This window comes from Theropithecus gelada, chromosome 7b (assembly GCF_003255815.1).
Source record: "Theropithecus gelada isolate Dixy chromosome 7b, Tgel_1.0, whole genome shotgun sequence".
Lineage (NCBI taxonomy): Eukaryota > Metazoa > Chordata > Mammalia > Primates > Cercopithecidae > Theropithecus > Theropithecus gelada.
Window position 1 is genome coordinate 16,932,433 of NC_037675.1, and position 122,798 is coordinate 17,055,230.

General features: G+C 43.6%; 1 long non-coding RNA gene across 2 annotated transcripts; it reads right to left on the reverse strand.

Annotated features, from left to right (window-relative positions):
• Nucleotides 1–11,031: 11,031 nt before the first annotated feature.
• LOC112629394 lies at nucleotides 11,032–113,875 on the reverse strand. Of its 2 annotated transcripts, none has more exons than XR_003120588.1 (3): nucleotides 113,685–113,875; nucleotides 14,928–15,026; nucleotides 11,032–12,004 (listed from the first exon to the last, which is right to left on the reverse strand). It is a non-coding gene; the product is annotated as an uncharacterized LOC112629394 (long non-coding RNA). The 2 variants fall into 2 exon arrangements; XR_003120587.1 differs by lacking the exon at nucleotides 113,685–113,875 and adding an exon at nucleotides 18,846–19,065.
• Nucleotides 113,876–122,798: the final 8,923 nt, after the last annotated feature.

The window sequence follows — 122,798 nt, forward strand, 5'->3', positions numbered from 1 at the left end:
CTACAGGCGTCCGTGACCACACCTAGCTAATTTTTTGTATATATTTTTTAGTAGAGATGGGGTTTCACTGTGTTAGCCAGGACGGTCTTGATCTCCTGACCTCGTGACCATCTTGGCCTCCCAAAGTGCTGGGATTACAGGCGTGAGCCACCACACCCGACCTGCCTCCTCTTCTTATTCTTTAGGTTCTTGTTTCTTTTTCTTTCTAGTTTTTACTGCATTCCCATTTGATCCCTTCATTACCCTATCCTTTTCATTCTTTAATCTTTTCATTCTTTCATCCTTTCCAAAAAACTAATCTTTTCCCAAAGAAGATATCTAGAATACAGTATACAAACATTAAAATGTAAAATAAGCCCTGAAAAAGAATAGGCAAAATTAAAAGACAAATGATAAATCTGAAAATATTTTAACATATATAACAAATAAACATTTAATGATTTTTGTATACAAACAGTTCTTACAACTCAGTAAAAACAAACATCTCCAATAAACATGGAGTTAATTATACACAAAAATGACTACAAACTTCCAATAAATGTATGAAAAAATACCTAATCTCAATAATAATTTTAAATCCAAATTAAAACAAGTTAGAATTTAGCAACTATCAGACTGATGAAAATTTAATAAAATGTGATGCCTAATATTGGTTGTGTTATTCAATTTTCTATATCTTTGTACTTATTTGTCTCCTAAATCTATCAGTTTCCAAAAAGAATGTTAAAATTATTGGTTCATTTATTTTCCTTGTACTTCTGCCACATTGTGACTTTATATGCTTGAGACTAAATTGTTCCTTGAGACATATAGGTAGGTAGATAGGTAGATAGAAAGATAGATAGATAGATAGATAGATAGATAGATAGATAGATAGATAGATGATAGATACGACTTAATTCAAGGCAAAAATGAAAGAACAAAAAGGAGTAAGATTGCTATTCTGGCTTTCTTTGCTTCATATTTGCTTGGCTGTTTTCTCAATGCTAAGTACTGACTGGTAATGATTATGATGATGGTGGTGGTGGTGGTAGTGGTGGTGATGATGATGTGACCGCTAATATAGTGATTTAAAACAAAAAGAATTTAAAATCCTAAAAAGCATAAGATAGAAGATGGAAGAAATGTAAAAGTAATTTAAAACATTCTAAGGTCTTTGTATTCTTCTGGAGAAAGAAGCAATAATTGTTATGTTTAGACTTGTTAAGTAGACATAGTATAAATTGAAGGGTAGAAAAGAAATAGGAAACATAACTTCAAAACAAGTAGATGAGGAAAAAAATTTTAAATAAACAGCCTGTGATAGAAAACAAAAATGTTTAAAACAAAGCACAATAAACAGATAACAAAAAGAATATAGTAGAAATATATCTAAACATATTCACAAAAAATGTAAATGGAGTAAACTCTCCAGTTAAAGATCAATACTTCCAGATAAGATTTTTTTTAATTCAGCTATTTGTAAAAATGAATCTACTAGGTCTACCTATGTAAATGTAAATAAAGTTCATAAACATAACTTTCAGTGAAAAAAAAATTGAATAAAGAATAGAGTATCACTCAATTGTATACAATTTAAAACATATAAAGCAAAACTCATAAAAACAAAAAGAGTTGCATATCATTTTTAAGATAGTGGTACTATCTGGGGAATAATGAGAGGAAGTTGATGATGAGGGTGGGGACAGATGTGAATTTTATTTGTACCTGTAAAGTAGTATTTTCCAAAAGAAAATTTTAGAGAAAACATGTAGCAAAATTTTAAAAATGAATTAAATCCAGTTGGGCATCTGTTATGTTTTGTATTTTGCTGTATGTTTAAAATATTTCATGACAAAAAACTAATTCAGTAACTAAATGAAACAAATTCATATGTATAATAAATTCCAATTTTGTTGGAGTTTTTTCAAATATTTCCATGCTAGGAAAATGTGTAAATATAGATAGTCCTTATATTTTTCTGTATTTTTAAAATTTCCTATCACTATGTTTTTATAAATTTTAAAAATGTTCATTTAAAAATAACAGAACATTTTCTAGACAAAAGAAGAAAAAACAAAAGCAGATTTTCTCGGAGAAAGACTCTTTCCACATAAAAATAACCATGAGAATCCCAATCAGTTACCCCACCCCAAGAAGACCCTTTACTCTAATAGAGCTTTAAGCTAATACCGTTTCTGGCCAGCAGGTGGCGGTGACGTAATAGTCGTTTTAAACCAAGCATTTCAAATCTAGACATCATTCCTAAAGTGAAACAGTCTTTATGGCGCATCTGATTTTTGTACCAAGGTTCTGTCTGGCTTGTGTGTGTGTTCACCCTACGTTTGTTTCTCCCCATTCACTTAGAATCTATTCCAAAGCTTTGGCTTTTCCCACTCCATTTGCAGAAATGATCCCCTAGTGATGCAAGAAAGCTACAAATCCAGAGGCAAGAAACCCTGGGGCTCTTTTCCCCCTATTCCTTTATCCAGTGAAATGTTTCATTGCCACTCTATGTAAACCTGGCCCAAAATAATGCTTTAATTCAATATTTACCAGCTTGTTTGAAAAACAAAATGTGAAACAAAATCCAAAAACTAGCCCTATCTTTCCAGCGCCCTTTGAAAAAAACTAGCTCTGCCTTCACCATCTAAAAGCTGCCTCTGCACAGCCTGAAGTGCTCCAATAGAGACTCTTATAAATAATTAAGTTTGTCTAGTGTGTGTTGAACATGGAGACATCTCTTAGCCCACACGTCTTGTGTCTCTAACTCAGAATTGATGTTAGCAAACTAACTGCAAAAAAAAAAAAAAAAAAAAAAAAAAAAACAGTGTTATATCAACCCAGACACCAACCACAGACCCTCGTGACTCTCTTCTCTGCTCTCTCTGAGGGCTTTCTGGCCCTGGCCATGTGAGTGACTTGCTTCCCAGGAGGTTCCCTGTCCCCTCTCCTAGTGTCCACACAGGGACCTCTTTGACTTCTTGTCTCCCTGGACTATTAGAAGCCACAGAGACCTTTCAGGTGCTGCCTCTCTACACATTAAAACTTGGGAGGCTGAGTCAGGAGAATCGCTTGAACCCAGGAGGCGGAGGTTGCAGTGAGTCGAGATCATGCCATTGCCCACTCCAGCCTGGGCAACAGAGAGAGACTCTGTCTCAAAAAAAAAAAAAGAAAGAAAGAAAAAAAGGCAACTTACATGTCCATTTCAGAAGACAAGAATATATGCCTAGATAGAAACCTAAACAAAGGCTAATGCTACTTTTGGAGGCATTTATGAAGAAGGTGTTAGGCTAAAACTCTCCCTGATATACTACTCCAACAACTTCAGTGCCCTTTAGAGCCAAGTAGAAGAGAAGGCATTGTCTGTCACCTGATATTTGAATCATAAGCCTGTACGAACCATTATCATAAGCCTGTACAAACCAGCAGCTTTCTGTCACCATCCATTAAAGATATGATGAATGAAAATTTTGCAATCAACACTCTTTTGTTGACAGAGCACACTCTTTCTAGTGCTGTTGATTATGAAGATAAAGTTCAAGTTGTTTTTACCACCAATGGACCAAGAAGTCGTTGTACCTTAGAGGTTTAGCACAGGCAACAACAGTGACAACAGTTCCATATCCCTTCTCTCACCTCCAAATCTCAATCACCTTCAATCTGTAGGTCTCCAATTTATAAGGAATCATTTTTTAAATTTGCATTGCTTGCTTATTTTACTTCACAATGGGTTTCTTTTTTTTTTTTTTTTTTTTTTTTTTTTGTATTTTTGTCTTTTGTTTTGTTTGGTTTGGTTTTTTGAGGCAGGGTCTCACTCTGCTGTCACCCAGGCTGGAGTGCAGTGGTGCTATCATAACTCACAGTAACCTCAACCTCCTGGGCTCAAGCGATCCTCCCGCCTCAGCCCCTCGAGTGGCTGGGATAACAGATACATGCCACTATGCCCAGCTAATTTTTGTATTTTTTGTAGAGATGAGGTTTCATCATGTTGCCCAGGCTGGTTTCAAACTCTTGGGCTCAAGCAATCCATCCACCTTGGCCTCCGAAAGTGCTGGGATTCTAGGCATGAGCCACCATGCCCTGCCTGTTTTTAATGTATTACTTCATTGCTCATTTACATTAGAGTATATGTTTCATGAATTGTAGAAAATCATTTCTAGAGTTACTGTACACACAAGCATACCCATCAATGAGTTAATTATTTTAAAATGAGGTAACATTTTAAACACTTTGTGTCATGCACACATCTTTAGTGGTTTGTCATGAACCAACCTGTTTGAGTTTTAGGGATTTGGGGGGACATCATTTGGGACTTTAGGATGAGTTAGAAACCTGTTTATTATTTTTCCACAAGTGAGATTAAGTCAGGCACAGAAAGAGAAATACTGTATGATCTCACTCACTTATAAGTGCAATCTAAAGAGGTCAAACTCACAGAAGTGTAGAGTAGAATAGAAGTTACCAGGGGCTGCGGGGTCGGAGTGATTGGAGTGATGTTGGTCAAAGGATACAAAATTTCAGCTAGATATGAGGAATAAGTTCAGGAAATCCATTGTACAACACAGGGACTAGAGTTAGTAATAATATTTTACTTTCTTGAAAATTACTAAGAAAGTGCCGGGCACGGTGGCTCACACCTATAATCCCAGCACTTTGGGAGGCCGAGGCGGGCTGATCACGAGGTCAGGAGATTGCGACCATCCTGGCTAACACAGTGAAACCCTGTCTCTACTAAAAATACAAAAAAATTAGCCGGGCATGTTGGCGGGTGCCTGTAGTCCCAGCTACTCACGAGGCTGAGGCAGGAGAATGGCGTGAACCCAGGAGGCAGAGCTTCCAGTGAGCCAAGAGCACGCCACTGCACTCCAGCCTGGGTGACAGAACGAGACTCTGTCTCAAAAAAAAAAAAAAAAAATTACCAAGAAAGGTGATTTAAGTGTCCTCATCGAAAATAAATGATAAGTATGTGAGGTAATGCATATGTTAATTAGCTTGATTTAACCATTTCACAATGTATATGTAGTTCAAAACACCAGGTTGTACACCATTAATAATATGTACAATTCTATATCAGTTTTAAAAATAAATAATAGAAAAATTAATAATACATACATTAAATTAAATAAAGGGACATGGGCTTCTGCTCTGTGGATATTCACCATCTTACCTGGTATACGGAACAAATTTGCTTTGGATTATGAAGGATACTTGCATTTTTTTTCCTCTTTTTATAGTTGAGGAAACGGAAGCACAGAGCATTTCAGTAACTTGCCCTAGAGCAAATGGAAAGGCGAGGAATTGAACTACAGTCAGTCACCTCTATAGCCTAGGCTATTACCTGTGCACCACACTTGCTCTTAGGAACCACTTGTCAGGGTGGAAAAAAGTCAGAGATATAGCCCAACCCTTCAGTACTCACCAGGCTAGGAAGAATAGAGATGCATTCAGTTTAAAAGTTTCAATAATTGGAAAAACAACCCAAGTGACAAGCAAATACATTAGATGGCATTATTTGCTTTACAACAGGCTTTTTTGCAGAGAGCTCAGGAAGTTTTTTCCTAAGTAGCATACTGATTGTTAAATAACACTATAACTTACCCATAATAAGTTAAATAACGCTATAACTTATCCATAATAACTTTATTTGTAGGTATGACTGTCATCTAAATTTCCAAGTTCTCTGTAGTAAGTACTTAAAGGATACAAAATTTCAGCTAAGTAGGAGGAAAAAGCTTAAGAAGTCTAAAATACTAAGTACTTACTACAAAGAATTTGGAGGCCAGGCATGGCTCATGCCTATAATCCCGGCACTTTGGGAGGCTAAGGCAGGCAGATCATATGAGGTCAGGAATTCAAGACCAGCCTGGCCAGCACAGTGAAAACCCATCTCTACTAAAAATACAAAAATTAGCTGGCCATAGCAGCACAAGCCTGTAATCCCAGCTACTCAGGAGGCTGAGGTACGAGAATCTCTTGAACGTAGAAGGTGGAGGTTATAGTGAGCTGAGATCGCATCACTGCACTCCAGCCTGGGTAACACAGTGAGACTCTGTCTCAAAAAAAAGAACTTGGAAATTTAGATGACAGTCATACCTACAAAAAATGTTAATACATATCAGGGAGTTATTAAGAAGTTCAAACTTCAGAGTATGTTTTGGAGTCAACAAAGATGGATTCTAACTTTACCTTACAAATCTAAAGTACTGTTACAGTAAATTAAAATGAAAACCAGGCTTGAAGATTCCCTGAGCAGGCAAAGCCAGTTAGGCTTCATTAATGACCTTAATCTTGCTTGATTTGCAAACAGAAACAAAACTTAACATGAGCTATTTCTGTAAATGCCCATATTAGAAAACCAGAACTGAAGCTCTAACAATCAGAAGCTGCCAACAAATTTATAATTATATAACTGAGGACTTCTCAGCAGGATAGACCAAATGAGGCAAGTTTTAATTGTAACCAATCAAATATTTCATTTCTGTTGTTTCCTCGTTCACTCCACAAAAGCCTGTCGCTTCCTTTCTTCACCATAGGCACTGAACCACTTTTAGTTTGGAGCTGCCTGATTCATGAATCTGAAACTGACCCAGTAGTCCCATGGAGTTTTCAGATCAACATAGAATTTGATCCTTCTGATCTTACAGCTTCAAACTTACATTTGTTTTATCTGAGTTCCTTCCACAGGAAAGGAACCCCAGACCTCTCAAAGAGTATCAAAGAACTGAAACTCACCAGATCATCACATGCAATGAGATGTCAGGCCCCTCATTCTTCATGATTTCTTCCTTGCCCCTCCCTAGTTCCTGTTTTCTTACATATTGTTACATTTCTTCCCTGCTAACCCCTAGTTTTAATCAGTCAGGGAGGTGGACTTGAGACTGATCTCCTATCTCCTGGACAGCAGCACCTGATTAAAGCCTTCTTCCTTGGCAATATTCATTGTCTCGGGTATTGGCTTTCTGTGCAGTGAGCAGCAGGACCTCGATGAACCCCTGGTGTTTCTGTAACAAATCATTGCTTGCTCAAATAAACTCTTTAAATTTTTATGGTGCCTCAGTTTATGTTTTAACAATATTCAGCATTTATAACTAAAAGACCACAGCATACATCAAGAAAAAAAATTAAAACACATCTTATGTGTCTTACTTAGTATATCATTGGAAAACAATCATGATATTTTACATTTTCTACCTGACACTAAAATGTCACTGATGTCTCTTCTCCAGGCCTGATTTATCAGGCACAGCAGGCACCGAGCCCAGGGCCCACAGTTCTTCTAAGGGCCTTTGAAAATATTTTAATTTATTTTAAAAACAAGAAGACAATAAAATCACAAACTTTTAGGTAGTGGAAAAATTTTAATATGTACTACGAATAATTCCATCTTTATGCCAATATGTCTTAAAATGCATTTTTTATGGAAAAGAGAGGGGGGAGGTCCAAAAGTGCCCAAAGCCCATGGAAGTCACAATATATTTCTGTTTTTCTCCCCACGTTAGTTTCTCCATGTTCCAGGAATTTTATTATCAGTCTCAGCCTTGCTGTTCTGGGCAGGAAGAAATGAAAGAAGGAGGAAGGAAGCCACGTCTCCTGAACACTGCCCATGTGCCCAGCACAGTGACTGCTGTTGTGTAGTCAGCATCTCATCGGGGAGGACAGGTGACTCTCCAAGAAGACATATCCAATCAGCCAAGCTACAATTCAATCATTGATCTTTAAAAAACTAGCCCCCAAAACATAATGTCAAGCCGTGGAAATGGCTATATTGATGGATATCTTGATTTGGATGTACATCAGGATACACCCAAATGCCAAGTGTAGTGCTCAGGGTCCCCCAACATGACTGGCCTCTGCACAGTCAAACCCTTGAATACAAGGCAGGCAGTGTGCACAGAAGAAACCCAGGGCCTTCTTGGCAATGATTTGAGTTGCATACTCTGTCTCCTCTTTTCATGCAGTTTTACTTTCTGCTTAAAGTAAAACATCCCAAGAAGCTCCCTCACTGCTTTTTCTGCCTCCTGTTACCCACCCTGATTTGAAACTCCACTTTTGCAATGTCACAGTCTGCCGACTAAACACCAAACCCCGGGTCCCCACATGCATGTCAGCTCCACAAGAAGCTTCATCCTGACATTGACCCTCCCACCCATCGGTGCATCCACCGAGTGTGTCACCAGCAAGATCAATCCCACGCTGCTCAGCACCATTAGAAACCAAGACTAATAAATCATTTGCCCGCTCTCAGCCCACAGATGGTAAGTGTGGTTCGATGCAGGTAATTATTTAAAAAAATGACTTTGGGAGCAAAAAATCAAAACATGGGAGTATGTGTCTGATAGAAAAGGCCTGCAAAGAGATTTGGGAGTTCTAATGACTCCAAGGAGTGGGTGAAAAGTCCTAGCGCCTGACAGTAGCTGGGCAGTCTGGTTGACAGAATTGATTCCTTCTCCCCTCCACACCGCCGGGCCTTGTGTCTGCTCGCCTCCAGGTCCCCCGTGCCAGGCGTGGGAAGGTGGGGGCCAGAGTATTCCCTCCTGCCTTAATGTGTTTGCAGAAAACAGCCCCCACCAACCCATCAATTACCAAGACTGTCAGTCCCAGAGAAGGTGTTGTGACAGTGATGGGGTCAGGTAAAGCCTTAGGGGCTACAACGAGACACATTAAACCAGTCTTTATGTCACCACCTTCTGTCCCCTGTTAACACCCCCCTCAAAGTACACATTTTTCTTTTCCCTTTAACTTTCACAAGGATGTTTCTGGTTTCCACAAAAAGTAGCATGGATGGCATGTCTTTATTATTACAGCTGTCATTCATTAGAGTGACCTGTGCTCCCCTAGGCTCTGAGCTCCCTCTCTGTCCCCAGGCATGAATGGGCTGGCTGATGCTTCTGTCCTTCCACCACTTCATAAAGAGAACATCTCTTAAGAGACTGCAAGCGTCCTCCTGCTAGAGGTGAAAGATAAAAGACCAACCCTCCTCTCAAATTTCCTCAAAACATTTTATTCATTTGCTGCAGAAGGAGAGTTTCTGGATGTCATTCAGAACTGAAAATTTCATATCAGTTATCAAAAAAAAAAAGTTCTCATAACTTTGCTGGTGGAAAATGGCCTATGCCCAAGCAGAATTCAACCATAGTTCCTTGGGCCCCTGCAATCGAATGTCACCCGCAAACACCGTTAACCCAGGCGATTCCACATTCTCCAGAAATGTACAAATATCGCTTGATGCCCCAAACAGCCCATGAGTAGGTTAATTCAGTCCATGAGTGAACTAAGTGTGTAAAAATAATTCAATCCATTGTCTGACAGAACTGATCCATTACTGTTCACTGATTCAACAACTGTTCACTGAGTACCCATTCCGTGTTAGGGAATGTGTGAGCCATTCAGGATACAGAAAAAAAATGTTCCAGTTCCAACTAACTTCAAGGAAATCACAACCAAAAGTTTCACACCTATGTAGACACCTTAGGTGATTTTTTTAATACAGCAAGAAAAAGTGGAATTCATGTAAACAGATGAAAGGTATCCCAGAAAAAAAAAAAAATAGCACTAGAAAAAGTACGTTCTCACCCCAGGTAAAAGAAAAAAACTTCTATAAGTTCATGCTGCAGAATTTACCTTGAGCTGTGAAAGATATCAAGTCGTGTACTTTAGAAATCTGCTGAAGCCTACAAATTATATTAAAAGGCATGGAAGCAAAGTTAAGTGCTTTAGCTTCAGAAGAAATGCAGTCAGCGCCCTGGAACCAATTCCCAGGAGAATGCCGTGGTTCTCACAACCCAGCAAGCTAGTCAACAAGTCCAGGCAGGGACGTGAATTCACCTCCCATTCCAGACACTGATGAAATAGCACTTCCTGCTACTCTTAAATATGTTAATCCCCATTTCAAATATCTACAAGGCAAGTCTAGAGAGGGAGATGACAACTATTCTTAGAATGTACTTATTTTTCTTTAAATACAGAAAATATTCAAATCCAGTATATATAGACTTACGATCGCCACAAACTGATCAACAGTTAGTTGATTTGCCAAGCTACCTTAACGTGGCTTTTTGAGTCAACCTCATACATAGTTTGAAGAATTTGCTGTGTTTACAGGTCTAAAACAATTATTTTATAAGCTCCAGTAACAATTCCTCAAAATGCTGAAAACCAAACACACACACACACGCACACACACACACACACACACGCTCCAGCTCCCTAAGGTCTTTTGCTTTGCTTCCTGGGGCCCACATAGGCAAGAGGGCCAGGAGCTTCAGCTTAATTAGCACCTTTTTATACCAAAGCCTCTCAAGGTGAGGTGCAAAATATGCAGTAATCATTTAACAGCTCAGTCAGCTGTGCCAAGCTAACAGATGATAAGGAACAAAAGGAGAAAGACTCCTTCATTGCAGACGTGCTAAAGGAAAGCTGTGGCATGTGACCAAATAACCTTGAGTGTTCGTCACCTGTGTATTACACAAATGACCCCACAGAAAGAAAAAAATGTTATTAAAAAGCAGCAACAAAAACAAAACAGTATCAGGCACAAACCAATGAAAACATTCTCATGAAATGGCTCTCTGGGAATTTTCTAACATTTCTTCTTGGTCACCATCTGAACCCACCTGGGGGAGTACAGGCCATGAGAATACACTTGAGATTCAGCAAAAATAATTAAGAGGTTGTATAATTGACCATATTGCACATCTCACCTCTGGGGTTGGGGGTCCCCTGGTTCAAGACCCCAAGTGGGATACAAGGTCACACCCAGTGAGGGCCATTCTCTCACCTCCCTGACCATCCAGGTGGAAATTAAAGATCCCAGGATACTTTTCAAAATAGCACAGGGGATCACCCAGCTGTCTGGACCAGCAGTCCCCAGTCTCAATAAAATCCAACTTAATGTTCCCGGCTGGGAATGAGCCCTTCTCGAACATAGAGAAAGTCTGTACTCATGGACACAATTATGAAACTGTCCTTTGAGCACTGTAATTACTTTATAATTCACAGAGGACTTGAGATACTTGGAGAGTGAAGGATGCTATGAAAAAGTCAATTCGATTGTAATTTATAATTGAATTTATCCACAGAGAAACAAGTGGTCACTAAACGAAAGTATCTTCTAGGGAGCAAATTTACAGGTGTAGCTTTTACAACTACCAGTGGCTTAGCTCCAAGAAAATTCAAATTCCAAAGTGATAGCTTTCCACAAAAAACATAACTTCAGAGTTGAGTATTTGTATTAAAAAAAATTCTCACCAAGTAGTATTTTTGTAGCTCAATCCCCCACTAGTTTAATATATACTCAAGTTAGGGGAAATAGACCTAATGTGTAAAGAAGGTGACCCTAAACAGTTTCCATCACCTCCTCCTAGTTAATCTTTAAATAGCAATGGTTAGACATTGTGTGTTTTGTATACGAATTAAGAAAGGCTAAACCTACAAACTACATTCATCTTATATTAATTGACTACAAAGAAAATACTGAGAGGTAAATATTAAGAATGTCTTAAAGGGAAACTAATATCAACATTTTATGCAGCAAAGCTCATATGAACAGTCATAAATGACATTGCTAAATTTAAACACTGCATCCATAATCCACCTTTCAGCCCATGATCTGAAAGATATTTGTAATATATGGGCAAGCAGAGTTCTAAGAGAAAAGTGTAAGCAAAGGATAGGGCAATGTGTTATTTTAAAGTATATAAAAATTATCACTATATAAAAAGTTATCCCAAAACTTACCAACTTGAAACAACATTTACTATATCATAGTTTCTCTGAGTCAAGACTTCAGCAGTGGCCTAGCTGGGACCACAATCAAGTGTCAGCAGGGCATGGGGTCCCATCTCAAGGTTTGACTGAGTATGGATCCACTTCCAAGCTTACACACAGAGTTGTTTGCAGGATTCAGTTCCACACAGGCTGTTGGACTGAGGGCTTCAGTTCCTCCTGGACTGTTGGCAAGAGGCCTCCCTCACTTCCTTCCACATGGGCCTCTCCATAGAGCAGCTCACAACATAGCAGTTGCCTTCCTCAATGCAAGAAGCAAAAGAAGAAGATGGTGAATAATGGGGAAGGAAGTCAGAGCCTTTCTGTACCCTAATCCCAGAATGATATCCATCACATTTTTAGTATTCTATTTGCCAGAAATGAGTCACTTGGTTCAGTCACTTGGAGGTCAGTGGGGACCATCTCAGACAGAGGCTGCCTGCCCCAGGTAGGTGCCTGTGTAGTAAAGAATTAACTCTACCCAAAGAGCAGCAGTCTAGCCTTTGAATCTCTAAATCCTTGGAATTTCCTGAGTGATAGCAGTGCCTTTGTTATTCATGGTGGACCCCTCTTATGCTGATGAGGTGACTCATTGTGGGCCCCTGGAGAGTTTGTGCTCATAGATGACTAAGGGTGAAAGCTGGCCACCTTGAAAGCCCAGTGAGATTAGAGGATTGGGACATTCAATCAGGTAATCAGCTGGTCAAGGATTCCATCAATCATGCCTATATAATGAAACCCCAATAAAAACTCTGGACACTGATATTTGGTGACTGCTATGATCTGAATGTCCCCCCAAAATTTATGTGTTGAAATGTAATCACCAATGTGATAGTATTAAGAGGTGGGGCCTTTTGGAGTAGATTCAGGCATAAGGGCAGAGCCCTCACGGATGGAATTAGGATCCTTATAAAAGGGCTTGAAGGAGTGAGTTTGCTCTCTTCTGGTCTTCTGCCTTCTAAGGTCACTGAGACAGTGTCACCTATGAGAAGAGGGCCCTCACCAGACACTGGCACCTGGAGCTTGGACTTCCCAGCCTCCAGAACTGTGAAAAATAAATATGTGTTCTTTATGTATAGTACATAGTGTATGATATTTTATTGGAGCAGCACAAAGTGACTAAGACAGTGACCTTCATAGGCTGACAATGCTGCACATTATCACACTTCAACAACAGGAGGGTAACACATCCCTGAGGACACTGAAGCTTTACATTTGTGACCCTCTGAGTCTCAAGTCCTGTCCCATGTGTCTCTTCCTTTGGCTGGCTCTAATTTGTGTCCTTTTGCTATAATAAAACTGTAATTTTAAGTATGGTGCTTTCCTGCATTCGGTGAGTCATTCTGGCAATTTATCAAACCTGAGGGAGTCCATGGGAACCCCTAAATTTGTTGTTACCTTTTCTCATGTGAGGATGGCCCTGGGGACTCCCAAACTTGTAAGTGGTGTCAGAAGTCTTGGGGAGACTTGACAGTCTTGGAAGACTGTGCCCTTAACCTTGAGTTCGGCTGCCACCAAGTTAATACCTGAAAGACTTTTGCTGTTCCATTTATTCCAAAAGGAATTAACTATTTGGTTTGTTCATTTGTTTAGGTTTTAGTCTTTCTTCTCTTTTTGAAGACAATTTCCTCAAGAGATATCCTAGATAAGCAAGTGGGGAAACTATTACCACTTTTTAGAGGACACCAGCCTCATCAAGTGATCATCCCCAGGCTAACAGAGCTCCTTCTAGGGCTATGGTAACCACTGGGTTGGTGCAGGAGAGCTGGAAAGTGAACATGACAATGGCGTGCCCTTTATGAATCCCACCAAACACAATAGCAGCTAAATTATTGAAATGTTTGTCAATTTATTGCCACAGCAAATATTTTGAGATTTCTAGCTCAATGTATTCTACTGAGCATATTTTAGACAATATGAATTTTAGATCATTCCTTCATTATACTCCCTCTTTTTAATAAATGTTTACTGAGAGCATTCTATCTGCCAGGCACTGACGTAAGTGCTTCCCAGTATGACCTTATTTAATCCACAAAAATTATTCCTGAGGTAGTTGTCTGTTACTGCAGTAACCTTATTTTACAGATGAAGAAAGTGAGGAGCAAAGAGATTAAGGCCACAAGAAAAATAAAATTCTAAATTCACATTGAAAAGCAAGTGAGCAGATATTCTACCAGTTCTTCTTAGGGTCACTTTTACTTGGAATATAAAATTGACAGGCACTAGACTCTGTTTTTTCATTACCATGGACTAATCACTGTAAATTTAATTGATTTTAAAGGCAACTGAAATTATGTGCAAAAGAAAGGAAAACTATTAATATTTCTTAGAAAAGGGATTGCAAGCTCAACAGCTTCTGGGGCCAGGCAGATAATGTGAGTGAATAAGGGAAGCAGTTGGGGGGGGTGCCCAGTGAGCCCGGGAATGCCAGCCCCTCTACAGAATGCAAGAAACACAGGGACCCCATCGCTGCCTGTGGGAATAGGGTCCAGCATTGCCTAACCACAGGCTTTTCAAGAAAAACCCAGGAATCTGAAGTTTAAAAAAAAAAATTCCTTATTTTTAAATGTTGGCCACAAGCTCTTGTTTTAATTTCTAAGCTAAACAAAACACACCAGTGGTTCAGAAGTTGACCTAGAAAAAATAACTAAGAGAACAAATGTTATTTTGGCTCATTTGATCCCTGTCAAGAATCAAACCAGATTATCATGGCTCCTGGTTGGAGCCAAAATGGCTTGACTCTATGGTGTGGACCACTTCACAAATAAGCTCTTCACCTTGTAAACTTTGCAGACACAGAGCTGACCAACTGGAGACAGCTAAGAAAGGAACCATGACGTCATGAGCTCTTGAGGTTGGGAGAAATCATAAAAAGACCGGATCCATTGAAGAAATCCCTTCCACCCACATCTCTAGCAAATAATTATCCAGATTATCCCAGAATCTTCTAGGGGATTAATCTAAGGGATTCTTGAATCTATGGGAATTAATCTGAAGATATCTCATCTCCCTTCTAATGAGCTCCAGTCATTATGAAATTCTTCCTAATACTGGCTTGAAGTGTGCCCTGCACTCAGGCATCCTAATTCTCTTCCCTGGATCCAGCTGACTGTACCAGCCTCTTTGCACCTGACAGCCTTTCCCATATTCATAAACACCCTCTACAGCAAGATTTATCTTACCTTACAGCCCTTCCAAGTAGGAGCTCCTCAGTATCTAGTTACCCTCTTCTGACCTAGCTTCATAATATAAGTCTTCCCTTTAAAACATTGCACCTAGAACTAAACATGCAGAAGATGAGCTCAAACTGCTTCTCAAAAAAAAAAAAAAAAAATCCCACCAAACAAGGCCATGCTACAGTTTGCCAATGGGAGAATCCACAACACACTTTTTGACCAACTTAGATATAAACTTGAAGAATTAGAATGAAATAGTGAAAAGTCTACTTTAAAATTTGAATTTGGTAATTTAGGAATTAAATTACATATTTATTCTGAATCACACATTCTAATAAATCAATTTAGAAGCATAGCTTTTCTGGCTGGATGTGGTGGCTCATGCCTGTTAATCCCAGCACTTTGGGAGGTGAAGGCAGGAGGATCACCTGAGATCAGGAGTTCAAGACCAGCCTGGGCACCATAGTGGGACCCCCATCTCAACAACAACCACAAAATAAAAACATGGCTTTTCTTTTCTACACACGTCATCAGAAAAAATTATTCACTCTTCATTTGCATCATTACATCATCCCTGCCATCACTGGAGCCACCTTCAGAGTCACATAAATAAAACAGATTTCCAGAACATATCTTTAGCTCTAAATTGCTCAAAGTGTAGTATTTTTAAAAAGTTTCAGCCAGGCGCAGTGGCTCACTCCTGTAATCCTAGCACTTTGGGAGGCTGAGGTGGGCGGATCACGAGGTCAGGAGATCGTGACCGTTCTGGCTAACACGGTGAAACCCCGACTCTACTAAAAATACAAAAAACTTAGCTGGGCGTGGTGGCGGGCACCTGTAGTCCCAGCTACTCGGAAGGCTGAGTCAGGAGAAGGGCGTCAACCTGGGAGGCGGAGCTTGCAGTGAGCGGAGATAGCGCCACTGCACTCCAGCCTGGGCGACACAGCGAGACTCCGTCTCAAAAAAACAAAAAAAAAAATTCATTTAAGTAAAACATACACATACAGAAAAAGGCACAAATCATTCGTGTTTGGCTCATTGATTTTGCTCAAAGTGAGCCAACAGAACGACTCTGGCCCTCATTACAAACCAGTGCCCCAGAAGCCCCGCCCTTTTCCTCTTCAGAGGGAAACCGTTATCCTGACTCCTACCACAGCAGTTTAAAGGTACCTGCTTTTGAATTTTATGTAAGAGTTATTTGTGTCTAGTTTCTTTTAGTCAATATTATGCTCATGAGAGTCATCCATACTATTTTATATTGTAGTTACACTTGTAGTTCAAGGTTTAAGTTTACATCTGTATGTGGTGCATTTGCTATGTTGTTCCCCCAAGCCACAAGTGTCTATTTGCATAATATTAAGCAGCTGGGCTTTTGAAATTCATCTCATAGGTTTATAGATGTGTGATTTCCACAATATAACCCCCTATTTGTTGGCTTTGTCGAGTGATTTCTAAAAATCAATAAAAAACTTGTTTAAATCAACATTTTGCATTTAAAACTGTGAGGTCATACACCCAGGAATAATCACTAAATTGATGTGAAATTTCTTTGCCTCCTTTTTTTTTAACTAATTCTGTCAAGGGGCCTCTGTAAGCCTCAAAACTGGCATTGATGGAGGTAATATGTCTTCATAATACAATATATTCTTGTTTCCTGTAATATGAGAGACTTATTAGACCTTAAATATAAGGTGGCTTTTTTTCCGATGCATAATTTTTGGAGGAAAAGCTCATCACATATTCAGGCATAAATTGTGTCTCATATTAACCTCTTATCACTTGGGTTCCAATATTTTCTCTTATTGAACCTATGATTAGCTAAAATACCCAGATTTTTTGCTCATGAGTTCCTACAGAACTATTTATTGCCAGAGTATATTTCTATTTATACTTATACTTTTAACTAAGTATAAATTCCATATTAAGATCATCATATACCTCCATGTATATAATGCTAGGGATTTTTCAAAGCACTTTCAAATGCATTATCACAATAATTCAGTGCAATAGCCCAGGGAATGAATTGTTATGCACATTTTATACATATGAATATAATTATCACTGATGGATTTCAACATGTTTGAAGGGATAATGCTGATGTTTTATAAAAGGCTCCTTCAAATGGAAAAGAACACTATCTAGCAAAATCAAAAGTCATGATATTTGAATATTCCCTGAAAAATACAAAAAGTAAGCTAGCACACAGCAAAATATTATTGTGATAAATAAAAGAAAAGCAAATTCAAACAATAATGAGGACCATTTTAGACTTAGTTAATGAATGAGGCAGAATCCAACAGTGATAAAATTGCAGAGAAATTGTTACATTCATTATTTGCTGGTAACACCATAAATTTGTATAATTCTTCTGGAAAAGTAAGTTGGCAATATGTTTATTTTAAAAACCAAAAACCAATCCATACCCATTCGCCAAATATTCGCCTGCATAAAATTTATTCTGGAGGAAATTATTTAGAAGAAAATACGTCATTTGCAGGGAGATGTTCATTGAAGCCTTATTTACAATAATAAGAAAAGCAAACAATGTAAGTTTATTTCAATATTTTAAATAAAGCTTTGTTCAAAGGAATGCCATCCAATCTCTCTCTCTCTCTTTTTCATACACACTCACACATACTATACTTTGCAAATATGGGAGAGAATATTACTGTTTCTGTATTCCTGTTACATCTTGTTCATTCCCAATATTCCCAATATTGTATTTCACACAATACTTTCTCATCTGATTTTTCTTATTTAACCATACAGTTAAGTTTGCATTGGCCCAGGAACAGCCTTTGTGGTGAGGAAAAGGCTAGCAGGTATAACATGATTTTCAAAACTGCAAAACCAGATGGGAACTGTGACTCTCTGAATGGAGAGGCTGTGGCTGTGTCTATGCACTTACAAATAAATTTTGTGATGAAAATACATTTGCATGAATCTCCAGATAACCTGAATAATTGTTTATCCAACAGTGCCGACTCTAAACATTTTGGCAGATCACAGGACGCCATCCCCAGCAGGCATCTCTCTTGTAGTGTAAAATGCACAGTGGCTCCCTCAACGTCTCGCTAATAGCTGCAGGAGGAGGGGGAAGGAAGACTTCATCTAGGTCCTTAGCAAGCGTAATTCAAGTCCTTGCCTTCATTAGTCTAAATATCATTTAGACTTTTTAACATGAAATTTGATTTTCTTAATTTAGAGGGGAAAATATTCGTTTAGTTCATGTATTTCCTGAGATATGCGGGAAATGTCAAGAGGTGGAAAACCAGGTATTTAAGGGGGTTTTGCACTTTTTATACAATCTAGTGCCTTAACTTCCCCTCAAGAGAGACAGGAGAAGCAGCTCAGACCATTGAAACAGTGTGCTCAATGTCAATGTTTGCCTTTCCAAATCCACATGTTTCTGGTCACTTCATGACATGTTTATTGGTCTTGACAGGCAAGGAATAGAACAGGAAACTGCAACCTTGCACCCATCTGACTGGTCTGTGGGCAGACCAGCCTTGGTTTTTGCTTTGTTGAGTTCCACATGGTGGCTAAAGGCCCTCCTGCCATTAACTCCCCTTACATCCGATTCTCTGTAAAATTTGTACCAGCAAGTCTGGGGCAGTTAAATATATGGCTTGGGTAATTAAGCAGGTTACAGATGAATATTATTTGGTCTGCAAACAATTCTGTAAAAGGTTCCAGAGGGTTGTCTCGAGGATTGTAGCTTATTTGTGGGGTTTTGGCAGGAAATGGCTAATTATGACACCTGCACACGTTTCTATACAATTGGAGCCTGGGGATTCTCAACCTTGTGTACACAAGTCAGACTCGCCTTCATGGTGGGGAGCCACACAGCAGAGGACTGAGATCAAGCAGAGCCTTGTTAGCAGCACTGTGGAGGAAACAGTTCAGCTCGGGCTAGCAGCTTACCTCTATGCATTTCCCCAGCAACCAATCCTAGGGATGCTGGCATCGAAATTAGCCCCTTACGTGCTCCGTATCCACTGCAGGTCTTCTGAAGGTGCACTAGTCCATCGTGAAAACATTACTTCGAGAGCAATTTCTCTGTCCCTGTAGGTTAGGAATTCCACTGATGGCATCTGGGAACCCTCTGTAAACCTGCAAGCAGAATTGGCAATGGGTATAAGCATGGAGAGAAATCCATAGCTTTTATCTGTTTCTCAAAGATAACAGATGGTGACTGCCTGATGTCAATGCTGCAATCTCAGAGCAGTGTGGGATCAGTTGAAGGACTTTAGGAAACAGAATGTGCCAAAACCCCAGGCTGCCCAGCTGGAGCCATCTCCTCTTCTTCCTCCTGGGTGTCCAGCTGACCCTAATTTCCAGCAGCTTCTGCTGGTAGGTGTGGCCATGTGGTTGAGTCCTAACCAAAGGCATATGAAAAGGAAGATGGCGCCTGTTCTGGCCAAGGCTTTTAATAGGTGACTGCCCCTCCTACAAATCTTTTCACCTTTCACCAGTTCATGTAGAGGATGACAAGGGGGTAAGAGACAGTAGAACTGTAAGTCAAAAGGAGCTTGGATTCCTGAGTCATCATATGGAAGAAAGCTTCCCACCAATCAACAACAGCTGCCTCAGACCGTGGAGCACAAAAGTAAACTTCTCTTCTGTTGAAAAATTCATTGTACACATTTATACAGAGTAGGCTAGTCTACTGTAAGACGGGAAGCAGCCTGGTCGTATTTGCATTTTAGAATGGGCTTCATGCTTCGAATATAGTTTTTGTGATGAAGAGAAACATCAGGCTTTCACTGTACTGCAGCGCTTTTGTATTATCACTTTTCAAAGTGCCCAACACATCTTGCCATTCCCACAGTGCCCAAATCTTAGACAACAAAAAAAGCATTTTATTTATAGATCAGCTGCTGGGTCATCTCCTTTAGACTCATACACAAGGGCACAAAGTCTTCCAATATTATTTCCCTAAGTATGACATCCAATTTTTCCTTGAATATCTCTAGTTCTAGAGTCGTGACGGCTTCCTGAGTGAAATTATTCTACTGCTTGATTGACCTTCATGGTCCAGAATTTTTTTCCCCCACATCAGACTTTGGTTTTCTCTCTTCTGGCTTCACCAAGTAATTGGCCAGACCCAGGTGAATAAAATCACTCCATAGTGAAAACCGGAAACACAGAGGTAAATGACTAAAATTAGCCTTTATTAAGTACTCCCTAGGTGTGATCTCCTTCAATCCTCATACTAATCCTCCATTTGACAGGCTCTGAGATTTTAAATAACCCACCCGTTATCACAACACAAAGGATGGAACCATGGCAGGCCTAGATCCTCATGGGCTTACAGCCCAGCCCAGCCCAGCCCAGTCCCCTCTAATTGACTGTCTAGGACTCAGCTAATAGAAGCATTTCATCACTGATTCACGCTCAAGTTCCTCAGTCATTTGGGGAAATAAAACCTTGAGTTCGCTGAGTATTTTTACTTTGGTGTAGTGCACTTCCCAGAGCCAAAACAATTATGTTTTAGAAAGTATTCTAATTCCCTTGAAAGAGACCCAGCAGAAATGGTTGTAGACAGGAGGTATACAGAGACAGTGGATTTGAGAAAATCACTTTCTCATTGCTCAAAATGAGCTTCCAGAACGGATTAGAAAACATTCACTCTGAAAAGGAGCTGGGGAATTTGGGAAATGTTATATTGGTGTTGATCAGGTCCCTCTGTTCATGCATTGAAGATCTGAGACTAGGGGCCTGGGTGTCTCCTAACTCTCCTCTTCATTGCCTGCCCTTGCATAAATGGGAGGAAGGGTCCCCAGCCCCTCCATCACATCCTGGTCCTCCTGTAATCTTTGTTCAGTTGTATGCAGAGGGCCTTTGCAAGGGGAGGGGAGGGATCAGACCTTTCTGAGCCAAGGCATAGGCATCCCCAGCCACACTGATCAAGGCAGAGGCATGGGGTCTGCAAGGGCAGGGCAGCCCCGAGCCGGCCGCAGCCAAAGCATGTCCATGCCAAGCTCATCACCAGGACTGGGTAATGAGGTCAATGTGAAAACAACTGGAAGGCACGTTCCCCAGGAAACACAAGCAAAGTGGAAATGGCCCGACCTTATGTTGCGGAATCCAAACCCATTGAGTCAATTGCCGGGAAACATGACATGACCTTTCAGATGCAGTGAACATCGCTGGGAGAGCAGGCTGCCCTGCTCTTTTCCATTTGCTGCCCCCGAGGCAGCAAGTCACTGGAAATAATAGCCCCCATTCCAAATCTGTGCTTCTTTGATGAAACACACATGCACAGCATCGAGCTTGACACTGGGGCAGACATGTGCTCATGTACTTGTGTGTGCATACAGACACACACACACACACACACATATATATATATGTACTAAGTGTATATGCTTTTATTTATCTGTAAGTCCCTTTCAACTTAATGTTTCATGTTCTATAATAGAATATGATATCATTATAGCTTTATATTTTAAATAGAAGTCTTTGGGACCCAGTGCATATTATTGAGTGAGAAAATAACCTTTACAGCCTCATTCTCAACAGCAGACAATGACTCCCTCTTTGAAATCAATTAACAAAGCTACTTGCCCCTCCAACACTGCCCCAGCCCTGAAATAGACCCAATAAATCCTGCTTTTCTGTTTTCTACTGTCCTCCTATCTTTTCTACAGCTTATTAGAATCTGAACACAGAGCATGTTCTTCATGATTAGCAATTGCAAGTTAAAGGAAGGGACACTGCTCTTTCTGCAGGAAAACTGTTAAGTCTTGCTCTTGGGATTCAAACTTCAAGCCAGGAATGCTTGCCTTGGAAGCCAGTTTGACGGATAAGCTGGAAAAACAGCTCTATGCTCTCTGATGGGAAAGCTCCTTTGATGAAATGTTAGACAGGGGCCCACTACATGTCACCATAAGCCCCTCTGAAGACTTCACAATCATCCACAGCGCTAAACATTTTAACAGAAAAAAAATTTCTTGCTGAGAAATGGAAAATGCTTACTAAGAGTCTGAAAAATATGATCCTATTTTTTAAAAAAGAAATGGGGTGAGGGTGGGAGTCCCAGTGGGTAATTCGTACAATGTTTAATCCTTGTTGCTGAGGACAAGTTGCAGCATCATGAGTAGGCTGGCTAAACCTGGGTTAATTACATGGATATGGCATATATTGAGTTCCCAAAAGGATAATGTATGCCAAGATTGTTCTCCTCATATTCTGTGCTCTACTTAAACTTAGAATGACAAATAGGGGAGCTGGGAGGGCTCCCGGGAGCTATGAAATATATTCCCTGTAGATTACAGAATACTTTGAGCAATCATTAGAAAATGTAATCACTACTTTATCATATAAAACTGTTTCTCACTGTTGGAGGCTGATTTTTGTAGGTTTAATATAGCTCTAGGTCATGCTTTATGGATCACTCTGCAGAAATGCTTTGTTGGAAGTTTCCACCAAGGTTAGCTTAGCCATGAGGAGGTCAGGGAGCCTGAGCAGGAGTGTGACCCTCCTTCCCACAGAGCTGGAAGATCATAATTCTTGGGACCCCTGAGAAGACTGAACTTTGGAGATGTTCCCAGTCCTACAGGTCCTGCTTTCTGTAAGTAAGCCCCATGAAATTTATCACATCAGCAAGAAATGGAATAGTCATATGGAGTGAAAGTTGCCCTTGAAAATCCCTTAGGTAGCTTGTTAAGCCAAGCAACAATAATCAAGATAACACCTAGCACTTAGTAAGAGCTTACTATGACCCACACTATTCTAGTGTTAAGATATAGGTATGATGACTACTTCCATTTTATAGATGTGGGAAACTGAGGCACAGAATGAGTCAGTGACACTCACCCAAGGTCACAGAGCCTCTCAGTGGTGGAGCCAGGATTTGAACACTGGAAGTCTGGCTTCGCAGCCCTTGCTTGTTAGTACATGTGGCTTGGTATACAGTACCCAGTATGTTACTGTGCTTGCATAAAAATTGAATGTCTGATGAACTATGAAGAGTGAAGACTAATCCTGTATGCCTTCCAGTGATGCATCTTTCTCTTCCCAATGATACCACTGAAATTGTCATTTTCCTCTTGTAGTTGAAACTGATCCAACTGTCCCATAGAGCTGATTTTTAAGGTTTCTTTGAATAAACATAGAAATTGATGCTTCCAGTCTTGAAACTTGAGAAAGTTACATTTGTCTTATCTGAGTTCCTTTTTCAGGAAACCAACCATCAGGGCTCCCAGATAGTATCAAGGAGCTGAAATTCACCAGATCACTGTCAGACCACTCACCCATCATGACTGCCTAACTGCCCGCCTGCTTCCTGTTGACCAACTTCTCTTCCTTACCCCTCCCTAATTCCTGTTTTCCCACACATGGTTACATTGCTTCCCTGCTATGTAAATCCCTAACTTTAGTCAGCCTGGGAGATTGATTTGAGACTTCTCGGCTGGGGCACCCAGTCAAAGCCTTCTTCCTTGGCAATACTCATTGTTTCAGTGATTGCCTTTCTGTGTAGCAAGCAACGGGACCTAGACCAAACCCTTAGTGTTTCAGTAACATAGGGAGCTCATACCGTTGAACTTGAGTAAGTTAGGTGTTCATCCAATGTGATTCCACTGTGTGTGATGTGATTTTATTCAGCTGGGAATAATAGAAGTGGAGACTGCCTGGCAAGAGCTACATCCTTTTTCAAACTGAGACAGTGCATGAGTAAAACCTAAACCTGGGATCAGAGACATAAAATATTTATGCCTGCCAAGAGCAACCGAAGATACATTTAAGAACTTCTTCTGGCCGGGCACAGTGGCTCACATCTGTAATCCCAGCACTTTGGGAGGCCAACATAGGCAGATCATCTGAGGTCCGGAGTTCGAGACCAGCCTAGCCAACATGGTGAAAACTCATCTCTACTAAAAATACAAAAATTAGCCAAGTGTGGTGGCACTCACCTGTAATCCCAGCTACTCGAGAGCCTGAGACAGGAGAATCACTTGAACTCAGGAGGCGGAGGTTGCAGTGAGCTGAGATTGTACCACTGCATTCCAGCCTGGGTGACAGAGTGAGACTCTGTCTGAAAAAAAAAAGAAAAAGAACTTCTTCCATCATAGACTTAAATAATTAATTAATTCTACAAAAAGGCTTGTTGGTCAATGGGAAAGATATGCTGTGATTCTGGAACATTTCTGGGAGAGAATGGGGTGGCATCGCCCCTAACATATTCACCACACAGCAGTGCCATACCCTTTGGCCTTAAAGGCACACAGTCCTGATGTTGTTGGTCTCCATACTTTGTCTGCCAAAGGCCAACTCACCATAATTAAATTAATAGAGACTAACATATAAGCCAATGCCTATGAATTAATGGCCTTGGTTTGACTAGACTATTTCTTGGTCATAGCCAGCAGATTCCCTCCACTTAGGAGAGAATAGTAAATCAAATTACAATCAGAAAGGGGCTTGAAGAACATTAAATCAGAACCATGACATGTACTAGCTCTGAAGACTGCAGCACTGAAGAAGTGCTTGAGGGACTTTTCTCCATCATGGAAAGTACTTTACCAAAGAATATCACCTTAAACTCCTGCCTCCCAGTCCACAGCCTGACCACCCTGAGAATCTATTTCCTCCCTGCTGTATATATCATCCCCATCCATCACCAGAATGGAAATAACTTGCATACAAAGCTTTAATACCTACTGGGGTTGTGAATATACTTACACTACACTCAGATGTGCAGAGAAAATGTGCTTAACGTACTTTCTTCCTGGGTAGCAGAAAAACATACATGTGCCAATGAAGCATTCTTCTGTCTCTTCGGTTTGAATAATCTCCTCTTGGTTTAAATAACCAGTCTATGCAAAGTTCAGCCCTCAGGAAAGGAGCCTTTTTTGTTGTCTCCCTAGGCAAATGCTCATCCTCTTCCCTAAGATGGTGCCAGAAGGTGTGAGGGGAGCTCACTGTGTCTTCCCAGGCATGGGAATGGAAGGAGGAGAGAAGATCCTTGGATCTATGGTGTCCTCTGGATCTTCCTTGGTCTCTGCTACTGAGTGGCTGGAGAGCTTATCACCATCATATCGTGGTCTCCAGAGTGTGGCTTTTTGTCCTCAACATGAGAAACCTCCCCTCAAGAGTCCATGGTTAGGGCCAATTACCACCAGGCTCAAAGACCCAGCCACAGGCCTACACCTTCCATCACTGGAGGACAGGGATCTTTGTATCCCACACTCCACCATGTTCAAGCCAACCTCACTGATCTAGCCCCCTCCTTTCAACACTGCTGTACTATCAATATGCATCATGTTGGAAGGGACAGAGGACAGGCATCTTCTTAGAAGACAAGGCAGGCAAGCATTCAAGTGGTCCCATCTTTCAGGACACGTCTCCTGTACCTATCCAATGTTTCTAAAGCACTGCTGCCACTCCCCAGGGATTGTTCTCTGACTCTATCCCTTCTTTACCACATGTGTTGGGGTCCGCGTGTTTCCTAAACAAAGGAATGAACACACAAGACAACACAAGACAAGACAAACAGGGCGGCCGCCTCAAATGGCGCGCTCTGCTTTATTTTATACAGTCGTTTGTGGAATGTTGCCAAGTCACAAGACACATTGTTGTTTTTCTGACCTTTCCCTGACTTTCTGGATTTTCAAGCTGTTTACACATAAACAAGCCCCCAACACCCTGCTTCGTTTGCAAGAGCAGGACTTATCGGGAACGCCTCGTTTGCGAGCACGTAGTCCTCTACACACATACTTCACTAAGCTAGAAGAGCCAGGCTTGGGCTTTCCCACCTCTAGAGCAGTGAAATTCATGCCCCAGCCTTCATAAGTGAAGGAGGGCCTTCCTCGCAGTATAGAAAAACTATGCGACCTGAGGCCTCCAAACTTGGTGCTAATTCCACTTAAGAATTTGAAAAAGCCTTTTTCCTCCAACAATGCCAAGAGCAGCAAATCCAAATCTAATTTGAAGGGCAAGGCTGAGCAGTGACTTATTCTAATAGGGACCCACACTTCCCCTGCACAACTGAGAGCCATTGCTCAGCATGTAGGAAGAACAGTATTACAGAATAAGAAATTACAAAATACAGAATAAGAAAACTGTTCCATATTCATGTTTGGTAGTGCCTGCAGCCTGGATCTTTAGAAGTCTAGCATAACTAGACTATAATGCAAGGTGAGACTATTGCGGGGGGGCGGTTTGGAGCCCTTGCCATATGCCAGGTACTAAATGAGGTTATTTGTATCATTTCATTTAACTCATCAACAACTCTAAACGGTAGATATTATTATTACCCATTGTATGAATGAGGTGACCGGGAGCTCGCCCAAAATCTTACCTTTTAGAAAGTGGTAGTGCTTTGTGAGCCCAGGTCTGTCTGTGTCTGACCCGTGTGCTCTTGCCACCACGTGAAGATACCTTTTCATGGGATCATTCCCTCTTTCCTTGGGGTTCCCAATAACCAAACAACTAATAAACGAATCAAGGCCGACTTCATTTGAACTTCTGACTGTTTTCCAGCCAATCTGGCAGAGAACCAATTTAAATACAACATGCCCTGGGCAAATGCTTCAGATCGGCCCAGGCAGTCACTGCCTATGCCCTGCACATCTGTCTCTACTGCTGTGCCAGTGGACTGGGGGCACCCCGCAGGGCTGACTTCCATGAGCTGGAAGGAGAAGAACTCGTGGAGTTATTTTTTTATTATGCTTTCCTCACCATGCAGTGCACAGAAGCACAATTTACAGAGGCCTGTAATGAACACATTCATTCTGAAAGAACAAATTCTACACCCTGAGAACATGGAGCTCCCATAACACATCAAGTTAATCCAGGGGACACTGGAAAGCTCACCATAAGGAAGAGGAAAATGAATTGGCATTTTCAGTGATCTGAAATGGGGCTGGAGAGTTCTGATTGGCCCTAGGCCAGGGAAACCCTCAGGTTGGAGCAGGTGCCGTCAGAGGCCTGGTTGCAGAGATGACTGCCCAGGATACCAGGCACGATGCGGGACTCGGGGCAGCAAGGGCCAAAATGTCTGCAGCAGCCAAGATGGATCCAGACTGGGCAGAGGAGCTGGGAAGAATACAGGCAGGGGCAGCAGGAGGTGGGCTTCGGAAAACCACCCTAGGATGGCCTGTGACCTGGAAGCTTAGGCAAAAGCAAATGCACTGGAGATGGCGATGGAAACATTGTCTCTCCCAGTCAACCGCAGAGGAAGAGAAGCTCTCCATGCCCGCTCACCCTGCCCCATGGCCAGGATCTCTATCCCTGTCCCAGGATCCAGGGCCTGCAGAGGGAGTCTACACTTCCCACATCCAGGACAAAGAAGCCAGAGAACCGGGCCCCGCATCCTTCCAGGACAGCTTTGGGTCACAAGTCTGGGAAAATGCTCCCCATGTCATTCCTAGATCCCTTTAGCCAGCTTGCTTTTACAGAGGACCAGTCCCCACATAAGTGAAGAAGAGCAGCAGCTCTGTTTTCGCTTCTTGTGACTGCTATAACAAAGTACCCCAAGCTGGGTGGCTTAAAACAACACATTTATTCTCTTCCAGTTCTGGAAGTCAGTTGTCCAGAAGGAGTCTTGTGGGGCTAAAATCAGCATACAAGCAGGGTCATGTTCCTACTTGGAGGTTCTAGGGGAGAATCTGTGTCCTTGACTTTTCCAGTGTCCAGGAGCCTTCTGGCTCCCTTGGCTTGTGGCCCCTTCCACCCTCTTCAAAGTCAGCTTCCTGACTCCTGTTTATAAAGACCTTTGTGATTACATTGGACCCACCATATAATCCAAGATAATCTCCCCATCTCAAGATTCTTAACTTAATCACATCTGCAAGGTACCTTTTGCCATGTAAGGTAATTATATTCACAGGTTCTGGAAATTAGGATGTGGACATCTTTGGGAGGTGTTATTCATCCTACTAGATGCTCTTACAATTTCTTTTCTATTATTTTGTTAATTTTTCTTCAATCTGCAAGGTTCCTTTTACCATGTAAGGTAATTATATTCACAGGTTCTGGGAATTAGGATGTGGACATCCTTGGGAGGCATTATTCAACCTACCAGATGCTCTTACAATTTTTCTACTATTTTGTTAATTTTTTCGTCAATACAGCAGGTACAGTCAAGTGCCTAAATCTTCACTGTGAAGCTCCATCACTGTCCAGGTTTCCCTGTGGGGAGGAGCCTCTGAGACAGAGATTTGCATTCTGGTGGTTGACAGGGGCATGCTCCCAGATTAGCACCCGGCTGACTTCACAAGAGTACAACCCGTGCCACAGTACCAGGTTGTGCACATAGAAGGGCCTTCACTTCATCTAGAGCTCTGTTGTCAACGTTTTGGAATTCTTCATAATGTGTGAATGGAGGCCCACATTTTTATTTTTATTTTGCATTGAGCTCTACAAAGCAGGTAGCCAACCTTACGTATCAGGCAATAAAGCAGCAGCACACGACAGAGAGAAGAGCTGGGCTGCAATGCAGTCATGAGAAAGGTTTGACTGATCCTATAAGAGCTCCAGAACTGGTATGGCCCTGAAGAGGTGCCTTAATTGGCACGGGCTCAGGTCTTTGCCTCCAAAGACCAGTCTCTGCATGCTGGCTATTCTCGGGGAGGAACATAATCAAGAGCAATTTCTAGAGATGGACTTAGTCGAGAGCCCTGTGATGTTAACATTCCCAGCAGTGGAGGCATGAGTGCCTGGGTCCTGCAGGGGTAGATTGAGTAGCATGCACAGCATCCAGTAGGAGCTCAATGAATACTAACTCACATCTCCATCTATGTAATCACTACTGAGTCCACAAATAGAATACTTTTGGCTGGGTGCGGTGGCTCACGCCTGTAATCCCAGCACTTTGGGAGGCCAAGGTGGGCAGATCATGAGATCAGGAGTTCCAGACCAGCCTGACCAACATGGTGAGACCCGTATCTACTAAAAATACAAAAATTAGCTGGGCGTGGTGGCACGCACCTGTAGTCCCAGCTACTCAGGAGACTGAGTAGCTACGAGGCAGGAGAATCACTTGAACCCGGCAGACAAAGGTTGCAGTGAGCTAAGATTGCGCCACTACACTCCAGCCTAGGTGACAGAGCAAGATGCTATCTCAAAAAAAAAAAAAAAAAAAAAAAGAATACTTTCAGCATCCAACAGGCTCCTTGTGCTCCATCCTGGTCCACAACTGTCCTCACAGAGATGAATACTGATACAGTTGCTATCATCATACATCAGCTATGCAGTTCTTGAACCTCACATCAATGGATTCTTTTGGATCTTGCTTGTTTTATTCATTCATCCATGCTCTGGTGTACATCAGTAATTCTTATTGTTTTGTTCTGTAATATTATGTTTGTCCATTCTCCTGAGGATAGACCTTTGGAATATCTCCAATCATGGATGAATATCAGAAAAGCAGCTGTAAACATTCTTGTACCTGTCTGTCAGTCATTTCTTTTGGGTGTAGAGGTAGGAATGGGAATTGTTGCATTATAGGGTAAGCATGTGATTAGCTTTACTGGATACAGCCAACCTGTTTTCCAATTCAAAGTCCTACACACTTTTATTTTAAGTAGATTCTGACTAGATAGAAAAGCAACTTAGAAAAAAACATAATTGATTAATGTAGAGGGAAAAAGCCACCATCAGTCCACATATATAACCACAATAGATGTGAGTTTAGCTGCAGTTTATAGGCTTATACAAATTTTTTTGGTTGATTAGGACAGCTGGGAGGATGGGATGGTCTACCCTAAATATTCTCTGAATAGAGCATGTATTCAGCACTAGAGGTCTCAGACACTCTCCTCTTGAGAGATTTCTATTGAAGGCTCAGGAAAATCCCAGGCAAGGGCAAAGGGCTGGACTTTTGTTCAAAGCACCCTTAATAAACATGCTTGGATTGAACTGATTCACACAATGAGACCTTAGTGTTAACAAATCAGGAGGGGCCTGGGGGGACCTCTTTGCTCTCTGTAGACAACAGGATGGCTGAGAACTGGGCCTGCAACTGATAACACTCGTCTCTTCACAAGAGGCGTGGATGTGACCTAAGTTTACTCTTCTGTAAAATTGGAATAGGAAAAGCCCCTTCACAAGATTTTTGTGAAGATTAAATGAAATATTGTTTATTAAAGGGCTTACAAATGATAAAGTGCCACATAAGTCACAAGTTTTTATCATTAGCTATTTTCCTGTGCCACTTTTCCTAACAGAAGTTAGGTGCCAGGTGCACAACACAAGGTCCTAAGAAAAGCAAGTGGTCCCTGGACTCCAGGAGATGAAAATACAGTGCAAAAGCCATTCTCCATTCCTTGCAATGGTTTTGTTGAAAAGTTTATTCCAAATAAATTATTTAAAAGTTTTCTTGCCATGAAAATACATTCTTCCCACTGAAACAATCTTATAAATCCCATTTGGGTGCCCAGAGGAGTCACACAATACAACATACCTTTCTCCTAGCTTACAGATTCTCATTTAACATACAATAACAACAGTGTCGATTATGTATTTCTCCATCTCAAAGTTCATATTGTAAGTATAGGGTAAGAGGGGCTGGGCATGGTGGCTCATGCCTGTAATCCCAGGACCCTTGGAGGCCGAGATGGGTGGATCGTTTGAGGTCAGGAGTTCGAGACCAGCCCAGCCAATATGATGAAACCCGGCCTCTACTAAAAATACAAAAAACAGCTGGGCGTGGTGATACACACCTGTAATTCCAGCTACTTGGGAGGCTGAGGCAGGAGAATCACTTGAACCCGGGAGGCAGAGGTTGCAGTGAGCCAAGATCACGCCACTGCACTCCAGCCTGGGTGACACAGCAAGACTCCACCTTAAAAAAGAAAAAAAAAAAAAATGAGTAAGAAGGAAGGGAACACTGGAGGCACAAACGGCAGCAGACAGAAAAAAAAATGATAATGCAGGGGCTGACAGAACTGACAAAGATGTTCAGGAAAGCAGCCTGGAGATGTTTCGTGTGAGAACATCTGGATAACGCCCGAAGAAATTGCAATGCCCTACAACTAAGGTTCACAACAACTTTGAGTCATGAAGAAAACATGATGTCATGTTCATTTCATGAAGTGGTGGAAAATGTATCACCCTTATTGAAATCTTTTCATCCAAAGCACTTTGTAAAATATTTAAAGCAAAAACAAACAACAAAAAAAACTCTGTCCTCAATCATCCCCAAGCGGAGATCTGTAAGAGGTTTAAATGCAATCTATTTACTGAATATAGGGTGACTTGAAAAGTCTACCTCATCACCTAAATACAGCAATACTAAATAAAAACAGCTCTGGGAACACAGCTCAGAGTATGTACGCCTTTAATCACATTTTCTACTATTTCCCAAAGTGATAAGGAAGAAACTGATCAGAAATTCTTCATATGTGAAAAATACAGACAAAATGAGTCTAATCACATGCAGAGGTTCATTCACTTCCTACATTATTTACTGAGGCATAAATATGTTATGCATTTTATGCTCTTATCTTAACTCTTGAAATTTAGAAAGAAAAGAACTTGAAGCTTTTCCATATAAAGGAGACAGAAAAACAGACACAGTAATAACCATAAATTCCAAAGCATGTGGATAAATGGAATGCTGATGCATTGAAATAAAAAGCTACAATAATGTAGTGTTAAAACAAATACACCCTCCTACATAATAGAAAAGGGGTCTCAAGGTTCCATTCATGTGAAAGGATCAGCAAATTTCTGCTCCATAATAATAACTGTTATTATTATTTATTAAGAACCCATCATATAGTGGATGCCTGAGGCACCATCCATAAATGAAAGAGAAAAGTTTTTTTTTAAAAAAGTCAGTGCTTGAAGGCCTTACGAAATAAGAGGATTCTATATCCAATATAGGAAAGATTTGTAATGGAAGCAATGTGCTTTTCCTATGTGTTTCATTTTATGGCTCCAATCAACACCATGGAAGCTTTTTGTCCTTCTGGCCTTAAGAAAAAGCATCCATCATGAATGCCTATAGGAACACAAGACTATAGGGGAGTTATCATCAACCCACTGGAGCTTCGAATGTACGTATAAGCTCCACCTTCATTTATAGCAAGCACCTATTCACAATGATAAATATTAAGAATGAATCACATATCAAAAACACAGCTCAATACTGGCTGGGCGTGGTGGCTCACACCTATAATCCACACTTTGGGAGGCCAAGGCAGGCGGATCACTTGAGGTCAGGAGTTCGAGATCAGCCTGGCCAACATGGTGAAACTCCGTGTCTACTTAAAAAATACAAAAAATTAACTGGGCATGGTAGCAGGTACCTGTAATCCCAGCTACTCAGGAGGCTGAGGCAGGAGTGAACCTGGGAGGCAGAGGTTGCAGTGAGCCAAGATCATGCCACTGCACTCCAGCCTAGGTGACATAGCGAGATCCTGTCTCAAAAAATAATAATAATAGCCAGGTGCGGTGGCTCACGCCTGTAATCCCAGCACTTTGGGAGGCCGAGACGGGCTGATCATGAGGTCAGGAGATCGAGACCACGGTGAAACCCGTCTCTACTAAAAATACAAAAAATTAGCTGGGCGTAGTGGCGGGCGCCTGTAGTCCCAGCTACTTGGGAGGCTGAGGCAGGAGAATGGCATGAACCCGGGAGGTGGAGCCTGCAGTGAGCCGAGATCACGCCACTGCACTCCAGCCTGGGTAACAGAGCGAGACTCCGTCTCAAAAAAATAAATAAATAAATAAATAATAATAATAATAATAATAATACAAATAAAGACTCCCAGAACAATGTGTTAATATTTGAACTGGGTCTATATAACTAAAACAGGTAATCAGTTTGGTCAATTCAACTGAGTAACCAATCAAGTTAACAAATATATCAATTCTAGCTTGCTTTTTAGATAAAAAAGATCTGGCAGTATGCAAGAAAGATGGATGGATGGTGGATGGTGGATGGTGGATGGTGGATGGATGGATGGATGGTGGCTGGGTGGATGGATGGATGGATGGTTTGNTGGATGGTGGATGGATGGATGGATGGTGGCTGGGTGGATGGATGGATGGATGGTTTGGTGGATAGTGAATGGATGGAGGATGGATGGATGGACGGACTGATGGATGGTGAATGGGTGGATGGGTGGATGGGTGGGAGGTGGGTGGATGGATATAGGAATTGAGAACAACAGAGAAAGAGAGAGAAGGTGAGAGAGGAATTCTTACTGATATGATCTGTTTCAAATCCCTTCCTAACTATAGGCTCCAGGTTTTAGCTATCTTCAGTAGGACTCATGTCAGCTCCAATTCTGGGGAATGTCATCTTTCTGGCCTTACTTCTCCCCATGGTCAAAAGCCACTTAGGATGTTTTGTGATTATCTACTTGGCTTGAACCCTCTTAAAGGAAAATGATTTTGTTCAGTTTCGTAAATGTAGAGTGCATGAATTTTACCAACCATCTGGAAGTGAAGAACAACATAATGTGGAAATAGTGAGATAACAAAAAATTTGATTAAATGCGTGTGTACTGGATGAGCTCAGACATCTCTTCAAGCAACCCATCTAAAGGATATACTGTAAGCTGGTGATGGATGGGTATTTGAGAAGCCCCAGAGTACTAAACAAAAGATGAGTACATACCTAATGCCAAAGTCCTGCTATGGAAACATGTAGAAGACATGCCATAAAATAATGTGAACTTGGCTGGGCATGGTGGCTCACACCTGTAATTCCAGCATTTTGGGAGGCCAAGGCAGGCAGATCACGAGGTCAAGAGATAAAGACCATCCTGGCCAATGTGGTGAAACCTCATCTCTACTAAAAATACAAAAATTAGCTGGGCATGGTGGCACATGCCTGTAGTCCCAGCTACTAAGGAGGCTGAGGCAGGACAATCGCTTGAAGCCAAGAGGCAGAGGTTGCAGTGAGTTGAGATGATGCCACTGCACTCCAGCCTGGTGACAAAGTGAAATTCCATCTCTAATAATAATAATAATGTGAACATCACTGTTTATTTCCTCTTTGTGTAGTGAACTAATTATCTCACAAAGTCCTGTATCATTATTATTCTCATTTCACAAATGAGGAAACTGAGGTAAAGAGATTAGTTAACTTCCCCAAGAATACACAGACAAATAAGAGCTGGAGCCAGGATTCAAACCTAAGCTGTCATCAGGGTCTACACATCACCTCACTAACAAAGAGGCAGTGCCACTAGAAGCTATGTAGGCAACCTAGCGGGTAGAACAAGGGACATCAGGGGGTCCTGGGCAGTGCCCGTGGAGCACTGATGAGAGAGACCTCACAGGGGAGAGGTCTCCTGACCAACAACAATCCTGCTTCATGGATCCTGCTGAAACTCCCCTTCACCCTCCCCGGCCTCTTGCCCAACCCAATCTACCCTGGAAACTGTGCCCCCACAAATCATTCCAGAATACCTGCATACCAAGTCACTCTCTTGTTCTGGAATCTACAATGGATCATGGGATCTAAAATGAATCTAATTCAGTCTTTATCCTGATGCTGAAGGATGCCTCCTGCATGCTCAGCTTCCTCCCAGACACACAGCCTCATCTGCCTCTGCCACCCCTGCTGCCCCCAGGCTCATTCTTCCCTACCAGAATGCCGTCCTCTCTCCCCCGAGGCCATTAGACACTCCTTCCAGCCCTTCCAGCTCACCTCTACCCCAACTTCCTTCTTGGTGATGTGCCCCTTTCTGACCTCTCCTGACACTGACTTTGGCATTTGAATTCCTTGGTACGTTCACTTAATACACTATGGCTGGTATTTTAGTCTATCCGGGCTGCTGTAACAAAACACCATAGACTGAATGGCTTATGAACTACAGACATCTGTTTCTCACAGTTCTGGAGGCTGGAAAGTCCGAGATCAAGACATCATTAAGGCTGAGTTTTGGTGAGGTCTCTCTCCTTGGGTTGCAGACAGCTGCCTTCTCACTGTGTTCACATGGTGGAAGGAGAGAGAGGGAGATCTCTGGTGTCTCTCTTTATAACAACACTAATCCCATCATGAAGGTTCCACCCTCGTGACCTAACTGCCTCCTAAATGTCCCAACTCCAAATATCGTCACTTGGGGGTGATTATTTTAACATCTGAAATGGGGCAGGGGGGCAATGGTACAGAAACATACAGACCATAGACACTGGAAATCCTCCAATTCAAGGTCTAAAGAGGACACACTTTTTATTATTGCTGAGTAACAAACTACCCCCAAAATTTAGTAACTTAAAACCATGATAATTATTTATTCTGCTCACAAATCTGCAATTTGGGATGGATTTAGCTGGGTTGTCTCTTCTCTGCTCCGTGAAGCAAGAGCTGAGGCAGCTTTGGAAAGGATGCACTTTCAGGACAGCTCACTCACATAGGCGTTGTGGTAGTGCTGCATACCAGCTGGGAGCTCAGCCAGGGATGCTGGCCAGGGGCCTTATTTCCTCCACACATGAGCCTATCCATGGACTACTTGGGCTTCCTCACAGCATGACATGCTGACTGGATTCCAAGAGCAAGCACTTCAAAAGGACGAGTTTGTAAGCTGTGTCACCATTTATGTCCCAGCCTCAGAGGTCACACAGCATCTCTCCCACTATCGTCACGAGCCCACCTACATGCAAGGGGAAGGAATATAGACCCCATCTCTTATTGGGAAGAGTGTCAAAGTTACATTGCAAGAAGAGCAGGTTACAGCCATTTTTGGAGAACACAACCAGCCACAGTTAGGCCCAGTGATCAACAAGGACACCCAAGCAATAGACTCAGCTATTGCTTCATGGAGCAACCAGAATGAATTCTTCCCAAACCAGCTGAATTTTCCAAAATTGCAGGTTTGTGAGCAAAATTAATAATTATTGTGGTTTTAAGCTACTAAATGTGGGGGTAGTTTGTTACTCAGCAATAATAACCAGCATGTCCTCACAGTGCTAATGGATTTGGAGAGGAGAAAGATAGCTAAACTGATATAGCCAGCATGAAATAATGTCTAACTATTTTTTGAGCACTTTGTATGCATCAGACATCGTGCTAAGCCCTTTTCATGTATTTTCTCACTTACAACTCACAACAACCACATGAAGTAGGCATTATTATCAGACATATTTTGTACCCTACAAAACCGAGCTATGGAGCAGCAAATCACTTGCCTAGAGCTTCACAGCTGGTAATCAAGAGCTGGAATACATTGTGAGATAATACTGGGGACTGGCAGTACTTTGCAGGGAAAGCAACACTGATGTTGTGCTTTGGAGACAGGTGTGTCCAGGAGGCAGGCGGGGGACTCCACGTGGAGGGAACAGCCTCTGCTAAGGATGGAAGTAAGAATGAGAGGTCAGGCAATGTTCCAGCAATGCAGGCAACTCCTAAGAGCTGGAGCTTCAGGTAGAGTGGGGACAGGGGGAGGAGGAAAAGTCAGCGAGCTATAGGCATGGCCATCTCATGGAACACGTCATATATCATGGAACAGAGAACGCAAAGCTAAGGCACAGACTGAGAAGGAACAGTAACCTGAGCTCTGAAGTTGAGAGAGAAAGAGGTAGCTTCCCACAGGATTAACCTGGAGAAGGTTCTTAGAAGGTACAATGAGACTCAGAAAGAACAATCAACTACCCATTTTATCGAAAAGGGAAAAACATTACCAAGGATCTCTTTCCAGAAGGAATCAGTTTACCACCCATGGGACTACACAAGACCCAGGGAAGGCCCTCCTCATCTCTTGAGAGCCCACTACAGAAAGTGGGGCAAGGACCTAACACCATGCCCTGTCACTCTGGCCCTGGTTCTCTTCATCTTGTGAACAAATTTAATGTGTGCATCTCACAATGCAGGTTAGTGTACAAAAATAGAGTCAGGGCTCCCAAAGGCCATACTATGCCTGTCTCTTGCACTTAGGGCAGACAGACAGAAAGACCCAGAAGGTAGGAATAATAAAACGTCCTGGCATCTGTAGATAATAGGAAGCAGCATTATCCACAGGGAGCTAATTTACGGTGATGAGAGTGGAGGACAGTTGTCAAGCAGGCTTTGTGCACCTTCAGGCTGGCTCAGCTTAGCCCCTGACAAGAGCAATCGTGATTCTCACACTCCTCCTCCACCCCCACCCCATGGCATTGTGCTTCTTTCTTAACCTACTGGGTCTGCATCAAAGTCCTTCAAAGGAAAATTAGTTCAATGTTTAAAGCTCTTTGTTGCTAATTAAAAATCCCCTGGATATTTTAAGGTTATCCTCAGAGGGAGGCCTGGAGAATCTCTTGGCACTGAAAAAGAGGGATCCAGCTTCCTGGAGTCTTTCTTAGGTGAGAAAGGAAATTTAAATCTCACCTGCTGGATTCTCTACATACAGGTGCCCAGCAGATTGGTTTCTTCTTTCCATCCTCACCATTTCACAGAGTCCATTCTCTGGTCTGTTCTCCCACACTTCACTACAGGGAAACCATGGGCACGGGCTGAGACACACTGGGACTTGGAGTCCCAGCTCTGCTCTGAAGTAGCTCTGATGTGGGCAAGATAGCTGACATCTCTGAGCCCCAGCACCTCATCTAGGAAATGGAGAAATGACACCCACCTTAGGCAATGGTGTAAGAGTCAGGTTTTTCTTGCTGCATAACCAAGTACCACAAACATAGGAGGTTAAAACAGTGCACTCTTATTATCTCATAGCTTCCCTGTGTCAGGAGTCTGGGCACCGCCTTGTTGGTCCTCTGCACTGGGTCTCTCAAAGCTGCAACTGAGGTGGTAGGTGGGGCTGCGGTCTGATCTGAAGCTCAAGGACCGCTTCTAAGTGCACATGGCTGCTCGCAGAAGTCAGTTCATTGCAGGTGTAGGACTGAGGCCCTCTCTCCTTGCCAAATGGCCCTCTCCATAGGCAGTTCACATCACAGCAGCTTATTTTTTCCAGGGCATGAAGAGAGGCCCTCACTCCAGACTGTATAACACACTCTTATATACGCAGGACCTACAGTCATGCATCCCATCACCTTTGCTGCAGTCTGCTGGTGTATTAGCCTGTTCTCATGCTGCTAATAAAGACATACCCGAGACTGGGTAATTCATAAAGGAAAGAGGTTTCATTGACTCATACTTCCATATGTCCGGGGAGGGCTCACAATCATGGTGGAAGGCAAATGAGGAGCAAAGCCCTGCCTTACATGGTGGCAGACAAGAGAGAGCATGTGCAGATCTCTTGAGACGTATTCACTATCACCAGAAGAGCACAGGAAAGACCCGCCCCTATGATTCAATTACCTCCCATCAGGTCCCTCCCACACCACATGGGAATTATGGGATCTACAATTCAAGATGAGATTTGGGTGGGGACACAGCCAAACCGTATCAATTGGTTAGAAGCAAATCTCAGGTCCTGCCCACACTCAAGGGGAGGGGATTACACAAAGGTACAGATACCAGGAGGAAAGAATTATTGGGGCCATCTTAGTGCCTTTCTGCCCAGTGCCCAACATGGCACCTGGAACCTACTGTGTAGCCAAGAGTAAGTTTTATTGCTATATATGTGATGGTTAACTTCATGTGTCAACTTGGCCAGGCTCTGGTGCCTAGTCACTTGGTTAAACACTAGTTGCTGTGAAGGTACTTTTTAGATGTGATTAGTATCTACAATCAGTAAATTTTGGATAAAGCAGAATGCCATCCATGGTGCAGCTTGGTCTCCCCAGATCAACTGAAGGCCTCAAGAGTAAAGACAGGTTTCCAGAGGAAGAACAAATTCTCAAGACCGCGACATGGAAAGCATACCTGAGTTTCCAACCTGCTGCCCTGCAGAATTCAGACTCAAGACTGTTGTAAGATCAGTATTTACCTGAATTTATAGCATGCTACAGATTTTGTACTTGTCAGACCCCAAAATAATGAGTCAATTCCTTAAAAAAAAAAATGTCATTGTTTTCTTGTCACTGCTGTTATTGCTTTATACAAATCCAGTCAATGACTGAAGATATTCAGTCATTTCAGAATAGATATGTGTATTAAGTATGTACACATTATATATGAGACACCTGTGTATATATCATATAAATTATATATATGATACATGCACATTATATACATATAAACTTGTAACATTAAGCATCTACTATGTGCCAGGCAGTGTGTTAGGAGCTAGAAGGTTGAATACAGTGATAAAATAGATGCATATTATATAAAGATCACACAAATAAAAGTAAAGTTGCATTTGCGACAAATGCAATGAAGGAAGGGTTTGATGTGATAGAGAATGCAACCAGGGGCACCACCTCAGGGGTGGGATAGGGAGGAGAGAGGGGAATCAGGGAGCATCCTTCTAAATGAAATCAGGAGGATGAGTCATTTCTCTGGTATTAATTACTAGGCAATTGCCAGTTAACTACTAGTCAATTGCCACGTGATCAGGCTTCCTATCAGCCCAAGAAAATAGAAGAACGAATTCCCTGAAAAGCCAAAGGGAAGAAAGAGCCAGCATTGTAATGAAGAACTCAGATGAGAGACAGGATCCTAAAGTTGAAGTGGCTCTTTAAGGTCATCTATTCTATCCCTCCAGCAGCTGCTCCCATCTTTTCTACTTCTGGCAAAGTGACCTAAGGCTGTGTTTGAGCCCAATCCAACTTGGACATGTTTCACTCTTGGAAAGCTCTTTCTTAATTGAGCTGAGCTCTGTCTTCCTGTAACATCCATTCCACTCATCTGTCCTGGTGCAAACATTTGGGGCTACGTCAAGACTGTGTCTCCTTTGCAAACAGTCTCTGGCACGTAGTAAAGACTCAAAAAGAAGGTGTTGAATTAATGAGTGAGGGAAGGAAGCACTAAATCAATTCAGAATAGGATCAAAGGAAGGTTTTCTGGATGAAATTCTTTTTAACATACAAATTAAACTAATAAAAGCAATAGGGGAAATTCTCTGAATATTTTTTCATCTAAATTGATTTTGGAGTTTACTTGCCTGAAGGCAAGGAGATAAACCAAACCCTTCAAAGTCTTGTCAGCCTCAGAATTCTAGCCCTTTGAATTATAAAACCATTTTCTCAATCACTCACACATTTTTTCAGCATATCTCATAAGGACGATAATGCTAGACCTACACCAAATGTCAGTAGAATAAATATTCACAGAATAGACTCTGTAAGTGAAGAGATCCAAAGTCAAGAAACCGTTAAATTATTTAACCTGCCCTGTGTCTACTATAAATCAGGTTTCCAAATGAATCATTCCTCCTTTGGTTATTTTGCTTGAATAACAAACATTGCTAAGTAGAAATAATATTTATAAGTGAACCATGATTCCGAATTCATATAGATATATATAACTCTTTCCCTCTTCCCACCAACAACTTTGACTAAAAGAGTCATTGCTATAGGTACTGTGAGCTAACCAGTGGCAAATGTACCACATTCTCAGCATAATAAAGCGGGGAGAAAACAAGAGATGGGAAGAGATGGACATGGGGTGAGAGAGAGAATTCAAGTGAAAAATTAATTTTTGAAGCACAGTTAGAAGTTAACTGATGCCTCTTGAAGGCAATTAGCATCTCATTTGGAGCACTGAGAAAATGGTTAGATGCCAGAGCTGCCTGTCTGAGGTCCAGCCAGGGAAACAGAAACCACACCAGTTATATCTAACAGAGAGAATTTGATATAGGGAATTAGTTAAACAGAAAGTATGCAGAATAAACATGCGGGTTTCTCAGAAGCCCAGATGAGGAACCCACAAATGCAAGGTTGTCTAGAGTCATCCAAAAATGAATACTGCCCAACAGTACCATTTGGAGGGTCCTGAGGCCCCAGGGAAGCCCAGAGACTGAAGGGAGTCAAAAGCAGCTGGATTGCAGGGAGAGATCCCAGATGGGAACTAAAAAGGGTTAGCTCAGTCCGGAGGACACCAACCTGAGCCAGTTTCAACCTTTCTAGTCTCATTAAACTGCCTTGTCACACTCTTGACATGGTGGTATTGAAGGCAGCAACCAAGCACTAGAAGCAGATGCAGCAAGGAGAGGTAAGATAAGCCAATCAACCAGCCACATCACCCAGCTGCAGGCTGGTGGCAGATATGAAGGAAGATGGGAGAGGAAGAAGGTTGAAGTGACATTATTATTAGACTGAGTAAACTTCTCACTATCTAAGATGCACCAGCTCAAGATTCATCCAGGAACAAAAAATGACAAAATGAACCCAGAAAGGGAGTTGAACTGGAAATACTTATAATTCATAAAGTTGCTCTATAAGTTCCCTCTTCTAAATCCAGCTCATTCAATAATTTAGATACTTAATATTACTCATTCAGTTCAATAGATAATGTTATTTTAAAAAAAAAAAAAAAAGCACAGCAGAAGCTTAGTAACAAGCGCCAACATCAGGGCCTATGATGGAGAGTCATAGGGAGTGGTGGGGACAGTGACAAAATGGCAACCAGATATCTGTGTTATCTGTAGAGTTTGGCTGCATCTACATAGAAAAACGTCATGCTCTCTGGGGGCCAGACGCTTACGTGGATTATTTTGGGACTACATGGAAGGCCACAGAACACATTCCTACCCTTCTAAAGGATGTAACTTTCACCTAGCTCCAAGGTATTGTTACCACACAGGCTTTATGGATCCTGTATTAGTCCATTTTCATACCGCTATGAAGAAAAAACCCAAGACTGGGTAATTTATAAAGAAAAAGAGTTTAATGGACTCAGAGTTCCACATGGCTGGGGAGGTCTCACATTTATGGCAGAAGGCGAAGGAAGAACAAAGGCACGTCTTACATGGCAGCTGGGTAGAGGGCATGTGCAGGTGAACTGACCTTTATAAAACCATTAGATCTCATGAGGCTTATTCACTATCATGAGAACAGCATGGGAAAACCCACTCCCATGATTCAATTATCTCCCACCGGGTCCCTCCCACAACACATGGGTATTATGGGAGCTACAATTCAAGATGAGATTTGAGTGGGGACACTGCCAAACCATATCAGACCCAGTGCTGTGAAGTCTGCTGACTCTTCAAGAAAAGCTGAAATTCCAGGTGATTATGTAAACTCTCCTGATCCCCCAACATTGCCAACTAATTCTAAATATCTTTAGAACATTGTGTAAACCTCTAGTTTATGGGCCAAGCAAAACACACCTGCACAGAAGTGTAGTCCAGGAGTTGTTGATGAGACCACAGACCTAAATCTACCTCATGTTTTGTTCATTGCAGAGGCCAAAGCATCCTGGATTCAGGTTCTGGCTCTGAATTTCTTGATTTCTTTAGCTTCTACTTCCTCTTCCGTGAAATTGGAATAGTGAGCCTTATCTTTCATGTTTGCTTTAAAAATTGAATGAGATGAGCCTGTTGTGTGTCTAGCATGGTGCTTGACATAGGATATTAACTCACAAAAGTTATCGCTCAGCTCCTCTTGAAGGGACCAGGGCTCTGAAGCAGAGGCACATGATTAAAACTGAAGAAATTTTATAGCACAGGTGTCTTCATGTAAATGCTGCCTACTCCAAGGGTCCCAGCCTGTAAATCAGAGGGCTCCCTGGGAGCTCAGATTCACCAAGTTAAGATGCAGCAAAAGCCACTTAGGCCCTGTCCTGCCTTGGCCCTCAGCTCCTATGTTCCACCTTCCCAATTTTCCAGCATGTTGAAGAGCTAGAGGCTGGGCAGCAGCACAATTTGTCCCAAGACATACACGGGAGTCTAGTATGACTTCACTCTCCCTTGGAGCCAGCCACTTATGTAAGCTTTTTCAGGACCTCACTCCTGCTCGCTCACAGAACCTCCCTCTAGTTTTCTGTGCCTGAAAGTTCTTGAGGATGACAGGGACTTTTCACAGGGAGGGGTACATAAGAGAGGTGATAGAGTGAATTTAATTCAACGCCACTGCAAAATGATCTTCTGCCGGTAGAATTACTTTTCTTCCTTTTAAATTTACCCTATTTGAGTTTTTAATTATCAAAAGATGGTAGATGAAGTAAATGTTTGTCTCCTTTCTCCTATGCCCCACTTGTATTATATCAAAGGAAAGAACTGTGGAGTCCACAAGGTGAGAGAATGGTGGCAAAGACGTCTATCAGTGGGCAGGAGAATTTGACATATTTTAGGAAACAGAAGGCAGATGTAGCAGTGGTAACTAATTTGGCAAACTGGAGGAAGCACTAGCCCAAAGAGTCTGCAAAGAGGCATCTGGACAGGAAGAGAGTCCAATTGCACCGCCCCCCTCAAAATATCCAGCAAGCTGGAGTCAGAGGAATGCAGTTGAAGATAGCAGTTAAAAGTAATACACAGAAATGCCTACTGCCACCCTCTCCCCAGCTCCAATCCCACACAGAAGGCCAGCAGCAGGTGTACACCCATATGCAGGAAAATAGAAGGCCTCATCCTGGAGAAACTGAAAGAGAATGGTGCAGGAGTCAGAGACATCCAACACCTGAACTCAAGATGGGGACATGTAATTGAAGGACCAAATATGGAGTGATCTTGAGTCTTACCTCCAGTCTCACACCCTAGATACCAAATGCCAGCAGCCAAGAATCCATTCCTCCAGGAGAGAGATTAGAGCATTCACCTGGAGAAGTGGAACAAACCAAAGAAAAGGCCAAGCGCAGTGGCTCACACTCATGCCAGCACTTTGGGAGGCCAAGGAAGGCAGATCACGAGATCAAGAGATCGAGACCATCCTGGTCAACATGGTGAAACCCCATCTCTACTAAAAATATAAAAATTCACCAGGCGTGGTGGCGTGCGCCTGTAATCCCAGCTACTCAGGGGGCTGAGACAGGAGAATCACTTGAACCCAGGACACAGAGGTTGTGGTGAGCCGAGATCGCACCACTGTACTTCAGCCTGGAGACAGAGCAAGACTCCGTCTCAAAAAAGGGAAGGGAAAGGGGAAGGGGAAGGGGAAGGGGAAGGCGAAGGGGAAGGGGAAGGCGAAGGGAAGGGAAGGGAAGGGAAGGGAAGGGAAGGGAAGGGAAGGGAAGGGAAGGGANGAAGGGAAGGGAAGGGAAGGGAAGGGAAGGGAAGGGAAGGGAAGGGAAAGGAAGGGAAGGGGACCACCATAGTCTGGCATTTGGAAACCACCCAAATAAAGGTCAGGCCCCCCATGAAATCACCCAACATTAAGGAAGTACCATCAGACACGGGAGCAAGTCATCCAATATGAAAATAGAAAGAAAATAAACAAATGAGAATGGAAATGAACCCAGAAGAAAGAGATCACACAGTGAACAGGGAACAAATAAAAAAACTCTACTTTTACTATTCCTCTACACGTGCTTTGTTTCGCAAAACAAACACACAATGCTGTTTTATAGCAGAGTGCTCACAGAAATTTAAAAATCTAATTGTCTAATTGCAAAGATAAAAGAAAAAAACTGGTAGATAATTTGTAGAGTATTGAGAAAATGTCCCAAGAAATAAATAGGACAAAATGACATAAAGTTGAAACGTGTAACAAAAAGAATAAAAAATATCAAAGGTCATTCTATAGAGTCCAAAATCCAACAAATAGAGAATTAAGAAGAGGAAATTTTAAAAACAATACAAGAATTTCCTCACAACTGAAAAATATGGCTCTCCAAAAAGTGCCTACTAAGATGGGAAGACACATGTGCACACCCATATACTACATCATCATGAAATTATAGAACTTGAAAACTGAAGAGAATATCCTAAAAGCTTCCAGAGATAAAAAGAATAGTCAAAAGCAATAGATCAGAAATCAGAAATACATCAAGTTTCTCGGTACAAGGTCTTAGAAGACCATAGGGTTTACAAAATTCTGAAGGAAAGTAATTTTCAAGTTAGAAGTGTATACCCAGTTGGAATATTCTTCACATGTAAGGAGAGAATGAAGACCTTTTTAGGCATACAGAGACATGGAGAATTTACTTTCAAAGCATTCTTTCTTAGGATACTATTAAAGACATGCCTGGCAGAATTGAAGAGTAAATCAAAAAATGAGGTAGATATGATGCAGAAAACAAAATCTAACACAAGAGACCTAGTCCCCCGGCTTCCACCTGTATCTGTTCTCCACAGAAAAGCCAGAAGGATCCTTTGAAAATATATGTCCTTTCTGCAAAACCCTCTTTTCCTGCCTCATCTCACAGAGTGCAGACCAACATCCCTCCAGTGGTCTACAATGTCCTGCATGCATGACCTCCTTGCACCTCTGACTCATCTCCTGCTGCTCTCTCTTGCACTCGCTTAGCTCCAGCCATGCTGCCTCCTTTTCTATTTGAACCTTCCAAATGCATCCCTACTTTAATGCCTTTGCACTCTTCAATTTTGCTGGACCACACCTCATGGAAATTTCCTAAGAAACAGTCATTGTACTTGAATACTCTATGTCCTTGCACAGAAGGTCTTTATTTTATCCTTATATTTCAGTGGTAGTTTGACTAGGTGTAAAATTCTAAACTAAAAAGATTTTCCTCAGTTCGTTCTGCCTAGAAGCCTTTTTCCCTGGATATCCCTGTGATTGTTTTCTTCACTGCCTTTAATCTCTGTTCCAATGCACTTTATCAAGGAGGACTCCACTGATCATCGTACAAAACAGTGACCCCTTCTCTACTTCCATCACTCCTTATCATCTTTACCCTATTTTTCTCTCATCACCAATTGATATGTTACTATTTATTCAGTTAGTTTATTTTATGGCACCAGCCTCTGGAATGTGAAAACCATGAAGGCAGGGATTTTTGCTTTGTTTACTGCTATATCACACCCATAATAATGCCTGGTTTGCGAACAGAAGGGAGAAAGAAAGGGAGGGAGGGGGGAGAGAAGGAGGAAGGGATGGAGAGAGGAAGGCAGGGAGGAATTTGAGTAACCAGCAGCATTAGAGAACAACCATTCATGTTAAAACAGGAAGAGTGGTAACTCTGGAATGGGGGGGGGGGGGTCCATGGAAAAAAATGAGAACTCTATAGCATAAGTCATTTAATGGAATATTTAGAAAAAAATAAGAAGAGATAGTAAATTATTTGAGAAAAAAAAAAGCAGGAAGAAAACATAGGAGAAATTCTAGATGACCTTGGGTATAATTATGACTTTTTAGACACAACATCAAAGACACTATCCATGAAAGAAATAATTGATAAGCTGGACTTAATTCAAATTAAAAACTTTCACTCTGTAAAAGGCACTGTCAAGAAAAGAAAAAGACAAGCCTCCCAAGACTGGGATACAATAGTTGCAAAGGGCATATCTTATAAAAACTGTTACCCAAAATATATTTTTTAAACTCTTAAAACTCAATGATAAGAAAACTAGCAACTCAGTTTTAAAATAGGCGAAAGACTTAAACAGGCACTTCACCAAATAAGACAGAGAGATGGCAAATAAGCATAGGGAACAATTCTCAACATCTTGTGTCATTAAGAAATTGCAAATTAAAACAATGAGATACTACTAGGCACCTATGAGAAAGGCCAAAATCCAAAACACGGATAACACCAAATGCTGGTGAGGATATGGAGCAACAGAAACTATCATGATTCATTGGTGGTAGGTTTGCAAAATGGTACAGCTACTTTGGAAAAGAGTTTGGCAGTTTCTTAAAAATTAAACAGACTGGGGGCCAGGCGAGGTGGCTCACGCCTGTAATCCCAGCACTTTGGGAGGCCAAGGTGGGCGGATCACGAGGTCAGGAGATGGAGACCATCCTGGCTAACACGGTGAAACCCCGTCTCTACTAAAAATACAAAAACTTAGCCGGGCGTGATGGCGGGCGCCTGTAGTCCCAGCTACTCGGGAGGCTGAGGCAGGAGAATGAACCTGGGAGGCGGAGCTTGCATTGAGCCGAGATGGCACAGCTGCACTCTGGCCTGTGCGACAGAGCGAGACAACATCTCAAAAGAAAAAAAAAAAAAAATTAAATAGACTCTTACCAGCAATAGCACTCCTTGGCATTTACCCAAAATAATTGAAAATTTATGTCCACACAAAAACCTGTACACAAATGTTTATAGCAACATTATTAATAATTGCCAAAACTTGGAAGCAACCATGAGGTCCTTCACTAGATGTATGGATAAACTGGTACATTCAGACAATGATATGTTATTCAGCTCTTAAAAGAAACAAGCTATCAAGTCATTGAAAGACATAAAGTCAACTTAAATGCATATTGCTAAGTGAAAGAAGCCAACATAAAAAGGCTACATACGGTATAATTTCAACTATACGACCATTCTGGAAAAGGCAAAACTATGAAAACAGTAAAAAGACAGTTGGTGCCAGGGATTAGTTGGTGGAAGGGATGAATAGACAAGGTACAGAGGATGTTAGAGGGCCATGAAACAATACTATGTAATATTGCAATAGTATCCAGTATACATTTGTTTAAACCCATAAAATGAACCTTAATGTAAACGACAGACTCTAGAGTGACAATGATGTGTCAGGGTAGGTTCACTAACTGTAACAAAGGGGTCGCCCTGGTGGGAGATGTTGATAATGAAGGAGGCTGTGCGTGAGTGGAGATGGGAGCATATGGCAAATCTCTGTACCTTCTGCTTAAATTTACTGTGACCCTAAAACTGCTCTAAAAGAGTCTGTTAAAATAAATAGATAAATAAATAAATAGCCAGGTGTGGTGGCTCATGCCTGTAATCCTAGCACTTTGGGAGGCCAAGGTGGACGGATTGCCTGAGCTAAAGAGTTCAAGACCAGCCAACCCAGTCTCTACTAAAATACAAAAAATTAGTGGGGCATGGTGGTGTGTACCTGTAGTCCCAGCTACTCAGGAGGCTGAGGCAGGAAAATTGCTCGAACCGGGAGGCAGAGGTCGCAGTGAGCCAAGATCAAGCCACTGAACTCCACCCTGGGCGACAGAGCAAGACTCCATCTCCAAAAAAAAAACAAAAAAAAAAACGCTGTATGAAACCCTTTTAATGACTTGATAGCTCATCTGAAAAATAGAGCACCTTCTATTCAATAACTCTTGAGTCAAAGGATGAAAACATTGAAACTGAAACTGAAAAAATAACAATACAACTACATTACAGAACCCCTGAGCTACAGCTAAAGCAGTACCATCAGAAAAATCATAGACTTTAATGCTAATATGAATAAATAACAAAGATTGAAAGTAATGGTTTAAGAATTCAACTCAAAAAGCTAGAAAGAAAAAATAAAAATAACTAAACCACAGGAATGAATTAAAATTAAGAACAGAAATAAATGATTTAGGAAACAGAAAGTGTTAAAAATAAACCTAGAGAGCTGTTTTTTAGAAAAAAAGTAGTTTTTAAAAATTATAGCTCGCTAGCCAAGAAAAGAAGAAAAAGTACACATACTGACAAAAAAAATTTGAATGGGAAAATGACAGACACAGAGGAAATTTAAAGAATCACGAGACAAGTTAGTTCAATAGTAGGTAGATAAGTTTGTAATTTGGATAAAATAAATTATTTTCTAGGAAAACATGTTACATGAACTCATTAACATCAAAGGAAAAAATATAATAAGACAAATTTCTATTTAAAAGATGGGTAAAATTGTGAAAAAGAGACATACACGACAGGGGGCAGTGGCTCATGCCTGTAATCCCAGCACTTGGGAGGCCGAGGCGGGTGGATCACCTGAGGTCAGGAGTTTGAGACCAGCCTGGCCAACATGGTGAAACCCTGTCTCTACTAAAAATACAAAAATTAGCTGGGCATGGTGGCAGGCACCTGTAATCCCAGCTATTCAGGAGGCTGAGGCAGGAGAATCCCTTGAACCCAGGAGGCAGAGGTTGCAGTGAGCTGAGATCACGCCATTGCACTCCAGCCTGGACAACAAGATCAAGATTCCATCTCAAAAAAAAAAAGAGAGCGACATACACATATACACACAACCAGTTTCCCAGGTAAATTCAACCAACAGTTTAAGAAAATACAAAAATTCTAAGTAAATATGAGCAAGTAGAATCCAGCATCATATAAAAAAAAATACAATATGACTAAGTTTTCATATCAGTACTGCAAAGATAACATAATAATTGAATATGCATTAAAATATCTATTACTGTATTTATAAAAATCATGATCATCTCCTTAAATGCTGCAAATAGTTTGATATAATATTCAACATCAATTTTAGAAATTTTTAATTAAAAAATTGGTTTCTTCTTAAATGTGATCTCATGTTGCTGTGAGCTGAATGTTGGTGTCACCCCAAAAAGTCACATGTTGGAACCTAATACCCTAAGTGATAATTTTCAGAGGTAAGGCCCTTGGGAAGTGATTAAGTCATGAGGGTTCCACTCTCATGAATGGGATTAATTCTCTTATAAAAGAGGCTTCAGAAAATTCCCTTGCTTCTTCTGTCATGTGAGGACACAGCAACAAGCCAACATCTACAAAGCCATTTCCAGACGTCAAATCTGTTGGCACCTTGATCTTGGACTTCCCAACCTCCAATACTGTGAGCAATAAATTTATCTTGTTTATAAATAACCCAGTGTAAAGTATTTTGTTATCACAGTACAAATGGACTAACACATACAAAGGTATGCAGTTTACTCTCAAACAACATAGAGATTAAGGACACAAACCCTCCATGCAGTCGAAAATCCACACATAACTTCTCCCTGATAATTTAACTACTAATAGCCTACTGTTGACTGGAAGCCTTATAAATAACATAAACAGGGCAGACGTGGTGACTCACGCCGGGTCCCAGCAGTTTGGGAGGCCAAGGCGGGCAGATCACTTGAGGCCAGGAGTTCTAGACTAGCCTGGTCAACATAGTGAAATCCCCATCTCTACTAAGAATACAAAAAATTAGCCAGGCATGGTGGCACACCCCTGTAATCCCAGCTACTTGGGCGGCTGAAGCACAAGAATCGCTTGAACTAGGGAGGTGGAGGTTGCGGTGAGCCGAGATCAGGCCACTGTACTCCAGCCTGGACAACAGAGTGAGACTCTGTCTCTAAATACATAAATAAATAATACAAACAGTTGATTAACACATGTCTTCTATGTTATATTATTAGAGTAGGTAGTTAGGCAGACATGAGAAGAGCAAAAAAGGGCTCCCCTAGGAATGTCAGGTGACCAACAGATGACGGTTTGGCAGTTGTAAAACTGCCTTTCTGAAAATGTATAGGAAGGCAGTCTCCCAATAGATAGAACTAACACCCAAAGCTGGTGATCCATAGCCTCCTGATAAGATCTCAGGAGTTGGGTGAGCAGACTCAAACATGCACAGGAAGAAGCAAAATGGCAGATGTAAGAGCTTCCTTTAGAGGCATTTGACCCACAAAGGAAAATCACTCCCAGAGAACATGAGCACAAGCTTAGTAAATGTATTACGCGTGCGGTCACTCTCCCGAGTGCAGACCAACACTGCGCATGTGGCAGCTGAGCAACAGCCTTCCCCAAGGGAAGGATTAAAGGAGGAGAAAATAAAACCCCAGAACCATGCCAATGTATAAAATCCCAGGTCAAGGGCTGAACGGGTCACTTGGATAGCTCAAGTTTCCTGCTTGGCCCCCTTCCAAGTGTACTTTGCTTTCTTTTGCTCCGGCTCTAAAACTTTTCAATAAACTCTCACTCTTGCTCTAAAACTTGCCTCAGTCTCTCCCCCTGCCTTAAACCTACTTCTGCCTCTTGGCTAATTTATTTTCTCTGAGGAGGCAAGGATTGAGTTTGCTGCCAACCCATATGAATTTGCCACTGGTAACAATATGCATTATATACTGTATTCTTGCAATAAAGTAAGCCAGAGAAAAGAAAATGTTATTAAGAAAATCATAAGAAATTGTATTTATGTACTATTAAGTGGAAGACGATCATTGTAAAGGCCTTTATCCTCACCATCTTCATGTTGAATAGGCTGAGGAGAAGGAGGAAGAGGATAACTTGATCTTGCTGTCTCAGGGGTGGCAGAGGCAGAAGAGATGGAACAGTTGGAAGGGGAGGTAGGAGAGACAAGCATACTTAGTGTAACTTTTATTGAAAAATGTCCACCCATGAAATATTTTTCAACTTTATTGAAAAATATGACTGGCCCATGCTATTCAAGTGCATGTTGGTCAAGGGTCAACAGATACACAGGTAGATAGACACATCTATATAGCTATCTAGATATATACATGCACACACATACAAACATATATGCCTCATGGTAAATGCTAGAGGCTTCCCTACTAGTGTCAGGAATAAGACAAGGATGTTCCCTGTGCTGGTCATCTCCCTCTTTGTGTCTCTCAGTCCACTGTTTACTTCTCCGTCTGCTCTTGCCCAAGAAGCAAGTTCACCTATGTCATCAACAGGATACTTTATGTCAGACTGCTCATGGGGTTCAACCAATGGAGAGTACTGGCGGATCAGAGGGAGGGAGAGAGTGGGACTAAGTATCATTTTCCTGTTTTCTCACTGTCATTGCAGGTTGACTGTGATCCTCAACTAAAAACCATTGCTCCTGTCTGACGGCCCCCTTCACACAGCTCTCTCTGGCTCCAAGCTCCAAAGCTTCTCCCTCCCTGTACCCATCAGGCTTAGAGGAAGTAAGGGTTTCCCATGGTCGCTACACAGAGTCCTGCACCACGATGTCTCCCCACACCTTGCTCGCTTTGGAAACAGCCCATTCATTAAATTTTTCTCAAATCACCCAATTTAGATATCAAATCACCCACTTGTTCCAATATCAGAGCTTTGACTTCCTCTCCACTACAATTTAACTGTCTGATGCAATTAGATGTAAGGAAGAAATTAAAGTACATAAATGATAAAGAAGAGAGTAAAAGTATCATTATAATCAGGCAATATTATTTCATATCTGAAGAAATTAGAAAAAAAACTAAAACATTATTATAAACAATATAAAAATTAAGTTGTATGATTACAAAATCAATTTACAAGATTATTAGATTATACACAAGTTAGGAAATACAATGGAAGAAAATAACAGAGAAGATTGAATATATGAGAATAAAAATATTAAGAAATGTGTAAGATTCACCTAAATAAAACCTTACAATGCTACCGAAGGACATACTTGAATAAATTAAAAGGCATACTCCATTTTGTTGAGATAGGAAGACTCAGTATTTTTTTTTTTTTTGAGACAGATTCTCACTCTGTCACCCAGGCTGGAGTGCAGTGGTGTGATCTCAGCTCACTGCAACCTCCACCTCCTGGATTCAAGTGATTTTTCTGCCTCAGCCTCCCAAGTCGCTGGGACTACAGGCATGCGCCACCACGCTTGGCTAATTTTTGTATTTTTAGTAAAGACGGGGTTTCACCATATTGTCCGGGCTGGTCTCAAACTCCTGACCTTGTGATCCGCCTGCCTCAGCCTCCTAAAGTGTTGGGATTACAGGCATGAGTCACCAAGCCCAGCCAGGAAGACTCAATATTTAAAGGGTGTCATTTTTTTCTACATTAATACATAAACTCAATGTGGTCATCAATTAAAAATATAGAACACAATCTGATTCTAAAGTTCATATGGAAATGTGCAGAAAGGCAGAAAAAATTTTGAAACAAAAAGTTGAGGAGATATTTGTCCTACTAGACATTAAAGTATTTAATAAAACTAAAGTGAAAATATTGTGGTAATGGCACATGAATCATTAGATCAGAGCAACAAGATAGAAAGCACAGACATAGACCAAAATTGCTATTAAAATCTAAAATACTATTAAAATGGCATCAAATGTCACTAGGGGAAATTCAGCAAATCAGTGGTGTTGGCAACTGAGTAGGTATTTAGAGAAAAAATTGTTAGGTCTCTATCTCAATCCTTAGAACAAATGAAATTAATTCCAAATAGATGAAAAATATTTAATATAAAAACGAAACCAAAATTATGCCAGAAGAAACATGGAGACTTGTCTTTTTTTAAGTTCTTGAAGTGAGGCAGGCCAGGAGCCACACTGCTATCTCAGTTAGAAATTGCATTCTAGGTATATAGAGACTTCATAACAACATGATAGACCATTGCTGCAGATGGTTCATGATATCAGAGGTGTCAAATGTAAGGTCTCTGAAATTATTCTGATACTTAATTCACAAACTAAGGATGGCTGCTGGAGCTCCAGTCACCCTGTCACCTTTTCTGCTTCCCAGACAACTGGAAACAGAAAAGCAAAAGGAGCTTTCACAGAAGGCCCATTTGGTAAATTCCCCTTTCTTCTCATCCATCAGCCTTAATCTGCAAAGAAGCTAGAACATTAACCAGGGTTCTTAATAAGGAAAGAGAGTAAAATAAATATTGGGTAGATAATTGGAAGCCTCTGCCCAAATTGCAACATTTTTAAACTATTAAAAAAAAAAAAAAACTAATTTTAGGCTTACAGAAAAAGTACAAAACAAGAGCAGAGAGTTTTTACATTCCCTCACCCCTCTCCTCAGCTTCCATTAATGCTGACATCTTACATAATCATACTACAATTATCAGAACCAGGAAATTTGTGCTGGCATAATACTAAAGACCTTATTCAAATTTCACCAACTTTTCTGCCAGTGTCCTTTTTTCAGTTCCAGGATCCTATCCAGGAAACCATGTTGCATTTAGTTATTTCTCCTGCAGCTCCTGTATCTGTAACAATTCCTCAATCTTTCATTACCTTGGTTGGCACTTTTGAAAGTATTGACAAGTTATTTTGTCAAATGTTCCTCCATTCGAATTTATCTGATGTCATCTCATTTACAACTGCAAAATTTGATTAGATAAAAAAATGAAAATGTCTACATGAAAGAAACACTATAAACAAAGTTAAAAGATAAACCCCAAACTGCGAGTCATATTCCAACAAAAAGCCAATTTCCCTCATACATAGTGTCTACAATAAATAGAATGTACAATTCATAGAAAAATTGGCAAAACATGACTAATAAATAGTTCACATAAAAGGAGTTATATTGACTCTTAAATATACAAAAAATATACTAAAACTCATTCATAGTAAAAGAACTACAAAATAAAACTATAATCACATCTCACTGTACTATTTTTATCGGATTGGCAAAGAGTAAGTCAAGTCACTTACCAAACAAGAAATCATTTCATGCTTGCAAAACACTTGAGAAACAAATTACATTGATGAAAATGTGAACTGGTATACTCCCTTTGAAGAACAACTTCACAATATCATTCAAATGTAAAATGCTTGTATTGTCTGACCCAGAAATTCCACATACAGGAAATTTTCTTTTAAATAGACCACAAACACGCATATGAAATGACATGTGTATACAGTATGCATTCCAGACCTGATAATAACCTGAATTTCCATCAATAGACCAGTAGTTAAATAAATTTTGGTCCATTTATGCAATAGAATACTATACAGCCATTATAAAGAATAAGGCATGCTTATATGTGTTAATGTAGAATACTGTCTACCATGTATTGTTTTTAAGAAAAAAAGAAGAATGGATAATGTGTATCGTATGCTATTTCAAGGGGAAAAGGAAAATATATACATATGTGCTTGCATGTGCATAAAATTTCTCTAGAAGGATACATAAGAAATGTGGGTTTCTCCATGGAGGAATCTGCCTGCTGGGAGAGAACGATGGTAGAAAAACTTATTTTTCAGTGGAAATGCACAAAATTACCTATGTTATAAAAGAAAAGCAATCATAGCAAAATATTTGACTGTCCAGGAAACCATGTTTCTAGAGTCGTAATGATATGAATGCTTTTTTATTGATTTAACTAACAATTGTAAGACAGTGTCATCTTATGGGGGAGACAAGGGAGGGGAGGGTCAGGTGAGGCAGTGCCAAGGAAATAAATGCTGTTACCCCAGGAAGACCTGGGCAATGTCCAAAATAGAAAAATCAGGAAAGTGCAGTATGAACATATTGTTTAGAAGTGTGGGGAAGAAAAGACAACTGAAATATTTAAAAAGTGATTGCCTGTGGGATGATGGCCAAGCCAGTGGTGGATTTGGGGGCTGAGCCTCCGTTTTCATTACAAATCTTTTTTATACACTCAGATTTTTAAAATGTGCAAGTTTTACTTTGATAACATTGCAGTACACAGATAATTGGTTATAGAAAGTGCACAAAATTGTAAAATTGTAAAGGAAACTATTACTAATTGACATGCACACAAGCCTTCCATTTGTTCTCACCCCTAGGATAACCACATTGTCATCCCGACACCTTTGCATGCATTTCTCTATGTCTATACAAATATAAATGCATATGTGAACACGAGTCATTATATGTCACATAGCTGTGTCTATCTGTATACATACGTGTGTATATACAATACAAATATATAAGTATATATAAACATATAAGTATCTTATATGTAATATATACATATATGTGTATTGTGGGGATTTTTTTCTTTTTTGTTTCTTGGTTTTTTTGGCTGCTGCACAGGCAGAGCAGGGCTGTCCCATAGACAGAGTGGCCCAGAGAAGCCTCACACACCTGTAATCCCAGATACTAGGGAAGGTGAGGTGGGAGGATCACTTGAGCCCCGAGGCCAGCTCAGGCAACAAAATGAGACAAGAAAGAAAGAGAGAAAGAGAGAAAGAGAGAGAGAGAAAGAGAAAGAGAGAAGGAGGGAGGGAGGGAAAGAGGGAGGAAGGAAGGGAGAGGAAGAAAGAGAGAAAGAGAAGGAGGGAGGGAAGGAAAGAAGAAAGGAAAGGGAGAAAGGGAGAGAGAGAGTTCATTAACCTGGCTCTCCTCTCTCAAGTTACCAAGTCCCCTCCGTAGTCAGAGTGTTCTGGCCTCTTACTGGTTGTGTGTAGAGTGTGCACAGGTCGGGTTGTTGGGGTCTTTCCAGCATTTGCTGAGGCCAGTGATGTGATTGGGCCTTACCCCTGTAGCAGCCATGGGGTGCCCTGCTCAGAGCTGCCTTCCTGAGACAATCTTGGGTGAGGAGTGCAATCGGCTGACATTCTTTGGCTGCAGCACCTTTAGGACTTGCTGAAGTGTTTGAGCCAAGGCCATAGTCTCCTCAGCAGCTGCCAGACAGTGATGGAGCCCACTGCAGTACTAGGCCTGGCCACTTTTGCCCCTTAGGGACACTGTGGGCAGCCTTTGTCCTGAAGCTCCACTGGGGAAGGCTAACTTCCCAGAGCTGCATGGCAAGCCTTCTTTACGCCTTTTCTTGCACAGACAGCAGACCCACCTCATGGTCTGCAACTTTCTCTGCCTAGTCTTGTACCTTCTCCTTTTTATCTTTCACACGCATTTACCTCCAAAATAGTCTGCACTTCTGTGTCTCGCCAGCTGCTTCCCAAAGGACCTAAACTGACTCATTTCTCAGCCGAGGAATGCCAAAGGAGCCTCACTGCTCTTAGGTTTATTCCACTCAACCAGTAAGTCAGCTCCCAACCATGCAGTACACAAATATTCCTGTGCCTCCTTGTGGGGACCCTCCAGCTTTCTGGGGTCAGCAATATGGGCAGCCTCCCTTGGAGCAGACAGTGCAGAGGCCTGGAAGTTCTCAAGGGGTACAATTAGAGGAAGCTCTGGGCTGCTGGGAGAGGCAGGACTTCTGTGCATGAGTCCCTCGTGTTCACCCTGTGTCCTGGAAAATGCTAGCCTCCACCTCTTCCTTTGAGAGCTTGGGGGAACTTGCTGCCTCACTGGCCTTGGTTGTTGAATTACTCCATAGAGGAAGAGGGTCTTGGAGATGTGCATGCAAGCTGCCATATTCCCAGAATTCCCTAGTAGTGATACAGGAAGAAAGCAAGGGATGGAGGGGTGTCCAGGTATAGGCCAACGAGGAGGGAGAATGGTAGGGGTCACCCAGCACAGATGTGACCCACTCTCATCTCAGCATTGCCTCCTGGACAGATCTCTGGTTGCCCTGAATTCATCTAAACAGTACAGCATAGATTTTGGCCTAACGAGATTAATCTCACTGACTAATTACTTTCATTTTGTGGGTATACACACACTACCAAACTGTCACAAGAAAATCAAAACTACACAGGATTTTCAGACTGGTATCCACTCTCCCAGAAGTTCTGAATCCTTCAAGTCAGTTTCTGTCACTAAGTCTTTTCAGATAATGTAGGAGAAAAAAAGTGACAAGGAATTTAAAAAATCAAAGAAGCAGTAGCCCAACAAAAGCATTATGTTCTTCCTACTCAGTATCGATCATATGTCATTAACTGTTGGATTGTTTTCCACCTTTTCACTTCAAAATTATTCCAGGAAGAAATGAATATTTTTCAGCAGGTGACCAAGATCATCAAATGTACTTCTGAACTCTTCTAATGAAAGACAATTACTTTATGTTGCCTTAGGCTCTTTCCAGCCAACAGAATGTCAATGTCAAATTCTCCAATTAAAAGGGACATTTTTGAAAAAGACTGATGAAACTTAAAAGAATAAAGTTGGTTTAACAACCATGCCGGCAATCAGAACTTCCTAGGGGCTAGCATAACAGCTACTGCTGTGTAGTAAAAAAACACACAAAGTCTGGAGGCATGGGTTCAAGTCCCAAATTTGCCCCATAAGTCATACTACCTGGGCAAATCGTCTACCCCACTGGGCCTCAGTTTCCTCATGTTTCAGATGATGGGTTTTCAAAACGTTTAGCAGTGAACTTCTTTTCCAACAAATCTTGCCCTATTAAAAGAAGGTAGAGGCCAGGCGCAGTGGCTCACACCTGTAATCCTAGCACTTTGGGAGGCTGAGGCAGGAGAATCACTTGAGGTCAGGAGTTTGAGACCAGCCTGGCCACCATGGTAAAACCCTCTCTCTACTAAAAATATGAAAATTAGCCTGGCGTGATGGCGCATGCCCATAGTCCCAACTACTCAGGAGGCTGAGGCAGGAGAATCGCTTGAACCCGGAGGCAGAGGTTGCAGTGAGTCGAGATCACGCCACTGCACTCCAGCCCAGGTGACAGAGTGAGACTCTGTCTCAAAAAAAAAAAAAAAACGAAAAAAGAGGGTAGAGTTCCTACCTTGTAAAAGCACCTGAGCACCTGTTATGGGCTGAATTACATCCTCTCCAAGAAAGACATGTTGGCGTGCTAACTCCCAGTATCTCAAATACTTGTAAAGACTTATTTGGAAACCAAGTCTTTACAAGAGTAACCAAGTAAAATGAGGTCATTAGGATGGGCTCTAATCCAATACGACCAGTATCCTTTTAAAAGGGGGAAATCTGGACACAGAGACGTGCAGTGAGGGAAGACAATGTGAAGAGACACAGAGAGAAGATGGCCAACTACAAGCCTGAGGCTACCAGAAGCCCAGAGGAAGGTCTGGAACAGATCTCAATCCTACACACACACACACACACACACAGACACACACACACACACACACACCCTGATCTCCCAGTGCCTTCAGAGGAAGTATAGCCCTGCCAACACCTTGATTTCAAACTTCTGGCATCCAGAATTGTGAGACAATAAATTTCTGTGGTCCTCAGCTACCCAGTTTGTAGCACTTTGTTATAGAAGTCCTAGAAAGCTAATATAGCCTGAATGCCCAGTTAAAATCCTCCACTGTCTGTAGAGTCCCACAGAGCACAACCCAAAGCCCCCTGAATTAAATAATGGCCAAGAGCCCCACTGCCTCTTCTAGTTCATGAGAGCTGGTGTTCTTACAGGACCCTGGGGCCCTAAAACTTCTGAGCGCTCATCAAGAGGACATTCCTGCATGTGACATTTGAAGGCGAAGTGTGTGCATGTATTCCATGCCTTTAAAAATTACTAAATTGGCTGGGCGCGGTGACTTATGTCCATAATCCCAACACTTTGGGAGGCTGAGGTGGGTGGATCACCTGACGTCAAGAGTTTGAGACCAGCCTGGCCAACAGACTGACAAAACCCCATCTCTACAAAAAATACAAAATTAGTTGGGCATGGTGGTGGGTGCCTGTAATCCCAGCTACTCAGGAGACTGAGGTAGGAGAATCTCTTGAACCCAGAAGGCGGAGGTTGTGGTGAGCAGAGATTGCAGGACTGCACTCCAACCTAGGGGACAGAGTGAGACTTCATCTCAAAAATAAATAAATAAAAATAAATTAAATAAATAAATAAAATAAAAATAAATTAATTAAATTAAAATAAATAAAAATTACTAAATTGCATATGGTTTAACTGCTACACTCTTAATGGTAGAATTTTATTGACTGAATGTGTGATGCCCTAATCCTGATTTTTTAAAAAAAGAACCTACCTCTTTGGGTCTGTTTTAAAAATAGATAGATGACAGAGAGACACATGGAGAGGGATATTAAGATTACATTTGTAACTTCATAGCTACGTGAGCCATGTCTAAAAGTGCTTGAACATCAGCCAGGTGCAGTAGCTCACAAATGTAATCCCAGCACTTTGGGAGGCCAAGATGGGCGGATCACCTGAAGTCAAGAGTTTGAGACCAGCCTAGCCAAAATGGCAAAACCCCGTCTCTACTAAAAATACAAAAATTAACTGAGTGTGCTAGTGCATGCCTGTAATCCCAACTACTTGGGAGGCTGAGGCAGGAGAATCGCTTGAACCTGAGAGAAGGAGGTTGCTGTGAGCTGAGATCGTGCCACTGCACTCCAGCCTGGGAGACAGAGTGACACTAAATCTCAAAAAATAAAAGTGCTTGAAGGCACAATCATTTGCCAGAAAGAAATCTACCCATTAGACAACAGCAGAAACACACAAAAGTCAGTCCTTTGCTTGTCCCATTGTCACCCAGAAGTCAAGACCTCAAGACCAGCCTAGCCAACATGGCAAAATCCCGTCTCTACTAAAAATACAAAAATTAGCTGAGTGGTGGTGCATGCCTGTAATCCCAATTACTTGGGAGGCTGAGGCAGGAGAATCCCTTGAACCAGGGAGACAGAAGTTGCAGTGAGCTGAGATGATGCCACTGCACGCCAGCCTGGGAGACAGAGTGAGACTCCATCTCAAAAATAAAAGTGCTTGAAGGTACAATCCATTGCCAGAAAGAAATCTTACCATTAGACAACAGCAGAAACACACAAAAGTCAGTCCTTTGCTTGTCCCATTGTCACCCAGAGAAGTGTCTATAAGGCCCCTTGTGCTGCTCTCACCCCATCCCTACTCCTCCTGGAAAAACCCCCCGCTCCCAGTCCACCAGATTGGAGGACTCTTGAGGGCTCCTTTAACTGCAGAGTCTAGATTCTTCCAAATAAAACACAAGACAGACCAGCAATCAGTTCTCCTATCAACCTGGGCTGCCACTTATAGTACAACTTAGACAGACCAGCATCAGCAGCTTCTTTTTCATGCTTACACACACACACACAAAAAAAACTTAGAAGATGCAAGACAGAGAAAAGAAACAAGAAGGGTTGAGGGTGGGACAGAAGTGGAAAAAATCCCATTCTGCCATCTATTTTATCCATGTTCTATCCATATGGATATACATTCAGACAAATATTTCTGTATTTACACTTAGATCGTACCAAGACAGGACATAAAATCGTAATGGGGGAGAAAAGTTGCTGACTTTAAAAAGCGATGAGAGACTGCAAGAAAGAGACTGTTTCCAATGATGATACCTCAGAGTTAGAGTCCAAGTCATACACAGTGACACTAAATTTGAGCCATTGGATACCATCACAGAGATGCTGTCATTGTTGCCACATACCCTTTCTGGAAGAGGTCAGTAGGTTCTCCTGGCCAGGCATGGTGGCTCATGCCTATCATCCCAGCACTTTGGGAGGCTGAGATGAGAGGATTGCTTGAGGCCAGGAGTTCAGGACCAGCTTGGGCAACATACCAAGACCCCCATTGCTACAAAAAAAACCTTTTTAATTGTCTGACAGGGTTGCACACACCTGTAGTTCTAGCTAATCGGGAGGCTGAGGCAGGAGGATGGACTAAGCCAGGAGTTTGAGATTGCGGTGAGCTAAAATCGTGCCACTGCATTAAACAACAGAGTGAGTCTGGCCAATAGAGCAAGACTCTGTCTCTATGAAAAGAAGAGAGAGAGAGAGAGAGAGAAAGTTTCTCCTATGAAATTATGAAATGGAGCCTTGGGTGCCACGCATCCTTGGCTCAGACAGAAAGAGTCACCAAGGGAGCGAATAGAAAGCACAATTGCTGCCCTATCTCCAAGTCTCTGTGTGTTGCACTCTTTGCATTCATTGTTTCATTTAATCCCACAGCAGAAGCACTATTTATCCTCATTTATGATCAGGAAGGAAACTAAAGCCCATATGGTTTAGCAAATTTCCCACGTTGCATGACCAGAAGGACTCTCCAGTTTCTAGAACCTTGGGTTGTCAACATAGGAGAAGTTGTTCTCACCTTTCCCATAGGAAGCAGGACACCTTCCCAATAGTCTTTATATTCCTCAAGTCCATGCCTTGGATCCTTTCTCAGACCTACAGTCGCTGTCCTCCAGGTGCCCACTCTCCTCTCTAGAGATGATTGAGAAGCCACCTGGCATGAGGACCTGAAGGAACCTACTCAGTCACTTCCTTCCTGGGAGACGCTGGGGAATTGTTCTCACCCCTTCCAAGACTCGCTCTCCTCCAATGCAGGGTGGGGGTAAATATTGCTCACCTTTTGGTGTGTTATGTGCATGCAATGGGTTAGCAAACTAAGGGCACAAAAAATGGAGGCTTGTGAACATCAGCAAAGATGATAATAACCTTGCATGATTTTTATTTATTTGGTGGGGATCTTCACCCAAGTAAAAGATCTTCAGTTCCACAGGTCCTACACAGAGGTAGGACCTCTCCCAGAAAGAGGAGGTCTGCAAAATTCTCTGTGCTCGTTTTCAGTTCCAAAATTTCAGTTCCTCCGGGTATGCACTGAAACCCCGCCTATGAGTAGCATCATCAGTGGAAACAACCGTCCGTCCTATTTAGTCAGTTGCCAAATTCAAAGATGTCAACTGAAAGACTTTTTTAGAGCTTTCTGAACCTAGTTTTGTATTGGCATCCTGTCTAGTATCTTCCCTGTGAAACAAAATAAAAATCCCATTGGCATATATTTTAAAATTCAAATGAGTTAGAATCTCATTTTAACCATTAGGAGAAATTATTTGCAGCTCCTTAGAGATGCCCTGTAGTGTAAAGCTAGAAAAACAAAAAACACATAATTCTCAACTGTTCTCCTCTATCTCATCTTTCTCAAGAGAGTGTGTGTATGTGGGTGCATTTGTCAGCCTATAGAACAGGACGTTGTCAGTGCAGAGAGATAAAAAGACAAAAAAGAAATTAAACTTCTCCACTGGGGAAATGTTTATTGGACACATACTTATAGCCCAGGATGGGGAATAGTAAACACTGGTGTATGTCTCTGCCGACTCACAGTCTGGCCACAGAAGTGGACCAGAAAGTTTATAAAGACAAATAGTGTGGCACATACTAAGACCCAGGGAAGCCCTTGGGCCTGTTGAAAGCCAAAGGAACCACACTTACATCCAAGAATGGAGATAGGAAGCTGCTTCCTATCTTTTCTCAGCGGTGGTGGAGCTCATAGTTTTGTATTTGGCAAGCTTATTCCTGCTTTGGGTATGAGGTCAGTCTAATTACTTGAGAAGTCATTTCGAAGCTTTAATTTTTCCACAGGCTTCATCAAAAAACTAGACCAGAGAGATAATCTTTCTTCTTGCTCATAAAGCATTTCTCACACAGGGCAGTCTCCAACACATCCTCACTGTCATGTGTGTTGGTTCTGGGTAATCCAGATGGTGTGTAACTAACTTGATGTGCGACTATCCCCCGGCTAATTCACAAAAGCTTTGACCAACTGACTAGCAAGTTGAGCCTTCTCTGGTACTGCTCCAGGTCCATGTGCAGCATGAAATGCAGCCCCAGTGTGCCTGGCTCCAGGGCACACAGCACTGGGATGTCCTTGGGAGAACAGTTTGACCTTGAACCAGAGACTGGAGTTTGGAGGCTATGCATGAAGATTTCTGTGCTGAAGCACTGGGTTTTTCATCACCTACATCCCGTGAACTCAGCTGTGTGTCCTGGTCAGTAGTTAGCCTGCCTCTCAGTGTATCCTGATTGGTGACTGCCTTTCTCAGCAACATGTCCCCTGGCCCCTAAAGTAAATGTGCATTCTATGACACCTGACTTTTTGTTAAACCCCTTCAAATACACCCTTTAATTCAAATAAAAATCTCTTCAGTCTCTTTTGTCTTGATACTGTAACAACACTAAGATAGAAATTTAATTGTATTTATATAAGAGACATTATGATTTTTCTTTATTTTTAAAAAACCTTAAATGTGAACTATAACATACCATATCAGGCAGGTGTCATTTGGCTTTGTCAGGTAAAAGCAAACATCTTCCGATTGTGCTTGCAAATGCGTCTAGTGAAAAGGTATTTATCTGGTAGAGAGCTGCATTCCACTATTAAGGGTCATGTTGATTTGCTCCAAAATAAAATTCCACATCAGGAATAGCAGCAGCAATCAAAGTCACCACTTGATTAAGCAGTAAAGGGCCCACCTTCATTCCCCAGGATCCATCCACCATCAGCACAGCCCCAACAGGTGAGTTAATGGGATCAAAGTATGTGGTGAGTATCAACCACATCTATCCGTATTCGATGGTGGAACTTACATCCATTCAGAGTCAGGATTGTGGTTAAGCTTTTGATTTACTATCCTGATAGGGAAGGATGTTCCAGGGACTTCCTATCAGAAACAACTAAAGAATTCTGCCCATTGCCAAGTATGTGCACCATAAATTTTGTATTCTGGAAATGGAGAGATAACCACAGCATGAGTCCACAGACCTACAGGGACCACTATGATTTGAGCTTGGCTTAATTCTCCATTTATTACCTAAGCACTCTAAGCCCTCACTTTGATTTTGGATCCCCAGAAATTAACATCAATTCAGAGTCAGAAAATCCTGAAGGGACTCAATATTTCCTTTTCCTCTGTGTAACATCACTCTTGTAAGTGACTCTGTGTTCGTTTGGGTTCGGCTTGGAAGAAGATTCACGATCTGTACTTGTGACAGTGCAGCCGCCCTTAAGGGGATTTAATCAAGGGGTTTCCAATCTGAGAACTGGTTATGCCTGGGATTGGGACGAGAGGCTTGACTATTCCCTGTGGCACCTCTGGCCACCCAGACCTGGTGAGGTTTCTGCCACCAAATAGATAAAGCAACACTTATCAGGCTGCCTATCTACTCCATTCTTAAGGACACCATGATAGCCGATCATGCCAAAGATCCCTGTGGCCGGCAGCAGTCTGCTGGCCCCTCATTCCCACTGAGCATTCTGCATGGCCCACCTATCTTGAGGGTTAAGTGCTGCCACTCAATCTCTGCTACCTGGGGATCCCATCATCCCTGCTGCAGTCAGAATCCAAATGAGTAGCAGCATTGTCCATGATGGTACAATGGCCCCCTCACCACTGTGCTTCTCAGATTCTTAACAAAGGGAAGACACTCTGGGTCCTCTTGAGGGATGTAATCAGGAGGTAGCGGGGTTGGGAGGTAAAGGTTTAATGTAAAAAATCCATTTCAGGCTGGGCGCAGTGGCTCATGCCTGTAATCCCAGCACTTTGGGAGGCCGAGGCAGGAGGATCACAAGGTCAGGAGATCGAAACAATCCTGGCTATCATGGTGAAACCCCATCTCTACTAAAAATACAAAAAACCTGGCATGGTGGTGGGCACCTGTGGTCCCAGCTACTTGGGAGGCTGAGACAGGAGAAGGGTGTGAACCCGGGAAGCAGAGCTTGCAGTGAGCCGAGATCATGCCACTACACTGCAGCCTGGGAGACAGCGAGACTCTGTCTCAAAAAAAAAAAATCCATTTCGTGCTGGGCGCAGTGGCTCACGCCTGTAATCCCAACATTTTGGGAGGCCGAGGCGGGCAGATCACCTGAAGTTGGGAGTTCAAGACCAGCCTGACATCAGCATGGAGAAACCCCGTCTCTACTAAAAACACAAAATTAGCCGGGCGTGATGGTGCATGCCTGTAATCCCAGCTGCTCAGGAGGCTAAGGCAGGAGAATCGCTTGAACCCGAAAGGCAGAGGTTGCGTTGAGCCAAGATCGCACCATTGGAAAACAACAGCGAAACTCTGTCTTAAAAAAAAAAAAAAAAATTTCAACATTCCTGTCTCCCTAAACCTTTGGATCCTTTCCCCTACATTATGGCAAGGAAGTTCTGGCATCTCATCCTCGTTAAGGGTGTATCCCTACTGAGTCCAAGCTTCGGTCATCCAAACCAAATAAACCATTAAACCTAATTCCAGCCACACATTAAATCCACGGTCTCTGGTAAGTGCAACCACATACAGGGATTTGGTCCTACCCAGTGTAATATCCTGTCTTCTTTGTCTAACACCCTTATAACACATTACTACTCTTATCCCTCAAGTTTCTTGTAACATAAATTGGCCAGATCTCACAATTCTTTTGAAACATAAGCCATTTCCTCTGGTGTCCTGCTTTGTACTTGTTCTTTAGACCTTGTTGAGCAACGAAAGGTAGCTGGTTCAGTCTTGAAAAGGATCAGCCCACCTTTCAAGGCAACTTCCCTCCATGACATTATTACAATTTCTTCCAGCAATAAAAGCCTGGTCTCCTCAGACACCAATGGCAAGCTGTTTCCACCGGTAAGGAAGGAGGATCAAAGGGACTCAGGCCTCTAAAATTATCAGCTTCATCTGAATGCATCCAAATATCTCCATATCAGTTCTCAGGGTCCCATTCCTTCCCAAAGAATCCTCTAAATTTCATGTAGAGGCTTGCCATAGCTTTGAATTCACTTAGGTTGCAATTCTTCATCCTGCACAATTAAGTATTTTGTCTAGTTTTCAGCAAGGTCGGCCCTGGAGCTATAAAGAAAAAAGAAATATTTAGAGGGTTCTCTCTGGTTCTTTGGTAGAGACTTGAACAGAGAGTTTAATGGCCTGAGTGTGTCCTTTTCCTTTCTCTATGTGCTCCAGTGCACTGAGGAAGAGCCACCCACCCTACAGTCCTGGTGGTCATCATGATCCTTTCACAGTCAAGCACAGCAGCCACCTGCTCCTCAGGCATTTGCTTGAGGAAGCATTTGTTCACACGCCACTGCAGGTGACACACTAATTACTCACGATGCCACTGCCTGCCATGACAAGGAACTCAGCTCCGTTTTCAAATCCAAAGATTGAATCTTGCCCCAAATGCCGTCTTTGAGGACCTGGGGTCACTCCTGGAACCATTTTCTGTATTATAAGCGTTCACTCAAGAGACCAATTATTTTAATAAAAAAATGTAAATGAAGAAGTGTTAACTAAATTATCGAGAATGAAATAGATCATGGTAGACATGGATTTCCCACAGAGGTAATACCTAGAGCATCTCCCAAAGGAGATTCCTCAGCAGTTCCTCCAATGCTTGGTAATAAAATGAAAATGACAACAACAACAGTAAAAGGGCCCAGTGCCATTTATAACCTTAGGTAATAATAAGTAGCAAGTGTTTTCTATAGAAAGTGGCTACCTGAAGGAAGCAGCTACTACCCCCAGAGCTGCAGGGATAAATGAAGGAGGGTGGGAATATTAAAGTTTAGAAGCTTGAAGAAAGGATCCTGCAGAGATGGAACTGAGACCTTTGAGAAAAGGCTCCACTGGGACTGGGTGCCTTGCTGGCTGGTGCTGAGCCCTCTGAGAAGATAAATCAAGGCTGTCTCAAGTAGCATAAGAAGCTGGACCAGGTGTGGTGGCTCATGCCTGTAATCCCAGCACTTTGGGAGGCCAAGGCGGGTGGATCACCTGAGCTCAGGAGTTCAAGACCAGTCTGGCCAACATGGTGAAACTCCATCTCTACTAAAAATACAAAAATAGCTGGGCACGGTGGCAGGCGCCTGTAATCCCCGCTACTCAGGAGGCTGAGGCAGGAGAATTGCATGAACCCAGGACGTGGAGGTCACAGTGAGCTGAGATCGTGCCGTTGCACTCCAGCCTGGGTGACAAGAGTGAAATTCCACCTCAAAAAATAAAAATAAAAAGCTACAAATTGGACTCACCAGCTACTACTGGAATTGACTGGACCTGCCAGGGTGAAGGAGCGTGGCTGCAGAGACATTGACAAGAGCAGAAAGACAAGGGAAATAATGAATCCCTTCTGCCTCCTCTAGCCTGCCAGCCTCTCTCCAGAGGCCCCTACTGTCAGTGCATTACAGAGCCATGTGGCAAAGGAGAATGTGTTTTCCAGAGTCCCAGCCCCAGCATCAAGAAAGTCACATAAAAATGTGAGTTTAAAGCTCAAAGTCAAGAGGTTAATAACCAGCAGACCCACACAGAGAGAAAGGCACCAAGTCTCAATGTATATAAGTTAGGTACTGCCAGCTCCAGGAAGCTCCTACACACTCTTCCCATGTACAGCCCTCACCCGACTCCATGAAGGCAATCACGATCCTAACTTTCAAGATACCACCTCTGTGCCTTTCTTTATACTTTCACCACCTAGGTATGCATCCCTAAGCACTATCGTTTATTTTTTACTAGTTTTTAAACCTACAATGTGGCCCAGATGCAGTGGCTCATGCCGTCAATTCCAGTGCTCTGGAAGACCAAGGTGGGAAGATCTCTTGAAGCCAGGAGAGACCAGCCTGGGCAGCATAGTGAGACCCACCTCTACAAAATAAAAATTAAAAAATTAAAAAGGGGCTGGGCACGGTGGTTCACACCTGTAATCCCAGCACTTTGGGAGGCCGAGGCAGGTGGATCACCTGAGGTGAGGAGTTTGAGAGTGGCCTGGCCAACATGGCAAAACCTGTCTCCACTAAAAATACAAAAAAAAATTAGCTGAGCATGGTGGTGCATGCCTGTAGTCCCAGCTACTCGGGAGGCTGAGGCAGGAGAATCACTTGAACCTGAGAGGCAGAGGTTGCAGTGAGCTGAGGTCATGCCACTGCACTCCAGCATGGCCGATAGAGTGAGACTCCATCTCAAAAAATAAAACAAATTTAAAAACTCTACTACATGTATTCTTTTGTGCCTGGGTTCTTTTATTCAACATATAATATTGTGTAGCTGTAGCTTATCTATTTTCACTGCTTTATAGTATTCCATGTATGAGTATATCATCGTTTATTATCCATCGTAGTTGAAAGACATCTTCCAAACAACTGTTGCTTTTAAGGCACAAAAATACCCATTAGCATTGGAAGAGATAACCCAGATAGTTATTCTTAAACTTTCTGTTTTCAGGGTCCCTTTACATATTTAAGTTTAAAGTTTATTGAGGATCCCAAAGCAATTGTATTATGCTGGTTTTATCTATCAACATTTACTTTATTAGAAGTGAAAACTGAGAAATTTTAAAATACTTAATAGAGCCTTTTAAAATAACAATAAAAACCCATTACATGTTATACAAATATTTTATTAAAACAGCTATACTTCTCCAAAAGAGAAAATCTTAATGAGAAGAGAGGCATTATTTTACATTTTTCAAATCTCTTTTAACATCTGGCATCATAGCAGACAGCTATACTATTGGGTCTGCTTCTGCATCCAATCTGTCGCAATATGTTGTTGGGTTGAATTAGGCAAAGAAAATCCAGCTTCACACAGATATGTCATTGGAAATGGGAGGACCTTGCAGACCTTCTTAAAGAAATTTTGGGATCCTTGGGGGTCCTTGGGCCATCCTTTATGAACTGCTGATTTAGATGAAGGTCTAGAAAATCAAATGCAATTCCTAAACAAGGTTCCATGGAGGAAAGCCAAGTGGGTTTCTACAGTTCTTGTGTTTAAAATGCTGTGATTAATGTGTCTCTTCTCCCTTTGCAAGCCTCTTACCTTATCCCCTGCAAAAAGAAAACTAATAGTAAACTCATACAAATCAGTTTGTCGGGGGGGTGGGAATAAGGTACACCATCCCCCCAACCCTGTTGACCAGTGGACCCCAGTTTAAACTCAACCGAGTGCATTTTGCACAATTGCTACAGGAATCACCAATACCTTTGTAATAAGAAAATAAAAGTTCTTTTCTAGAGAAGAAGTAAATGGAAGAAGAGGAGAGGTAGAACATCCAGGAGCTTTTCCCACTTTTCTGACTTGACAAGGGGAACCCCAGAGACCAAGATGGTGAGTGGGGAGGGAAGAGCTGGATGAGGAAAGAATGATGGAGCAGCCAAGACACCCAGAGCTCTGCTCATGGGCAAGACACACATATGACACGTGTCAGAATGTGACTTCTGTTCCAAAAGGAAGAGAAAGGTATTTTTCTGAGTTCATATTTCTTCATCCATGGGACTGAAATGCAAACCTCAAGAGTCCAGGAGAGAAAAACAACCATGCAGGTAGAACACCTCAAGACCCTTCCACTGAGACCGCGGTTGTGCCTCTCCTTTATGCTGTCCTCTGTGCCTCCATGTCCCTGCTTGAGTGAGTAGAGTAATAATCCTCCAGCTCCCAAAGCTGTCCACTAACTCAGATAAAGAAACCATCTGCAAAGTAGAACTGCATCAGAGCACAAAAGGTGGGTCCTCACTAATGAACAGGAGCCTGGTTTGACAGCCTGGGCTGTCCGCCAAACTCATTTGTTTCCAGACTTTCCATTTGCCAGCTGAAGTTGTTGAGAATTAATAGGCCCCCAAAATATTTCCTTGGATACATGATGCAAGAGCTGCCAACTCTGGCCGCTTCCAATGATGTTAGAAAAAGGAAAGTTAAAATGTAATGAAACAGAAGAGCCAAGGTACCGTAAAGCACACTCCAAATAGAAGCCATTCCAAAAGGAACATTCCGTTAATTTGCTGCATTCACCGAGAGGAACACTTATTTTAAATTCATATTCCGATCTCAAGTGTCAGCAAGCTACCGCTGAGAGCAGGAGAAGGGAAGCCTTCTACTACCATAGTTAATAAATAAGCATTCAATTGTATGGGATTGTTCAATTTAAATGATCCAGGTAGTGTATACTAACTTTTCATGGGAGAGATATTAGAAAGTAAATTTTAGCTGAAACAGAGAATAGACGGTAAAATAAAATGGAAGGAGAATCCTGGAATCCTCAAAAAATGTTAATTTTTTTAATAAACGTAAGAAGACTCTTTCTAAAAATAAACTGATTGACTTCTAGTTTTGGGCCTGGCATGTAAGGAGTTAACAACAAGTGAAAAGCCGAACAAACTGGGAAATCAACAGTTCTTGCTAGATCTGTCGGAGAACTGCGGTCACAGGGCAAACCGATGCACCAAAAATCAGAGAGATAAACAGGCAGAGGCAGAAAATCACAACTTTCTGAAAGTGAAACCGACGAGCAGGAAATTCCATGAAGACCAGTGTTGAGGTAGGAAACTTGAACTATAAATGATGGGGGCTCAGCATGGACAAGTTTGAGAGTCAAAAACTCCAGAGGGGACCCAGTCATAGGGGAATCCCCATGCTTTCGTGAGTTTTACCTCCAAGAGCTCCACTAGGTCCTTACGGTAAATATCAGAGAAAATCCCCTTGTGCTTCCAAAAGAGGAAGGAAGAGAAAAACCATTCTGAAATATGCCAGAGAATTCTGGTCTTTTTAACAAGGCCTGCTCTGAAGAGAAACACTTTTACCAGAGCCTATAACCTGCTGGCATATTATCAACCTAATTTACCTGGAGGAAGGAAGTTACCCAACCCCAGATTCCTCTACCCAACCTGTTCCACAAAAAAAAAAAAAAAACTGAGATGCACTGGTGAAGTTCACAGTCCAGGGCACAGGCTCACTGAAAGACTGAGACCTAATCACAGGACAATGGAATGCTTCTCCCACCCTACACCTTACCACCACACAGCTAAAGTTCTATTTACCAGAGTTCCTTTCTACCAGTACATCATTTCCAGATTTCAACAAAAAATTTACAAGATATACTAAGAGGCAAACAACACACTTTGAAGAGACTGAACAAGCACCAAAAGTAGACTCAGCTATGGCAGGGATGTTGGAATTATCAGACCAGGAACTTTCTTAAAACTTAATATGTTTGGGGCCTTAATGGAAGTAGTATACAACATGCAAGAACAGATGGATAATGTAAGAAAAGAAGTCAAGATTCTTCTAAGAGAGAATCAAAAAGAAATGCTGGAGATCACTTTAGCATGAATAACAAATGCTTTTGACAGACTCAATGCCATACTTTATACAGCTGAAAAAAGAGTATCTGAGCATAAGTATATAATGATAGAAACTTCCACAACAGAAAAGCAAAGAGAAAACATATACTGGAAAAAAATCAGAGCAAAGAAATCAAGAGCTGTGGGACAGCTATGAAAGGTATAGCATACATGGGAATAACAGGAGGAGAAGAAAGAGAGAAAGGAATAGAAATAATATTTGAAGTAATGATAACTGATATTTCCCAAATTAAAGTGAGACACTGAACCACAGATCCAAGAACCTCAGAGAATACTAAGTTGAATAAATGCAAAAAGAGAAAAAAACTACACATATATATATTATAGTCAAATTGCAGGAAATCAAAGATAAAGAAAAAAATGTTGAAAGAATGCAGAGAAGAAGAAAAAACCTTAAAGAAAAAGCAAAGCAAAGATAAGAATTATATCTGACTTCTCTTCAGAAACCATGCAAGCACAAAGAGAGTGGAGTGTAATATTTAGTGTTGAGAGATAAAAAAAAAAAAAAACCACCAACCTAAAATTCTGTAACCTGCGAAGTTATCCTTCAAAAGTGAAAGAGAAATAAAGATTTTCTCAGACAAACAAAAATTAAGGGAACTTGTTACCAGTAGACCTACCTTGCAAGAAATATTAAAAGAAGTTCTTCAGAGAGAAGGAAAATTAATAGAGATCAGAAACCCAGATCTACATAAAGAAAGGAAGCACATCGGAGAATAAATAAGTGAAAGTAAAATTAAAATGTTTTGTTTTTCTTATCCTTAATTGATCAAACAGATAACACTTTGTTTAAAATAATAATAACAATCATGTATTCAATTATGCATGTATATACATGTATATATACTTATGTATAATTCAAATAAGTGATAGTAATGATACAAGGGATGGAAGAGAGGAATTCAAACTATTTTGTTATTACAAGGTTACAGGGCACTTGCATTACCTGTGAAGTAGTACAGTGTTGTTTGAAAGTGGACTTGAATTAGTTGTAAAATATATTGAAAATTCTATGGAAACCACTAAAAGAGGCGAAGAAAGTATAACTGATATCTAAGAAAGAGAAAATCATATAAAATGCCCAATTAAACACACAAAGCAGAAAACACAATCTGCCAAAACTCAAACAAGAAGAAACAATCTGGATAGGCCTATATCTATTACTATCACTGAATCAGTAATTAATAACCTTCCAAAATAGAAAGCACCAGGTTCAGATGGGTTCACTGGTGAATCCTACCAAACATTTAGGGAAGAAATTATACCAATTCTCAATAATCTCTTCTAGAAGATAACAAGAGAGGGAATACTTTCTAAATCATTATGAGGCTGCCATTACCACAATACCAACAAGACAAAGACATTACAAGAAAACATGCAAGAATTCTCAACAAAATATTTTCAAATCGAATCCAACAAAGTATATAGAGAACTATGTACCACAACCAAGTGGGATTTATCCCAAGTATGCAAGGGTGGGTTACCATTCAAAAATCAATTAATGTAATACAATTACATCAACAGAATAAAGAAGGAAAATCAAATAATTGTGTAAACAGATGCAAAAAAAAGCATTTGACAAAATCCAACATCAACCTATGATTTTTAAAAAATCTCTCAGCAAACTAGAAATAAAGGGGAGCTTCTTCAACTTGATGAACAACTTCTACCAAAAAAAAGAAGAAACAAACTACAGCTAACATAATTCTTAAGGTGAGAAACTTGAAGTTTTCCCAGAGGTTATGAATGAGGTATGATGTGCTCCTTCGCCACTGCTTTTTAACAATATACTGGAAGTCTTAGACAATACAATAAGACAAGAAAACAGGCTGGGGGAAAGCTATACAGATTGGGAAGAAATAAATAAAACTTAAAGCTGTCTTTATTTGCAGATGACATGATCATCTATGTAGGAAATCTGAAAGAACTGACAAAAAAATCCTTTGCAACTAGTAAGCAATTTTAGCAAGGTTGCAAGATACAAGGCTAATGCATAAAATCAATTGCTTTCCTACATACCAACAATGACCAAGTGGAATGTGAAATTAAAATCACATTACCATTTACATTAGCATACAAAAATGAAATACTTAAGTATAAATATGGCAAAATATGTACAAGATCTACATGAGGAAAATTACAAAATTTACAAATCTCTGACAAAAGTCATCAAAGAAGTAAACAAACAGAGAGATATTCCATATTCATGGATAGGAAGATCTGATATTGTCAATACATCAGTTTTTCCCAGCTTTATAAACTTAATACAAACCCAATAATAGTCCCAGAAATTTATTTTGTGCATATTGACAAACTGATTTTAAAGTCTCTTTGTAGAGGCAACAGAACAGCCAACTCAACACTGAAGAAAAACAAAGTCAGAGGACTGTTACTACATGACTTCAAGACTTAATACAAAGCAACAGTAATTAATACCATGTGCTACTGTTGAAAAAATACACCAATGGAATAGAATATAAAGCCCAGAAATAGATCACATAAAATAGCCAACTCATGTTTGCTTGAAAATTGAGCAAAAGCAATTACATGGAGCAAAGATTGTGTTTTCAACAAATGGTAGTGGAACAACTAGACTCCCATAGGCACACACACACAAAATTTACACAGACTTTCCACTCTTCACAAAAATTAACTCAAATTCAAAACTATAAAACTCCTAGAAGATAACATAGGAGAAAATACAGTTTGGGCAGTAGGGAGGAATGGATAAATAGGCAGAATGCAGACAATTGTAGGCACTGAGACTATTCTGTAAGGTACTATAATGGTGGATGCACATTATAGTACATTTGTCCAGAAGCATAGATTGTACAACATCAAGATAGAACCCTAATGTACATGATGAACGCTCGGGAGTAATGATGTGTCAATGTAGCTTCATCAATTGCAATCAGTCGTAATGTACCACTCTGGTGTGAGATGTTAGTAGTGGGAGTGGTTAGGGAGGGTGAAGTAGGGGTTATGTGGGAAGTCTCTGTACCTTCCACCTAATGTTGCTTTTAATCTAAAACTTCTCTAAAAATGAATCATATTAATTTATTTAAAAGGTAGATTTTCTTGCAAATCATTGGCTACATTTCCTTTCAGATTACGTGTTTTCTCAGAGCACACATACTTATCAAACCACTATCATGCAACATAGACTCTGGACTTGCCCCACCCTCTGCTGAAATTGTGAACACAAGTCTGTTCAGTTAATAAATATCATATCCCCTATTGAGAGAGCTCACTGAGGTCCCAGCACAGAACTCAGCACTTTTACACAGGTTATGACATATGTTCCCACTACAACCCAGAGAGAGAGAGAAGTATTTTTACCTCCATGTGGAACATGAAGAAACTGAATTTCAGAAATGAAGTAACTTGCTCTCCAATACATACAGTCTTAAACACACTACCATTGGAGATCAAAACAAAACAATATGAAACTAACCTCTGAGTGTGTGTGTGTGTGTTGGGAAGTAAGATAGAAGGTGATGAGTGTCTAGAGCTGTCTCGATAACATGAGAATAATTCCTTACAAGTTAGATTTAGGAAGTGGCTGCAAGAGATTCAGTTTTGTGTTCAGAGAAAACCCCATGGAGGAATTTAGACACCACTGGGGAAAAACTCTAAGAGACTAAAGACAGAGAGCACCAATAACTGGGGGGCAGTAGCTATTTGCATGCCTTTGTGGCTGTATCCTGAAAAGCATAACCATGTCAACAATCTTCAAAGAGATATCATTATAGAAATTTCAAGTTGGAACAGATCATCTTCACCAAAACCTTACACCGATCTCAGAATATCCAGAACATGGTTTCTCCCCACTAAGCAGTCATAACCTTTACGAGATCCAAGACAAACATTTGTGTGTCAGCAACCCAAGAAGCCAGTGTTTGTTAGGATTACTCGCACTAGCTGCTGTATCAAAAAAAGAAAGAAAAAACCACATTTCTCACTGGCATAATAGACCAATGGAAGCTGGGCAGCTCTCTTCCAAGCATGTGTTAGACCCCTTGTATCTTGTGGCTCAGCCACTGAGTCCTCTTAATGTCTCCTGGATCCTTCACATTCAAAGAGTCTGCATCACACAAGACATTTTAGGGGCCAGGATGGAAAGTAGCAAAAATCACTTCTTCCCACATCATTGGTTCAAACTCATTGTACCAACCAATTCAAGTGAGGCCTTGGGAAAAGCAGTTTAGCTCTGTACCCAGGAAGGAGTGGAACCCCAGATATTTGCATGCAAGCAACTCGATGAACAGTCTCTGTGATTCCTGGGGCTCACCAAAGGAGGGAATGCTTGGAAAGGAGGAGGAGCCAGTGTGGAAGTAGTAAGGAAAGAGGAAAAAGACTCCACTAAATTCAGCCCAGCTCTGACATGGAATGATTTTGTGGTCTTGGCCTAGATATGGAAACTCTTAAAGACTCAGTTTCTTATATGTGACATGAAGTTAAAAATAACTAGCCCATGGGTTGTTATAAGGAATGATGGAAGCAATGCATGCAGGTGTGGGCTTTAAATGATTCAAGACCAGACCGGATGCTGGACCCTTCCTCCAAGGAAGGACTTTGGCGATATGACCCAGCAAGTGTGAGGGAGCTGAGGACCTCTGCTGGTAGGGGAAGTGTTTTCAAGAGGTACCCAGCCTCAAATCTATTCCCTGCTCAAATCCAGAAGGGCCTGCTCAGCACACTGTCCCCATGCCCCAGCTCCGTAGCCTAGAGTGCTGAGCAGAGCAAGCACACCACAAAGGAGGAAAATAGCCTCTGATCCAGTTTTGCCTGGATCCAAATGGTGACATCCTAAGGACAAGGATACCTAATGAGGTGGAACTCCAGTCCTCGCTGCCTAGACATTTGGATATTTGCAGGAAGAGGGACTGCACATATTTTTTTTTCTATTAATCTTAAAGGCATTGATACCAGGACACCACGTGTTCAACTCAGAATCAATCCGGAGCACACAGAATGGACTGGGCGCTGGAGGCAGACATGTGATAAGCTGAGAGTGACTGAGGAGTCCCAGAGGGGACCAAAATCCACCTCCCTCAGCCACACATCATGGAAGGGGTCAACCCCTCCATCCCTCCCAGGCCAGGGCGTGTGCCACAGATGGCCCAGCCCATTCTCTCAGGGGCCAGGAGAAAAACAAATGGCTTCTGCCTCCTGGGAGACCAGGGAAGCCTCACATGAAGCCCGCCCATGAGGCATCCCACTTCTTTTGGTTTGCTGCCTGAAATCAGAGAAAGGATTTGATTCTAAATCTAAACTTTATAGTTTGAAGCTTGATCAGTTAAGATACTTGACAGCCAACCCTTCTCCTTCGCATCTGCCCAAGGAAATCATGAAAGAGCCAGGTTCCCTCCAGTTGCTGACTGCACCATCCTTAGGACAGAAACTTTATCCCCATGGTCACAAAATGGCAGCCCAACCCCAGGCTCTACATTGCTGTTCCAGGCAGAGAAAAGAAGGAGAGAGGAGGGCAAAAGGAAAATGGAAAAAAGCACATGCTGGCTGACCCTGTCCATTTTCATCAGAAAAAATCAACAACTTTCCATGAAGACTCACCCAGCAGACTTTCACTTAAATGTCTTTGGCTGAAACCATGTCACGCAGCCATGCTCACCAGCCAGATAGCATGGGAAATAACATTTTTTGATCTCTATGTTGTCCCGCTGAAAAAAAGTATTTGTCAATAAAGAAAAGTGAGGAATAGCCATTAGGTAGTCAGTCAGCAGTATTGCCCAAAAAGCCAACAAAGCTTCACTTGGGAGAAAAAATTTAAACCTAGAGTTGGGACTGAAGTGGCTACAATGCCCTGTTTAAGTGACCCCTTTTGACAGTTCATTTCCACCACGCACCCAAATGCCTGGAACAATACCAGAGCCACAGCATCAACTTGAATCACTCAAATAACTCAAAATGTGTGCATTTCCACATAATTACTGATTTCCTCAACAGATTCAATGTCTAAGTTTATCTTCACTTTAATCCAATTTCATGCCTGGAGCAGAGGGATTCCAGCAGAAGGTCTTTCTTAACCTTCTGATATCATTAATTATTCCTACATTGGGAGTTACTGCACAGAACAAGCAGGTTTTTAAATAGAAATCATTTGTCTCTCAGCAGGGAGACTCAATGGCTTTATTTCCGAACATTCAAACTGCTGCACTTGAGTAATCGGGTTTCATGGTGATCTCCCTGTGCTCACCTCCAAGCAGAATAAATCCTTCCTCTTCGCTTCCCAGATCAGCCCAATTTGCCACCTGTAGCAAGAGGCGTCCATTTCCTCCTTTAATTGTTGAATAGGTTTTTCTAGAAGGAAAGGCCAGCCTCTCCCTGAGCTCTGGGCATTTGGTCATGCTTCCTGGTGATTTTCTGCTGAAGGAAATCCCCTAACTCATTAAAAAATAATAATAATAGATTAATTGACCAGTTCAGTAACAAGTCGCTCCAGGACCCAATAAACTTTGCAAAGAGTACATTCCAATTACAACTGGGCTCAGCGGGAGCCCAGTGGGTAAGCCAGCATAATCTTTCTCCAGCACACAGGAATTTTTATGTTTTCTTCTCCATTCATGTCACTCTTCTGCTTCAGTGTGGGCGTGGGGTCCATCTGCAGCCCCTATCCTGTCAATTTCTTGCCACTAAGACTCTAGTGACTCTTGTGACCCAGGGTTCCAGTGAATGACTTTGTGAAATCAACATGGTCTCATAAAGGGTTACTGCTGGCTCAGGTTTGCAGAAGCCTTGCAATGGGGCATTAGGGCCAAGTAGAGACAAACATCTGGGAAGCTGTGAGTGTCTTGGCGGGTAGTACAGCTGCAGCTTGCCCTCCACAGGGCGAGAAGGTCAGCAGGAAGGAGGGACTTCGGTAACTAGCCTGATTGCAAAAGCAGGCAGAGGAATTGTGGCCAAGTCTTAGATAATGAGCCTGCTGAGAGGCAGAGGATGCTTCTGGATGGGGCTACTCCCTCCAGGACAAGCTACACCATCATTTGGAAACCTTGACACCATAAAAACATTCCCCCTGAAAGGGCACCAGAGTGTAAGAGACTTGATGCAAGGTCAAAGGCCAAAGCAACTCGACAAATGTTTATTAGGCACCTGTCATGTGAGATGGTGGATATGTTAATGTGTTTAATCATTTATATATATAATGACATCACGTTGTAAACATTTAATTATGCAATACAATTCATTTTAAAAAATAATAAAGAAAGAAGGGAAAGAGAAAGATGGAAGGGAGGAAGGAAGAAAGGAAAGAAGGAAGGATGGGAGGGAGGGAGGGAAGAAAGAGAAAGAAGGAAAGAAGGAAGGAAGGAAGGAAAGAAGGAAGGAAGGAAGGAAGGAAGGAAGGAAGGAAGGAAGGAAGGAAGGAAGGAAGGGAAGAAGTGGGGGAGGGAAGGAAGAGAGAAGGAAGGAAGGAAAGAAGGAAGGAAGGAAAGGACGGAAGGAAGGAAGGAAAGAAGGGAGGGAGGGAGGAGAAAAAGAAAGAGAGAGAAAAAGAAAAAGAAACGACCTCTTATGTGTCAACTCTGACCCAGAACTCATGGGCTGCAAAAATCTAAGCCAAGGGCCAGGCATGGTGGCTCATGCCTGTAACCCCAGCACTTTGGGAGGCTGAGCCAGGCAGATCACCTGAGGTCAGGAGGTCAAGACCAGCGTGGCCAACATGGCAAAACCCCCTCTCTACTAAAAATACAAAAATTAGCCGGGCATGGTGGTGAGCACCTGTAATACCAGCTACTTGGGAGGCTGAGGCAGGAGAATCGCTTGAACCCAGGAAGCAGAGGTTGCAGTGAGCCGAGATCAGGCCACCACACTCCAGCCTGGGCAACAGAATGAGACTCTGTCTCAAAATAGAAATAAAAATAAAAATAAAAAAACTAAGCCAAGGTCCTTTGCCTTTCTCAATCCCTCTGAAATGTCTCTGCGAATAAAATATGATCTAGAAATTAAAAGTACAGCTATAACACTCTAAACTCAGCCTCTCTTTACTTGGCCCTTTGCCCCTCATCTTTTTTTCTCATTTCAACTTCCCCTTGCCAGTCTCACTTTTTTATGTAGGCTAAAAGAAGAGCCAGCCCCAGCAATGAAGGAAGGACATGGCTTGTTTCTCACATAAGAAAAGGCAAAGCAAACATCCTAGTCCCGGGTGGGGCAACCCTGTGCCCAATCAGCCTATGCACAGACTTGGCGGTGGGGCGCTCCTGCTTCTAGAAACCAACAGCTCTGAGACCTTCAGTGACCCCTACCTATACGTCTCCACCCTGTTCCTTGCTGTAGATCACAAGCTTCTCAAGGGCATGAATCAGGTCTCATGACCTCGATAGTCGTAGTGACTACCAGAAGCTACTAGGTACTGAATCGGGGTTTCTAAACCTCACACTGTTGACATCTGGGGCCAGATAATTCTGTCCCATAGGGGCTGTCTGGGGCACTGTAGTACGTTCAGTAGCATCGCTGGCCTCAACCCAACAGATGCCAGTAGCACCTCCAATCTCGTCGTGACAACCAAAACTGTCTCCCGACATTTTGTCTGGTTGGAAAGCCACCGAACAAAATAAATGTTTGTTAAATGAAATACACAGATGGCCATTGCCCTGTCCAAGCATTTAGCTGCACTGATGTTGCTTTTGAATTCTACCTTCCAGTATTATTTCTCAGACCTGTTTAACCTCACAATCTTTATAGAAGTGAGACCTCAGGGTTGAGGGGTACAATGATGGGGAGGGTGATCTACCTCTTCTGGGCAGGATCACAGTGTATTAAACAAGCTCTTGGGCAGAGTTAGTGAAATTTCCCCAGTGTCAATGTTATGACTGGCTATGAGCTGCTTATCACAGATGGGTTCAGTGGTCATCAAAGTGCCTCACAACCCTGATGGAAATCCCTCAGGTCAGTCTACAGTGCCTAGCTCAACTTCCAAGTTTTTTCATGATCTCAACTCCAAGGTCACAGCATGCCCCAGGCATGCTGTATCCTTTCTCTTCTGCCCTCTCCTCTTCTGGCTCATGGCTGCTCCTTCTGCCTGAACAGCCTTGGCCCCTTCCTTGCCTCCGTGCAGGACATTATCTGAGGGTTCCACTCTGGGCTCCAAATTCACCATCCTCCTCAAGCAGAATGAATAATTCTCTCCCTCAAACCCCAACTGCCCCATCCCTGCAGATGCCAGGAGGGAGGACATTGCTCTGCCCCAACACTGAGCCAGGAACCCAACAGGCACTCCATGGGTGTTTAAGAAGGACTTAATTCATGGGTCAAAACCTGAAGCATTATCGCTGTGCCTTCATCCATCCCATGTTGTGCTAAGTGGTCAACTCCCTCCACACTTGGGCAGTAACATAAAGTTAACTCAGGAGCTACACTTACCAAAACAGTTTTGTTTGACATCATTTGGGAAAAGAAAACAAACTCGTTGATGAAACCCGATTTGGGGATTTTTCTACTGATTATCTGAGCACTGTGAGTACATCATCAGAATTCTTGTTTCTTGGAACCTTACAGTAGCATTCTAAGCATGCCACAAATATTCAAAAATTACACACTGCAGTGGGAGGTGTTTTAAAAAAACACATTAGTAAAATTGGATCCACTGCACCAAGTGTTAGCGATGGTTTAAAATATTAATGCATGTTGGATGCCAAGTTATTTTGAAGGCTCAACCAGATTTCTATTTGGCAGGAACAATTTTGCATAGACAATTAGATACACGTGCAAATATTTAATTATAAGTTAATGCCTATACCACTGAAATACAGAGGTTCATCTACTAGCCACCTGGTTGGCAGAGCCAATTAAGGATTTGCCCATATTATGAATAAATCCTCCCCACCTTTCAGCATTTTGGAAATACAAACAATTGGGGAAATTTTAGGGGGAGGGCAAGAAGGGATGAAAGATACTTGTGAATTCTAAATTCTCAATGGAGCCTGAAATACTGGAAATACGCCAGCTGTATGCACTTATCTATATATCACATTTGATGTCTCCTAAGAGATCATGAATTGCTAAGTTGGCTAAACACACTCAAACTCATTTTTCAGTTTGGGTGGATTTTTAACAATTGCACATTTCATACAAGACATGAACTTTTTTAAAAAATTATCACATCAAAGATCAAGTTTCATCGTATATGCTAAGTGGTAAGTGCTAATGTATGCATAAATACACACATACATGTAGATGCATACACTGAAAATATATCTATGGAAATCTGTAAAGAAGCCAGAATTTTCTCATCTTTGACTTTGTCATTTGTCTGGAAGAACCAAATGACAGGAAATTCATCATAGCATACAGGGGTTAGAGCTGGACTTGGAATCCAAAAGTAGGATCAAGCCTGACTATTTTGTTACTAGTTTGTCACTCTCAACAAGTTAACTCCCCTGAGCTTCAGTTTCCTCAGTGGCAAAGTAGAGAAAACAATATCTGTCTTACAAGGTTGCAGTGAGAATTGAAGTAGAAGAGCCAAATGCCCACTTACTTTGTTTGTAAAAGAGAGAAAGCCAGCTCTCCAATCTGCCCTTGGCAAGCCTTCTGGTTTGCTGAGAGGCTCTGTTTATAGTGCAGGGAGCTTTCTCCTATTTTCCTAGGGCACGCTGTTGGAGTGGTCTTTAAAAGTCATTCATGTCTCCTGAGACATTTCTGAATTAATATAACATTTTATTCCAAATTAGACTGACAATGGATGAATGCTTTGACCCCACATGATATACAGGCAGACTGGACGCAGTAACATGAACTACTGTAGTGTTAAGTTGTAGGCATTCCAGCAATTCCAGGAACCAACATTTTTCAAGAAAGATAGAGCATATTTTAGCTATGATACCCGGATTTTATACTTCTTGCTTTTAAATATATTCATCCCCCCAAATTCCCTATGCCAAGTCCATCCAAAGAATTTCCAGATATATATATTCTTTCTCACGAAGCCCAACATAGCAAACTTCTGCATTTTGTCTTTTATTTAAATGCTGGGCCGGGTGTGGTGGCTCACGTCTGTAATCCCAGCACTCTGGGAGGCCAAGGTGGGCGGATAATTCCTATGACTCAGGATCATTGCTCCCCATTGTGTGCTGGGTTCCCCAGATGTCCAGTGCCTCACAAGAACAAAGCACTAAGCCCTTCCCTCTGAACAAATAAAATGCCAAACACAACGTTCCAGCCTCCTCCCTTGCTGCCATTACAGACATTGGATCGTTTTTCTGGTGAACAAAAATTTTCTTTGGAATTTTCTCCTAATGTAGTAATGAGTGGTCCTTGGTAATTCAGGAAACCATGAAAGACCTTCTGGTGATATCCTCACCTGGTACCTCATAATATGACAACACTTTTGGTAGCTGAGCTGATGCAGCAAACCGATTACTAACTTCTCTTTAATGTATGCAATTTCTCTTTAATGTGTGCAACTTCTCTTTAACTTTTTATTGTGAAATAATTATGTACTCACGGAAAATTACAAAAATACTGAGTCTGTGCACTCACCTATAGAACAGAAAGATTATTAACAGTGGTCTCATCTAGAAAAGTAGCACAATATCAAAACCAGGGAACTGACTTTGGTACAATACTAATAATTAGATGATAGACCTTATTCAATTTTCACCAGTTTTTACACACTTTCAGTGTTTGTGTTTGCTTGTGTGTGTGTGTGTGTGTGCGTGTCTAAGCAATTTGACTCCATGAATAAATTCCTATGACCACCACCACCATTAGGACACAAAACATTCCATTACTACACAGGAATTCCCTAATGCAACTCTTGATAGTCACACCCCAATACCAAGTTTTAAAATTGATTGTGGCTCATAGCAGCATTATTCACAATAGACAAAGGCAAAAGCAAACCAAATGTCCATTGGCAGATGAATGGATAAGCAAAATGTGGTGTGTGCATACAGTGAAATATTAATCCTTAAAAAGGAAGGAAATTCGAACACCTGCTATAACATGGAGGTACCTTGAGTAGTTACATTCATAGAAAGAGAAAGTAGAATGGTAGTTGCCAGGGGCTGAAGGGGTAGAAAATGAGGAGTTCTTAATGGATATAGAGTTTCAATTTTGCAAGATTAAAAGATGTGGGAGATGGCTGTTGTTGGTGATGGTTGCACAACAATGTGAATATACTTAATGCCACTGAACTGTATAAATACAAATGATTGAAATAGTAAATTTTGTGTTATTTTACCACAACTAAAAATAAGAGATAATTCTATTGTGATCATATGGCCTGCAGGCTCTTCCGGTGAACTTTGGTGCCGTAATGAAGAGGAGAAAGTATAGCATGTGGTTAAACACACAGCCCCTGGAATCAGGAAGACCTGGGTTCAAATCCCAACCTGGAATGTTTACTACCTGTGTGGCTTCAACCAGGCACTTAACCATTCTGTGCCTCCACTTTCCCCTCTGAAAATGGAAATAATTATAGAACATACCTCCTAGGGCTTTTATGAAGATTAAATAAGGTGATGCTTTTAAAAGGTGGTTGGCCGGTGTTTTCCACTCAGTGAATGAAAGACCTTGGCTATAAAGGCCACTGCCCTCTTCCTGGGTATCCCGAGACTTCCTTGCCAGATCGGACCTGCAGGGGTAGGGTGGGGTTTCTGAAAGGGATTGAGATAAGGTTCCCAGGTCAACCTCTTCCCACTGGATGACCTGTGAACCCCAACTCACCCCAAGGGTGCTCCAACTACTCACCCACCCCACTGAAGTTTTATCCTATTTTTACTGATTTTAAGTCAAAACAGTATTGTGGGGCTTTTTTGTTTCAGTCCTAAGTCCCACTTGCCCTGCATTGGTAGCTTTAAAAATGTGAGAGGTCAAAGAAAATATAGGCCAATGAAAATAACATTGCAGCAAGAAATTAATTGCACAGCCTGTTTAATATGACAGGGGATTCCCTAAAATCCTATTACACCGTTCCCTGCTTCCCTCCATCGTGCGCTCTGATTCTGTGCACAAAGGCCAGGGCAGGCTCCCCGGTGCATTGCTGCATTAATTTGACATTTCTGGCTCCAATTAACCTTACATTTCAGCTATTTTCTAAAGATTGTTCTTTTAATTTGTGATAAGGTTATTTTTTTTTCTATTGGTGTTTCACTGCCTTGTGCACAAAGGGCTATTGTAGGAAATCCAGCCCAGTGTCTCCATGTTTCAAAGTAACACATTGTCCTTTATACTTTGCCTATTCGTTAGCAGAAGACTTGGGTGAGAGACAGTTTCCTGTGATGTTAGTATAGGATAGGTTACAATTCCAAGAGAGCTGGGTGGAGTTGCCCTACCTTGGCACAGCGGGTGTTGTGAGCTAGTAGCCTTAGTAGCCTATACTCCAAGGCAAGAGCAAGGAAATGAAAGTATAGAAAGGACATGGGATTCTGACTCAGTAGATCTGGATTCAAACCCACCTGCATCTCTTGTCAGCTGTACTAATGTGGGCAACTTGGCTGATACATGGAGTCTCAGTGCTCTCATCTGCCAAATGGGGCAAGGTCACCTCCCTCCATGGAGTGTTAAATAAGAGATCAGCAGAAAAGAGCTCTTCTCAGAAGAGATTTTCAGGAACCTGTTCCCTGTTTGCCTCTCCTATTGTCACACCCTGTTCTAAAGCAGCAGCCAGCAAACAACGACCCTCAGGCCAAATGAGCCCACTGCCTAGTTTTGTAAACAAAGTTTTATTGGAACACAGCCATGATCATTCATTTATTGTCTCCAGCTGCTCTCAGACTACAAGGGCAAATTTGAGAAGTTGTGACAGAGACATAATGGCCCTCAAAAATGTAAAACTTGGCCCTATATAGGTAAAATTTGCCAACTTCTGTTCTACAGGAAGGAAGGGAAATAGGGAAGCCATGGGTCTTGGTACCATGGTACTCCTTCTTTACTCCTGTGGTCTAGCTTTGGTGGTGGTTGAGTCCTAGAAGATTTGAGGACTAAGGAGGATGCCTGTGAGTCTCTGCCATCTCTGCTGTACCTCAGCCTCAAAACACGGCTTCAGCTGATACTGTGGATAATGCCTCCCACTCATCTGGGGACACTAGTATATACAATTCTTTGTTTCAATAATTTATTTTCTGAGCTATCCTAACTCCTAAAAATTATCTTCCAAGTGGAAGCCCATTGTGGGACTAGATTTGACTTCTGCAAGTACAGAATTTATTTTCTATAAGATATGTTGAGGCCGGGGGCCTTTCTCCAACTCCCCTCTATATAAACTGCTACCTTTTAGCACAAAGGGAAAGGTGCTGTGCTATTAGGACACTTAGGGGGCAACAAACATGAACCAGACATGAGTCCTTTTCTCCTTCATGCCTACACTCTAGTTGGAAATACACACATAAAATAAACTTGTGGGACAAAATACCACACGGGCATCAAATGAGTCTCACTACTCAATGTGGGGTCCAAGGACCAGCAGCATCAAGGGGACCTGGGGGCTGGCTAGAAGTGGAGAATCACAGGCTTACACAGACCTGCTAAATGAGAATCTTCATTTTAACAAGAAGCCCAGGAGACCGATGAGCAGGTATATCAGGTGCTTCCTCTGGGAGCAGCTGGACAGCTGGAGCCAGAAGTGCAGGAGGTTTGTAAAGGGGAGAGGGAACAGGAGCAGGAAGGGAGCCTTCAGCTCAGGATGCAGATCTGAGATGCAGGAAAGAGAGGGGAAGGAAGGATAATTGGAAAGGAAGAACCTCGCATTGGGGTACAGCTCTAAGAAAGTCACCATCGACCCAGCAAAGGTTCAAACAAATTTGAGTATGCTGGAATCATTTCAGTGAGGGGACCTGCCCATCTTCACCACTGTGCGGCCCTTTCTTCCTTTAGTCGTGATTCCATCAACTGTCCCTTCTATTCTTTTGCTTTATAAGCCTCAAAACTTATTTGTATAAAGACTTGTTTTTTTAATTCATATAAACCCATTTTTATTAATTGAATTTGAATAATTCTTTCTCAGAAGATCAACCTTGTCATTGAACACTTAGACAACTTTTCTACCAAACCAACATTTGAATGAAGCTGTCTTTCGGCTGAAATATCCAGGATCATTTCAAAGTGCTTCCTGCAATGACTGAGAGACACCGGCATCCTGTCAATGCCGTATGTTCCTACGTTAGTTAAGAAAAACTTTGCCGGCATTCGATACCCACAAAAAGGATAAGAAAGATGTTTTTCTCACACTTCAGGCATCAGATGCTCGGTTTTAAAATACCCTGCCTGGTGTGAACTTAGCTTTCAACATCAGATGCAGCTTTTCCAAGTTTGAAACCAAGTGGCTGAGAAATAAAGATGTTGGGTGGGAAAATGCATGTGTGCACAGCATCATGTTGTGAAATTGACATACGTGTGGACAAGTGCAACTATTCACATCCAAATAAGCAGCTGGACGGCCTTCGGTGATTCTGAGCCCCTACCCCCTAGTAGGTGTGAACGCACAGAAGCACACACAGACACATACGTGCACACATGCACACACACACACGCACACATACATGCACACACATTACATCAGTTACTAGAAACGCCAACTGAAGCACTGTGTGTCTTTTGCATTCAGGCGTGGTTCCATCCACGTGTTTTAGACATCTGCATCAAGCAAAGAATGCTGTGGGAACACCCGGTGAAACAAAGCTGCTCTTCTTCCTCCTTTAAAAAGAAATAGCCCAGTACACTTTCCAAATCACTACGATTTTGTAACATTTTGATCTGTTACATTTAAACAACCAAGAATGGTTTCAATCAAAAGTATTAGCTGACCTTCTGCAAGACCTGTGCCTTGTTGGCTGCCTGGAGCAGCATTGGTGGGGATACGGGTGTCCCTGCCCCCATACTCACTCCACCTTTCCAAGTTTAGCCTTTGTGATGATTCCTGTCCTTGTGGCTGTTCTGATTTTGCCGCATGCTAAACCTCAAAGAAGGCAGGTGGGCAATGCAGCAGAAAGAAAGCCGGTTTCCTGTTTTAAAATCGGACACCAGTTCTAGCTAGCTCTGTCCCTGGCTCCCTCTGTGTCCTGAGTGAGCCTCAACATCTTCATCTGGAAAATGGGTCCATGCCACTGAAACAGAGTCATTGTCTGGGGTAAATAGCCGAGATTCATTGTCTCATGGTCATGGAAAACTAGGACGCGGACACACCAGAGTGAGGTTAAGAGCGGAAGTTTAATAGGTAAAAGAAAGAGACTGAAGAAGGCCCGGAGAAGCGGGCTGCCGGTTCCAAGGTGAAATGCGACGAGTTTTATAGATGAGCTTGAGGAGGCGGTGTCTGATTTACATAGGGCACGAAAGATTGGTGGGACCAGGTATGTCATTTGCATAAGGTGTGAAAAACTGGTTAGGACTAGGTGTGCCATTTGCACACTGCATGATAAAGCTGGTCGCCCCACCCTAATATTTTATTATGTAGATGGTTTCTCTACCTAGCTGGCATCTTGTTGCCTGCTTCTTTACTGTACACGTGGTGACAAGGAAAAGGAAAGATAAGAGTCTCCAATGTTGAACATACCTGGACCCCAGGGAGCCCTTTTCTATTGGCACAGCTGCCCACATTCACCCACGCAAGCTTCCAGCTTTTCTGGTCTATGTTGGCAGCTCCAATTTTTAGGCTGCTCTTTGTTAGAAAAGAAATGCTTTGGAGTCTGCTTTTTGTTAAAAGGAATGCTGATGACTCTTTCAGCCTCACTATCTACCTAAATAGTTTCTTTCTATCTCCTCTATCCCCATCTCCTTGAGTGGCTCAATTAGAGATTTAAGGAGTGTAGGTGAGAGAGCTTCATCAACCATGCAGAGGCATGCAAACCAAGGTATCCATCCTTATAGCAGCTGTTACAGAGTATATGGCTATCACCAAGAATAGGGCAGACCTGGGCCTGGCCGGACTTCAGAAAGCTTGGAGGAACGGTTTGAATGTTTGTCCCCTCCAAAAGTCGTGTTGAAATGTAATCCCCAATGTGGCAGGATTGAGTGGTGGGGCCTTTAAGCAGCGATTGGGTCATGAGAGCTCTGCCCTATTGAATGAATTAATCCATTAATGGGTCAATAAAGTAATAGATTGATGAATTATCATGGGAGTGGGAGCTATCATAAGGAAAGGAAGAGAAACCTGAACTAGCACACCAACCTCCTCACCATGTGACGCCCTGTGCCACCTCAGGACTCTGCAGAGGGTCCCCACCAGCAAGAAGGTTTTCACCATGAGGTCCCTCCACCTTGGACTTCTCAGCCTCCACAGATGTAAAAAATCAATTCCTTCTCGTTATAAATCACCCAGTTCAGGAATTCTATTATAAGTGATAGAAAATGGACTGAGACACACGGGAAGGCAAATGCTTCTCTGTATATTTCTTAGACTCCCGCTTCTAAGTGCTTCTTCCGAAGGAAAAGCGGTTTCACCTTTAATAAAATGTGACAAGACATTTTCAGCTTCAGTACCACCTTCCAACCCAACCAGGCTCCTGCAAAGCTCAGTCTTTGAAGAAGTCAGACTCCATTTTGTTGTTTCTAAGCCCGATCAAATTCATCATTTTAAAATATACAATAATAATAATAGCTACAGTTATGGAGGGCTCACTATAATGCTGCAAAGCATTGAATGCTTTATGTTCTTTAATCCTCATAACAATCCCTGTTTTGTAGATGAGAAAAATCATGGTATATGAGGTGAAATAACTTGCTGTAGGATGCAAAACTATTATAATAAGGGGCAATGCTAAGATTCCAATCAAGCACTGTGTCGCCTCACTTCACATGCCGGAGCGACTGAGCTCTCCTGCCTTTCAAGGGCTTCTCTGGAACAATCCCTCCCAGATACTGCAACTTTACATATTTTAAACCCACTGAAATAATTCAGAGAGCACTTGAAGGCATCAGCAGGACAATGAAGGTAGAACCAAAGAAAGAAAAGGCTATGATTATATTGGTATCTCATTTCCAGGAAGACCACTCTCCTGATTCCCAGTTGATCCTGTTGTCCCAAGTTAATTATTAACATTACAGCTTTGCCTTTTACTCTCAGATGCAGCCAGGCTGGGACCATAAACTACATGGTCATCCCAGGCTTAAAACTTTTGCAAGAATATATAGACATTAAGCTGAGTTTTTGAAAAGGAATTCCCAGAAACAATCCTTGTGGAAATTGACTGCTGTTTCTCTGCAAAAAAACTCTTGGCAGATTTTATCTCATACTTTAATATTCCTGGGTGCCAAGTCCTTAAGCCTCCCCTGAATTATAAATTGGGGCATTTCTCTATTAGTTCAAATATCCAGCATATAGCATTCAAAACCACTCCTACAAATCCAGGGGTTCTGGGAAGAGGAGAATTGTTCCAAAATTCTGTTCTAAATCCTTGTCACTTCCTATTTTAAAGTAAGAGTTTGTGTGTATCATTCTGTTTTGTTTCATTTTTAAGTTATGTTCTGACTTCAGTTTACCTATTTCTTTCTAATTCAGTCCATGAGTACAGCTACTAAATAAAGGAGACAATTATTTAAATCTTATCCTAATTGTATAGTTCATTTTAACTATGTTGACACTAAAATCGATTCATGTGTATATTTAACTGACTTAATAAAAAATTCCATTTTATAGAGTTATTTCCAGTTACCTCTGTATACTATAGCTAGTTGATAAGGAAAGTTGAACATAAAAGTGACCATAATAGTAATTCCCTAAATCTTACCTATTTAAATGTGGTATTTGGATTAGTAATAATTAAGCCATATTGACTTATCAGTGTGATGAAGATTTCTCTCCATGTTTAAGAGTATACTTTTGTGGGAAGCCCTGCTGGTTAGCTCCTGCAGGACCACCCCTGTGGGACCGCTGGCCAATGGGTCACAGTGCCCATCTCTTGCTTTGAGGTACCCAGGAGACAATAAAGAACCTTTTGGGTGTGAACCTCATCATGCAAACAGCTGGAGGCCCCAAAGACTAGAATTCTCCCCAGGGACGTATGGGTTTGCTTTCTGAGAAGCGGAAGCAAACCAATACCCACCCACTCCTGGTGATTAGCTCAGGACACATGGAAACGGGGCAGGACTTCCTCCACTGGAATGTCCCCTTGTCCAAGCTGGGGAAATGGCAGGCAGACAAAAGTGTTGTGAGAGAGTTCCAATTTAATCAACCTTAAATAAGCCATCTATTTTCCTGGAACAAGGATTTTTCTAAGCTGCCTTTTACATAATGAAATTACCCACATTTCAAATTCTTTTCTCAGAGCCCCAGAGCTGGAACATTCGTTTCCTGTAAAATGGGGACCTCTAACCCCTTCCCCGTTGCCGCGTATCCCAGGTTGGGGCTACTGATTACCTCCTTTTTATTTGAGCTCGCTTCACTCGAAGGACAAAGCATACAGGCCTTCAGCACTTGACCCTGCTGAAAATATTTAACATCTGAATTAAACCGACAGGCTTTGCCAGAAGTGCTCTTCGTATTTTATGTCTGAGGCTATTTTCCCCCAGCATTTAATCACTAAAACATAAGTAGATAAAGACAACTCCGATGAATTGTGTTCCCTGAACTAAATGCCATCAAGGAAATTCTTTATTTTCCCTTTTTCACAGTAAGTGTTATAAAGTGTTCTATACCCTTTGTTTCCCCCGCTGGATTCAATTATTCTGGAAACAAACATTATTGTTCACAATGAAGATCCAAGGGCTATTAGCGTGATCCAACAGCTGTACTGGGGGTGAACCCAGAAGCAATGAGGCAGAGATGAGGGTGGAGGCGAGGAAGCTGGCTTTGATGGAAGATCAGAGACAATAAAATTATACAGCCATCTTTGTTTACTGCCCTTTCGGGATTAATGCCAAAAGGCCCATTCCACAACAATTGACTGCAAAAAGGAATAATGGGGCTTACTGGACGTTTCCAGAAGGCATGTCTAGACCAACTTTTTCCCAGTGAATCAGTCAACAATATTTATTAAGCACCTCTGTCATAGAAAGCATGCTGCATGGTGCTGCCGGCATATAGAGAAAAAGGCAAACACAATGTCTTTCCTAAAAATGATCTGTATTCTTCTCACTGGTGAGCCCAGTATCTGTTTTATGCAAAGTAATGAGCTGGACACCAGAGGCCATAAGGAAAAATAAAGTCTCGCCCTAGGCTACAGGAGGCATGTTCTAGAGTGCCTGTCCCACTCCCATCCAGCCTGTGGCTTTGGTGGCTGTTTGGTCTGGGTGGTCTTGTGGCCCTGGCCACAGCTGTGGCCACAGCTGAACTCAATAGAGCAAAACATACATCCTAGGTATCCCATTAACCGTTCTAAGGTCTGGCAGAAACTAATGGTGGTCTCTCTTGAAAAGCTGGGCCACAAGACACAGAGCAGATAGATGTGGTCAACACAGCAGCTCTAACACCACGTGGACTCAGCTTGCAAAAGAGGCCAGACAACAGGAGGATATGGAAGCAGAGATGAGTAAGGTCCTAAGCCCCGTGTGTGGACAGGGCTGCTGATGACCTCAGGGCTCCTGAGAAATAGGGAGGACCTTGGGTCCTTCCCTCGAGGTTTCAGTTTGCACAGTTCTCCCTCAGAGTGGGGCTCTGAAGGGACACTTGGAGGAGCCCAGCAAGGGCCCTTGAGTTGGGGTGCAGTGGGCTGTGTCTGGCCCATGCCTGAGAATCTAAAGAAAGAATCTCCTGGAGGTGAGGCAGAAGGTCAGGGACCCAGAGAGGAATCCACAGGCTAGAGTTTGTCTTGCGGATATTTTAAAAGAGGTCTGTGTGAAGTAAGTATCACCCTCTTCCTGAGGGCCTCTGCCTCTGAAGGACCCGCAGGCACATTCGTGTGATGAAGAGGCAGCTCTGGAGATTGGCCAGATGCAGGGAGCTAACAGTACCTCATGGTAGTGTGAGTCAAGGCTGGGGACTGCACTGTGCCCTCCAGAATTCATATGTTGAGACCTTAACCCCCAGTGTAATGGTATTTGGAGATGGCCTTTGGTAGATAATTAGGTTTAGAAGACATCCTCAGGGTGGAGCCCTTATGATAGGACTAATGCCCCTATAAGAAGAAACACTAGGGAGCTGGCTCTGTCTCATTCCTCCATGTGAGCACACAGTGAGAAGGTGGCCATCTGTAACCCAGAGAGAGAGCCCTCCCCACGAGCCAGAACCTAACCATCCTGGCAGCTCCATCTGGGACTGCCCAGCCTCCAGAGCTACAAGAAATCAATGTCTGTGATTTTAGCCACCCACGCTGTGGTGTTCTTTAAGGCAGCCTGAGCCACCTAAGGCATTAAGTGAAGCTATTCTTACCTACTTTCCCTGTTTCTCTCCCCCAAGCTCTAACCTTGAGGGAGGCAGAAGCCAGAACTTGAAACCTGTGGGAAGAGAAGCAAGCAAATAAGCTGAGCCCATGCCCTCGCCTGGGCCACATGGCTGGCTCTAGTTGGGGAGGAGAGATGCTCTGACTTTCATCAGAGTCGGAGTGCTCAGTACTACACTGGAACGGGCATCTCCATGCCTGCTGAAGACTGTGTTTGCTGCAGAAGCTGTAGGACCTCCTATAACCTCAGAAGGACCTTCAGGTCATGGAGCCCAGCCGCCATGGGAAAGTCCACACTCAGAAGGAACAGTGGGGAGAAAATCAAGTCGCATTTTGATCACATTCCCAAGTCATGCTTGTGCACAAAACCAATGTGAAGAAACTGGGAAAGTCGCCATGGGAGGTGGCCCTTGATGGAGGTCCTGGAGGTGAACAGAGCCAGGGTAGCGGAAGGGAGGGAGCCAGAGAAGGGAACTAGCATAGTAATTTGTGACCAAATGGGAAATGGTTTAAGCAGGGAAATGGCACAAAGTGAGCCATGTTCAAGGATCTCTCTGAAAAGAATGACAGGGTCAAATTGGAAGTAAGCAGCTTTACAAATTCTTTAGCAAAGAAATGAGTAAGGCCCAAGGAACAGAAATACAAAGGAAGGGAGTGGCCGCAGCTGAAGCATGCAAAGATGGACTCAGCCTCATCCGGTGATGGGTCGCCTACCTGCAGCAGGTGACAGAGGATCAGCCACGAGCTTTCCAAACTTCAAGATACAGAGAGTGAGACCCTATTGAGCTGGAGAGTGGGAAGATGTGGGGGAAAGAGCTGACACTCAGGGTTCTCCAGAGAAACAGAACCAACTGGATGCATGTGTGTGGAAAGAGATTTCTCATGAGGAACTGGCTCTCATGACTCTGGAGGCTGGCCGGTCCACACCTGCAGAGTGAGCTGTGGGCTGGTAGACAGAGGCCCAGCAACCAGTGGTGCAGCCTGCTGAGGAATTCCCTCTTGCTCAGGGAGACTGGTGGTTTTGGTCTAGTCAGGCCTTCAACTGATTGGATGAGGCCCACCCACATCGTGGTGGACCATCTGTTTTACCCAGAGCTCATCAATCTAAATGTTCATCTACCCAAAAACACCATCCAGTTGACAGATAAAATTCACCACCACAAAGATCATCACAACACCCATCTGGCTCCGCTGCCCATGGGCACAGTGAGAGTGGACAGCTCCCCTTGGTGCAGAAGCATCAAAGGTCTCAGCTACCCACGACTGGGCACACATTTCCTGGAAGAACCATGTGAGGAACTTGTGCAGATCCCACCAGAGCAGCATCCAGAACCTCTGAGGGCCAACCTGTAGCACAAAATCACATCCTTTAGGTGGAGACTTCAGAAACTTCCCGGCCGCATCCAGGAGCCAACCATGGGCTTCATTATCAGCTTAAGAGGTAAGATTCTGGCATTCACTCACACAGTCAACATGGCCCAGGAGGGAGAATGTGGAAGATCGCTGAGACGTGCAGATGATAGGGCCCTTCCTGAGGAAGGAACAACGACTTAACTAGCAAATATGAAATTTATTTCAGGACTCTCAGTTATCTGAATTCCTCCAGCCAGTCTGCCAAGTTCACTCATTGGGTGATCTAAGTGGACGATAACACCTGTCTTATGTCTGCTTGATGTTTTACAAGGGGCAAAATGTGTTCACGTGCCTCCTCTTATGAAATCCTTAAAACCCTTTCTCAAAGTCCTAATTTAGAAATTAGGAAATGAGATTAGATGGTTAATCAATAAGAGTGAGTGAGGACTTTAGCCTGCAGCCTCTGGCTCCAGGTCTGGCATCCTTTCCAGACAGCAGAACCTCTCCTGAAGCTGCTGAGTGCTCGAACTATGAGATGCCCAAGGCCACCACAGTAAGGACTGCTGCTCATCACCGTACAGCAACCCCCAAGAGAGAAATCAACCAGAAAGGGGTGGTGCAATCAATCAAGGGAAAAGGGGCTGGGATTTTGAAGTGAAGGACATTCTGAACCTCTTCCCAGCAGGTCAGCAGAAAGCACACAAAATGACTAAAGCAAATGCCTCATTCCTCATGTCACTGCAGCCCTGCTTTGCAGGGGAAATGTCTAGAGGAAGCGGACCAGAGTGTTTTGACCAAGGTGAGCTCTCCAGATAGAGCTGGGAGGATACACATGTACTAATAAGACTTGCCGTGATAAACAGAACGCTGAGAAGACCCCCAAGCTTCCCTCTCCCTGGTATACACACACTTTCCCCCAGGTATTCAATCCAGCACTAATCCAGATGCTGCCATAAAGGGATTTTTACAGATGTAATGAAGGTCCCAAATCAGTTGATCTTAAGAACAGGTGGTTATCCTGAGTGAGTCTGACCTAATCAGCCGAATCCTTAGAAGGGACAGGGCTCTTCCTAGCAAAAGAGACTCAAAGTATGAGAGGGGTTCCATGCAAGGGAGTTTCTCAGTGACTGGCTTTGATGATGGAGGGACCATCATCACAGGTCAAGGAATGTGGGTGACCTCTAGGAGCTGAGAGCACCCCCAGCTGAAAACCAGCAAAGTACACAGAGACTGAGCATGGAGGTGGATTTTTTCCCAGGTGCAGTGGCCTGGCCACCTCCTCAAGCACAGAATTCAGTCATGTTGTATCCAGACTTCTGACTTACAGAACCATGAGCTAGTAAGTGGGTCGCCCAAAGCACCTAAGTACATGGTCATTTCTCACACAGCAATAGAAAATGAGCACAGTTGCACATACTTACTCAGTGCTCCCTCTTTGCCAGGCAGCTATAAGTTTAGTTAATTCAATTAATCCTCACAACACTATGAGGTGCAGACACTTATCATCCCAATTTTACCAATGAGGAAATCAGGGCACCAGAGACTAAGCCAGTTCTTATATATTAATACTTTTTCTAACCTGAAATTCTGGGAGTCTGCCGGCCTCCCCACAGGGCACTGGTTTGCTTTCCCAACCTTCATCTTTGTATCTGTAACTAGTCTGAGGGGTGCCCGCATCCCAACCCTGCTATCAGGACTACAGGCTGACCTTCTAGGCTATTGGAGAGGCAGGGAATGAAGGGTGCTGTATTAGTTTGCTAGGGCAGTATATTAGTCAGGGTTCTCTAGAGGCATAGAACTAATAGGATAGATGCATATATGAGAGGGAGTTTATTAAGGAGGATTGACAGTTCAGCCTTCAGTCTGTGGCCAAAGGCCTGAGAGTCCCTAGCAAACCACTGGTGTAAGTCCAAGAGTCCAAAAGGTGAAGAACTTGGAGTCCAATGTTCAAAGGCATGAAGCATCCAGCGCTAGAGAAAGATGAAGGCCAGAAGACTCAACAAGTCCACTCTCATTCAACTTCCTTCTGCCTGCTTTATCCTAGCTGCGCTGGCAGCTGATTAGATAGTCCCACCCAGATTGAGGGTGAGTCTGCCTCTCTCAGTCCACTGACTCAAATGTTAACCTCCTTGGGCAACACTCTCACAGGCACACCCAGGAACAACACCTTGCATCTTTCAATCCGATCAGGTTGACACCCAATATTAACCATCACAGGCAGCCTCAACAAAGTACCATAGACTGGGTGGCTTAAACGACAGAAGTTTATTTCCTCATACTTTTGGAGGGTGGAAGTCCAAAACCAAGGCATCAGCAGGGTTGGTTCTCCCAGAGACCCCTCTCTTTGTCTTGCAGACGGCCACCATCTCCCCATGTCTCCATATGATCTCCCTATGCACATGTGTATGTGTCCAAATTTCCTCTTCTTATTAGCATACCAGACACATCACATGACTTCATTTAACCCTAATCACATTTTTAAGGGTCATGTCTCCAAATACAGTCACATTCTGAGATACTGGAGATTAGCATTTCAACATACGAGTTTTAGGAGCACACCGTTCAGCCCAAAAAAGGCACCAAGTTCAAACTCAGAGACGAACAAACTTGTCAGAGCCCAAGTGAAAGGCCACCTCAGAGCTCCTCCCAGCCATTCATCAACTAATAGCCAGCAAAGCCAAAGGTTCCCAAATTCCATCACCACTACCTCCCCCAACCTCTTCCCTAACCTGTGCTCCAGACCCTCAGCACTGGGCCATCATTTCCTGCCCTGCACTCCAAGACACATGGCCCCACAGAGCCCAGGTATCACACCAGGTAGCACACTGTAATCAGCTGGTCTCACTGGAGTTTCAAAGGAGAGCAATATTTAGCAGTTCAAGCAGGGCCAAAGGCTGACATTAAGCAAATTTCAAGGGTTATTTGAAGTTAATTGAGTTTAATCATATAATGATTTTATAATTAGTCATAGTGTTATTGTTTCTACAAGGGTGGACCTGAGCTCTAAAGAAAAGGGCTGAATCGAGCAGGGAAGGGCCCAGGCAGCAGTGGTGGGAAGCAGGTAGGGCCACAGTGGAGGATGTGCTGTGTGGATGAACACACAGAAATGCACAAGTGTGCTGGGTCCCAAACTGCACCAGCGTGAGCTGGGATCCCGGGCTCGCACTCCATCTGCTGGTGCTTCCTGCTTTTTTGAATTCCTTACTTGGGGGTATGTCTCATCTGTGTTGAGATGGAGGCTCGTTGCAAGGAGGTGGCACAATAAAATGTCCAAGGTGACCAGGCTCATTGTGAACTCTACGAACGCTGCTTTGGATCCAGCCATGAGATCTGCAGGGCTGTTGACCTAATGGACCAGTAGCTTTGAACTTCTGGGCAATGATGAAGGATTTCTGTTTGCCAGGCTTCAATCCCTGTAGGTCTTTGAGGTTGGTGCCATGAGGGCCCCATGGGCCTCTCACCCAAGCAAACTCTGGGCTGTAGGTTTTGCTTCCAACGCCACAACATTTAGCCCTTGGGACCTCACTGCATCCCTGAATAATGGAATTTGGAATCACTCACAGGAAGTCCTGCAAACGCGTTGTAAGATGGACTTCTCAGAAAGATCCCAACTGTCCGGGGATGGGGGGAGCCAGACTGACCAGGGTGACAACATCCAGTGCATCACCATGTGTGTGGTTCCCCAAAAATCAGGTAATCTTTTCTCTTAAATTAATAATCACAAAGTGGGAGAGCAGTAGGAAGAAAACTACCATTTATCACAAAAGGCCTATTGTTCAGACACTGTGCTCTCCCATTTCTTTCCCACAGCCACCTTTGGGGACCACAAATAAAGAGAGGCTCACAGAAGCAAAGTCACCTGCCTGAGGCCACACACTCAGTTCCAGGCCATCCAACTCCAGCCTCAGCAGCAGTGCACCGTCCCACGCTGGCCAGGGCAGATAAAAAAGGCAAGGTGGGGAACCTGGGTAGGTTCCGGCAGAAACACCCCATCACTGCACAGACACCTGCGACACTATTAACCTAAGATGTCCACCCACTGTCCGCCTCAGGGAAGTCTAAGGGTTACATCAGAGACACACTCATACTTTTCTTTGCCTCCCAAGCCCCTTCCCACAGAAGGATCAAGGTAACCACACAAATATAATTCCAGGGAAATTAATCAATGAGACAACGGTATAGAAAATGCTGTGTGTAGACTCCAACCTCTTATTTAATTATTCGATGATGGAAATACTAAAGATGCACCATGCAACCCAAATGCCTGTCGACGGATGACTGGATGGATCACACATACATACAAGGGGATTATTATTCAGCCTTAAAAATAAAGGAGATTATACTATGCAGCCATAAAAAAGAATGAAATCGTGTCCTCTGCAGGGACATGGATGAAGCTGGAAGCCATCATTCTCAGCAAACTAACACAGGAACAGAAAACCAAACACTACATGTTCTCAGTTTTCAGTTTCAGTTTTGCAAAACAATAAGAGTTCTGGAGATGGATGGTGCTGGTGGTGGCTGCACAACCATGTGAATGCACTTAATACCCTGAACTGTACACTTAAAATGGTAAGATGGTAGATTGTATGTTATACATAGTTTACCACACATAACCTTGGGCTAAAAAAAAAGGCATTGTGTACGTCAGAGTTGCACTGTTCCCAGAGCTCCTGGACACCCCCTCAAGGCCAGCCACCCTGAATAGAATCCCTGTTTCTGGAATAAGAAAGGTGAGGCTGCAGATCCCAAGGCCAGCCTGTCTGAGCCCCTTCCTCACCCTAAAGAAGTTTGTCCTGAATGGAGACTGAGCCCTTGACTCAGGCTTTACCGGCACAGCTTATCCTGTACAAGGTCAGTTCACCATCGGCTACTGGTGCTTCTGGGGCTTCTGGCCAGGCACCTCCTCCCCTGCCCCAGGCTGCTGTTGCTGCTGCTCACTAACTTTTCTCCTTCTTTTCCTAGGCACCCGCAAGTCTGATGAAAACTGGGACATGCTAGAGCCACATTCTAGGTGTTGTAAATGGTACTGTGACTACACATATGTAGAACGCGGTGCAGAATGATGCAGGCTATCTCTCTTACTCTCTCATATATATACACACACACACACATTCACACTCACACACAAAAAAATACTACACTGTTCCCAAGAGCCAAGACCTACAACGTTGAGGCCGAGGGGTATCTGTTGCCCACCCACCCCCAGCACTAAGTACCTGTTTAGTAAGGGACCCAGCAAAACAGTGGGTAAGACACAGCTCTGTCCTCAAGGATCCCAACGTCTCCAGAAAAGCCCAGCATTAAAGTTGAGATAGCAATACAAAGACATGGGGCAAGGGTAGGGGAAGCCCCCAGTCCTCATGAGCACAGAGAGGGGCTCCAACCTGGGCCTTGGGGAGGGGCAGGAAGATTGATAAGGTAGCCACCGCCTGGAGTCTCGAAAGACAGGGAAATTGAGGTAGGCACAGAGGAGGGAGTGGCCCGGGACGCAGCAACAGCTCATTCTGAGACAGGCCGGTGAGAAACACCATCTCTCCTGCCAGACTCTCCTCTCCCTTCCTGAGTCTCACTCGTGAGCTGAGGGACTTGCTCACTAAAGTCCTGCCTTCCATGTCTTCATCCATAGAGGGAGGCAGATAATCTCTCTCCTGCAAGGGGAATTGCTAGGAGTCCCGGAAGCTGTGTGTGGGGTTATGAGGCCCCTTCCCTACAAGGGGACCTTCTACTGCCTTCTCCCACCCCCAACACTCCCAGCCACCTGTGCTCTTCATTTCTGAGCAGATGGGGATGCCCTTGTTGCTTCTCCAAATCTCCAGGCTTCTGTTGTTTCCCCTTCAGCCCTTCTTGTCTCCAGTCACCAGACACATGCGCACTCACATGTACAGCATGCATGCACACAAGAACACTGCACACATGCGTGCACACACAAACATGCACGCAAGTATGTGCATGTACACACACCTACACGTGCGTTCTCATACAGTTAATCCCTAACTGGATTACAGGACAGAATCCTGTCATCTTCCTGCTGCCCCCACCACTGCTGAGTCCTCCATGCAGGAGCCCAAAGACTTTAGCTTTAAAAAAAATTACTGAGAACACTCGCCCTATCCCAAGAGATTTTACTTTTGGTGGACCTGGGGCTGGAAGTCTAAGGTTTTGACTGATGACTTTGAGGTGGGTGAAGAGGCACAACTGGGTCACTCCTTCCTTCTCCTCCTACCCCAGGTGCATTTTCTCCTGCCCTGTGCTTCCAGGTGTGGAGCTATTCCAGACACCTGAAGGTGCCAGAGGTTGCTCTCTCACTATCTACATTTTGCTGGCTTCTACAGAAGAAACCATTTTAAAGCACCATTGAGAGTAACATCCGTCAGTCGTGTGTTCATGACAAATCATTAAAGCATGTCACCCAAGTGGAACCGTTATTGTCGATCAATTTTGACTATCTAGCAGTCTGCCCACCCAGGTTTATGGCATCCAACATCCACACTCTTTCCCTACCAAACACTGCCCACCAAGAACCCCCAGCAAGATATGTGATGAACCCTACTGGCTTTACTGTGGGCAACACAAGCCGTTTCTTTTCAGACATTCTGTGATTCTGACTCCCTTCCCACACCCAGTGGCCCAACTTGTGGATTTTATAATGTCCACCAGCTCGGCCTGGCCACACTTCAGGATGGCAGCTTATGCCCATGGTATCCACCACTGCCTAGTTTGGATGTTTTCAACTACAAGCAACAGACGACCTGGATTCAGACTTGTTTTAAAATATGGATGTTGATTATTTCCTGTTATAAACAGGACACCCAGGTAGGATGTAGATCTGCTAACTCAACAGAGCCTTCAGGGATTATACGCTGCCCTCCGTGGTCTTAACGTCATCTTCACCCTGGTCCCCTGGAGATCCACCAATGGCTCCATCAGCAGCCTTCCATCAAGCAGGTGGACTGTGTCATCCAGGTGGGCTGGAAGGTAGACCACTCATATCCTGCAGGAGTGAGAACCCCTCCCACCTGAGTGGCCTCCAGCACTTTTCCGATCGGGCCAAGGAAGGTCCAGTGTTCACCCCTCGACTCAGCTGTCACCTGGGGTTGACCACACTTCCTGCTTCCCATGGCTGTACCAGGGAGGAGCAGGGGAATTAACAAAATCTGAGTCCCTTAGAAAGAAGGAAGGGAAACTGGTTACTGGGTAGGTGGCTGCAAGAGCCACGGCATTTCATATGACATGGACTCATCAACACAGGCCTCAGACTCGGCCCCCTTGGCAGACACACAATAACAAGCTGGCGCATGGACTGGGCACGGTGGCTCATGCCTGTAATCCCAGCACTTTGGGAGGCCAAGGTGGGTGGATCACTTGAGGTCAGGAGTTCAAGACCAGCTTGACCAACATGGTGAAACCCTGCCTCTACCAAAAATACAAAAATTAGCTGGGCGTGGTGGTGGGCACCTGTAATCCCAACTACTCGGAAGGCTGAGGCAGGATAATTGCTTGAACTCAGGAGGTTGCAGTGAGCCAAGATGGTGCCATGGCACTCCAACCTGGGTGACAGAGTGAGACTCAGTCTCAAAAACAAACAAACAAACAAACAAAAAACTGGTGCATGCCCTGAGCAGGGGATCCCCCCGCAGAAAGAAAGGGGTTCATCTAGAGCTTCACAAGCAGATCCAGGCAAAGCCAGCCTTCCCATCACAATATGATTCATTAGTCATATGGATTTTCAGGATTTTTTGAAAGTGCTTTGCTCCAAGCACCTGATTAAACATTAATGAAAGGTCAAGGTTGTGGTGCAAGAGACCTCTGTCTCTATTCCTCAAGAATTCTCCTGCTCAACACCATTGCCTCCTCACTTCCCTGCCTCCCCGTCTGCCCCACTGTCCGAACGCTGAGAGACGGCGCCAACAACCTGCCTCTGCTTCCTTTGGAACGGGGCATTTCCAAAGCCTTGGTTTGTAGGAACAGTTTTAGGATTCGGGTCATTTGTGGCCCTAGGTTTGACAGTTTTTCTTCTCTGCAAAGCACTTACAGACCAGAAAAAAACGGATGGTCAACACGATGGGATTTCTGCATTCAAGGCCACCTTTCCTGTAGGTTAGTATTATTGATCACTCACACCTCAAGGCCTGACAGGTAATCAATAGACCCTCTGACCCAGATATGTGACTTGGCCTGTGGGGGCTTTTTAAAAACAAGAAGTGAACATGGCAACTCTGGTTCACGCTTTTCATACACGAGAATTACATTTTTTTTCCCCAGAGCTGCAAAGTCGTTTCTGCTCAAATTACCCCAGCCATCTTAGGAGCACATAATCAGAGGGTTCTTTTCATTTGTTCCTGCTGGATAGTTCTGCAACCAACTTCAAGCCATTAAGAGCAAGTGACAGGCCAAACTTTGAGGAAAAAAATCTATATATGCCCCCAAAGAGCTAGGATTCCATATCACCATTCCTTGGAAGGGGCCATTAACCTTCTAGATGTGGGAAGTAATGACACCACAGTGGGGTTAGGAGAAGAGGAAGGGGAAGAGGGTGGAAGATAGAAGCCATGGACACTGTGACCCTCATAAACAGAAGGATCATGGCTGGGGATAATGACATTGACCCTCAGGCTGTGAATTTAGTGGAATGAGGGTCAGGGGGAGCGTGAAAATCTCTCAAAGAAAAATAGAAGACAAAAAACTCTAAAACTATCATCTCCTTCAGGAAGCCAGCCCTGACACAGCTTTATATCCTATCTAGACCAGAAACCACCTCCTCAGTGGGCTCATACTTCCCTGGACATATCTATAACATTGTGTGTGTATGTATGTGTACATATATGTATGTATATGTGAATACACGTATGTACTTACAGCCCTGGAGGAACAGTTCTGGGGGTACACATATGTATAGTGTACATATATAAGCATACGTACACACACTCGCGCACACACAGAGCTATTGTTGCAAGGCTGTGAGTCCACTGAGGTTGAAGACAGAAATCCTAACCAGTCCTTGTCTAAATCCTAATCCCAAACAAAACCCAGCACCTGATAGTCTCTCATCAACGCCTAATGAATGCATGAATGAGTTAATGAATGAGCAAATGAGTGAATGAATTTATGAAAGAGTGAATGCATGAATTAGTGTGTGGATGAATGCATGAATGAATTTATGAATGAATGAATAAAAATGTGGCATCCAACCGAACACAGAATATCAACGGGATAATACCATCAAGGATAACATCCATAACATCCCTAAGGACAGAGGCACCTTTCATCCCTCTCCTAGAAATTTACAAAGGAGAGTTGGCTAAGTGCAATAAAAAAGAACATAGAGTTTTACATCCGGAGTTGGGACCAAACCCGGGCTCCACTACCAAAGAGAGGTTAGGCAATCTATTTAAATAGATTTGCCCTGTTTGTCCCTCAGTGTTATCATCTGAGACATGGGAATAAGATACAGCCTCGCTTAGAGTTACAGTAATAATTAGAGATACTCAGTGACTGGCACATAGTCGGCACCCCATCAATTGTTATTATCAATATTAACCATGGAGTGGCCTGGCCAAAGCTGGGGCATCTGTTTTTAAGCCAGGAAGGGTTAACCTCACAAAGTATGCCAAGGTCATTCTCAGATATTAGACCACTTGGCACTAGGTTGAGTTGCCAAAGATATTAGTCCACAACATCCTCTTCCCAACCTTGAAAAGAATAATAAATTCTAATGGGCCATTAGTGAAAATTCCCTCAAGAATTGTGAATTGACAAAGCAACAAAGGCACACTGCCTTTGTGCAAGCCAAGTTATGGTAAATATTAAGTTGCCAAAAATGCCAAATGCTATAGATCAGTCAGGATAGGCTGTGCTGCAGTAACAAACAACTCCAAAATCTCAGTGGGCTAAAAATCATGATACAGGTCAGCAAGGGGACTCTGCTCAGAGATCCAGGCTTACTGAACATTTACCATCTCAAATGGTGCTTATCAGCAGTGCCAGGAGGAAACAGAGATCTGGAGGGTCTCATAATTACAACTAAATGTCCAGTCTGTGGATGACATGATCTATGCACCATCATTGGTGTGAGCTAATCAACTGACACCATCCAATCAAGACAGGACCAGGATGGGCAACCCCAGCATGTGGCCAGAGTGGGAACAAAGGAAAATATTTCGCAAATAACACTAAAGGGCACCACACACCACAAGAAAAGGAAACATCCAGTAAGCTCCATTCATGCCAGCGCTGGACAGTGATGCCCACAAGAATGACTCCCAGGCAAAGGAATCAAACCCTTCCCAAGACACAACAGCTCTGAGTAGAAGGGGAAGGTCATTGCAGAAGACAGCTTTGTTTCGCATTTAGCAGAGTGTGAGGGAGCTCTCAGAATTCCCTTACTGATCTCTTTAAAGGTCAACTGTATTCATATTAACTGGGCATCCACATCGTATCACAGTACTGCCTGTGTTAGGCAAGAACAGGGTGGAACCATTCAGAAATGTGGATTCTTGCACAGAAGTGAGGAAGTGCTTCTTTCCCTAATTTGGAAGTGAGTTTAAAAATGCACAGAAAAGCAGAAATTCCTCTGGGCATATTACTCTGCCAGATATGCTGTGAGTTATTAGCAGCAACTCTGACAGGCTTATGGGGACTCGGCAAAGAGCCTCATTTTCCAGGTCAAGATCATTAGGGAGTTTAAGTAGCACCTTGGTTGCAGAATCCATATGTACCCCGTCCTCTGAGGCCTATGTAGAATTAACTGAGGAGCCCCATTCTTTGCCAGGTGGAAGGCTGAGTGCTCCCCTAGATGTCTTCAGGCTCTTGAGGCTTACATTCATGTGGGCTCCTCTTGTGCAGCTTTCTTTCCCACTGGCTCTTCATCTCACCTGCCAAAGGGAAATGAGCAAAGGGAAAAAGTGGACACCACCCAGTGTGTCTGTAACAGCCTGGGGTGCAGTGCTGCAAGAACAAGATGTGGGAGTCTTGAGAGGACCGTCAGCTGGGGCACCTGTCAGAGGGTCTTGGGTTCCACAGGAGGAAGCTGGACTTTATCCAGTCATTGGTGCAAGGCCAGGAAAGGATTTTAAGCAAAGAGTGAATGTGGTCAGATTCACACTTTAGATGGGTCACAGGGCAACTCCAGAAATTGGTGAGGAAGCAGGCAAAGGTGGAGACAGAACCCAGAGGGAAACTTTTGCAGGACTCCTGGTGAGAAGCCAAGGGTCTGACCCTGAGTTGGAAAGACAGAGAGAGAGGTGGGGAACTATTTGTGAACTAATTAAGAAAGTAAAGCCAGCAGGGCTTGGTGATTAAAAATGAGTGTAAGGGAGAGGCAGGAGTTCAGAGGGCAGTGGGAATTGATGGAGCCACAGGATGTGGAGCACAGGATGTGTTCAGAAGACAGTGAGCTTCCAGGTAAACTAGAAGGTAGGCTGCCCTTTGGGGAGAGGAGAAGATATGACCAGAAATGTCAATCACCTTAAAAGTTAGGGGAGGCAGTGGAGAGTGGTGGCTACAAGCCTGTGATTCCAGCACTTTGGGAGGCCGAGAAGGGTGGGTCACCTGAGCTCAGGAGTTGGAGATGAGCCTAGTTAACATGGTGAAACCCCTTCTCTATTAAAAACACAAAAAATTGCCCAGGCACGGTGGCTCATGCCTGTGATCCCAGCACTTTGGGAAGCTGAGGCAGGCAGATCACAAGGTCAGGAAATCAGGACCAACCTGGCTAACACAGTGAAACCCCGTCTCTACTAAAAATACAAAAAAATTAGCCAGGTGTGGTGGCATGCACCTGTAGTCCCAGCTGCTCAGGAGGTTGAGGCAGGCAAATTGCTTGAACCCGGGAGGCAGAGGTTGCAGTGAGCCAAGATTGCACCACTGCACTCCAGCCTGGGCAACAGAGCGAGGCTCTGTCTCAAAAAAAAAAAAAAAACTTAGTCAGGCTTGGTGGTGGGCACCTGTATTCCCACCTACTCAGGAGACAGGCAGGAGAATCGCTTGAACCCGGGAGGTGGAAGATGCCACGAGCTGAGATCATGCCAGTGCACTCCAGCCTAGGAGGCAGAGTGAAACTCCATCAAAAGAAAGAAAAAGAGAAGAGAGAGAGAGAAAGAGAGAGAGAGAGAAAGACAGAGAGGAAGGAAGGAAGGAAGGAAGGAAGGAAGGAAGGGAGGGAGGGAGGGAGGGAGGGAGGGAGGGAGGGAAAGTTAAGGGTTGCAGAGGGTGGGAGGAGCACTTTGTGCTAAGTTCTTTAAACACGGGGCAGTCTGTGAGGGTTTTTAAGGAAAGATACAGCAGGACTGGGTTACTTTTCCGGCAGCCTGTCTGTCTAGACTGGGTAAACCAACCATGGAAGAGCTTGTGGACTAAATTCCCTGAAAACACAGAGAGCAGCGTTTTCATAAGGGATGAGATCATTTTAAAGTATGTCCACAAATTCTTCAACACCACTCCCTTCTAAAGGTGGAACCTAATTCCCCTCCTCTAAACCAAAATGTGGGCCAGCTTCTAACAGAATATGAGGGAGACATGGTGTCTGGCATCCAGGACTAGATTTTAAAAGGCATGGCATTGTCCTCCTTGCTTCCTCTCATGGATCACCTGCTCTGGGGGAAGCCAGCTGCCATGTCATAAGGACACTGAAGCAGCACTGTGGAGAAACTCATGTGATGAGAGACTGATACCTCCTATCAAAAACTAGGGAGGAACTGAGGCCTCTTACCAATAGCCATATGAGTACGCCATCTTGGTAGTGGATCCTTAAGTCCCAGTCAAGACTTCGATGACTGCAGCCCCAGCTGACATCTTGGCTAAAACCTCATGAGACACCATGAACCAGAACCATCTGGCTAAGATGTTTCCAAATTTCTGACCCTCAGCAACTATGTGACGTAGTAAATATTTGTTGTTTTTAGCCAACACATGTTGGGCTAGTTTTTACTCAGCAATAAGTAACTAATACAATGGAATTCCTGGGAAATGGTTGAAAGGTGAATGATAAAATAGAAGGGAGGAAGGATACAGGTTAAGCAGCCCTTGCCAAAGTTTAGGAAAGACACATGAGGAACCGAACAAAGGTGATGGGGATGGAAAGGAGAAAAACAGCAATGTGGGATGAAAGATGGAAACTCTAGGGATCTTGGCAACTAGTTGACCATGAGATGATATGCAGGAAAGAAAGATTATTCCAAGGTTGGGAGCCTGAGTGACCGAAAGGGACCTTTGGGAATGGAAATTATGTGGATCTGTCATTGTTATCATATACAGCATCACTGTCACCATTGTTAGTATTTAGAACAGTTTTCCTCTTAAAGAATATGTTCTCAAAACTAGCATGATCTCACTTAAGGTGGTTTCCAATCTCTTGTCATTTCAACTATTGAAGTGGCCAAAGCATGTTTTGTAACAAAAATTTTCCATTTGGCTGTTTTGTTTTCTAAAAATGCTTGTAATTACCCCCTGAGTATTTGAGGAACTTGAAGCAGGCGTGGCCTCTTTCAACAGTCAAATGAGCCAGAGAAAATCCTTTCCAGCAGTATCTTGTAGCACTTTAAATAACTGTGTGTTGACCAAGGAGCTAGCTGGCATGCACGCAGGCAGACAGCCGCCTCATCGGAATTCCCAGTGAGACGCAATGGCAAGGGCCGCATCGATTGACCCATCAACACTTCAGAGTTGAGCAGAGAGAAGGAAACTCAGCTGGACATGGGGAGACACAAGTGGCGGGTGCTGATGGCCTCTTCTGTAATGGATTCTTGAGCCAGATGGTTCCTTCTGCTGGATGTCAGGGCAGCAGATGCATGTGCCTTCACCAAGTGTCAGATGCAACCAAACACTTGGCAAAAGCTGAAGCTGGCTCCCCTGGATCAGACACAAAGAAAACCATTAGGACCCTCTTCTTTGCCTCCTCTTTAAAAGGCCACAGAAACATTAAGGGAATTCGAAGTTTACTCCAAAGTAGAAAACCTCTGGTTGCAGGCCTGCCACCAAATGAACTCATTCTCCTACAATGCATTTATGTAAAGGTAAAGGAAAAGCAGAAAGAGATTAGCAAGGGAAGTCATTTTATTCTTTATCTTATTTACAGATACCTGATTGATGGAACCAATGCAGAGAATCCAGGACAAGCGCCCCACGATACTAAGAGAGTTGGGTGTGGTGGCTCACATCGGTAATCCTAGCACTTTGGGAGGCCAAGGTAGAAGGATACCTTTAGGCCAACAGCCTGAGACCAGCCTGAGCAACACAGCAAGAACCTGTCTCTACAACAACTATTAACTAAAAAATTAGCCAAGTGCAGTAGAACGTGACTGTAGTCCCAGCTACTCAGAGGCTGAAGCAGGAAGATCACTTGAGCCCAGGGGTTGGAGGTTGCACTGAGCTATGATTGTACCACTGGTACTCCAGCCTGGATGACAGAGTGAGACTCTGTCTTAAAAAAAAAAAAGTTCTTCTCCTGGCTGGGGTTTTATTTGGGGACCTGTGGTTAATTACCTTCTCAACAGGTAAGTACTAACCACCTACTGCAAATTCCACTGCCCCAGACTCTGATCAGGAGAAGACTCCTGAGTAGCCCCATCTGGGCACTCTGGCCACGCTATGCAAGCTGTGTTGACCAGGCTGATGGGTTGGCTGTTTTCCCTCCTGGACCTGTGGTTCTCAGCCAGGGAGACTGTGACACCCCGTGAGATACTGGGGAATGTCTGGAGACATTTGTTCATTGCCAAATACTGGAGCAGAGGGAGGAGCTTTTGGCATCCACTAGGTAGCATCCAGAGATGCAACTGCACACCACATAATGCCCAGGACAGCCGCTGGCAGCAGAATTCCCCAGCCCAGAGCACTAAATAACGCTGAGGCTGAAGAACCTTGGTCTAGATTATAAACTCCACGCAGGCCAGCATTGGGGCTTTTGTCCCCAGTGCCTAAGACACAGTGACTGATTCACAGTATGTATGGAATGGAAGGGAAAAGGGAAAGAAGGAACCAAGAGGAGGAGGGAGGAAGTCACAGAGCACATTCTCAGAGAAACTTAAAGCCTGGATGGGCCGGGCACGGTGGCTCATGCCTGTAATCCCAGCACTTTGGGAGGGCGAGGCAGGCGGATCACAAGGTCAGGAGACTGAGACCATCTTGGCTAACACCATCTTGTAATGTAACACCATCTTGGCTTTACATTTAGTAGGTGAAAATGCACCTACTAAAATGTAAAAATGTAGCCGGGCGTGGTGGCAGGCGCCTGTAGTCCCAGCTACTCGGGAGGCTGAGGCAAGAGAATGATGTGAACCCGGGAGGCAGAGCTTGTAGTGAGCAGAGACGGCGCCCCTGCACTCCAGCCTGGGTGACAGAGCGAGACTCCATTTCAAAAACAAAAAAAAGGAAAAACAAAAGGCTGCATGAAGGGGCACTGTAATTTTGGCTTGACCAATGCGCTGTAGTCTCTCTGTCAAAGTGTTTCACCAACCTTCCAGATTTTTCCAGTTCAAGTCCAGTTGTTGATATCAAGTCAGATGCTCCTCCCAGAACTCGGACAACATCAATCCTCATCAGTAGCCCTCAACAATTCAGTTTCAGAGAGCCACAAAAAAGGTGGTCTTCCTCCCTTCTCCACCCCAAGTGTGTACCCACTGTGACCCATGAGTGGCCTTGCACAACACTGACCTTCACCATCACCCTTGGAGCTCACAACAGTTTTGACCGCCCCATAGCCTACACAAGTGCACACACACAAACACACACACAGGAAGTAATGTGCAGGGCCACTTGACTCTACTGTTCCCTGCTGGAGCTGGTCACCTGAGATGGCCTCATTCTCAGTTGCAAACAAAACCTGGTGAGCTCAGAGCCCTTACATTCCAGAGTGGTCTGTACAATGTTTTGCTTCCCCTTCGGACTTGCCATCAGAGAGAAGGTAAACTCCACTGAGACAAGCTGTCATGCAAAGCCAGTTCACCACCCTCTTCCCAAAGGGATCCTCTTCTTGGGCCTCCCCAACCCACCCCAGGCAGGCATCTCCTGGTGACTGCCCTGGCTGACCTGTTGAGCAAGAAACAGATTGAAGAGAGGCTTTTGACAAGGCCTCTGCAGGCACTGCTCTGCCTGCCAAGCTTCATGGAATGCTGGAAGCATCCCCATTTGAATGAAGAATCCAGCCATTCTGTGCTCACCCAGGAAGTTTATATTTGTGTCAGTGAAGCATGCATTCTAGAAGACCATACACAAAGCCACAGCCTTAGAGACCTAGGGAGCAGCCTCCCGGGGGGGCTGTCCAAAGTCAGAGCATACTCCTTGCAGGAGATGGAAGTACCCATATCAACCATGTCTCCTCATTCCTTTTATTTCTGTATGCTGATGCTATCACATTTGTGGCTTTGCTGACCCTCAAGGGACTGCCCCTCCAGGGATAGCTAATCTCTAAGACAGCCAACAAATTGCCCCCTATCCCCAGGTATGTTTTTCAAATGCAAACAAACAAATTTCGATCTCACAACTCCTTCCAGCATCCTCCTTTATTGGGTTTCCACCCTCCTGGGCCACCATCCATCCACCCTAATCACCCCAGGCCCAGGTGCCAGACAACTAGGGACAGCCTGGATGCCCTAGAACCTGGAAATTCTTCAAATTCGCCAATCCTGAGACTGCTTGCCCTGCCTCTCTGCTCCACCCCAGGGAAAGCACAATAAAGGCCTCTGACCCATGTTCCCCAACCCAATCACCTTGACCAACCCGGCGCTTCCTCTTGTGAACGTGCCTCCTGTTTGCAGGAAACTGTAATTAGGATAAGGTGTTTCTTTGTGACAATTATTCCCATATCTGAGCTTCTTAGCATACGTCATCAAAACAAATCTGGAACACACAGATAATTGTGCCCACGTGGCCTGGGGCATGGTGACACAGCCTCCTCATCTCAATGCTGGGGGAGCACAGACGCAGTCAGGAAGCAGGAGGAGGCAGCGCACTGCACTGTGGAAGCTCTGACTCTAAGCAGACCCGATGCCCGTTCCCTATATCACCCCCTCTATCGTCACCACAAACTGTGAACACCGAAGAGGCACAGGGGCAGTTAAAACCCCTCGTTCATCAGAGGCAGAGTCAAGATTTGAACCCAAGACTTGAACAGTGAACAGTGGTTCTCTTTCCACCTCCTCTGGCTGCTCTCTCAATGGAGACTTTAAAGCATCAACAAGGATATGTCTTTTTTCTTTTCTGGGACCAGTGAGAGTCATGCAGAAAAGGATGTCTACGAGGGTGTCACCGCTGCTATCAGTCCCAGGGACCATGCACCCCTGTGGTCCAGTTCTCCACCATTCTCCCCAGGGACACCCAGTTATTAGGTCATCTTCTGTAGCCAATGGCCAGTAATAGCTTCTGGTGTCCCCTCTTCTTGGGACATCAGCATTTTAGCAGCACTCCAAGTGCAGAGAGGTGGCCCAGAGGGCAAGGGAGCGTGCCAACTGTTTCCCCGGCACCCCCGCTGTGGTACGGCACACTGCAGTGTTTTCGAAAACGATGCAGCGAAACCACCATGGAGGTAAAAGGTCGATTGTTCCCAGCCACAGCTGCTCTGTGGGGACGACTTTATAGCACCACTCAGGCAGTACCGACAGGGAAAATGGCATTTGGGAAGCGTGGGAACTGCCAGCATCACTCATGCCTAAAGCCGGCCTTCCTGCTCGAAGCCAGGAGGCTTATTAAGGTCTTTCAACCACAGCTGAGAATAAATGAGTTTTTTTCAGAGCCCACATTGAAAGAGAGCCATCTCCTGACGTTCCAGCATTTGCACAGATCCCATGGTAGCAAAGAGAAATGAAAATATTAATAGCTTGTGCTATGAGAAGGCACTTGAAGAACGTTCTGATTTTAAATCTGCTTTCACATGGGATACCTTGAGAAGAAATAAAATCGTCTGTTCTTGTTCCTGCATAATTACAGAGACACACACAAAATAAAGAAGGTTCTTTTTTTAAAGGCAGAAGTACTATATGCTTCAAAAATGCCAATCTCATAAAAGACAAAAGAAATGCTGTGGAAATGATCCAGATCAAGGTATCTAAAGAGACATGACAGCTAAATGTAGTATCTGCCCCTAAACCAGATCCTGTACTATGGAGGAGGGGGGATGCTATAAAGGTCATTATTAAACCAAGAGGCAAAATTAGAATACAGACAGTAGATAAGATGAAAGTATTGCATCAATGCAAATTGGTGTCAGTGACTGCACTGTGATGACATAAGAGGTTATCTCCATTGTTAGGAAATACCCACTGGAGTGCTGAAGCGCAAAGGGCCATGTTCCATAAAATTCACCCTCCAATGGCTCAGGAAAAAAAATGACCCACAAGCGAGTTGAAATAAAAAGTACACAGGAGTGCCTTGTACTATCTACCTTTTTGCATCTCTTGTCAATTTAAAATTAATTCCAAAAAAAAGGCTCTGCACTTTTTTTTTTTTTTTTGAGACAGTCTCACTCTGTCACCCAGGCTGGTGTGATCTCGGATCTCGGCTCACTGCAACCTCCACCTCCTGGGTGCAAGTGATTCTCCTGCCTCAGCCCCCCGAGTAGCTGGAACTACAGGTGTGTGCCACAACACTCACCTAATTTTTGTATTTTTAGTAGAGACTGGGTTTCTGCATGGTGCCCAGGCTGGTCTCGAACACCTGGCCTCAAGCGATCTGCCCACCTCAGCCTCCCAAGTGTTGGGATTACATCCATAAGCCACTGTGCCCGGTCAAGTAGTCTGCTTGTAAATCTTATCTTTGAGTAACTGCAGGCAGAGGGAGAGAATGTTCCACCACTAGAGCATAAGCTGGCAGCAAAGTGTGACCAGCAGGGGTGGGGATGAGCTTGGGGCCCAAGAGAGGGCTGATGCCAATTTTCTCAAGTCCCACTGGATTCCAGGGGCTGCCCCAGGCCCTATCACAGTGGGGAGCAAAACTGACAGTCTCAGGAGGCTTACAGCCTGAAGGAGGAGGAGGAGGAGGAAAGGGAAGAGGATGAGGAGGAGAAGGGAGGAGAATGGGGAAGAGGAGGAGGGGAATGGGGAGGAGAGGGGAGGAGAATGGGGAAGAGGAGGAGGGGAATGGGGGGGAGGAGGAGGGGAATGGGGGGGAGGAGGAGGGGAACAGGGAGGAGGAGGGGGAAGCAGAGAGACAGGCCGAAAATCACACCAGTAGATGGGTCATAGCAAACTGTGAAAAGCTATAAAGGAGAAGTTCAAAAAAATCTAAAACACTGGCCTTAGCAACATGGTGATATCCCATCTCTTTAAAAAATAAAAAAGTAATTAATTAGCTGAATGTGGTGTTACCCATGTGTGGTCTCAGCTACTAGAGAGACTGGGGCAGGAGGCTCGCTTGAGCCCAGGAATTCAAGGTCACAGCGGACTTTGATTGCACCACTGTACTCCAGCGTGGGCAGCAGAGTGAGACCCCATCTCTTAAATTTAAAAAAAATCTAAGACAGTAAATTGGGGGGCTGATATAATTTGGCTGTTTGTCTCTCCAAATCTCATGCTGAAGTGTAAACCCCAATGTCGCAGTTGGGGCCTGTGGGGGGTGTTTGGGCCATGGGGGCGGATCCCTCGGGATTGGCTTGCTTGGTGCTGCCCCACCACAGTGGGTGAGTCTTTGAGACCTTGTTGTTTAACAGGGTGTGGCACTCCCCCTCTCTCTTGCTCCTGCTCTTTGCATGTGATGCTGACTTCCCACCCCACCCCCTGCCTTCCGCCATGATTGGAAGCTTCCTGAAGCCCCCGCCAGAGGCAGGCGCTGGTACCATGCACTACCGCCTACAGAACTGTGAGCCAATTAAACTTATTTTGCTTGTAAATTATCCAGCTGCAGGTATTTCTTTATGACAATACACGAACACCCTACCACAGGGTCCTATGAGAAAGTAAAACCAGAAACCTGAATTAGAGTGTGTTTCTGGAACGCTAAAACAAAAGCTGAGGGAGGCTTGAGGAGCGGGGCATTTGAGGGGTGGTCTTGAGGGGCTCGTTGAAGCATTTGCCTGAAAACACGCAGCAAGAAAGGGGCGAGGGCAGCTCCCAGGCATCCCGGATTGAGCAATTAGGTGAGCGGAGTGCCAGTCAATGAGAGGAGACCCTGGGGGAGCCTCACTCAGTTCCAGGGGTGCTGTCTACACAGCAATTTCCTGCACTTGTATTTCATGTTCATCCACCTCCCTCTCTCCATCTGGTCCCTATGGACAGGTCGGCTCTGACTGGCCGCTTCTCCTGGTCCAGAGGCTTCCCACTGCCCTCACCTAGTCTTCTGTGCTGTGGCTGTGGTGCCTTTCTCTTCCTCAGAAGATGCCTGATTCCAAAGCCGCAGCCCTCAGCGATGCCTGTCAGCAGTCTCAGGGGTAGGGCATAGGCGACTGCGCACTTTCTCTTAAACCTTCCAGGTGGATTCAAAGCTCTGTCCTTTGGGAGCCCCCAGTGTCTGCAAAGCTGCGCTGAGGGAGGAGGTGGGGCCTCGGGTGGAACAGTCGCGAACCCTGGGTCCCCTCCTTGCCCCTGGAGCCAATGAGGAGAGACACATCCCAAGAAGGCCCCAGGCTGGGGCAGACCCCTCAGTCGGGACACCACAGCTCCTAGGACCTCTACTGCAGACCTTAGGGCCTCTGGCTTGGAGGCAAGGAGGCCTGGAATCAAAGGCCTGGTTTGGAATCCTGCTTCCGCCTCCCTGTGCCTCCACTTCCCCACCTGTGTACTGGGACGCCACAGTCCCTCCCTTGTAGGGGTGCAATGAGAGTTCAGTGCGTTCGTTCTCATTGCCGCCCTGTGTTTATTACTATCACCAGTACGGCCTCATCCTCCAAGGAAACTGCTGCTGGAAAGGCCAAGGTTGCTGCGTGTGTCTCCGCAGCTCCCTGCAGCGAGTGTCTCCTCAGTCCTGGCCCGACCTGCCGTCCCTCGTCTGCTCCCACAGCGCCCACGGACCACTCAATCGCGTGCCCAGCCCTGCAGTCCTCAAGCCCAGCAGATCGCTCCTTCTCTCTCGGGGCCTTCTGCGGGCCCCTTGCCAATCTGTGGCGTTTTTCCTTTTCCTCCCTGTCATGGCTGAATTGATGCTCAAACACAAAAGAATGCGGGATGCAATCAGATTAGAGACTTCCCGTGAGAAGAAAATCGCCTGTCGCCACTTTTATGAGCGCTCGGCAAGGGAGGGCCTTGATATTAGGGTCCGTGACGGGAACTCTGCCACCCCAAGGGGCTTGGTCTTGGGTGGGGGCAGCATGCGGGGCGTGGAGAGGGAGACCTGTAAAGTCCTAAAGGCTCTCCAGCGACAATCCCACAGTCAGCGTTCCCTCTAGGCCAAGCCTCCTCGTTGCATATCATTTCCTGGACATCTTAGTGAGGCCGGCCTCAGCTCACAGTGGCACGTCGTTATTACACTTCGGGGACTCGGGTGGGACCCTGGGAAGCCAGGAGACAGGCGCCGGCGCGCCCCGCGGAGCCGATAGGAAAGTGCAACAGCGCCATCTAGTGGCCACGCTGGGAGGCTGCGGAGAGCGCGCGCCGCGACCCAGGATCCACCGTCCGCAGGAAAACGTGATCCCTGCGATGCGTAGTCACAGCGCAGCAGCACGGCCTTTGGAGCTTCTTAAATAACATCAGTGCCACCTCAGTAAGAGAAGTAAGGGCCAAAACGCTTAAAGGATTTTGACCTATTCGGCTTGGGTGTTGTGGAGAGCCCTAAAAGGGGACGCTGTAGCGGGATTCTCGGCTCTCCTGGGCTAGTGGGACCCCCGTGCGCCGCCAATGGGGTCTTAGGACCTGTCTGCCTGGGCTAGAGCCGGCCCAGGAGCCTGTTTGCTGGGAGTGCGGGTCAGCAAAACTGTCACAGAAAATCCTCCAAAGGAAGGGAAAACCTGTGTTCTCAGGGAAGGTGCCCTACAGAACGCAGGTACCCACCCCTGAGTATGCAACGGCGTCCCCCAGAGGGCTTGAGGTTGTGATTCGCAGGTCTGAGGTGAGAGCTGAGGATCTGCATTTCTAGCAAGTCCTTCGTTGATGGTGATGTTGCTGGTCTGGGGAGCACCTTGAGACCCACTCTTAAGCCTCATAGCTATTTAAGCTGGGCTGCTTCTTCCTGAACATTTGAAAAATTTCCCGTGATCTACACTTATCTTGCTCCACCCACGCTGGCAGAGTTCCAGAGCCTGAGTCTGGGACTTTTCAGGAAAAGCCAGAGAAGCGCTGGGTTGGGGGGGAGGGGGTCATGGGAAAGGGGATACAATGGAGCTGAACATGGGGCTCTCTCCCACCCGCTAGGCTCTGGCAGCGCAGATCCACCAGGAGTTAAAGTCATACCCAGCCCCAGGCCTGCAAAGGCTGTTGGTCCCAAATGCAGCATCCAGACAGTGAGGGCAGAATGCTTACACTCTGGAGGCTTACATTCTGTGGAGGATAGGTCTGGGGTCATCTGTGCAACATAAATGCTCATGGATTTGCACCACCTTTACAGAAAGATTTGTACTGGGGACATTTTATGCTAGAGATTTATCAACACAAATGAAAAGATTCTGTTCTGATACAACCACCATGATTTCATGAGATGGTCCTTTCTTCAGCCTGCAGTCTATGGATCTCTGGCTGACACTTAGGCCAACAAGACCACGTGTGCATTCAGTCAATCGGAGGTGAGCAGTGCTCTTTAGTGCCCTCCTGTTACATTCCAGCCAGTCAGACAGCAAGCATATTCAGCCAATCAGAAGTAAGCATTGCTCTGAGCTCCATCCCCATCACATTCAGCCTAAACAGACCACAAATGCATTCAGCCAATCGGAAGTGATCACTACTGTGAGCCCTCACCCATTGGGATCCACAATATTGTCGTAACTGTTCTATTAATTCATAAATGGCCTCCATTGATGTGGCCGTTAATATGCACTGTAGATCAGCTGAAAAGTGATGTGTCTGCACTAGGAATTCACTGTTTATCACAAATGTATGCCCATGACAAAAACGTATACAAGCAGGCTGGGCACAGTGGCTCACACCTGTAACCTCAACATTTTGGGAGGCCGAGACTGGAGGATCACCTGAGGTCAGGAGTTCAAGACCAACCTGGCCAACATGGTGAAACCCCATCTCTACTAAAAATTCAAAAATTTAGCCAGGCATGGTGGTAAGTGCCTATAATTTCAGCTACTCAGGAGGCTGAGGCAGGAGAATCGCTTGAACCCAGGAGGCAGAGGTTGCAATGAGTTACGATTGCACCCATGCACTCCAGCCTGGGAAACACAGTGAGATTCCACCTCAAAAAAAAGAAAGAAAGAAAAAAGTATACAAGCAAGAAAAGAAAGTTAACACCCCCAGAGTTGATTTATCCATTAAGTACATAGGCATCTTGCCCAAGGCCCAAGGAAATATTTTAATTTATTTTTTAGAAAAGTAAGTAAATACAATCTGTCTTGGAGTATATTTGTCTTTATACCAACACAGTACCAAAATATGTTTTTTAATATTTTTATGGAGGAAGGGGCCTATGAAGGCAAAAGTCCGTAAGGCCCAAGAAAGTCATGCTTCAAGCAAATAGGAAGAATTGGATCATTCTGAAGGCCTGTACAGCTCTAACTATCTGCGGTTCCATATAACCATTCTCTTTTCCCTCCATTATCACAAAAGATAGTCGATTGGGGAGAAGGAACGTGTCAGTCTGGACTGTTGGTTTCAGGGGCAGAAAACCAACTTAGGCAAATTAACTCGGGCCAAAGAGGAAGACTTTTAACTCTTGTCACTGAAAACTCTAGGAGTAGTTCTGGCTTCAGGCAGAGCTGGGTTCAGAGACTCAGTAAAGCCCAGGTTCCCAGGTCTCCCCGTCTCTCAGCTCCCATTCCACTTTCTGGCCCTGCCCTGTAGCCACAAGATGGCAGCAGCTTTTTCACACTCACTTCTACAATTTTCAGCCATCTGAGGCTCATTCTGTCTGGACCAGCTCAAGCCAACTTGCCACCCTGAGTGACTCAGGAGAATCCTATGCTCTGACTGGCTTAGGCCTGGGTCACCTGCCTTATTCTAAGCACCAGGTAAGAGGCAGAGAGAGCGATTTAGGGCAAAACTCGGGCTATTCTGGAAGCAGAGAAAAAGAATGCAGGAGGCAGATGACACCTGCTGGATGGACTGCCCTTCTGATCTGCACCGTGGAACAGCTGCTCCACCTTACAGCTGAGATACCTCCACCTACATCAGCTTATCGCACCACCCAGCAACACCGGGACCAGGATATTATCATCCCCTTTTCACAGATGAGGAGACTGAGGCTCAGAGAATTAAACTTCCCACCCAAGATCACCTGCCGTGAACACAAAGCCATATCAAGATTCCAAATGTGTTCTGCCACTTAACCAGTCCTCCGGTTCTGTGTTTTCTCTTTGTTGTACAGGAAGTGAGGAGAGAGGATTATCACAAACCTGAGAGAGGAGGAGGAGAAAACACAGGAAGGATGAAAAATCCCTGACGAAGTTTTACCAAGGTGCCTCCCCGCCACCCCGTCCCACGTGCTGTTCGGTTCATTGCTCTCCATTTAGGAGCCTTCTTCCCAGCCTTTTTAGTTGTTTACCAAACATATTCATTTCCATGTCATCTTCACGATTTTGCCACTTGTATTTTTGTTTACTTATTTTCTTAAGTCAACTCATTATTATACTTGCAAACATGTATGTAAATATCAACTTCATAGGGCAACTGTCAATCAAAAGGAGTGCCACTTGCCTCAAATAAAAATTAACTTCAGGATCAACAGAGAACTAATAAACTTAATAACAGCCATCCACACGTCCCTCAAAATCATCTCACATCCAAAGCAGGGTCCTCAGACTAACTTTGGGGAATCAGAGCTACCTGGTCACACTGGAACACCAGCAATCACTGTGCTCTTTATTCTGACACGTGCATTCTGCCAGGCATGCCTTGCACCTCCCTTGTGCTCTGATATGCAGGAGAAGGAAGGCAGAGGCCCCTAAGATCAGGAGGCATGGGCGACCCACTCCAAATGTGGCCAGCATACTGCTGGATTACAGCCCAGTCCACATCCCCCCATCACAATGCCACTAGTTCTTCCATTATCAAAATAGTTCCACTATCAAACTAGGGTATCAGAAATCCTCCCCTAACCAAAAATATTTCCCCTGCCCTCCTTGGTTTTATTCCTTTGGGTAAGATCTCTTCATTTTGGAGGTTTTTTTTTTTTTTTTAGACAGAATCTTGCTCTGTTGTGCATGCTAGAGTGCAGTGATGCGGTCTTGGCTCATTGCAACCTTCCCCCTCCAGGTTCAAGCAATTCTGGTGCCTCAGTCTCCCGAGTAGCTGGGACTACAGGTGCGTGTCACCACACCTGGCTAAATTTTTTTTGTATTTTAGTAGAGACAGGGTTTCACCATGTTGCCCAGGGTGGTCTCAAACTCCTCAACTCAGGCAATCCACCTGTCCCGGCCTCCCAAAGTGCTAGGATTACAGGCGTGAGCCACTGTATCCAGCCTAGATTGTTCTTTATAACAGCATGAAACGGGAAGGACCCTAAACATTCAAGATGAGGAAAGCAGTGGTGTCCACCATGGTACAGCTATGTGACGAGATCTTATGCAGAATTAAAGTATGACGGCCAGGTGGGGTGACTCATGCCTCTAATCCCAGCACTTACGGATGCTAAGGTGGGAAGATCACTTGAACCCAGGAGTTCAAGACTGCTTTTATTTAAAAAAAAAAAAAAAAAGTATGATGGTTAAAACATTGGGGTAAAATAACTCAGGTAGTTCTCACATTTTTAAAAAGCAGAAATTAAACTGCATGTGCGGTATGATTTCTAGTATAGAATAAAATGTTGCACTTTTAAAGCAAATTCTAGCTGTATATACACCAACAATAGCATTGTTAGTGGTGTACTCCTTGGGCAGTGTGTGGAAATATAGCAAGATATGACTAATTAAATGCAAGAGTCCCTGTTCCCACTCAGGGCCTCCCAGCTGCCTGGGACACCCAGCTCTGCCACTGCATGCCCTACAAACTGTCACCTGGACCTCAGGCTAGGATGCTAACCCAGGTGTGTGCTAAGCCCATGCACCTCAGGGTTTCTTCATGAAGGACACCACAACAGCAGGAATGCCACCAGATGTGCCAGAGTCCAAGTTCTCCTGGGGATTCTTTCTATCTCTTCAGACTTTCAGCTGACACTCACACAGTGCTGGTTGCATCAATGCTGAGGACACTGTGAGCCCTGACCCTGACTTCAGGGAGCTTACAATCAATCTAGCATAAATATCCACAAGTGAACCCCACCTTCCCCTCCTCAGAAGTCCCCTCCTCTATTCATCTCACTGGCTGCACCTGCATCTCATCCTTGGGAGCCAAGGGCTATAGAAGGACAATTTTCTGCCATACCCACGAGTCTGTACCAGTCCTCAGCATAGCACCTGGCCCATGGAAGCCACCAGTGTGCGTGGGAAGGATGACTGCATGAACCAGTGTTTTGTTTTGTTTTTGTTTGTTTGTTTGTTGAGACAGGGTCTCGCTCTGTTGCCCAGGCTGGAGTACTAAGGTGGAATCACAGCTGACTGCAGCCTCAAACTCTCAAACTGGTGGCCTCAAGCAATCCTCCTACCTTAGCCCCCCGAGTAGCTGGGGTTACAGGTGTGTGTGACCACAGTCAGCTAATGTTTTCATTTTTTGTAGAGATGGTATCTCACTATGTTGCCCAGGCTGGTATTGAACTCCTGAGCTCAAGCAGTCCTCCCACCTCAGCCTCCCAAAGTGCATGAACCAGTTTTAAAACAGTAATTAGAACTTCTGTAAGCTGAGAGCATGCTATCCTTAAATCGGTAGTCCCCAGAGGCACGGGGCACCCTGTGGCCAGGAGGATCTTGGGCACCTCTGTTACCAGTCCAGCTTGGTTTAACTAGGGGGAGGGCCCCTTGGACCAGAAGGGCATCTTCTATCCCTCCCACCCCAATTCAAGTACCAGGTGTGGCTCCCCCAGCTCCCTGCTATCTCAGTTCAACCTCCCTGGGGGCAGGTGGGGGCACCCAGCCCCAGCATGCTCTGTTGGCTGTTCCACTTCCTTGTTCCCTCTCTTCCCTCTTCTCACCCTTAGTTCCATTCTCCTCATTGTTGCAAGCCAGGGTCACCATGAACTTGGCATCCCCAGGACGCTGCAAATTTACCTTCATCTTCCCAGCGAATCCTGCCAGGGAGACACTGTCCCCATTTTATAAGCAAAGCACACTGGCCCCAGAGTATTTTGGCGGCTGCTGCTGCTGAAAGAAGCCAAATAACACATCAAAAAACTACAGATGGAAATGGGGCCAAATTGATGACACAGAACAGAAGGGAGTCCAGATCACAGCTGGATCGGGGGGTGCCTCTAAGCCCATGGCCCCAGTGTTTTCTATAGGATGCCCAAGGGCCAGAGAGGCTAAGAGGGAGGAAGGGGACAGCCCCCACTGCACCCCCCAGCTTTCATGCCTGGGTGGGGAATCCCAAGGAATAGGTGAGTCTCAAGGCCCCCCACTTTCAACTTGTGGTGAAGGGAGGCAGGGTGCATTGTAGTGGGTTTAGTTGAATTTTTTATGTATGTATTTATTTATTTGCAAGTCTATGGGATTAATGAAGTAATTCGGGAAATCTGGGGTCTGCACTCCTGGACTCACAATGAAAGCTAAACATTTTTTTTCGTAATCCCAGCACTTTGGGAGGCCGAGGTGGGCGGATCACATGAGGTCGGGAGTTCAAGACCAGCCTGGCCAACATGGTGAAATACCGTCTATACTAAAAATACAGAAATTAGCTGGGCGTGGTGGTGGATGCCTGTAGTCCCAGCTACTCAGGAGGCTAAAGCAGGAGAATCGCTTGAACTGGGGAGGCAGAGGTTGCAGTGAGCTGAGATCACAACTGCACTCCAGCCTGGGAGACAGAGCTAGACAAGAAGAAAGAAGAAAGAGAGAAAGAGAGAAAGAGAGAAGGAAAGAAGGAAAGAAGGAAGGAAGAAAGGAAGGGGAGAGAGAGAGATAGAAAGAAAGGAGGGAGGGAGGGAAGAAAGAAAGAGAAAGAAAGAAAGAAAGAAAGAGAAAGAAAGAAAGAAAAAGAAAGAAAGAAAGAGGAGAGAGAGAGAGAAAGAAAGAAAGAGAAAGAAAGAGAGAGAAAGAAAGAAAGAAAGAGAAAGAAAAGAAAGAAAGAAAGAAAGAAAGAAAGAAAGAAAGAAAGAAAGAAAGAAAAGAAAAGAAAGAAAAGAAAGAAAGAAAGAAAGGAGGAGGAGGAGGAAAGAGGAAGAGGAAGGAAGAGGAAGAGAGACACGCGAGCCCCTTTTCAGAATAAATCTTTTTAAGAATAAATCTCAGCTGTGTTATCCGTCTTGTCACATCACTGAAATGTGGGGATGAGGAGAACATAGTTCCACATTGACACAGACGAGCTGTTTACATCGAGGCAGACGAGCAGGCAGGAGTGTGCAGCCTGTGCGGCTCTCGGTTTCTTTCACCTGTTAAGCGCAGAGTTTCTAGCTGCAACTAAAGACCCACCCAGGCCGAGTGCCCTTGGATTCTGTGGGACGGCGACCTCGTGTCCACCGCCTGGGGACACCGACTTGGGGCTGCGGACCTTGGAGCGCGCCCGGCGGGCTTTGGTTTGGGCAAGGCTGCCATCGTGTGGCCGCCATGGGTATTTCCCTCGGAAAGCGGCCGGGCAGCGAGCGGGCAGCGAGCAGGCGCCCGCGCGTCTTGGTTTTACAGGGGTCTACGCTCTCCGCAAGTCTGTCCTGAGATCGCCGTTTTCTCCCACCAGCCAGAATGGAGCTCACTGCCGCAACCCGGGTCTCAGTCTTCTCCAGGGCACCTCCTAGGCCGTGCCCCAAGCCTTGACTGCAGTAGGTGGTGGTTTCTCCTCTAAAGGAAGAACTTGCCTGTCAGGGCAGTCCACAGTCCAAAATGTGACGCATACCGGAGCTCAGGCCTGGTATCAATCTTAGCATAGCATTTCAGGCTGAATAACTCTTTTATGGGAGCTTTCCTGCCTCCACCCACTAGATGCCAGTACCACCTCTCACCCAACTGTGACAACCCAAAATATCTCCAGACATGGCCAAATGTCCAGGGTTAGGAGGCAAAGCTACCAACCTGAGAACCTAGGAGGGGGTGTACTCATTTCCCATTGCAACTGTAAGAAATTATCACAAATTTAGTGGCCTAAAACTACCAGGATTTCTTACCACACAGTTCTGGAAGTCAGAAGTCTAAAACAGGTCTTGCTGGGCTAAGGTCAAGCTGGTTCCTTCTGGAGGCTCCAGGGAAGCATCTGTTTCCTGGTCCTTTCCACATAGGCGGCCTGCATTCTTTGGCTCATGGCCCCTTCCTCCATCTCCAAAACCATCAATGGCTGAGTGT